At 37.8% G+C, this 132927-nt stretch overlaps 3 protein-coding genes and 3 long non-coding RNA genes across 8 annotated transcripts; 2 read left to right on the forward strand and 4 right to left on the reverse strand.

Moving 5' to 3' along the window:
- The first annotated feature begins 223 nt into the window (after positions 1–223).
- Positions 224–68286, forward strand: LOC124643304 (dymeclin). The gene is made up of 17 exons (XM_047182236.1): positions 224–364; positions 3280–3425; positions 4692–4838; positions 52696–52864; positions 53922–54073; positions 54585–54704; positions 58563–58705; positions 59931–60143; positions 60716–60792; positions 61578–61700; positions 63243–63368; positions 64228–64390; positions 65177–65275; positions 65714–65772; positions 66204–66374; positions 67416–67541; positions 68018–68286. The coding sequence occupies exons 2-17, from the start codon at positions 3286–3288 to the stop codon at positions 68168–68170; spliced, it is 2181 nt and encodes a 726-aa protein (XP_047038192.1). The 5' UTR covers positions 224–364; positions 3280–3285; the 3' UTR covers positions 68171–68286.
- LOC124643305 (MAGE-like protein 2) lies at positions 6663–14138 on the reverse strand. 2 transcript variants are annotated; one of them, XM_047182237.1, is made up of 8 exons: positions 13857–14138; positions 13444–13515; positions 12895–12954; positions 9627–9686; positions 9171–9233; positions 8210–8263; positions 7651–7710; positions 6663–6730 (listed from the first exon to the last, which is right to left on the reverse strand). In XM_047182237.1, exons 1-8 carry the CDS (start codon positions 13918–13920, stop codon positions 6663–6665), a joined length of 501 nt encoding a protein of 166 aa, XP_047038193.1. In that variant the 5' UTR covers positions 13921–14138. The 2 variants fall into 2 exon arrangements, 1 of the variants encoding a protein (XP_047038193.1); XR_006985905.1 differs by lacking the exons at positions 6663–6730; positions 7651–7710; positions 8210–8263; positions 12895–12954; positions 13857–14138 and having other exon boundaries at positions 9188–9233; positions 13444–13709.
- LOC124643306 lies at positions 16152–18161 on the reverse strand. The gene is made up of 3 exons (XR_006985906.1): positions 17967–18161; positions 16877–17004; positions 16152–16388 (listed from the first exon to the last, which is right to left on the reverse strand). It is a non-coding gene; the product is annotated as an uncharacterized LOC124643306 (long non-coding RNA).
- LOC124643308 lies at positions 43716–44833 on the reverse strand. Its single transcript, XR_006985908.1, has 2 exons — positions 44541–44833; positions 43716–43943 (listed from the first exon to the last, which is right to left on the reverse strand). It is a non-coding gene; the product is annotated as an uncharacterized LOC124643308 (long non-coding RNA).
- LOC124643307 lies at positions 46397–48039 on the reverse strand. The gene is made up of 2 exons (XR_006985907.1): positions 47811–48039; positions 46397–46645 (listed from the first exon to the last, which is right to left on the reverse strand). It is a non-coding gene; the product is annotated as an uncharacterized LOC124643307 (long non-coding RNA).
- A 10575-nt stretch (positions 68287–78861) lies between the features above and the next one.
- LOC124643291 lies at positions 78862–131944 on the forward strand. Of its 2 annotated transcripts, none has more exons than XM_047182211.1 (9): positions 78862–79021; positions 90406–90614; positions 113542–114926; positions 119844–121318; positions 123535–123631; positions 124205–124362; positions 126548–126696; positions 128223–128316; positions 129208–131944. In XM_047182211.1, the coding sequence occupies exons 2-9, from the start codon at positions 90550–90552 to the stop codon at positions 129313–129315; spliced, it is 3531 nt and encodes a 1176-aa protein (XP_047038167.1). In that variant the 5' UTR covers positions 78862–79021; positions 90406–90549; the 3' UTR covers positions 129316–131944. The 2 variants fall into 2 exon arrangements, with proteins under 2 accessions (XP_047038167.1, XP_047038168.1); XM_047182212.1 differs by lacking the exon at positions 78862–79021 and adding an exon at positions 85649–85720.
- The last annotated feature ends 983 nt before the right edge of the window (positions 131945–132927 follow it).

Here is a 132927-nt window from a genome sequence, read left to right on the forward strand (position 1 = left end):
TGTAGAAATCAGCCAGTAATATTTTATGTATGGATAACTGCTACTCCTGCGTAGAAAAATATCCTTAATAATATCCTTAAATTCTTAGGTAAGCCTGTGGTCAAACAATGGTTGATGAGGATTATTTTTTGTCCAATTCATTGAACTCAAAAGACTTGTATCTTAAAAAATAAGTAACTTATCAATGAACGCGTTCAATGGTTCAATGCTCTTTCGTTTTCAAAATGTCATCGTCGTACTTACAAATGTCAAATATTTGACAAATCGGCAATGATTTCGTGGCTGAAAACAAATCGCGGCCTAAAATATTAATTAAATTGCTGTATTAATGTTAAATTTAGACTAGAATCTGCGAATATAACAGGTAAGAATTATCATAGTATAAAGCATAGCGGCTTGAAAGTTTTAATTGTAGATAAAACGAAGAAAGATTGCGTGTATACCATAGTCATTGAAAGACTTCAAAAATAATTGGTGGTATCTCTGTTTATTATGATGTTTGTTAGTTTAATTGTTTATATGACAAAAATATCGGAAACTAAAAATTCAATTTATATCATTGGGCACACGTTTATATTGTCGAATGCGTGTTAAAGTCCTATTGGGAGTTCTTTCTGTGAGATCAATTTGTTACTTCGTTGGTGGCTGTGTTACAATGAAATAGATTGACTAATTTGTTGTGAAACCCTTAAATTTGGTCCGACTGCGCCACGCAAGTAAGAAAGTTTACCTTAACAGGTCAATATGACTGCTCAATTGGTAACTTTTACGTTTTCAAGTTAAAAATACAAAGAACACTATATAATATGGGTCTATTTAAAAATATGTTGGGGTCAGCTTCCAGTCTCACTGGAAGAAGCGGTGTACCAGTGTTCTACAAGGACCGACTGCTATTTGACCTCCTCAATCTAGTTACCCGGGCAACCAGGCTTGGTTAAGACTAGCCAGACTTACTGTTATCTACTATTGTATGTATATCTATCTTAGCAATGAACACATTTATCAGGCACCTACTTTAATACTCAATTGCTACAATTTGACACTATGTTTCAAGTAGGTGTTATATACATAAAAACTACTGATAGTATTGATTATTTCAAACAAAGTAGGTCTAATTAAATTTTCTAGATTTATTCAATTGTTTATGGTCAAGTACAATGTTGTGGCTTAGTGGGTAAAGCACCAACCTCTTAGTATGAGTGTGTGGGTTTGGTTCCAAGTCAGGGAAGTACCAATGCAAGTTTTCGAAGTTTGTATGTACTTTCTAGGTATATCTTAGACACCAATGGCTTTTTAAAGAGAACATCAGCAATCAGTGAACCGTGTTAAGCAAGTGTGGTGATTAACCATCTATCCTTCTCTGTAACCAGCATTGAGCAAGCGTGGTGATTAATGCTCAATCCTTCTCTGTGTGAGAGGAGGCCGCAGCCCAGCAGTGGGACGATAAAAAGGCTGTAACATACCTTCTCTGTGTGAGAGACATGTGCCCAGCAACGGGACGAGAAAAAGGCTGATGATGGATATAATGTATAACAATGAAATTTTAAAAACTTTTAATTAAATCTAGAACTCAACTAGCAGGATTGAGTTTTGTGTTAGTGGTGGACTTGTCAAATCCAAGTGATCAGAGTTTCATTTGATTTGTATAAAGAACTAGCTCTTCAGCTAAATCTATTCAGCCGTTCTTGAGTTTTAAATACTGTTAGACTTTCTCAAATAAAAACATACAGGTCTGCATTCAAAAATAATCTTAAGTTCCGTTAACATAATGTATCATACAACAATAGTTTTTATTACTTTATAATGTTGGGACATCTTTTTACACACGGTTGGTTAGCCCCATACTAAGTTATTAATTGACTTGTGTTATATATTGTAACACCCAGACCACGGCCAACAAGCATGCTCATCACACAAATGTCGACCGAATCGTTAATCGAACCCGGGACCTCAAGTTCGGCAGTCCGGCGTGGTGACCATTGCGCCATCGAGGTTGTCAAACTATTAATAATGGCGTCCACGGCCGATTTCGGCCACGGCGACTGTTCTCATTTAAGGAGATCAGCCAGCTGCGCAGGACATATTATAGTGCACGAGCATTTGCGCAGACACAGGTACACTCCATATTCCTTCACTCTCATAACCCGATGGGACGGCAATCCGAAACGACCGTCGACCGGAAAGAGATCAGGCGCAGGATCGACATTAACGTGCTCTCCGATGTCATCACCAACTTCCAGACTACGGACTGCTTGTGTGTGCATTTGTGTGTGTTTGTCAAACTATTATATATATATTATATTGTATGTCTCTATCAGACCTCGGGACTATAGAGTCCCGGATTTTTGGGAGGCGAACGTGGGGCCGAAGCCAACACGCTGAAGCCCTTTTGAGACAACTTTAATGAAATGGTGACACAAAACCGACGATTATCCCTGTATACACTATAGAAATGTACCCAAGGACAATCCCCGGTTCTGTGCTAAACTATTGCTAACTATGGATGAAAACTACTTGGGCTATTGTGATGGGATGCTAGTGGACTAGGAATGGGGAAACTACGGGAACTATGGCACCTGCCGATAACAATGTAATAAATACACGTAAAAATGGCAGGTGGAGACTCGCCAACTCACTTACTGGGCCCCCGGGAATCAGTCGCTAAATCGCAACAAGGGGGCAACAGGTACATGAGCGGCTGAAGGGTGAGGATACCTCGGCGGACTTTAAACGCAGATCACGCGCTCCCTGTGGGTCCAGCATCACCGGCCCACTCGCCACTTACCACGAGGCACCTACCCTCCGAGTGGGCTGTTAACCCTGCTCTAGCGACTCCACTCTGACCGGCCGATGAAGGCAAGCCAAGAGGCGGGAGACCTATCCCCCGTCATGCTTCACTCCGGCAGGCCGGAGATGGGGGACAGTATACTCTCCCTGGAGCACTCGGATATATAGCCCCGCGGGGTCGCTACTCCCCGTCATCCGCCTCAGATGCCCTGCGGGGCTATATATATTATTACTATTATAGTTCGGCCATTCAGAGAATGCGTTCCTGACACGTCGCGATTGAACTGACGACGTAATAACATTCATTGATTATTGATATAATAATGTTGTTTTAATGCTCCTCAATTGTTAAAACGGTAAACAACCAGCAAAAATATTTTTATCGTAACTGCAACGCCATTGCAAAGTTACGTCGTCAGTTCAATCGCGACGTGTCAGGAACGCATTCTCTGAATGGCCGAACTATAAAGCTTTATATATGGAACTTTTCAGATAAAGATGGGTGTAGCAATAAGCAGATATTCGGAGCTGTCTTCCAATGAGCTTCTGACGAGGTTCTGTTCGTCTGAGGTCATCTGCCCGAATGATCCGTTCTGGAACCAGTTGCTCGCCTTCAATATCAATCCACCGAGTAGTGCGTGAGTATTATGCAGTTTTTTTTATTATGTTAAATCTATGTAAAACCAGCTGTTTACTTAGAATAGTAGGAAGTAAAATGGGTAACAATACAATACTATGTGCTGATGATAAAACAAGGAAAACATTCATTTGCGAACCAAACCAATATATGTGAAATAAATAACTACCATTAACTAAATCTTATCAGATTTCACATCAATCATTAGAACAACGAAAAAAATTAAAATTTAACTGCAATCACTAAATGATAAGAATCAGTAACATTGTTTTATTTAAGTGCTGTTAAAAAATAACTGTTGATATAGAACTTCAAAAATAATCGTCAAACTGTTATGGGTTTCCAAATTACCTACATTTTAAACCAACTTCCCAAAAAGGGGGTACTCAGTTCATGTATTTTTTTAACACTAGGTATCTTTCTCTAAAAGTCTGATGTTTTCATTTATTTCACTATGTATACTGTTACACCCTTTTTTTTATCGTCCCACTGCTGGGATTGAGCATTAATCACCACGCTTGCTCAATGCGGGTTGGTGATTTCAGACTTTATAGTCCAGGTTTCCTCGAGATGTTTTCCTTCACTTTTTGATCAGCCATTGGTGTCTAGGATATCCTTAGAAAGTGCATACAAACTTAGAAAAGTTGCATTGGTGCTTGCCTGACCTGGAATCGAACCCGCACCCTCATACTTGAGAGGTTGGTTCTTTGACCACTAGGCCACCACGACAGACGAAAAAACGGTCGGTTATATTCCTTATTAATTATGACGCTTAACTATATTAGCTTCACTTATAACTATGTATGTAAGTAAGAAAATCTTGGAATCTTAATTTGACCCACTTCCTGGTCTTCGATTAGGATGAAATTTTACATGAGTTCTGATGTCAATTTATGACTAGCTAAGATATGATTTTTAGTGCGTGCCAAAAGCGTGTTTTTTTTATTCTTGTCTATTAAATAAAGTCGTGGTGTCCTAGTGGGTAAAGAACCAGCCTCGCGAGTATGAGGGTTTGGGTTCGATTTCAGGCCGGGCAAGTACTAGCATCTAGTATAGTATCTTGGACACCAATGTTGTTGAATAAAAAGGTGAAGGAAAACATCTTGAGGAAACCTGGACTATATAGTGTGAAATCGCCAACCCGCATTGAGCAAGCGTGGTGATTAATGCTTAATCCTTCTCCATGTGAGAGGAGGCCTGTGCCCAGCAGTGGGACGTTAAAAAGGCTGTAACAGTATTAAATAAAACCTTTTTTCCTCCATTCCAGTGATGAACAGCTTATGTTCGATGGCAGCACGGAGGCTTTACTTCAGAAGTTCCTGCAGAATAACCCTCAGACTGGCAACCTTGGATCCCTGGTGCAGGTGTTCATCACCAGGGCTACGGAACTGCTGGCAGCTCCCAATAGTGACAAGTAAGTGGATATTAATATAATAGGCGTGATGACAATGCAAAAAATAGTGATTCTAATTAGTCCGCATTTTAGACTAGCCAAAAATATAAGACACGCATTTTTTTTTATTTTAGGAAATCATTAAATATTTGTTAAGATATAACGCAAGAAGGAATGAGAGTGGGGGTCATGACGTCACCTCTGTGTCAAATTTGTACTCAGACGTGATGTAACACAATTTTTTTTTGTGTTATAATGTCGTTGTTTTTTGTTTGTGAGAGAAAATAAAAAATACGTGTTCATTATTTTAAGGTTATCTAAAAGACGGACTAATTACTTTTTTTCAGCCATCGTGCCTATTAAAGAAAGGACTATTTTTAACCAACTTCAAAAGAAAGAAGTTCTCAGTTTGATCTGTATGTTGTATGTATGTTCATAAGCAATTATCACAGCGTTTGGATGAACCGATTTTGATGCGGTTTCCAATACATATAGTTGTCAGACTTGGAGAAGGTTTTAGGTCGACATTTATAAATTATTGAAGTCGGTCTTATTTCATTTGTAAAATGTTTTTTTTTTATCATGTTCGCTCTTGTACGAGACATCTTATTTAAATTCCTTTCTTTAATGCGCTGGTATATAATAAGAAGTTATATAATAATATTTTCTACGTAAATGTACACTTATTAACTTAAACCCATTTTATTTTCAAATTCAAATTCAAAATCTTTTTTCATGGGAAATCATGTAAAGACCCCTCCCGCTGTGGGTTCAGCGTGAGAGAGTATCAGACTTACTGACCAAACCCCGCAATGTTCCTTCAAAACTCAAAACTTATTTATTTTTGCGAATATGGGTACATGTGGATCATAGGGCGCTTTCAATTTAGACGATTGGTGCCGGACTGCTGCAGTCCGGGTATCGCGCACGGGCGGTTGTCTCGACACAAAGTCGTGCGACAGCAGTGCGGCGCACGTCCGTTGGCGGAACGGCAACAACCTGTCTCAGTCGTTGATCGCTAGTGCTGTGAACGCATCGTGTTTCTTAGACGTTTTCGTGCATACCTACCTAATTATGGGTGATTTAAATACAGAAGGTTTTATAAATGAAATAGGGTTGCAGCAAAGTTATGAATTTAGTTTCTTGACGTTGAGTTCAATTTTTAACAAAGTGATATAATTCATAGAAACATTCTCTAGACATTCTAAAATAGTTCAAAAAATCAGCTGAGCTTACTTTTATATATAGTGTATAAAAATCACATTTAAAGAAAACATTGGCGACGCCCTAGTACGGCGTCGTTTATGTTTCTGCCGAAGCAAGAGAACTAACAATAAAATACGCTTCCTCGTCAGAGTCCATGGCACCGACTAAAGTTGGGTTTCGATGGAAATCACTTAAATTCGATCGGACTGCAGCCGCGTATCTCTTCAAATAAGACAATTTACGTCGTAAGGCTCGTGGTCGTAACAACCGTGCGGCAGCAGTCCGGCACCAACCGTCTAAATTGAAAGCGCCCTTATATTATTTAACAAGAGGAGCATTCATCATATCCTATCATAAGGTTTGCAAAATTAAACTATTAAATGTAAAAAGTAGATTTATAAATATACAAAGCAATTTTGTTAAAATTACTGTATGCTATTATAACTCAAATTCACGCGTTTTCTGAGCATTAAATACACTACAAATTATAGTCCGTACTAGTGACTACCATTTGCCAAAAAAAGTTTTTTAAAACTAATAATGCAGATATATTCTGTTACTGATTCTGAACTACTCATTTTTTTGTGCACTGCTTAAAAAACTATACTGTTAGTATCAGACATTAGAACTTCTAACCAGTCAACCATTTTTATTAAAAATATCTTGGAACTTCGAAAAGGGCAAAATGGCTGAGGCAGCTGCTGCACCTGAAAACATATTACAGAACTATACTCTATGCTCCTACATAGGCTTCCCGTCCACGTCCGATAATCGGTGACCGATTTTTTGTAGGAGAAAAATAGAACACAAAAAGTCCTAGTAAGTACAAAAGGTCGGTCAGAATGTCCTACAAAAAAAGTGTGTGCTAAGTATGAATGTAGATGGATGGAGAGGAAGAGGAAGACCTAAGAAAAGATGGATGGATTGCCTGAAAGATGACATGAATAGGAAGGGAGTGAGTGTCAGTATGAAGAGTGACAGGGGAAAATGGAAGAGAATGACATATTGCGCCGACCTCAAATAGAATTGGGAACAGGGCAGGAGAAAGAAGAATGTCCTACAAAATATCGGTCCGATTATCTGTCCTACAAGATATCTGACGTGAACACGAAGCCGGTACGGGCAGTACCCACGGGACACGGGTGAAATCGCGGGAAGTCGGCTAGTGGTTAACAAATGTGAAAATATTGTAGAGGTACATGCTTATGGGATGTGTTTCGAATGGCTCGTTAAACTGTAGATCCCGGCTGTCATTGAACATCCTTGACAGTCGTTACGGGTAGTCAGAAGCCAGTAAGTCTGACACCAGTCTAACCAAGGGGTATCAGGTCGCCCGGGAAATTAGGTTGAGGAGGTCAGATAAGCAGTCGCTTCTTGTAAAGCACTGGTACTCAGCTGAATCCGGTTAGACTCGAAGCAGACCCCAACATAGTTAGGAAAAGGCTCGGGTGGTGATACATCTTATGGGATGATGATCAATCAAGGAGCATTGCAATATTTCTGTAAATCAAATAATTTTTAAACTGATCTCATTACAAATACCAATAGACTTTACGTTCTACCAAAAACATTTTCTTTAAAATATTATTCTATACTCTCACAAAAGTATATAAAACGTGAGTCTTACCAACATTAATTGGTTCTTGGTGTCTATTCGGAATAGTGTCATTCTGCTGCGTCAGATATCCTGAAAAGTGAAATAATCATCATCATTTATTTATTTAATAGGATAAAATTGGGATTGCCAACAGGAGTCACATAATTACATAAGTTATGCCATTTTATATACATATGTAGGTCAAGTTTGCTCTCCCAATTACAGGCGTCCATTTAGGAAGTACTAAACGAAAAAAACATTTGTTCAAGTTAGATGCCAAACGACGGAGTTATGCGCGAACAAATATATATTTTTTTAAATATCCCAATTGAGTGCCTCCCCCTTTTTTGGGAAGTCAGTAATAAAGTTCCTAATTTTTTATGCCTGTAACCACTTAATTTAAAATATAACATCAATTCTTACAACACAGAAGGAAAACATCTTGAGGAAACCTGGACTATCAAGTCTGAAATCACCAACCCGCATTGAGCAAGCGTGGTGATTAATGCTCAATCCTTCTCTGTGTGAGAGGAGGCCGCAGCCCAGCAGTGGGACGATAAAAAGGCTGTAACAAAACATCAATTCTTACCATAGATTATTGGCTCTCTATCCGGAATACTGTCATTCATCTGCACAGGGATACCTGAAAGCAAATCCAATCTTGGTTAGGCCGATTTTATATTAAATTTAAAAGTTAAGCTCATGAAAGTACGTACGTAACGTAACGTAATTTAACATACGATAAAAGAGAATTCCCAAAAGCCTACCTATGTTTCACGCTGCAGAAAAGAATATATAAATTATTTTACATATGTTATTTTACATATATTATATTTTTTATATTACAAATACGAAAAACAGGACCCTATTGTCTTCGCTCCTATGTCCGTCCGTCCGTCTGTCACCAGGCTGTATCTCATGAACCGTGATATTTAGAGAGTTGAAATTTTCACAGATAATGTATTTCTGTTGCCTCTATAACAACGCTGAATACTAGAATAAAATAAATATTTTGGGGGGCTACCATACAGCAAACGTGATTGTTTTGCTAAATTTTAGATAACAGCAACAGGTAGATGCTTGAAACATTCAAAGAATATAAAACATAGTATGATTATGGAACGTTTTATAAATAATAGTACGGAACCCTTCATGCGCGATTCTGACTCGCACTTGGCTGGTTTTTTACAAGCTTTTCACTTCAGGAAACTTGTTTTCGTAACCGAAATATCTTTATCAACAAACGTGTACTTACATTTCCTAATCCGATTATGAAAATGTATAGTATATAGACTATATCAGAGTAAGTCGCCTAAAATATTTTTTTTTAGAACTTACAACTGCGTCTTACTTGCGTAACTGAGTTGAGGAGGTCAGATAGGGCAGTCGCTCCTTGTAAAGCACTGGTACTCCGCTGCATCCGCTTAGACTGGAAGCCGACCCCAACGTAGTTGGGAAAAAGGCTCCGAGGATGATGATTTGATTTTGACTTTGAAAAGGCAGATGAGATGATGATGATGATGATCATAAAGAATGAATTCCTGTCTTACCATAGTTTTGTGGTATCCATGTTTCAGGTGGTGGTGGAGTAGCATTCAATTGTGTAGGCATTTCTGAAAGAAAAACAAATTATGTTTAGGAAAAGCTTACATATTATTATTATGAAACAACTATAATCCATTGGAATATAATAGGTAAACGGTTTATGTGATGCATTAATGAATCATATTGTCTGCAAATTATTGCAATATGATTGCAGAGCAAACTACCGTATAGACCAATCGCAAACCAATCGAATGTCATTGGAATACGATTGCTCTTTTATTAGTAGCAGAATGCCGTCTAAGGTTAAAACTGCTATTGCGATTCAATTTCTATTCAATTTTGATATTATTAACTTAGCAGAATCGGGCTCCTAATCAGTAGTTCCAGCTCGCAAGCCAAACAGACAGGTATTATGAAATATATGAATTTGGGTAACTAAATAGATACTACGTAAGTCTTACCATAGTTTTGTGGTGTCGTCTCTTCTTGTGGTGTAGTAGCATTCAATTGTGTAGGGATTTCTGAAAGAAAAACCAATCATAGTTAGGAAAAGGTTACGTATATATGTTACAGCCATAGTGATTCATTAAATATTATACATAATCACTGGTCATTATGTATAACACCCAAATTGACTTGACAATGTGATAAATTAATTACTTTATCTGGATATTATTCATAATAGCTGGCCAAAGTTAGCCAAAGTAATAAATATGGTATGGTGAAACAACGCGCGCTGCCGAGACGGGCTCGTGTCTTCTAAGAGACGGAAGGACGATGAGCCACCCGAATGTCGCCACCCACAGACCCACGCCTACGATGGCCGGGAGACGTCACTCGACACCCGGCGCCCGTGGTGTCTTCCACATCCATGGCAGCAGCTGGGATGAGAGGTGTGAACTTCTCTAGCGTCGACGACGGCATCCCATTACCTCTCAACTCACGAACCATGGCTTGAACCAGGGCCGGGCACGAGAGGTTGCCGCTGCCTATTGCCTCGACGAGGACACGGCGGTGCCCTGCCCAGGCAAGGCACACCTAGGCTGTGAGGTTCATCGTGTCCTCCGGGCCGTCCGTAGAGTGGCCCGAGCCACACCTCAAAGACGGGAACTTTTCTCTACTATTATGGCGTGACCTGCACTGGGCTAACTAGCCTTTTTCGAATATTAAGGTCAGCTACCAGACACTTTAGTTAGTTAGGTAACATGAAATAATAATCTTTACCTACTTGTTTTATTACATTATCCAAGTCTATGGAGATATTATATAAAATTGCAAGTTAATGTGATTAATTCTGTGACAATTATCACTTTATCCAAATTGAGTAGATATTATAAATAATATCTAGATAATATATATAATATGCAGACTTATTACTTTGGCTGTAACATATACAAGCTGTTGATTTGCATCCGTGCCATAGTCAAGGAGGTTAAAATTAAATACGTAAATAATCGATTTGAATTACGGTAGGTGGGAAAAAGCTAATATGCGCTGCTTTTTTTGATGTTGTAATTTCATGGTATTTCAGAATTTAGCCCACGGTTAAACACAAATCATAACAGAATTGCCCCGCGGCCACAGTGTGTGCGTGATGGCAGCTATGTGTGCGTAGACAGAGAAAACTAATGTCTACGTGTGTGCGTGAGTGTCGATGTGTGAGTGTCTTATCTACGACATGACAGCGCGAGCGCGCGAGCGAGCGAGACCGAGTGATACGCGATAGCAATCATTTTACCTAAAGTTTCGAAAATCACCTTCATTATTGTCATTAACTTCGTTTTACTTTACTTACTAATTTTTGAGCATTTTAACACAGATATCTTATTAACTACAGTAATAAGCAATACTAGTGCGCGAAAGAAAGTTCACTAACATGTTAACAGCTGATTGATAAAATGTTCGTTTTGCTTTATCTTTCAGCATAAAGTTTTCGCAGTGATTTAGTTTTTATTTTTGAATTAAATTGGTTAATAATTAGAAATTTTGCTTCCTTCTTAACGGTCTTAGGACCTTGGAACACGGAAATCTTATTAATGACGTAATACTAGTGCGCTAAAGGAAAGTTCACTGACCTGTTAACAGCTGATTGATAACATTTTCGGTTTGCTTTAACATTCAGCGTAAAGATTTCGTAGTAATTTTGTTTTTACTTTTCGATTAAATTGGTGAAAGATGTGTTAGTTAAGTGTAGGCACGAGGTGATTCTTTCGGCTCGTAGGTATTATTGGCGTGGTTAAGAAATCAACTTATTTACACTAATAAAATTGATTAAGCTGACTACGTATTTACAAAATGTACAAATAAATAAATTACCTAGTTTAGTTACCCGGAGGTACTGTTCAAAGCTGTCACCTTCACACTCTTGGCACAATCGAGCACGACGAAGTAGCTGGTTGTCCTTCAGCTAACATAACACTATCACATTCGTTTTTAATGTGTCGAAAGCACTAAGTTAACGGTCCTAGCACATAAGTCTGTCACATGACCAGCATGACCCTCCGTGATGAGGGTTCCCGGTCGGTAAACATTTCCCGGAACATAGGTAGGTATGTACGGCTGTCATTGCACATCCTTGGCAGTCGTAACGGGTAGTCAGAAGCCAGTAAGTCTGACACCAGTCTAACCAAGGGGTATCGGGTTGCCCGGGTAACTGGGTTGAGGAGGTCAGATAGGCAGTCGCTTCTTGTAAAGCACTGGTACTCAGCTGAATCCGGTTAGACTGGAAGCCGACCCCAACATGATTGGGAAAAGGCTCGGAGGATGGATGGCTGTTAGTACACTGTTGTCACTGATCGCATACAGGCGGACCATCGCCACCAACTCGTGTTCGTGTAGTTTTCCGTCATCTCGCACTTTGTACCTACACGTCGCGGAATTCAAAGCGCACGTACGCAGCAGCGGCGGCGACATCAAACACACTGCTTGCCGTCGGCGCTTGTTTGTTCCGGCTTCAAGGGCACGCGGGGAGCGGCGAGGCGAGTGTGTGGGAGTACTCGCACTGTGATTGGGTGAATTTGGGTAGGCTGGATGATCTACGATTTTTATTGAACGATCGTTGCGTATGCTTTGTGCATGTATCGTTTGCGTTTGTGTGAGTGCGCAGCGCGGTAGTAAGGCTAGTAACACACGCGCCGAATTAAAGTACGGCTGGGTTACACTGACGGATATACGTAAATAAGAAAAAAACATGAAAAAATTACCTACCCATTTTTTCGTTGATTTGGGTCGAGAATCATTAGCATATTTACGTCCTTGACTATGGCACGGATGCAAATCAACAGCTTGTATATAGCAATATTATGTTACATATTTTAGCCAGATAAACGACTTATGTGGTAGTATTGTTTCCTGCTTCGGTAAAACATACGCCTATGTCCATTTCAGGCTCTTAACTATCCCTGTACCATATATTGAAATCTGGTCAGTACCCATTTTGATGATGAAAACATATAGACCGATAGATAGGGATTATAAAATAAATGAATATGAATATAACTAAATAGTTAGTACCTAACACTAAATAGTTGATACTAAATACTACTAAATAGTAACTAAATAGTTAAGGGTATTGGGTTGCCCGGGTAACTGGGTTGAGGGGGTCAGATAGGGCAGTCGCTCCTTGTAAAGCCCCAGCCGGTACTCAGCTACATCCGGTTAGACTGGAAGCCGACCCTAACATAGTTGGGCAAAAAGGCTCGGTGGATACAGTAACTACGTAAGTCTTACCATAGTTCTGTGGTGTCGTCTTTTCTTGTGGTATAGTAACATTCAATTGTGTTAGAATTTCTGAAAGAAAAACCAATTATGGTTACGAAAAATCCCTACTAATATTATAAATGCAAAACTCTGCCTGTCTGTCTGTCTTTTACGCTTACACGTCTAAACCACTGAACTGGTTTTAATAGAGAAAGAGTTTTCCTTGAAGAACATAGGATAGCTTTTATCCCAGACTTTTAAAGAGTTCTCTTGGAAATGCGATACAACCGAACTCGACTAGGGCGAAGCCGTGGGCGGAAGCTAGTATTATATACAATTGCTAGTTGATGTGAATAATTCTGTGTCAATTTTCATAATGAGAAGACATTATAAATAATGGCTAGAGAATATACATAATATCTTGATTTATTACTTTGGCTGTAACAAATACATGTAGGTAACTAAGTATAATCGCTGAATCCGGTTAGACTGGAAGCCGACCCCAACATAGTTGGGAAAAGCCTGTGGAGATCATGATATAGATTATACGTAACTAAATAATCACTACGTAAGTCTTACCATAGATTTTTGGTACAGTTTCTTCAAGTGGTGTCTCTTGTGGTATTGTTGCATTCAATTGTGTAGGGATTTCTGAAAGCAACAACCAATTATAGTTAGAAAGTGGGCTCATAATTGTGTCTTAATTAAATTACTAGGACTCTGTTACTGTAATTAACATTAGAGAAGATGAAGAGTCGTGGTGGCCTAGTGGGCAAAGAACCAACCTCTCAAGTATGATCGCGCGGGTTCGATTCCAGGTCAGGCAAGAACCAATGCAACTGTATTGGGTTGCCCGGGTAACTGGGCAGAGGAGGTCAGATAGGGCAGTCACTCCTTGTAAAGCACTGGTACTCAGCTACATTCGGTTAGGTTGGAAGCCGACCCCAACATAGTTGGGGAAAGGCTCGGGAGATAATGATAATTACACTTACCATTTATCCTAGTATCAGCAGTCACTAATATAAAACACCAAAATAATATGAAGAAATGCTTCATTTTTACCCGACTTTACCAAAGGAGAGTTATGTTTTATTACTTTTATTTAAGTACTTACGTAGATATTCCAAGAAATTCAACAACGTTGTGAGCTAAGGTCCAGCCAGAGCAAGTATTTAATACCTACTGTAATGGTTGGGGTCTAAAAATATATGAAACGGGAATACGAGTTCTATTTGATACAGGTTTAACGAGATGCCCTTGGTATAACGGAGTTAATTTGTTCTTCCAGAAGCACACTGTGCGAAGGGTCGCGTCCTTTTTTTAATTTTTTAACCGACTTCCCAAATAGAAAGTTCTCATATCGGATGTTTGTATGATTTGATGATTTTTCGCGCTGATCTTCTTTGTTATTTACCTAAATAGGACTAGGAGTGTTTGAGATAATTTTTAAAATCTGTCTAGTATAGGTATATAGACTAGCTGGTACATGCCCCTAGCAACCCTGACAGTAGTAGTAGAGGAAGTAGATAAATAAGCTTATGAATAATTATTACTGTACAGTTTGAACTATCTCTAAATAAACTAAATCCGCTCAGTAGTTTTTGCTTCTTTGTGTATGTGACCAACTATCGCATAATGTAGGTACTCTTTTATATTTATTGCAGAGGTTCAACTTAATTCTAACCTTCCTACACTTACACGCGTACCTGGGCCTTTTACAATACGATATCGCTCGGTCCGCTAAAACCCGTCAAAATGTGCAAGAATCTTTATAAAACATATCCCATTTTCTATGTTTTTTAACTAGCTAATATTCTGAGCAGGATAAACCAGTTTTGTCCATTCTTTGTCTCCTTGCTTATTCAATATATTTAGTCATAATAGGCCTTGTAATAGATACTAGGTGTGGTTTTGTTCGTGAGGAAATGTCTAATTAAACAAACACGAGTTAAAATACATTTTGTTTTCAGATGGCTAGTTGACTAGAACTTGACGGACTGAATAATATTTTAAATTATAGTATATTATGATATAAGTCGTGGTGGCCTAGTGGGTAAAGAACCAACCTCGTTAGAGTATGAGGGCGTGTGTTCGATTCCAGTTCAGGCAAGTACCAATGCAACTTTTCGAAGTTTGTATGTACTTTCTTAGTGTACCTTGGACACCAATGGCTGATAAAAAGTGAAGGAAAACATCTTGAGGAAACCTGGACTATATGTATAGTCTGAAATCACCAATCAAGAGCAAGCGTGGTGATTAATGCTCAATCCTTCTCCATGTGAGAGGAGGCCTGTGCCCAGCAGTGGGACGATAAAAAAGGCTGTAACAGTAAGGCGATTATCACACTGCCCCGCATGATGCAGCGTAGTGCGTGGATGCGTTTTTTTTCCGTTGCTTGTAAATATCTCTGTTTGTATGGAAAACACGCATAGTCCAACACACTGAAAATGCATCCACGCGCGTTCATGCGGATCACGCACATACATGCGGAGAAACACGCACCCCCGCGCGTAGGTGCGGGGCGAGACGCAAGGTATGGCACACTGAATCCCGCATTGCCGCGCGTGATTTTGAATGGGCGTGACGTGTATATTTGAAAATGGAAGCCGCCGTGCGTGAATCTACTAAACGCACCTACGCGCGTGAGTGCGCGAAAAACCCGCACGATGATGCAGATCTGCACTCCCGCAGGAACGCGCGTAGGTGCGTCGACACGCAAGATGCAGCGTGATGCGGGGCAGTGTGAAGATCACCTTACAGTAATTTCTTATGATATAACATTTGGTAAGGCATATTCAAATAATGTCACTTTCATTTACTGTTTTGGGATAAGGACATGAGGATGATTTCATTTATTGTTTCTATGGGAAAAAAGCTCTTAAAGCAAAATAAATACACATCAAGCTTGAAGTGACAAATGTGACGTCACAGTTTATATTTCACACAAATTGCATAAAAAAAAAATTTTTTTGTTAATACAATAAATGTATTGAATTTGACCAGTCGTCAACTGATGTTTCGTCAATTACATATTATCAACATTGCAGTTCTCAAATCTCCAATTAGTCCTAGTTTCGCCATTTTGATATCCGAACCGTTTTCAGTTGTCAAATCGCTGATGTGAGCAATGGGCGGCAAGTATACGACTGGTTATGGTTTGGTTATCGTTATAGTTAAATGGTGCAACTAACTATAGTTATCGGCACGGATAATGAGCTCTCGGCGGAAGAGTGGGGATCGCTTTGCGCACCGTACACTTATGGCAATAAACCAATAAATCAATTCTGCGCAGGTGAAGGTCAGGGCTCAATATCCTTGCCGATGATAATATATGCTGTAAAAAATCATTTTTACTCGTTTTTCTTCTTTCCCTTTTTCTTTTAAACCTGCTTTCGTTATTAATTCTGTTCGTAAACTGATTGATCAAGGTGTGAGTTTTCCACTGGCTTGTTCTTAAAGATGTTCCAGTTGATTCCGCGGCAGAGTATTTGTGTGAACTATGAAAAGTGGCGCTTTATTTGTACCTGAAATTACAAAATCAATTAGCAATATCTAGACATCCCTACTAATATTAAAAATGCGAAAGTGCAGGACCTCATGAGTGCATCCGGCCGTACTCTCGCTGTGGGCATATTAGGCTGACAAAGTGTAGTCTCAATATAAGACATGTCATCGACACGAAAGAAGAAGAAGAATGCGAAAGTAACTCTGTATGTCTGTCTGTCTGTTACGCTTTCCGATTAATAATTCCGATAAACCACTGAACCGATTTTAATAAAATTTTGTACAGAGATAGAGTTGACCTTGAGAAAGAACATAGGATAGTTTTTATCCCTTACTTTTGAAGAGTTCTCTTGGAAACGCGATATAACCGAACTCCACGCGGGTGAAGTCGCGGGCGGAAGCTAGTTTATATACAAACAAATGTAGTGCGAGTCCTTACGCAAAACGATTTTTACAGGCAGGATATCTATTTTTTTGCTGTTGTGAAGAAGAAAGAAAAAATTTTTACTGTTATTATTTTTCTTCTTAAACTGATTAATCAAGGTTTTGATTTTCCACTGGCTTGTTCGTAAATATGTTCCAATTGCCTCGGCGGTAGAATATTGTTGTGAACTATGAAAGGCGGCCTTTTTGTACCTGAAATTATAAAAGGTTACTGAAATCTATTGGAAAGAATATTATTTTTCTGAACTAGCTCCCGCCCGCGGCTTCGCCCGCGTGGTGTGTTGATGAAAATGTGTATCTACAGACCAAATTTCAACCAAATCGGTCCATCCGTTTTTGCGTGGAAGAATAACAAACATATGTACATCCATACATTCTCACAAACTTTCACATGTATAATATTAGTAGGATGTTTTCAGGTGCAAAAAATACTGCTTTATTTATTGACTAGCCGTTTTCCCGCTGTTTCCCTCGCGTCCCGTGGGAGCTACTGCCCGCACCGGGATAAAATATAGCCTATGTTACTCGCAGATAATATAGCTTTCTAATGGTGAAAGAATATTTAAAATCGGTCCAGTTGTTTTTGAGTTTATCCATTGCAACCAAACATACAAACAAAGTTTTCCTCTTTATAATATTGAACATTGACAAGATAGTGAACTATCCACGAAGCAACCGCACGGAATGTTGCTTGACCTTGTGATAGGTTGGATCATCAAAATAATTACTTATGTAACTTATGGACACTCTCAGAGACTTTTAATGGTTACTTAAGCCGTTCCTTAGTGCAGAATTTATATGAGAATCCGTCACTAAGGAGTGACTTATGTACCCCTTGGTAAGACTGGTGTCAGACTTACTGGCTTCTGACTACCCGTGACGACTGCCAAGGATGTTCAATGACAGCCGGGAACTACAGTTTAACGTGCCATCCGAAACACAGTTATTGGTGTCTAAGATATCCTTAGAAAGTACATACAAACTTAGAAAAGGGCTAGAATTAAGGTAAGAATCTAAAATTAAAATTAAAGAATCTTGGACATCAATAACTAGTTTGTGAAGAAAAATGTATTTTTATGAAACTTAGAATAATGTGTCTCAAAAATATATCCCAAAGTTTTATCCACTACATAATTAAAGAAATATTCACTAACCTTTGTTCTTGTTATCAGCAACAACCAGTAGAAAACACAAGAACAATATATATAAAAGCTTCATTTTTACTAAAGAAGTTAATATTGTATGGAGTGCAACAACGTTGTGGCTAAAGAGGCAGTCAGAACAAGCATTTAATACTGAGTACACCTAATGTTATGCACTCAATAAAGTAGAAAACAGAAGTACAACTTATACAGGAATGAATTTTATTCAGTGCGCAAACTTTGTCAACTTATAGTTAAATAAGTTTTATAGATACTGAAAGCGAAAAATGTTTATTTTGTAACCAATTGTACGGTCACAGTCGTCATGGTAGGCACGGCGGCAACGCGAAACCGGTTTACTGAATTACTTACTAATAAAATCCATAAATAGTCCTATGAAAGATGTTTTCATAACAGCGCCTGAACAATTTTTAAAGCATTTCTTTCGTATGAAGGTGTAAAAAGAAATTAGAGAGTATGCCATATTTTTTTAAACATTTTTATCTTTTTTTTGAGATACGTCACATTGTTATAGGACGTGGGGCAATTTTGATCCATCTTCTTTGTATAGATTATTATTAGTTAAACTCAAGAACGACTAAACTGAACTGGGTGAAAACTGGCCATTCTCAGAACCAGGAACCTAAAGTAGTTCCCATCTGATTTTTTCAAAATTGGACTAGTACTTCCTGAGATTTCATCCATAGTGAAACCTAAGTTTTTCTCAAGCTATTTATCCTCAATACATACTCGCCTTGAATGACAATCATATAAAATACGCAGCATAACTTCTGATATCTTCCTGTTTTATATACTATGGATAATTCCTATAATTTTTCCTTAATACGGGATTACTCATTACTCATTCAAAAGGGGCACGAGCCAATTCAACTGTTTAGTCCTTTGTTTGAAAAGAATTGGTCTCATCGCGAGCATAATACTTTTGATTCAGATACGCGGTGGAAAAAGTCCCTTTTTAACCGACAATTACGATTACAAAACCGACACAATTTTATTTGGGGGCGGCGCAGCATGTTTTCTCCTTCCATACTCTTCTGTCTGCCGTTATCTCACAAGTAACATTCTTTCTTACCATATCTACTTTCACACAATCCATCCTTCGTTTCTTTGGTCTTCCTCTTCCACTATATCCGTCCACATTCATACTCATCGTCTTCCTCACAACATGATTCTCATTCCTCCGCATCACATGCCCATACCATGACAGCCGGTTTCCACGCAGTTTTTCTGATACCGGCGCTACTTGCAAACTTCCTCTTATATACTCATTCCTGACTCTATCCATTCGCGTAACGCCACACATACCTCTTAACATTCCAGGATGGGTTAAGTTTTTGGGGTGTGTATTGTGTATGTATTTCTGCTGACATCATCAGGCCCGCCGTAAGCGGGCGTGCAAGGCGTGCACCGCACGCGGGCGGCACGTCCTAGGGGGCGGCAAATCGAGTGACTTATCACGTAATATTAAAAAAATACAATATCTTTTTACCAATTATTTGATTTCAATATTTCCGAACACAGCAATAGCCGCCCTCGCTTTGGTCGTCCCCTATCAATTTTGACGGGTTCACCCTTTGCATCCCCAAAAAAATTCGCGCTCGCTGCGCTCGCGCCTCCATGTCAGATATCGCAGTTAGTAGCGGTAGGGCGCGGTTGGGCGACGGCCCAGGGCGCCGGATATAAGGGGCACCGCAGGCGCCCCCACCAATCCTTGATCAGAATGTTACTCCTATTTTTGTTTTAAATTTCATCAAAGATTGCAACTTACAAGAACTGTATCCAAATGAATGGATAGCATCAGGGCCATCTTAACTTATGGTGCAGCGTATGCGAATAACCCGGGCGCCGCGGGCTCAGGGGCGCCGAAGCGAATTTGTGTTTAATTCCGCGTTAAATTTGAGAAATTCTCGAACAAACACTACTTTTATGTCCCAAAACTCAAAAATTTTCGCGCTCGCTCCGCTCGCGGTTTCCTTACTTTACGCTTCAATTTTTTATCACATATAGCTACTTTTAATGTCCCAATACTCAAAAAAAATCACGCTCCCTTCGCTCGCGGCTTCTTCACTTCACAGTCGTTTTTTATTATATATGTTTAGGACTTTTAGTGATCCAAAACTCAAAAATTTTCGGGCTTGCTTCACTTTACAGTTGTTTTATTTTTCAACAATATTTTAGTCTACCCTAGCAAAAAGGTAGCGTCGTTTTTGAGTTCTTTTATTAATAAGAAAGTAACTTCTAGTTTCCATATGAACTTTCTTATTTACGGTACTACTTTAAGTCCCAAAAATATAATACATAGGCGCCAACACCAACAAAGAGTTATGTACGTTTGGGCAAAATTTTAAGTAATTTTTGTTTTGAGTTCTAAAATATAACAAAAAAATTCGCGCTCGCTTCGCTCGCGCAATCATAAGACATGTTCCGGTGTTTTTGCATTCACCAACCAGCAATAACTTATGTACGATTGGGCTACATTTTACGTAATTTTTGCTTCGACTTGTTAACTATAAAAAAAAATATTCGCGCTCGCTTCGCTCGCGCAATCGGTAACTACACACACCTCTGTTTTTCGTATGGGTTTGAATTGCAGTTGAAGGGCGCCGTAGAAATCTCGCCCAGGGCGCTGGTAGAGTTAAAACCGGCACTGATCGCAATTTATCTTTGTTTAATTGTTGAGGCATTCTATTCCGAAAAATCATTTTTCGCGCACGTCCGTTATAGCTTTTTGTTCACTTTGGCTTTTTATGATATGTTTACTTCATGAAAACTCTAAGGAAAAAATCGCGCTCGCTTCGCTCGCGGCTTCATGTACATTAGCACTTCATTTCTGTGCATATCTTACTTTTTGACTTTGCTTTGTTAATTTACAGTGGTTTTTATTTGTTTTGTGTCCTTAGACTAAAAAAATTTCGCGCTCGCTTCGCTCGCGCTTCCTTACATATGAAATGTGTCTCATGCGTCGACTTTTTCAACGGGAAACCCACCAAAAACCATTAATAACATATTTTACTGAAATTATACATTGCTAAGGTAAACGCGGGTGAAGTCGTCATGCCCCAATAGTCGTCAATTAATCTAAAAACTTTTATTTATTTTTTCTATTGAACTTAAAATGGGCCGGTTTATATGTCAACATATTGTTGATAACATATTGCACAATTGAAATGACAATATGGGGTTTTAACAGTCATGGTATCGGAGATATGTTAGTCGAAACGTGTGTACCCTAACAAAATCGTTTTTTCGTGAAGTTCAGCTGTCAAAAGTGAAGCTCAGCACGTGGTTTTGTGTTTTGATTTACATGACTCCAGTGGTGTCTGTGGTATGTTTCTTTGTTTAATTGGATTGTTAAGTTTATTTGCTAACGATGTAATATGCAATTTGGAATACTTTTAACATAGAAGATATATTTTTTTAATGTGACATCTATTGGTACTTTAAAACTCCCATTTGACCCAAAACTCGTCAATTTTAGAATTATTATGACGACTACTGGGACATGCTCAATAGTTGCACCTAAACTCGTCATAATGAGGATATTTTGTGTTTTACAGTACAAAATGCGAATAAATAGCTAATATCGGGACTTTTTCAACATTGTTAACTCTCTAGGACAAACATATTTAAGGTTTAGACTACAATTGTTGATAATACTGTGTTTGACTTGACTGTTCTTACACTATGCTTTTTGTTCGAAATAACTGCATGTCGTCACGCGTATTGTACCGCGTCTCCCTAACGTGTCTTCGCCTGTATAAAAATTATGTCATTCAACTAGCTAACTGTTTTGATGCAAAAAATATTAAAATCAGTTTTAAAACTAAGATGACATAGCTTCCAGCGCTGTCACTTCTTTGCTTGTCGTATTCGATATTGATGGGTAAAGAGTTATCTTAAGTGAGATTTTTTTAATTTAAAATTGTATGTACCTGGTGATTGCATCATCGTCATTTTAATAGCAGATCATGACTGTAAGAAACTACAAGCAAGAGGGCCTTTTAAAAGTCATAGAAGCTGTTTAGAATAGAATAATGAAATTCTAAACCGCCGTGGAACGCCGGCTTAGAATTGCGTTCCCCCAAATCACCCCGTGGGTGTCGTAAGAGGCGACTTAGGGACAAACCGGAGGTCGGACAGCAGCGCCCTCCGTGTACCGCACACCCTCACTGCGATCGCCAACCCGCCTGCCAAGCGTGGCGATTAACGGCAAATTATGATTATGATAGGCACAGAAACTAGGCCCCTAGTCCTCGGCAGCTCCGCTATCCCTGGCGCGAGTAGCGGTCAAGGTAACGGCGGAGCAGGGGGCGCTAAGAATCCCCGGAAGAGATCCGGCTACCCACCCCCACGACGACTGGCCCTGGTAACACACAACATACGCACATTGAGGACTGATTAAAGGATCTGCGAGCTGGGAAAGGACTTGAGCAAGTTACATTGGGACATTATAGGGTTATGCGAAGTCCGTAGAGAGGGAGAGGACACCGTAACCCTGAAGTCTGGTAACTTGCTCTACTACCGGGAGGGCGACCTATAGTCCCAAGGTGGTGTCTGGTTTCTCGTTCACAAGTCCCTCGTGAGCAACATAACAACCATCGACAGTGTGTCGAACAGGGTGGTATACCTAATACTCAGAATATCCGAAAGATATTCGCTGAAGGTCATTCAGGTGTACGCACCGACCTCGTCACACTCCGATGATGAGATGTGTGATGTGGAGACTATGTATGAGGACGTAAGTAGAGCCATACATAGTTCCAAAACCCATTTGACTTAAACTTTAATGCTAAGTTGGGAAAGAAAAGCGGTGATGAGTTGAGAGAGGGGCAATTTGGGTATGGGCAACGGAACCCTAGGGGACAGAGGCTGGCTGACTTTCTGGAGAAAAAGGGACTCTTCATGATGAACTCTTTCTTCTAGAAGCCGCCTCACAGGAAATGGACCTGGCTAAGTCCCGATGGTTTCACGAGAAACGAGATAGACTTCTTCATTACCGACAAGAAACGGGTATTCAGCGACGTCTCTGTGATCAATAGGGTAACAACCGGTAGCGATCACCGATTCGTAAGAGCCTCGCTGAATATTAATGTTAAACTTGAAAGGTCCAGTCTGATGAAGTCTAAGCTCCGACCTACTCGGTCCCATATTCAAAACCCAGAAAGCTTTCAACTCGAGCTCTCTAATCGCTTGGCTTGCCTTGAGAACCTAGCGTCAGTGGACGAGATCAACGACGGGCTAGTGGAAACTGTCCGCACGGTAGGGTCTAAGTTTTTTAGACCCTGCCGTAAAGATAGACCTCAAAAACTGACCAACCAAACCTTAAACCTCATGACTGAACGACGCTTGCTACAGTTGCAGTCTTCCAGCGACGCGAAGTCATATAGGCAGCTCAATAGACGAATATCTAAGTCCTTGCGACACGATCTGCGTCTCTTTAATACAAATCGTGTTAAAGAGACCATACAGCGAAACCAAGGCTCGACGCCTTCAAGCTCCTGGAATGGGATGGACTTGGCATCAACATCAACGGCGAATACATCACTCACCTTCGGTTTGCCGATGACATTGTAGTCATGGCAAAGTCGATGGAGGAACTCAGTATGATGCTCGATGGCCTCGACCGAGTTTCATAACAGGTGGGCCTGAAAATGAACATGGACAAGACGAAAATTATGTCAAATGTCCATGTTGAGCCCACCCCAGTCTCTGTTGAAAGCTCGGTACTCGAAGTTGTTGACTCATATATCTACCTAGGACAAGTAGTCCAATTAGGTAGGTCCAACTTCGAGAAAGAGGTCAATCGCCGAATCCAACTCGGCTGGGCAGCGTTCGGGAAACTACGTAATATCTTTGCGTCCGACATACCTCACTGCCTCAAGACGAAAGTCTTCAATCAATGTGTGTTACCAGTGCTGACTTACGGCACCGAACCGTGGTCTCTCACTATAGGCCTCATCTCAAAGCTCAAAGTCGCTCAAAGAGCTATGGAGAGGGCTATGCTCGGGGTTTCTCTACGTGATCGAATCCGAAATGAGGCGATCCGTAGACGAACTAAAGTCACCGATATAGCCCACCGGATTAGCAAGTTGAAGTGGGCAGGCCATATTTCTCGCAGAGCAGATGGCCGATGGGGTCGAAAAGTGCGTGGTGACCACGGACTAGTAAGCGCACGCAGTGTCCACCAACAAGGTGGACAGACGACCTTATAAAGGTCGTCGGAAGACGCTGGATGCAGGTCGCCTCCAACAGGTATCTGTGGAGATCCAAGGGGGAGGCCTATGTTCAGCAGTGGACGTCCTATGGCTGATATGATGATTAATGATTGTGGCGTTTATTTTTTGAAAACTGATTATTTTATTTTACAATTTAAATATTTTAATAGTAATAATTTTACTCGTGCCACATAGGCACATGACTGCACGGTTATTACGATTAAGAAATATAACATATAGGTACATATTTTATAGACTGATTTTGTGATTCCAAGCGTTTGATAGTTAGGAATATAAATTACAATGCAATTATGTATCTGTTTTTAGATTATGACTCTAAATAGATTCTAAATAGAGATTTGATTTTCTATATATCTACCTAATGTTTCTAAGGCGCAAGTATGCTTAACAAATTCAACCACAAAAAAATGTACTTAACTTGAACTTTATGTTCAAGAGCAGAGAGTTTACATTAGCATTAAAAGTTGACGAGTATTGGGAATATTTGACGAGTATCCGTACAAATCAGACGACTATTGGTACAAATCGCCCTTTTTTTACTTTTGCCTTAATAAGTATATAAACCCATCAAAATGATTAAAAAAACATTAGTTACTTAGAATAACGAATAAATACTCTATGACGTCATGCAAAAATTTTCATTTTCTATTGAATATTTAACACACAGTAGCGCTTCAAAGTCAGTGATTTCCGAAATCCGACGACTATTGGTACGTTTACCTTATAGATATTTAATTTCGTTAGTTTAAGTTACCCATAATCTGTTCTAAGCACTTTGATATACATTATGTTGGTACCTACCCATTAATCACAATCTTTCAATACATAGGGGCCACTTGGGTAATGATTGCACTGTATTGATGCCCTAAGCAATTGCTTAGTCTGCTTATGGGCTAACCCAGGACTTCTTAGGTTACTCTAAGACTTAGAGCATTTCAAGTAAATAAAAAGTTATGTGTAATATGTTATGTACTTATTGCAATATTTATGTATCCAAAAGGAAGTGCGTTTTCTGCAATCAGAGCGGTGCATGTACATATTTTTTTCTGTTGGACAAGTAAAATGGATATGAATGGGCGGGGGGGTCCGGTCCCCCTGGACCCCACCCCTTATATATTTTTTGACAAAACCCAGTATAATATGTAGTCGTAGGGCGGCATAATCGGTTTTGCACGCGGGCGAACAAACAGCTAGCGGCGGGCCTGGACATCATATAGAGATTTTAAGGACATGTATAAAAACAAGGGGTAGGATTGCCCGCCAAATTCCCTGGCTGGAGGCATTAAATTCTTGGCATCCACAGAGAAAAGTCCGGTTAAGCAGTACACGGCCTCCTAGGCTGAACTGCGAGATGCAATACAAAAAAAATACCCGCCAAATATCTTGGTTAAGGAGGTCCGATAGGCAGTCGCTCTATGTATGTGGCGATCTGTTATTCAGATACCTTCGGTCTGGGCTAGACAAATGATGTATCATTTGATTTTTAGAGTGACTCTTGATTTGATTGTGAGAGTGATACTGGATACCTTTCCCCAACTGTGTTGAGGTCGGCTTCCAGTCTAACAGGATGCAGCAGAGTACCAGAGCGACTGCCCACCTGGCCTTCTCAACCCAGTTACTCTAATAGTGTTAGTTTGAACAAAGGATATATTCAAACCCACAATAGTTATATTTTTTTCAAAAAGTCTCGCAACATGGCACGCACACTTTAATTATTTTCGTAGAATATTTGCAAGGGTCAATGACTTTCAGGTATACTCCCTTTTCCCTGTACTTTGCTCTGCTGTTTACAAATTCAGTTCTAGCGCGGTTCCGTTGAACAATTGGATCACAATCCATACAAAATTGCCCCTCGTCCTTTAACAAATTGACATATCTAAAAAAATGTTTAAAAAAATAATGGCATACTCTCTAATTAATTTTTTTTACACCATCATACGAAAAAAATGCTTTAAAAATCGTTCAGGCGCGCGCCTCGTTGTCACTATCCGCCTTAATGGAAAGTTCTCATCAATACGAATAATATAAGACCAAATACGAGGTAGTTTACATATCGTCGCCCAGCAGTGAAAACTTCGGATGTCTCATTTCCTCGAAAAAAATATATATTTGTTTTTTGTATTGATAAACTCGGTAAGCAGAGATTACTCTTGCAAGTTTTCAAATCAGCTACTCCTAGCGCTATTTATGTCGTTCTATGAGAAATAGTGCTGTTTCAAAATAGGATCCACCATTTTCGTCTGAATAACTGCCAGTGCGGTTGATAATAGCGTTCTTCCGGATTAATAAATAATTATTTTATTTCATTGAAAATCTATAAAAGCCAAAGGTCTTCCTCCTGTAACTATTGTTATAAACACTTGCGTGGTTTTCACTGCTGAGCGACGATATTCAGTTGTGGAGTTCTCTCGACCTTCTTTAATCTATAAAATTATAAGTCCTTGTAATAGATAGTAGTTTTGTTTGTGAGGAAATCCTCGAATTAAACAAACACGAATTAAAATACAATTCGTTTTCAGCTGGGTAGTTGACTAGGACTTGACGGACTGAATAATAATATAATTTCTCATGATATAACATTTGGTAAGGCATATTAAAATAATGTCCCTTTCATGCGTATCTTGGGATAAGGGCAGGAGGATGAAATAAATAAAATATACATTAGGCTTGAAGTGACAAATGTGACGTCACAATTTATATTTCACACAAATTGCAGTTCAATAAATGTATTGAATTTGACCAGTCGTCAACTGCTGTTTTGTAATTACATATTATTAACATTGCGGTTCTAAAATCTCCAATTAGTCCTAGTTTCGCCATTTTGATAACCGAGCCGTTTTCAGTTGTCAAATCGTTGATGTGACCATTGAGCGGCAAGTATACGGTTGGTTATGGTTTGGTTATCGTTATAGTTAAATGGTGCAACTAACTTATCTAACTCGAGCAGGTCAAGTATATAAGGTATAGTTGTAATGGGCTCTCGGCGGACGAGTGGGGATCGCTTTGCGCACCGTACACTTGTGGCAATAGGTAAACCAATAAATCACTTCTGCGCAGGTGAAGGTCAGGGCTCAATAGCCTTGCCGATGATAATATATGCTGTAAAAAATCATTTTTACTCGTTTTTCTTCTTTCCTTTTTTCTTATAAATCTGCTTTCGTTATTAATTCTGTTCGTAAACTGTTTGATCAAGGTTTGAGTGTTCCACTGGCTTGTACGTAAAGATGGTGACTTTGTGGCAGAATATTTGTGGGAACTATGAAAGGTGGCGCGTTATTTGTACCTGAAATTACATAACTTATTAGCAATATCTATCGATTGTTGACTACGGCAACTGTTCTCATCTAAAGAGAACAGCCAACTGTGCAGGACATATTATAGTGCACAAGGAATTGCGCAGAGACTGGTGCACTCGCTATTCCTTCACTCTCATAGCCCAACGGGAAGGCAATCCGACACGACCGGCTGTCATTGAACATCCTTGGCAGTCGTTACGGGTAGTCAGAAGCCAGTAAGTCTGAAACCAGTCTAGCCAAGGGGTATTGGGTTGCCCGGGAAACTGGGTTGAGGAGGTCAGATGGGCAGTCGCTCCTTGTAAACCACTGGTACTCAGCTGAATCCGGTTAGACTGGAAGCCGACCCCAACATAGGGAAAAAGGCTCGGAGGATGATGAAATGTAGTGCGAGTCCTTAAGGGCCGGCGCCCACTGACGGCGTGGCACGGCATGGCACGGCAGGTCGTGCAGTGGCATTCCGCGGCATGCCGTGGCATCCAGCTGAAAGCCCAGCCACTCTGGCATTCATGACCACCGAAATGCTGTACAAGTTTCAACCTTATTTCAGCTAGCTAGCAATCATAATTCCTCGACCCCTGAGTGTCCCATACGTCTCGTGGAATGAATAAGCAAGACACGTCATGCCGTGGCATCCTGCGGCACGTCGCGGCATCTTGGATACAAATAAAATATCTCAAGCTGGGTACTCAATTAGCAGTGTAGCACGTAACGTATCAGATACGGTATCAACCTGCAAGTGGGGACGGCTCGTCCACGGTCCTCACGAGCACACTGCGAGCCGCCTTTGCGAGCTTACAGCGCTCCACGCGCGAGCGGCTCGCAGCGGGCTCGTGCCTACGTACTCACTTGATACCGTATCTGATACGTTACGTGCTACACTGCTAAGTGAGTACCCAGCTATAGATTCTAAACTCATTGAAATAAGATTCAAAATAACTTAGTTAGCATTAAAAACCTTTGCCGTGCCAAGACGCAAAATGATTTTTACAGGCAGGTTATCTTTTTTTGCTGTTGTAAAGAAAAAAGAAAAAAAATACTGTTATTACTTTTCTTCTTAAACCCATTAATCAAGGCTGTATTGGCTGTGTTGTCCCTTTTTTGTTATCTTTGTAAATCTTTATCATTTTACTCGCCGGTAGAACTCTATCGAGAATCATGAAAGGCGGCTGTTCCGTTCCTGAAATTATAAAGGGCTCCTGTAATCTATTGGAGAAAATTGCCGGCTTTTCACTATGGGATATTGTATATATTACTTCCTAAGATATAATGTTTTATCGCTCATCAATCAAATGTTACGTAGTGATAATCTTATGTTACGTATGGACACAAGATGGTCACCCATCCACGGACCGACCGCACGGAATGTTGCCCCAAAATGATTACTTATGTAAGTCATGGACACACTCAGTGACATTTAATGGTTACTTAAGCCGTTCCTTAGTGCAGACTTTCTATGAGAATCTGTCACTAAGGAGTGACTTATGTAATCATTAAATGTCTCTGAGTGCGGGGGTTAAGAATCTAAAATTAAAATTAAAGAAACCAATAATCTTGGACATCAATAACTTATTTGTGAAGGTAAATATAATTTGATAGAAACTCAGAATCATATGTCTCAAAAAAGAATATCTCAAAGTTATTAGCCACGCAATTATATTAAAAAAATATTCACTTACCATCATTCTCCTTATCAGCGGCAATGCCGACAATCAGTAGAAAACACAAAAACAATAAATATAAGAGCTTCATTTTTAAGTAAGCTATTGACTATTGTATGAAGTTCAAAAGCGATTTGGTTAAAACGCAGTCGCAGCAAGCATTTTATTTACTTACTACTTCTATTGTCACGCGCTTAAGAAAGTAGAAAACAGAAGTTCAACTTTTTTTATGCGATGATTCCCCGCGCATCTGTACATAATGAAGATGACACATTATTATCCTAACCTGGGTAATTGGGTGGATTGGTGGGCGCCTGATCTCTTTCCGGTCGTGTCGGATTGCCGTCCCATCGGGCTATGAGAGTGAAGGAATAGGGAGTGCACCTGTGTCTGTGCAAATGCTCGTGCACTATAATATGTCCTGCCCAGCTGGCTGATCTTCCTAAATGAGAACAGCCGCCGTGGCCGAAATCGGCCGTGGACTCCATTAATTGGGTGGCGGAAGTTATATGGGGCAGTCGCTCCTTGGAAAACACTGGTACTCTGCTGCATCCGAGTGCTGCATAGTTGGGAAAAGGCTCGGAAGATGATGATGATTCTTATTCTTTTGTATATTAACCTAAAGGCTTCACTGTTGGGAAGACACACTTTTCCTGAGTATCCAGGTACGGGAAGATGTGCCCAGGAACGCGGGTGTAACCGTGAACAGCTAATCTATTTTAATATTATTAAGCTGACAATTTTGGTTGTTTGCTAGAACGCGTTAATCTTAGGAAATAATAAATTAACCAATGTGAAAAAATATTTTGGTGTTAGGTAAGCTATTTATTGAGAAAGCAGGCTACTTTTTATCCGGATGCGTAAAGTAATCTTAACTGGACATTACTGAAACCGATGGTGAAAACTACCTCTAGTAATTCCTATAATATTCCTCCATTGAACAGGTTATTCGGAAGCTCTGTTATCTGTTCTGGGACCTTTTAATTTGTTCTCAAGCAAAACAAAGCTATTTGTCCTCATTCCATACCTGGCTTGAGTAACAATCACATAAACTATGTACTCACATCACATCCCACTGCTGGGCTGCGGCCTCCTCTCACACAGAGAAGGATTGAGCGTTAATCACCACGCTTGCTCAATGCGGGTTGGTGATTTCAGACTATATAGTCCAGGTTTCCTCAAGACGTACGACGACGTACAAACTTTGAAAAGTTGCATTTTTACTTGCCTGACCTGATATCGAACCCACACCTTTAAAACTGGTTTATTGCAATTTCAACTTTATCTTCAAAGTATAAAGTTCAATGTTGAAAACTTGAAACGCAAATAAAGAATTGAGTATTGAGCATTTAAAAAATTCTAGGCGACTTGACTTCTGATATTGTTCTGTTTTATACACTATGGATAATTTCTATATTTTTTCCTAAATAGCGATTAATAGGAGTTCGCATCCGTCATTTAAAATGAGCAGGAGCCAATTAAACTGTTTAATCATTTGTCATATAACATTTGTTTCAAATAGGCGGTGGAAAAAGTCCCTTTTTAACCGACTGCGTTAGGGTGGGGGGTTATGTTTTTTATTTATATTTATAAGACTTTATGCACATTTTGCACAATGGCGGACTTAACGCCTTAGGCGTTTTCTCCCAGTCTACCTTTGGGTGGTGGAGAAATAGCAGTGGTATGTGCAGTTTTTGATATTACTTACAAAGAAAAAAAAATAGAGTATATGGATAGTAATACATAAACATAATATACATACATAGTACATTTGCCATGAGAGACAAAGAAATAAAAAACCGGCCAAGTGCGAGTCGGACTCGCGCGCGAAAGGATCCGAACCATTATTTATAAAACCGCATATACCTGCTGCAGTTATCGGTATCGAGCAAAAATTAGCAAAAATCACTTTTTGTGCGGGAGCCCCCCAAAAATATTTATTTTATTCTAGTTTTTAGTGTTTGTTGTTATAGCGGCAACAGAAATACATCATCTGTGAAAATTTCAACTCCTAACTGTCACGGTGTATGAGATACAGCCTGGTGTTAGACGGACGGACGGACGGACAGAGGAGCGAAAACAATAGGGTCCCGTTTTACTCTTTGGGTACGGAACCCTAACAAAAACGGTAGCCCCAATTAAATCACAAATTAATGTCATGGTTTTCATACAGAACGTGTCGTACCTAATCACATTAAATTAAATACGCTAATATACTGGTTAATATATGTTGATTAGCATGAAGAAAAAAATAAAATACTTACGTAAAAATAAAAAAATGAATTTTTCAAACAAAGTAATAAATAGAATAAAAATGTGCGTTAGAACACCATATAAGAGTCAAAACATTCTATACTCCTAACTTTATCTCTGCTACACATGATGTTGTAAATTATGAAAACGAAAAATGACTCCTGTGTCTAAACCACTGAATGGATTAGGTTATTTTTTTACAATTCGCCATAGAATATCATAAAGTATATTGTGATAGGATTTAATGTGATTAGGTACGACACACCCGATATATATTTAGTACTAGCTTCTGCCAGCGGCTTCGCCCGCGTGGTGTGTTGATAAAAAGTAGCCTATGTGTTAATCCAGGGTATCACCTATTTACATACCAAATTTGAATCAAATCAGTCCAGCCGTTTTTGCGTGATTGAATAACAAACATACATCCATACATTCTCACAAACTTTCACATTTATAATATAAGTAGGATATAAGTAGGACTAGCCGGTATCCCGCGATTTCACCCGCTTCCCGTGGGAACCACTGCCCGTACCGGGATAAAATATAGCTTACGCTATCTTACCCGGGAAAAGTAACCCCCCAACTTTTGGGCCTTTAGTAGGTAAAAAATAAATTGTTCTACTGTCTATTTATAGATCAGGAAAAGCTCCAAATGAGCCAGAGACCGGTTTTTACTGCTTTATAGGATAATACAGTATAAAGTTACGTTATTGACTTAAACTTAATTTCCTTATTGATATCTATAGTGATATGATTAAGAGGATATATATGTATATATCGATCTCAGTGGCGTGCACTTGGAGAGGCCTATGTCCAGCAGTGGACTGCGATAGGCCGATGATGATGATAATATTTTTTAGGTTGTTTGTGCAATAATCATCATCCTCCGAGCCTTTTTCCCAACTATGTTGGGGTCGGCTTCCAGTCCAACCGGATGTAGCTAGTACCAGTGCTTTACAAGGAGCGACTGCCTTATCTGACCCAGTTAACCCAGTTACTCGGGCAACCCAATACCCCTTGGTTAGACTGGTGTCAGGCTTACTGGCTTCTGACTACCCGTAACGACTGCCAAGGATTTTCAATGATTTGTGATTTGAACCGATTTCTGATATTCTTTCACTGTTGCAAAGCTACATTATTCCTGAATACCGTAGTTTCGAAGCCTCGAGGGTTCGAACGAACAAAAATGTCCTGTTTATTATGTTAATAAACAATTTGCTTATTTTGGGAATTTCACTTTTAGGTATAAAGATCAAGTTTCCGTCGTAAATAAAGTTTATTTGATTTTGCTCTTTAAATAAAACAGCTATATTTTTTTTAAAGTATTTTAATGTTGTTCATTTTATTTGTGTATTTTCTGATGTTTTGATCAAAACTTGTCTGAATTAAGATTCTCAGATGTTCACTTTTTAAGCGTTTTTCTTCCCTTCAGTTGTTGCTTTATTCATGTCATATTGGTTTTGTATTTGAGTGTAACTCGCTAAATATGGAGCGAGTACTTGCTTGCCTGAAAATAAATAGATTATATAAATATACAAGATTATAGATGATTGACTCAAAATCCATTTCCAGCACTTTTTGAACTTCAAAATTTACTAAAGACAGCATTCAAAACGCCCACCCTTCACCACTTCCTATGTGATTTTGCTGGGAAGAAGAAGTAGCGCAACAAACTTCCCAGCAACACCATGTCTGTCTGTTAGGTTATAAGAAACTTTCAATATACATATATGTGTATAGATATTTGGCTTACCTGGTAAATCGGCATTCGGCTTCTCATTGATCTTGTTTATAATATATTCAACAGGAATTATTGGGCTGCGTGGCACAGCAGCAGCTGAAAAAACAAAGAATATTATGCCTTTACTCACCAAAAAGTTTACATACAGTGTATTATTCAAAACTAGCTGTTTCACCCATGTTTCACCCGAGGGTCATATTCTCTGAGCTCGGTATCTCGTACTCATATTGTAGAGCTTGCCTCCGATTGTGCGATTATTCCGGAGTTCCGATTAAAAAAAATCAAAGATGGCTATTTTAGGCTAGGTACCTAATATCCGGTTGTGTAGAAGGTTGTACGCCCAAATCTAAGGACCTACTGGTCCGATTTCGAAAAATTCTTGCAGTGCATAAAATTTCCCATTTTTTGCGGAGAAGTTTTTTTATTATTAACCTATGCTGGGCAAAGGCCTCCCACTTAGCCTTCCATTTTTCTCTGTCCATCGATGTTTGTGGCCAGTCCGAGAGGAAGCTGTCCAAGACTTCTCTCCAGCGTTTCCTTGGTCTCCCTCTCGGTCGCCTTCCATCCTCATCCACTTTGTGGTGATGTTGGCCCATTTCGAAGTTTAATATAATATAAAAAAAAAACTTACTTCCATAGGCAATATCTTGCCCATAAGTGCAGCCGAACACAAAGAAAATCAACAAGATATATAAAAACTTCATCTTGAAGACGACTATATGTGAAGACTACTTGTTCAGGTGTGGCTAAAAATATATTAATGCTAGGAATAAATATGGATGCGAGTAGCCTTTCTTGCCCTTTAAGAACTTGCGCATGAGTTAAGATTGGGATACACCGTGCACGAGCGCAGTTTGTATGAACTCCCACAGCCCTTTGTATAGACATACAGACAGAATTGTGTTACTGGGGAGTTTGTTCCGCCACTTCTTCTTCCCAGCAAAAGCACATAGGAAGTGGTGAAGGACGGGCGTTTTCGGGGCTGTCTTTTGTTTTAACCTTCAAAATGTGCTGATTTTCAGCCTACTTTGAATAAATGACATTTTATCTATATCCTTGCAATTCTTGAAAATTCACATTATTAACCTTTTTACCGTCCCACTGCTGGGCTCAGACCTCCTCAGAGAAGGATTGAGTGTTAATCACCACGTTTGCTCAATGCGAGTTGGTTAACGCTCAATCCTTCTCTGTGTGAGAGGAGGCCGCAGCCCAGCAGTGGGACGATAAAAAGGCTGATGGTGATACCGATAATATAGTAAAATAGCTCGGAATATTATTTAAGTTCATTATTTATAAATTGCAAGGACCTTGTGTCTTTCTACCTTTATACAATTTTGTCTGAGAACCGGTAACTACAGCTATATTAAGAAAAAAAAAATGCCTAGGGCTCTTTTTTCTTTACCTATATTTATATCTTCGTTCGTCATTGAAATATTAAGTACTAGTTTATTTACGATTAGCCGTTTTTTCGCGGTTTCATCCGTGTCCCAGGAATTTCTGCCCGCACGCGGAAAAACTATTGCTCACATTACTCGGAAAGAGAGTAGCTTTCCAACAGTGAAAGAATTGCTGAATCGGATCAGTAGTTCCGGAGCCTTAGGCGTCGTCCTAATTGGCAGCGATCGCGCGATGGCGCGATGCGTTTTTCATCTAAGACGCCGTCCTAATTGACAGCGATTGTACGATGACATGATGCGTTTTCGTCGTTCGATGAGTTCAAACATACAGATTTCATCAGAGTGTCCTATTTGAACCTCGCAAGTGAGATAGTGAGATCGTGAGATGAAAAACGCATCGCGCCATCGTGCGATCGCTGCCAATTAGGACGACGCTTTAAGAGAACAAACATAAAATGTTTCCTTTTCTTTTTTATATTAGTATAGATTGACATTCTGAAAGCCAATCTGGCGCATTAACCAGCGTTCCTATATTAAAGAAATGTCAATTCATATATACTTTCTGTAAATGCGTCATCATCATCTCCCGAGCCTTTTTCCCAACTATGTTGGGGTCGGCTTCCAGTCTAACCAGGTGGACCTGAGTACCAGTGCTTTAAAAGGAGCGAGTGCCCTTTCTGACCTCCTCAAGCCAGTTACCCGGGCAACCCAATACCCCTTGGTTAGGCTGATGTCTGACCTACTGGCTTTTGACTACCAGTAACGACTTCCTGGAAATGCACTTCACTGTAAAATTACAAAGGGCAAAGTTTGTGTTTACGTTGTCACTTCTTCACGCGATAACGGCTGAAATATTTGAGTTCCCGGGTATCTCGGGACCCGGGAGACGTCGCGGGCGGAAGTTAAGGATAATAAACAAAAAATGGTTGCTTTACATTTAATCTTAAATTAGTATTTTATAGTCTTAGGTAAATAATCCGTATTTCCAACTCTTGTCTGGTTTTTGATGGCATTACAACGCTTATGGAGGTATTCCGCTGGTCCTGATACAATTTCATGTAACCCCTGTCGTTTACCTGAAAATTAAAATAAAAACCTGTCATTTTTTTTGTTTTTTTTTTTTTTAATTTTGCGTATTTTATATTTTTCTTTGTGCTCATTATCTTCCGAGCCTTTTCCCAACTATGTTGGGGTCGGCTTCCAGTCTAACCGCATGTAGCTGTACTCAGCTTTACAAGAAGCGACTGCCCTATTTGACCTTATTTTTTTCTTTGTGCTAATCGACATATAAGTATAATCAGTATATTAACGTGTTTGATTTAATGTGATTAGGTAGGGTGACTAGTAATTAGTAACCGATACTTGAACACGTGATTATACTCATTATTACAAACTACTTTAGTAGGTACTACTTTTTTACGGGTAAAATCATAATAATCAGTAGCAATTAGGTTTCTGAAACTGAAATAATCGCTTTCTCTCGATGAAGCGTTAAGGTATTGTGATTAAACATTTTATTCATTTTAGGCAATCCATCCAAATCATTATATCGACTACATAAAGGGCAATTACAATGATTTTCGCCTCTTTTATATGTAGTGCCTACACATGGTTCAGACGACCACCAGTCTAACCAAGGGGTATTAGGTTGCCCGGGTAACTGGGTTGAGGAGGTCAGGCAGAGCAGTCGCTCCTTGTAAAGCACTGGTACTCAGCTGCATCCGGTTAGACTGGAAGCCGACCCCAACTTAGGTGGGGAAAAGGCTCGGACGATGATGATGACATGGTTCAGATGTCATGGTATGGGCATAGTGGGCATGTGATGCGGAGGAATGAGAGTCATGTTGTGAGGAAGGTGATGAGTATGAAAGTGGACGGGTGTAGGGGATATAAGAAACGAGGGATGGACTGTGTGAAAGTGGATATGATTGGAAAGAATGTTACTCGGGAGTAGTCGGGAGATTACGGCAGATAGAAAAGTATGGAAGGGGAAAACATGCTGCGCCCAAATAAAATTGGGCTAAGGGCAGGAGGAAGGGGCTGCGAGTTGTTCAAAAGAGTTACCGCGGCCCTGGTACATAAAAGGCCTACGACGGAACACGACGGTTTTTAGTCAGTAAGAGTCTGACACTCCCTCACCGCTGCTAACCCACAGCGGGAGGGGTCATTTGATTATTTTGATTATGATGACATAGTTCAGACGACTTTTCTTTGGATACTGTCCCATTATAATTTAGTCACTTAATTTTCAAAAAGGTTGTATTCTGGTCGATTAATAGATACATACCTACACCGCTGTGTTGATGATGTCTCAACAGTTTATCCTTCTTACCAAAATTGACGACAATCATAACGAAAAATAACAAAATATAAATATGTAAACACGACTATCGCTCACAGAATATATTTAGTTTATGCCTCGAATTTACACGTTTATATTATACCTACATATACAAAATAAAACTTAACTTCTGCTATTGAGAACAAAATTACAAAATAAATGCAATTCGGAGTAACAAAACAAGTTAACACTACCGTGTAAATAGTACAAAAACACGGTCAAGATAATAAAAGTAAATAAGACCCCAGACAAATTAGCCCAGGGAGAACAAAATGACTAGCGGAGATGTCATAACGCAAAATCTACTAAGAAAGTAGCGCGACAAAATGCGGGTGTTTGGGGGACGAGGAACGTTCCTTGCTCCCTTCACGCCTTCTATGGAACCGGCACATTATTTTCAAAATACCACCAATCAATGAAAACCAATCTTTTACATATTGGTTTTGATTTGATTCAATCATGCTTGCCGTGCGTTACCGTGACCTATAAAGCTGGGTACTCACTTAGAAGTGTAGCACGTAACGTATCAGATACGGTATCAACCTGCAAGTGGGTACGGCTCGTCCACAGTCCTCACGAGCACACTGCGAGCCGCCTTTGTGTTCGCAGCGAAACCGCCACTTGGCGGGTCACTGCGAGCTTACAGCGCTCCACGCGCGAGCGGCTGGCAGCGGGCTCGTGCCTACGTACTCACTTGATACCGTATCTGATACGTTACGTGCTACACTGCTAAGTGAGTACCCAGCTTAAGAAAGAGCCTGACCTACCTTCTTTATGGCATCTCCGCTATCTTTCCTTCCTCCGTGGTATTTATACTTCCATGCTATACAGGAATGAATTTAAGCAGTGCGCAAAAAAAAACTGGTGGTCCAGAATCGTTAACAGAACATATCTGTATCATCAGTAAAAATTTTTTTTTCATTCTTTTGTCCGCCCTAAAATCAGCAAAATATGGATACCAACTATTCTTACGCGCGCCGAGCGAAGCTCCGTCAATAAACCGGTTTCGCGTTGCCGCCGTGCATACTATGACGACTGTGACCGTACTATCGGTTACAAAATAAACATCTTTCGATATCAATAACTTTTCTTTTTTGTACTAAAACACTACAAAATAAAAATATACGTATCTATAAAACTTATTTAACTATAAGTTGACAAAGTTTGCGCACTGGATAAAATTCATTCCTGTATAAGTATCTATACTTCATTGAAATATATTCTAAGTATAGAAAAGAACATTTGTACCAAGTATTAGTCCCAATACGCTATCTGTATTTTGACAAGATGTCATCCTCTTATATTTAAATCGTACAATTGACATAGGTAAATGTTCTAGTTAGATAAATGATCCAATCTATTTATTTTTCGCACCGATCACGGTGTTATTTCCTACTTTGATATACTTTGAAAATAACGACGGAGCTATAAATAAAAATAAGAAGAATACATAATTTTATGGCTCGTAATTTACCTGAATAACAAAAAAATATTACATTACTAGCTTTTTTCCCTGCGGTTTCACTCGCATCCGTGAAGAATTTATGTATGCCTTTCTTTATTACCAGGGTAAAATATAGCCTATGTTACTCGGGAATAGTGTAGTTTTCCAATAGTGAAAGAATTTTTCAATCAGTTCAATAGTAACAAATGAAAAAACGAAGGGCATGATACAATTAAGGAAATAAAAAATAAGTATGTATACATTTATTTACGAGAACATAACACATAGGTACGAAATGCTATACCTACTTACAGACATTACAAAACAACTAAGACTCTAGTTTACCGACCGATTCATAGAAAGCAGTTGATTTGTCAAAACAACTGCTTTCTATGATTTTTTTTTTTTTTTTTTTTTATACTTTTTGCACACATTTTTTAACGCCTTAGGCGTTCTCTACCAGTCAACCTTTAGGTGGAGGAGAAATTTTTTATTTTGTATTATATAATTATTTTGAATTTTCAAAAAAGTTGTTTAAGATAAACAGACGCTTAACTAGCTTAAATTACGGTGAAGAGTATTGTAATAGGGTTCACAGAGAGAGGGAAATACATACATATTTGTCCCACACACGTAAAATGGACCGTTAACAATATTTTTGCTGTCGCTGTTTAACCATTCGTATGATTTTTGTTACGATTGTAATAGTAAAGAAGTCTGGAAGCCGGGACGTTAGTACCGATTTGGGCTATCAGTGGAAGGCGTGATCCTGTAACCAATGAATAAACAAATGAACAAAAAGTATTTGGAAAATAATTAAAAAAAAGAGAACAAAAATAGTTTTTTCAAAGTAGGCTGAAACACAGCCTTTTCGAACGTCAGGATTACATGAGACAGCCCCAAAAACATCCTTCACCACTTCCTATATGTTATTACTGGGAAGAAGTGGCGCAACGAACTCCCCACCAACACATGTCTATAAATCTTTCTTATATAAAAAAAATCTTAATTATTACAATTTCAATACAAAATTATGTCATTTGTCATATACATAAAAATATGTCATCTTCTTAAGATTTCCCGTACGTGACTACAATTAGTCTGACTCTTGGCAAAATTCATGTCAGAATCGAATCCACAAAGCAGTCGTTGTTACAATTCCACGTCAGAGGCCGTCGGGCGGATTTGAGAACATACTGACACTAGGGCTTGTTAGGTGATTAAACCTGCAGCTCACTCGATAAGAAGGCTGACTAAAACCTCCGTATAACTTCTGGAACACTGTTAATGGCTTGTCTTTAACTAAACAAAATATGTAGTACACACCTTTTCTATCGGCAGCTGCTTGCGCCATCATAGTGAAAATGCAAAAATTAAACTCAAAACTAATAAAATCTTCATAGTTTTTGTATGCGTGTATTTCCCAAAGAATTTTCCTTAAGTCTGTCTTGAGACATTGTCCTACGGTTACATTTATATTATTTGCCATATGCAAAGTACTGCGTCTTTATTATAATTTTTCCTCCTTTTACATATATTTTTTATATAGCTTCCACCAGCGGTTTCACCCGCGTCTCAAGGGAAGGTACTCCGCATTCCCTATATATACTTTTTTATGGGAAAGCAAATGAAGGGGCATAAAAAAAGGTTACCGCTGTGGGTGCAGCATGAGGAAGGGTCAGACTCTTACTCATTAAAACCCACCATGTTCCTTCTTAAGCCCTTTATGTACCCGGGGCTGCGGGATTGTTCGAAAGAGCTACCGCGTCCCTGGTACATAAAATACCTAAGAAGGAACACGATGGAGTTTTAGTCAGTAAAAGTCTGACTCCCTCACCGCTGCTAACCCACAGCGGGAGGGGTCATTTGAAGATTATTGCAAGCGCGAACAATCCCGCAGCCCAATTATGACTAGCCCACAGTTAAGCCTGGAGGAAGCTTATGCGTAGTAAAAAGATGTTTATTATTATTTTTGTTATGTAACACATTTTACTACGTTGTTGGTTTATTAATAAGATTAATTAAGTCCAGTAACGTTAAGTATGGGTTTGTACTACAGATTTTCCTATTAGTAATACCATAAATATGCAGATTTCTATGAGGAAGATACAGTTACCTACCCAGTACCTAGTACTGTTTTTTAGAGCTACGGTGTAATGTTTTAAGGCCGGCAAAACACGGACCGCTTCAAGCAGTCGACTGCATAGTGAACTTCAGAGTTCTATGGACGCACATACACGAACCGCTCGAGCAGGTCCTAATGATTCGGACAGTCGACAGCTTCAAGCTGTCGGCCCTGACTGCTTTAATTTTCGTGTATTGCCGGCCTAAGAAAAACTGACATTTATGTTGTCAGTGAACTAGGGTCTGACTGGATACAGACGGGATTTTATAATACCGAAATTCTATTTGTTTCTTTAGAAACATCTTCGCCTCGATCCGCTTTGGATTAGTCTGGGTTTAAGTCAATGGCGTCTAAAAATACTAGCGATATGTGGCGCCTTGGTAGGAAACATACAATAAAAACGATTGTAACGCTTATTAAATAATTTATTATAAGTTATAAATATTCTTAAAGACTAGTAATAGAGAGCTTTGGGCCCAACGAAACAACAGTTTACTTAAAAAATTGAACATGAAATGTAATACAAAGTAAACAGCTGACGTAAGAAAACGGACGTTTATAGTGTCGATGAAAATGGGCCTTAAAGATGTGACAATTACATAGTTTATGCAATGAATAGGTTATATAAGAAATAACTATGTATTATACAATGTTGGTGGTGAATAAATAATACTGTTAGGTTTTTGGTCACTCTCGAATCTGTCATCTTGCGACCTTACGAGAATCTGTGGAGAAAAGAAAATATAATTATTACTAGTAGTTACTAGTAGTTACATCGCTCTAGAAATAATGTTACTTGTGAAATGACGACAGACTTAGGATTTGGGTGACCTGGTTCCGGCAAAAAAATATATTTTAATAATTTTAACAGTTTTCCTAAATTAACTGTGTTCTATCAATATTCACATACAATTTTCAGGTACCATTATTTATAAAATGAGCCATTATTTTATGAATGATGAGAAAAATCACGTTTGTTGTATGGCAGCTCCCCAAAATATTTATTTTATTCCAGTTTTCAGTATTTGTTGTTATAGCGGCAACAGAAATACATCATCTGTGAAAATTTCAACTCTCTATCACGGTTCATGACATACAGCTTGGTGACAAACGGACGCACGGACAGAGGGGCGAAAACAATAGGGTCCCGTTTTACCCTTTGGGTACGGAACCCTAAAAACGGACGTTTATGTGGTCTGTGAAAATTGGCTTTCAATTGAAAACTTACTTTGTTAGTTTTAATTTTCTATCAGTTATCATGACGAGTCGGGCTTTTTCTCATCTTTCGAAGTTTCGTCATCGGCAGGCGTAGGTGATGTGGGCGGAGGCGAGTCACATTTCGTTATAGCACAATACTTTTCTATCATTGTTGTCGCCGGTTGTAAAGCATGTTTCTGTATGCCTTTGCCTTGTACTGGAATAAAGTATAAATATATAACTAACTTTATATCGTTATCGTTCGGTTGTATCGTGTTTCCAAGAGAATTCTTCAAAACTCCGGGATAAAAACTATCCTATGTTCTTTGTCAAGGTCAACTCTATCTGTGTACCAAATTTTATTAAAATCAGTTGTCAGTGGTTTAGACGTGAAAGCGTAACAGACAGACAGACAGAGTTACTTTCGCATTTATACTATTATAGTTCGGCCATTCAGAGAATGCGTTCCTGACACGTCGCGATTGAACTGACGACGTAACTTTGCAATGGCGTTGCAGTTACGATAAAAATATTTTTGCTGGTTGTTTACCGTTTTAACAATTGAGGAGCATTAAAACAACATTATTATATCAATAATCAATGAATGTAGTTACGTCGTCAGTTCAATCGCGACGTGTCAGGAACGCATTCTCTGAATGGCCGAACTATAGTATGGTTTCGGGACACCTTTTCACACACGGTCGGTTAGAACCATGTTAAATTCTTAATTAACTTGTGTTATGGGTGCTAACACGACTGATAAACTACATATAGCTACACATATACATATTGTAAAACTGAAATGTTATCTTGTTAGTGAAAAAATAAAAATACCACCCAATCGACAACCGTTTTTGGGATATCGATTTAAAAAAAATCCGCAAATTAAAATAAGAAAAGACTTACCACCATCAACTTGATCCATATTGGAAGCTTTTTTATTTAAATTTAACACTACACAAAACACACGTCTTCACTCGTAAGTATCGGGTAGAATATTCACACATTTCTGTAGCATAACTCACTTTATATACTTAACTCATTAGGAATGTCAACCGTTCATTATTTTTTACTTTTTGTCCTGGGTATTTTATTGTTTACTATTTTTTACAGTAAATAAGGATGGTTTATTACATAGAGTTATCCTTGTATGCTTGACATTGACGTAATATGCATTAACTATGTACGTAAGCAATTAGGTAGGGGCTTTTCAGAACTTGAAATATTGTATGTAAAAACAAAACATCCTTAACTATTGTGAAGAAGGTGGATGGGTGCTGGCTGCCCAAGACTGGGATGGTTGGCGTTTGGGGAGGCCTATGTTCAGCAGTGGGCGGCAATTGGCTGGTGTGATGATGATGATGATAAGGCCGAAATAAGTTGAACAATCACAGTTGGAGGACCTCCTTACTAGATTAGCAGTTGTTCCATTGAAGACTTCCTTAATTACTTCATCTATACTAGGTAATAGGCTAATGTTTGCTTGAACGCGCTCATCTCAGCATGATTTACAAAAAAATTGGGTTCGATAGCAAATTTTTCGGGGACGGTTATATGCTACTTTAAACCGAGTACGCGGAGTAGTTTCGAGTGGAAGTGTATATCAATCTGTAGTATCTAAGCCATATTACTGCCAAGCAAACAAACATAGTTACAGCCACCTTCCGCATTTATAATATTAGAAGAGTCGTGTATATGTGGATATTTTTCTATACATATTTATGCGGGATTTATGCAATATAGTTTATAACAACTTAAGGGGGTATTCCACTTATTCATCAATATTTTTAGCACCAATTATTACGTCACCATCACTGACCAAGATGCTATGGCCAATGATGGGTTTCCCAATGCCTGGTTAACTGGGTTGATTAGGTTAGATACTACAGTTAGGTACTGTTTTCGCAAATAATCACAATAAATAATATTGTAATTCTATCGATATTCAGAGTATTACCATTTAAAGGAAGGAGAGAGGGGAAGGGGTCGTGAGAGGTTCAAAAAATTTTATTGAAGTGTTTTTCTATGATATTAATAAATAATAGAAATCAGTTATTATAGGCATTTATTTATTTTACATGTTATTTATTGACTTTAGCAATTGCAATACAATACCTCCTCCTTTGATATCCTCCTTTTTAGGAAGTACCATAGTTAAAAAATACATTTTACAACAAATAAAAACAGTATTGTGATTTTAACCCTTTTTTGGTTTATTTCTGCTATACAGCTGCATCATACGCGAACTTGTGAGTACTGCATTTTTGAGCCCCGAAAGAACTGAAAAAAATAAAGTAATAATTAACAATTATTTTTTTCATAGTTTAACAAAGTTCCATCCTAATATGATCAGATGTTTTTGAGATAATTACGTGCCGTGTTTCTTACATTCGAAAACACACCGTTTATAATATAATACATACTTAAACACTAACAGCCTTACTTATAAACGTGAATTAAATATAAGTAATACTTAAGGGCTGTTTAAGAAAATTCTTACTTATAAACGTTGCTTAAGCATGTCTTAACTAACATTTAATCACTACTTAAGACATTAAGTAGTGATTAGTTAAAATATTGCTTAGAAGGTGATTAGAGATTTTATAAGTAAGGGGGTAAATGTGTTAGTGAACATCCTTGGCAGTCAGGCATCTTGGCAGAAGCCAGAAAGTCTGACAACCAGTCTTACTCAAGGGAATTCGGTTGGCCGGGTAACTGGTTTGAGAAAGTCAGATAGACAGTCGCTTTTTATAAAACACTGGTACTTAGCTTTAACTGGAAGCCGACCCCAACAGAGTTGGAAAAATGCTACTTAGGTTAGCAAATATGTTCGAGATCTACATAGAAACGGATATTTTGGAAAATTTTCAAACTTACCATTACGATTGAGTTTCGGGCGGGCTGTTACTAGCGTCATCGCAAGCAACAGAAACGTTATTATAAACCACAACTTCATATTAATGTAGATATTAATTACTAGTTTACTTCAATAAACACAAACTCTATAAAGGGCTTTAAGACACGACCTCCAAGGATGCCGATTGAAATATGAATGATCAATATAGCTATTAATAATTATAAAATAATGATGGTTGTCTCATCAACACATAGGGCTTAAGGCTGCGTACACAGTAGGCATAATGTTAGCAGTCGAATGAGTTAGCAGCGTATTGGTTTAGTATCATAATTGATGAGTAAGTATCATTCCCTTATCACAGTAATACCCGATCTTGATGTGTTCCACGATAAGTTGCGTATATTCAAAAACAAAATTAAAAACGCACCCTAATTCTAATCGTTATTCATTTGTTGTTTTATACTGACTTGATTTTACTTATATTTCTTAATTTTTTTACATGACATTTATTGGACATTTATGTTAATATTTAAACAATTATACTGTATTATTTGTTAAATTTCAATTCCAAAGTATGTATTCATTAGATATTCTCAATTTTATTTTTATGATTTATTATTGTATTACATCTTCGAGCCGATGAATTGCGAATGTTATGTACGCCATTATTGTCACATGCATCAGACCATAAACTAAAAAAGTATATTAAGTTATCGAATGTTAAATGTTTGTGATGTGGCAGTACTTTTTTTTAAATAAATAAATAAATAAGTACGCCCTTTTTTTTAACGACGTCAAAAATCATCAAATGACCCCTTCCCGCTGTGGGCTAGCAGCGGTGAGGAAGTGTCAGACTCTTACTGCCTAAAAACCGTCGCGTTCCGTCGTAGGCCTTTTATGTATCAGGGCCGCGGTAACTCTTTCGAACAATCCCGCAGCGTTTAGTACGCCCTTCCGTATATCATTTGAAATTAGCTGAAATTTCTGCCCGCGGTTTCACCCGCGTCCCGGATGGTGACAAAAACTCTACTTCTCCCGGAACTAAGCTACCTCCTCTCTAATTTTCAGTTTAAACGTTTCAGCCATTCTTGAGTTATAAAATGTGTTACTAACACGACTATCTTTTATATAAATGAGTATAGTATTATAGATAGAGTGTCGAAAGTTTGCCAGTTTGGACCCACTTTGCACAATTTTTACTGTTACGTGCTCCGACTGTCTCGTTTAGTGGTTTAGTAACTCCTTATTTATTTATTTATTTATTTGACCATTTATGTACACAGTAAATACATGAAAGAGGTAGAGGTAACATAAAATGGTACAATGGTACTGCTTATTTCTAAAGAAATCTCTTCCAGCAGACCCGTAGTAGGAGAGTTAGAATATAGAGATGTAGACAGACTGTGTAAAAGGAGTACAAATGACATAGTTTTTCTGTTATTTTAACGTATAACGACTGCCAAGGATGTTCAATGACTGGGACCTGCAGTTTAACGTGCCATCCGAAACAGTCATTGGTGTCCGTATTTAGAAAGTACATATAAACTTAGAAAAGTTGCATTGGTACTTGCCTGGAATTGAGCTCACACACTCATTCTTGAGAGGTTGGTTCTATACCTATTAGCACCACGACATTCTCTGTCACTCACAACTGTCTTTCAAGTTTTATGGTAATGGCGTCCACGGCCGATTTCGGCCACGGCGGTTGTTCTCATACAAGGAGATCAGCCAGCTGCGCAGGACATATTATAGTGCACGAGCATTTGCACAGACACAGATGCACTCCCTATTCATTCACTCTCATAACCCGATGGGACGGCAATCCGACACGATCGGAAAGAGATCAGGCGATTATGGTATTAATAATACAAATCAGTAATACATAGAAGGCATTTATTTATTTGTCATTACATAGACTACAGGTATAACATCAAAATACAACAATCTATTGTTTACCTCCTCCTTTTCCGGCAATAAGTTCAAAAATAGGTACCTATTTTTATTTTAATCTTTTTTTTTCAGTACATAAACCTCCTTCCCTTCGGTCTAGGTCTAGGCTTATTTACGTTGTATATCGAAATCATGTGATATCCTGGTAGCACTGCGTTCCCGAAACCAGTTATACCTGAAAAATCAAAATAATTGATAAGTTTCATCCTAATGCGATCAGATGTTTCAAAAAAACCGGCCAAGTGCATGTCTGACTCGCGCACAAAGGGTTCCGTACCATTATTTATAAAACGGATAAAAAAATCATTTTTGTTGTATGGGAGCCTCCCAGTTTTCAGTATTTGTTGTTATAACGGCAAGAATAATACATCATCTGTGAAAATTTCAGCTCTAACTATCACGGTTCATGAGATACAGCCTGGTGATAGACGGACGGACGGACGGACGAACAAAGGAGCGAAAACAATAGGGTCCCGTTTTACCCTTTTGATACGGCATCCTAAAAATTACGTGTTAACAGTACCTACAATCGAATACAAAGCAGTTATTATCTATACTAATATAGTAAAGACAAAATATTATTTGTTTGCTTGTATACTGAAGCCGGCTTTTCACTATGTGATATAATATACATATATTACATCCCAAACTATAAATATTTTTAAAGTATATATGGGGGTTATCTCGTGCAATTATTATAATTAAAAAAAAAACATTAACCGTGGTACCACAAAAACTTTTAAACGTCTGTTGAACACTGGTCTAAAAACATGTCAAATTATGTTGAAATAAGGTCGCTTCAAACAGAAGATAGAAGCCTTAAAGATGATCCCCCTTACTTATAAAATCTCTAATCACCTTGTAAGCAACATTTTAACTAATCACTACTTAAAGTCTTAAGTAGTGATTAAATGTTAGTTAAGACACGCTTAAGCAAGGTTTATAAGTAAGAATTTTCTTAAACAGCCCTTAAGTATTACTTATATTTAATTCACGTTTATAAGTAAGGGGGGATATGAATAGGAAGGGAGTGAGTGTCAGTATGACGAGTGACAGGGGAAAATGGAAGAAAATGACATATTGCGCCGACCCCAAGTAAAATTTGGAAACAGGGCAGGAGAAAGAAGAAGAAGGTCGCTTCAAACAGGTATCTGTGGAAATCAAAGGGGGAGGCATATGTTCAGCAGTGGACGTCCTATGGCTGGGATGATGATGATGATGATGAAGGACCGTTTTTTAGACAAGTGTTCAACAGCTGTTTAAGTTTGTGTAGTAAGGCCATAAATGTTTTCGAGATCTTCATAGACGTTTTTTTTTTAATTTTGAAGTTACAAACTTACCATTTCTAGGATAGTATTGCCTCCGGGCTGGGACAAGCGTCAGCGCGAGCAAGAAAAACGTTATTATAAACAATAGCTTCATGTTAATATAGATATATTAATTAATAGTTTATTTACTAAGACACGACCTCTAAGGACGCCGATTGAAATATAAGTGAACAATATCATATATATACCTAACTATTAATAATTATTAAATAATTAAAGTTGTTTAATAGTGTAAATAACTCAAGTTGTCAACAACATACGGGGCTTAGGCTGCGTTCAAACCAAACTGACTGTCAGCCGCTGAATGTCAGCATCTATGCGGCGTTCACGGCCGATTTCGGCCACGGCGTCTGTTCTCATATAAGGAGATCAGCCAGCTGCGCAGTACATATTATAGTGCACGAGCATTTGCGCAGACACAGGTGCACTCACTATTCCTTCACTCTCATAGCCCGACGGGACGGCAATCCGACACGACCGGAGAGAGATCAGGCGCAGGATCAACATTTACGTGCTCTCCATGCACGGGTGAATCAATCACCAAGACTTCCAGACTACGGGCTGCTTTGTGAAAGTTTTAGAAAACCCACAAAGCGGTGGGACTTTGTGGGTTTTCTATCGAACCCTAAACTGCGTGACGTTTTCTCACATTCGGTGCCTGACAGTCAGTTTGGTTTGGACTCAGCCAGACAGACTTGTCTGTTGTTGATGGAGTGTCGACAGTTTGCTAGTTTAGGCTCACTTTGCACAATTTACGAGTGCCGACCGACTCACAGCAAAAATAACCAAAATGAACAAGAAAATTGATTCGAGTTTGCAGCTGACTTAAATTTGGATAATAATAATGGTTCCGAAAAACAAATTAATCTCCAGCGATATGTGGCCGACTATTATTCTAATTAACCAGCGTTATAATGAATTACCGACAAAATATCGAAAACATAAACGACAAAAAATATCAATTTTAACTACAAATATGAGCAGGTACAAATAAATAACTTTTTCTCCTAAAGAAAATTCGATCATCGAGTAATAAAACTAAAGTTCCGACTAAAATACTGAACTTCCGACAAAATTACTAAGTTACCGACAACAGAGGTTTTGACAAAATAATCATATTTTTACAACTTGCATGAACTGTTATAATTTCTATTGTTGGTTATTAAATTTATTTTTTAACTCTCAATAATAATGAAAATACGCCCCGCAGGGCATCTGAGGCGGATGACGGGGAGTAGCGACCCCGCGGGGCTATATATCCGAGTGCTCCAGGCAGAGTATACTGTCCCCCATCTCCGGCCTGCCGGAGTGAAGCATGACGGGGGATAGGTCTCCCGCCTCTTGGCTTGCCTTCATCGGCCGGTCAGAGTGGAGTCGCTAGAGCAGGGTTAACAGCCCACTCGGAGGGTAGGTGCCTCGTGGTAAGTGGCGAGTGGGCCGGTGATGCTGGACCCACAGGGAGCGCGTGATCTGCGTTTAAAGTCCGCCGAGGTATCCTCACCCTTCAGCCGCTCATGTACCTGTTGCCCTCTTGTTGCGATTTAGCGACTGATTCCCGGGGGCCCAGTAAGTGAGTTGGCGAGTCTCCACCTGCCATTTTTACGTGTATTTATTACATTGTTATCGGCAGGTGCCATAGTTCCCGTAGTTTCCCCATTCCTAGTCCACTAGCATTCCATCACAATAGCCCAAGTAGTTTTCATCCATAGTTAGCAATAGTTTAGCACAGAACCGGGGATTGTCCTTGGGTACATTTCTATAGTGTATACAGGGATAATCGTCGGTTTTGTGTCACCATTTCATTAAAGTTGTCTCAAAAGGGCTTCAGCGTGTTGGCTTCGGCCCCACGTTCGCCTCCCAAAAATCCGGGACTCTATAGTCCCGAGGTCTGGTAGAGACATACAAAATAATGAAAATACCTCAACAGTTTGGCACACGCGATCGGGTTCGGGTCGCATTCAACTGTTTTCGTGTGCAAGTTCGAAAGATCCGAGCGCAGTGCGTTTGCAACGACCGACGCTTGCATGTAACGTCTGTTTATGTTAAGAAAATAAATAGTTTTTTGTTGCTTTTGCTTTCGTATTTTCACTAATATAACTATTAAGTGTACTAAGGAAACTACTAACTTACTATCTATTAAGGAAACTTAGTATTGTTACGAAATATGGATGAGGTACCCGTGTACCGTTCTGGATTGGAGGAAGAGGAGGGAGCTGGTTCATCAATACCGGTGTAGAAGAATCGTCGAAACAAAAGTTGGGTGTTGATTAAATGCCTACGACATTCGCAGGTTGCCCTTGATTTCTCAGGGTTTCCATCATCAGATTCTGACCTGATGACTATGGGACCAACTGGCAGCTATTCCACGTCGAACAAAAAAAGAATCACGTAAATCGGTTTATAAACCTCGGCGTAATCGATGTACACACATAGAAAAAAATACATTCCGGCCGAATTGAGAACTTCCTCCTTTTTGGGAAGTCGGTTAAAAAAACATACCGGCCGAATTGAGATTCTCCTCCTTTTTGGGAAATCGATTAACAATATTCTAGGAAACCAAAATCTACTTGGTTTTAGATTAAAGCATAAATACTACTTTAATTCTAACTTTTCCTGAACCTGAAATAAGTACCGATATCGAAGCATACCCATCATCCTCCGAGCCTTTTCCCAATCATGTTGGGGTCGGCTTCCAGTCTAACCGGATTCAGCTGAGTACCAGTGCTTTACAAGAAGCGACTGCCTATCTGACCTCCTCAACCCAGTAACCCGGGCAACCCGATACCCCTTGGTTAGACTGGTGTCAGACTTACTGGTTTCTGACTACCCGTAACGACTGCCAAGGATGTTCAATGACAGCCGGGACCTACAGTTTAACGTGCCATCCGAAACACAGCCAATGGTGTCTAAGATATACTTAGAAAGTACATACAAACTTAGAAAAGTTGCATTGGTACTTGCCTGACCTGGAATCGAACCCGCGCCCTCGTACTTGAGGTTGGTCCTTTACCCACTAGGCAAGCATACCCATGGTAAATAAAATTCATGATAAATGAAGCAAGTATAAGTTATTATTACAAGTACATTTTTATATTTTTTAAAAGTATTGTTTAACCACTGAGAATAATATTTTCAGTATAATGTTATAGTTAAAATGGCACCAAGTCTATGAAATATGAAAGGTAATTTATGAATTAATAGTAGGCAAGTAAAGATTAAAAAATACAAAGCATAGTTTTCAGTAGAACGTAATTTATACTGGTAGAAAAGTATTATAGCAACAAACAGTGATGTTTATTTTTCGAAGACTTTAGTATCTCATTCGGTCGTTTCGTAATTTTTATTCGGAGAAAAGTAGTCGGAAAGTCAGTATTTTAGTCAGTAGCTTTAGTATTTTGAGTAAGGGCAATTCTTATTTTTTTGTCGGAGCTTTTATTACTAGCCCTTAAATTTTAGTCTGCCACAAAATGTTCAGTCGCTAGTCGGCTACTAACAGTTGACCTACGGTGAACACAGCCTAATTGGTAAAGGACTGTAGAAACCCCAGAAAAGTGAATCATGTTATTATTATAGGCAGTTTCCTAATGTTTGTTTTCCTCTTTCACGCAAAACTTCTGAATAGAATTTTGATGAAACTTGGCAGTAATATAGGCCATACATCTGTAAATATATAGGCTATTTTTTTCGGGTTCCGTACCCAAAGGGTAAAACGGGACCCTATTGTCTTCGCTCCTCCGTCCGTCCGTCCGTCTGTCACCAGGTTGTATCTCATGAACCGTGATAGTTAGAGAGCTGAAATTTTCACAGATGATGTATTTCTGTTGCCGCTATAACAACAACTACAGAAAACTAGAATTAAATAAATATTTTGGGGGGCTCCCATACAACAAACGTGATTTTTTTGTCCGTTTTATTAATAATATAATGGTACGGAACCTTTCGTGCGCGAGTCCGACTCGCACTTGGCCGGTTCATTATCTGTATGTGGGTTGTAGTTCCATCATGAAATGGTTGAAAGGAACCACTTGAGGAAGCTAATTCATTTAGATCTTCATATGAGCGCTGGGATTTTACTTTGATGCAGGAAAATAGTAGAGTTATTTTGTTATTGGCAATAAAGTAAATCAATTTAGCTATTATTGCATACCTACCTTATCTTGTCATAACGAGTTCCTCTTTGAGAGGCACGTTAAATGGGTGGATCCCGGTTGTCATTTGAACATCTTTGGCAATAGTTACGAGTGTTCAGAAGCCAGAAAATTGGACAACCTCTTCTACCAAGGGGAAATATGTTGCCCAGGCAAATGAGTCGAGGAAGTCAGATAAGCAGTCGCTGTATATGGCACACTGGTACTTCGCTACACCCGGTTAGACAGAAAGCCGACCCAAGTAAATGGCGAGAAAAAGCTTTACTCCATTGGAATTGGCACACAAACATATATTAAACTAGCTTCCGCCAACGGCTTCGTCCACGTATAGTTCGGTTATATCGCATTTCCAAGAGAATTCTTCAAAAGTCCGGGATAAAAACTATCCTATGTTCTTTCTCAAGGTCAACTCTATCTGTGTACCAAATTTTATTAGTTCAGTGATTTAGACGTAAAAGCGTAACAGACAGACAGACAGACAGTTACTTTCGCATTTATAATATTAGTAGGGATTAGTAGGGATAAATAAACTTCTGCATAAAATAATGATTCAATTGATTTGGTTACTATTATTATTTTACATATTTACATTGACTTTAGATGAGTTTTAAATAAAAAGTCAAGACTCAAATAGAGTACGAACTGATCGTTACGGCAAACCTCAAATTTATTTTTTTATTTGGAAGACTTAAAGCTAAAATAACTTAAAAGTTAAATAAAACTTAATCACGAATTTCTTTTGTTCACAGTGTGATGCTAGCATGGCAGACCTTCAACGCCCTCTTCGTGATTCGAGCAGTCAGCAAGTATCTGGTTGAAATGGTGCCTGAGTATGAACTCTGCCGGCATTTGGACGTTCAAGCTGAGAGGAGGGTCGGCAATGGACCCGTTGAAAGTAGAGAAGGAAATGATACCACGGTAAGAGTCCCTTGCTTTAAGCTACTTCACCCGTTAATAAGAATGGCGTTGTTCATACTGATTTCTGACACTTACGCGAATATTAGACATTGAAATAAAACTACTTTTACGGACACTTATTACGATAAAATCCGTAAAAGTCGTTTTATTTCAATGGCGGTGTTCAGAGAAGGATTAGCTGTTAGAATGCATGGCTTTATCCCGTTAACGTCACATACAAAAATCTGTTACGTTTTAAAGGGCAACACGGTAACATTTGGTGGAAGAACTTGGTAACAAAGTTTGCCCTGAAATTATTATAAAATTATGACAAAACAGTTATTTTTTTTACTCTTGACTTTTTTCTCCTATCCAGTAGTACTTATTGACTTAAAAACTTTTTATTATATTTTGTCAAACTACACAGCTGGCTCAGTGGCTACACCAGTAAATCTTAAGAAATATTAGTTAGTAACTTTCCCTAAAATTAGTTTCATCCAAAGCAGTTCAGCTTTGCTCGTGGCAAAATAACAAGGATGACACATAGTCACAAACTTCCTCCTTTACAAATTAATTACTAGAACTAAATAAATAATTATTATTATTTTAGCATGAGGCTCTCGTTAGGCGGCTGGATCAAGGGACTGATTCAGAAGGCAGTACTCCTTGATACGGCGCGTATTGTGAGGAGGTTTATGTCTCCGGGACCCTAACCACCTTGGACCCTGTGCCCGATACCGGTGGCAACCTATTTTTCATATTTTTAAATGTTTTTTATTTAATATTTAAAACTCCGCCGGTAAAAAGCCGGTAAGTCAGAAGCCAGTAAGTCTGACACCAGTCTAACCAAGGGGTATTGGGTTGCCCGGGTAACTGGGTTGAGGAGTTCAGATAGGCAGTCGCTTCTTGTAAAGCACTGGTATTCAGCTGAATTTGGTTAGACTGGAAGCCGACCCCAACATAGTTGGGAAAAGGCTCGGAGGATGAGGATGATGATTTAATATTTAAAAATGTAATTTATATGTTTAACAATAAATAAATGAGAATATTATTATATAATACTATTGTTATTCCACAGCCATCACAAGAAACATCCCCATCACCTCTGGCGACCCCCACAAGTCCTGAAGCCCCGGAGCCGCCCACATCCCCCAAATTAACCGGCTCTGAGAGCCGGGTGGAAATGCTCATTGACGCACTCATTGGGCTTATCATTGATGTTCCTGTCACGTGAGTATTTATTTAATTATACAAGGGTACTTTGTACTTTAAGGTTATTTTAATTATATCAAAATATTTATTGGTAACCAAGTCGGTATAAAAGGATTTTATGCAGAAAAGGAAGGGTAAATAATATGAAGAAAAAAATTTACAGATATAATTCTTTCTTAAGTATCGAATACATCAAATCTAGATTAGAAATAGATATATTTGAAATGAATATTTTTGTTAATAAATTCTTCTGCAAAAAAAAAATGTTTAAAAAACTTTTTAACTATGTATAATATAACTTACCAGTTATTAGTTTTCCCGCGGTTTCACCCGTGTCCGATGGGAACTACTGCCTGTGCCTGGATAAAATTTAGTGTAAGTCAACCCGGGGATAGTGTAATTTCCCAACAGTGAAATATTTTTTCCAATTGGTTCAGTAGTTTGGGAGCCTGAAAAAAACAAACAACAAAAGTCTCATGTATCAGGGTCTCATGTATTAATTCATATAAATATTGGTTTATTTACACAGTGACAACACATACTATCTACACTTGGAATGCATCAACACAATGCTAGTTCTGATGTCGGTGTATATGTTCGCTGGAGTCCACGGACAAACGCGTCTTGTGGACACCTCGCTGATATACAGGTGAGTTCTCATTTATTTCACTGTAGGTCCGGCTGTCATTGAACATCCTTGGCAGTCGTTACGGGTAGTCAGAAGCCAGTAAGTCTGACACGAGTCTAACCAAGGTTACCAAACTACCAACCAAAACCAAGGAGGTCAGATAGGGCGGTCGGTCTTTGTAAAGCACTGGTACTCAGCTGCATCCCGTTAGATTGGTAGCCGACCCCAACATAGTTGGGAAAAGGCTCGGGAGATGATGATAACACATACTACCTTCACTTGGAATGTATCAACACAATGCTAGTTCTGATGTCGGTGTATATGTTCGCTGGAGTTCACGGTCAGACGCGCCTTGTGGACACCTCACTCATATACAGGTGAGTTTATTTTGAGAGATTTAGAAAAAACTTCCAATAGCGAGCGGGCAGAAAAAACGAATGGTTCGGTAGCATTTTCTGTAAAACGGCCAAAAATCGTGTATGTAAAAGATTTTACAGTTCAAATCTTTCTCTAAAATGTTTTGGATGCAAATATTAATACATAGTTTAAATACAATTATAGAAGAAAGTTTTGAATTGTAAGAACTTTTGGAGCTTAGCAAAGCTTTATTACATTGAGGTGTATTATTATAAGTGATCTTATAATTCGCGGTGCGGTTATAATGATGTGTTTGTGATGTGACTCAACGAAAACTAGCCTACGCCACTGTTTTGCTCGGGTCCCGTGCTACCTCGATTTACTTAATTAACCCTGAATGCATTTTTCAAATTCAAATCGGACCAGTAATTCCTAAGATTAGTGCGTTTCAAACAAGGAAACAAACTCTTCAGTACATATCAGTGGCGAGGCGTCCTTATAAGCCGATTCCCATCGGCTTCCCTTTCGAATTTCAAGAAAGAAGCATAGGTATAAGTTATAATATAGGTATAGGTATAGTTACTATAATCATTTAAACCACACAATTTAAATATGTAGGTATAACAAAACGCCTACCACCGTAAAAAAAATTGTCTATAAATTACTTGAAACATTTTGCTCCTACTAAACAAGCCGCGGCTTCCTCCTCCATACAAAACTACGCTTGCGTGACGTCATCCACGCCGCGCCGAGCGATGTTCGCGGCATATGGGCGAGCGGTAAGCCGGCTCACGGAGCGGCTTCCAGCCAATCAAAACTCGCAAGTGAACGAGAAAGAACGCGTCAAGAGTAGAGTAGCTATATCTGTCTACGAGCGAGTGACAGCGCTTAGAGCTCTCAAATATGTAAACAAACAAATCAGACAAATTCACTCTCATTGTTCTTATTTTGTTTTAGATAATACCATTAACAATTTGTTCTTTGTATTACTAGTGTGTGTATCATTTGGAAATAACATAGTTCGTGTGTGTACAATATTTTATGTTAGTTTAAGTGTTTTAGTTACATTATGTCAACATAGATGGCGTTGTGCATTTTTATGCAAATCCTGAATCGCGGTGTTAAGATTCTCCGCGATTTAATGACCGTAGTTGGGATTTTTTTTTTTAATTCACCAAGTATATAATTTTGTTTAAGTAGTTGGCTGTATCATTACTCCCTACTAATCCCCGCGATCGCACCGTGTTGTGACCGACCTGGTACTCAGTACAAGAAGTACAGTACTACAGTGTGTGTACTTAGTGAAAATAGAGAGACCTACGTTGAATTGAGTTATTTTGATACGTAGACAGTTGGCATCAGGTATAGTGTACCTACTTTTAAAACTTAACTAGGATAGCATTTATCGCATTAGACTGTTTTCCGACAGATTATTTACTTTAGGTAGGAACTTATTTTTCAAGGTTAAGTTTTGAGAATAAAAACGTGTTATAAAACTCGGGCACGCCGCACGGGTGAATTACCGACCAATATTACGTCTATATTAAAATTACTAACGTCCTGACGGATAAATACCTACGATAAATATCAATGGCTAACAGGCCGTTGTAAATTAAATACTTAAAATGTATTGTTTCTAGTGCCAAGTTTTCTCAGATTCTAGTAGTTAATATACCTAACTAAAGATAATAAAGTTTTATAGATATTAATAATCTGCCGAATTCCTCGAGAAAACGTGTTCAAACTATTAGTCTCTCTCCCCCCCCCCCCATCCCTGAGTACTCCCCCCCCAGTTTTTTTTTTTGCTGCGGCTTCCCTATTTCATTAAACCCCCCTTCGCCACTGGTACTTATTATTATAGATATTATAAATAAATAATGTCGGGACACTAAATAAACAAATAATAATGTCGGGACACTTTCACACACGGTCGGTTAGCCCCATGGTAAGTTATTAATTAACTAGTGTTATGGGTGCTAACACAACTGATAAACTACATGTAGCTACATATATACATATTTATAAATACATATAACACCCAGACCACAGCCAACAAGCATGCTCATCACACAAATGTCGACCGAACCGGGAATCGAACCCGGGACCTTTTTTTTTTTCCGACGTCAAAAATCATCAAATGACCCCTCCCGCTGTGGGTTAGCAGCGGTGAGGGAGTGTCAGACTCTTACTGACTAAAAACCGTCGTGTTCCGTCATAGGCCTTTTATGTACCAGGGCCGCGGTATCTCTTTCGAACAACCCGCAGCCCCGGCAGGCCTTGGCCCTGCTGGGCCCCGCTGGGGTTGCTGACATCTCTTTGAGGAGCGCGTGGAACAACGCGCGCCGTCGACACGGGTCTGTCGTCTAAGCAGACAGAGGGACGATGAGCCACCCAAACTCACCGCCCACAGACCCACGCCTACGGTGGCCGGGAGTCATCATGCGACACCCGGCGCCCATGGTGTCTACCTGGTCCTGCGCGGCGACCGGGATGAGAGGTGCGTACTCTCTGGCGTTCCGCTTCCTCCTTCTCGAGCATGACCGCCTCGCAGAAGGAGGCGACGGCATCCCATTCCCTCTCGCCCCGGACCATGGCCTGAACCAGGGCCGGACGCGAGAGGTCGCCGCCGCCCAAAGCCTCGACGAGGACCCGGTATTGCCCCCTCCCATGCGGGGCACACCAGGACTGTGTGGTCCACCGTGTCCTCGGGGCTGTCCGCACAATGGTGACACCCGGGCGCCTCCTCACGACCGATTCGGTGCAGGTACCTCCCGAAACAACCGTGTCCGGTGAGGACCTGCGTCATGCGGTACGTGAGGGCGCCATGACTCCTCCCGAGCCACTCCTCAAAGAGGGGACTTACCGCCACGATGGTGGCGTGCCCTGCACTGGGTTGCGACAGTCGCTCCCTCCAGGCCACCATGAGATCGCGCCGGAGCTCTGCCCGCTGCGCGACAACTTGCCGCGGCAACGGGGTTTCCCCCCGCTGAGCCTCCTCGCGCCAGTCGTACAGGCGCAAGAAGACTCTCGCCTCCAGATCCCACGGTGGCAGTCCGGCTAGTAGGCCAGCTGCTTCGCGGGAGATCGTGCGGTACCCCCGGATTAGCCTGATGGCTATCACCCTTTGGGGCACGTTCAGGTAGTGTACGGCCCGCTTCCGTACCGAACGTGCCCATACCGGGCCCCGTAAAGGGCCATGGACCGCAAGACTCCCGCGTAGAGTTTACGGCAGGGGGCGTTTGGGCCTCCCAGGTTGGGCAGGAGCCGCCTGAATGCAGCACCTGCCTTCTCCAGTTTGGGGCCCAAACGTCGGAAATGCTCGACGAAGTTCCACCGGCTGTCGAGGACGAGTCCCAGGTATTTCATCGCCCTCTCGACGCCGATGGGAACCCCCCCCACCGTGATCGAACCCGGGACCTCAGGTTCGGCAGTCCGGCATGGTGACCATTGCGCCATCGAGGTCGTCGAAATATTCTGCCCCAGTGGGAGCTTCAAACTTAATATATTTTCTATACATTTCAGGACGTTATTCCAAGGTCGTTACGGGATGCACGCCCCGCTACTAGTGAAGACTTTACTGAATAATCTATCAAGCATGTTACCTGCTCCTCCGAGTATGTTCGGAGCTCACGCTGCTGGGGGCAGTCTGCTTATTAACTTGGCTTGTAAGTTTATTTACCTGTACTTATTTTCTTCCCGCGTCTGGGTAAAAATGTAGCCTGTATGTTGTTCTTATGTGTAAACTAGGTTTTATTTTAAACAGTTCAAGTTTTTTAACTGTCATGGAATCTTTTGTTGTATGGGAGCCCCTTAAAAGATTTATTTTGTTCTAGTTGTCCCTATTTGTTGCTACATATTTATAACAGGTCTGCATCATCTGCAAAAATTTGAATTATCTAATTTTTCACGTTTATGAGATACAGCCTGGTGATGGACAGATAGCGTTCGTCTTTTTCCTTTGGGCATGGAACCCTAAAAAAGCATTTTGTGTTGAATAAACATTTAATCTATCTTTAACACTGGTTGCTTTCCCACTGTTTCACCCGTATCCTGTGGGAACTCCTGCTTATACCGGGATTAAGTATAAACTATGTTACTTGAGAAAGTACAGCTTGCCAATATTGATAGAATTATTCATATCTGTTCAGTTTCTTTCGGGACCTTAAAACTAAACATACAAAACAATGTTTACTCTTTATTAACTAACTACATATGTAAGAAAATCTTTTTTTTTTTTTTATTCTTTAAAAATTTAGGGACTTTTATAACGCACAGCGTATGTCAGTCCCATCGTACCCTAAAACAAGTTACAACAATAACATTTGAGATCAATGGATCAAGGTCATAAAGTCGAACAACATTCTCGCATCTTCGGAAGTTGGCTTACTTAATATATGGTGGAATGTACCGATATTGTTCTTATTCAACCTTAACGCCCTGAACAATTTAAGAAAATCTTGTAATCTTAATTTGACCCTGAATCTTCGATGAGGATGAAATTTTGCACACGCTCTGAGTTCTGATGACAATACATGACTAGCGTGTTTTTTAGTTTTCAAAACTATGTTTTTATTTTTGCATCGTTATTATAGACTAGCTTTTGCCCGCGACTTCGTTCGCGTGGAATAGTGACTTTCGGCAGATTTTTGGTTTGACCAATAGATGGCGAATAAATTTTATTTTTGTATTTTTTTGTAATAAAAACTATCCTACGTTCTTTCTCAAGTTCCAAACTATGTCTGTACCAAATTTCACACAAATCGGTTCAGTAGTTTAGGCGTGAAGAAAAGACAGACAGACAGACAGAAAGACAGACAGACAGACAGAAAGACAGACAGAGTTACTTTCACATTTATAATATTAGTTAGGATTTACTTATTTCATTTTCAGCCGGCCTATGGAACATGATAACTTTCAACACAGCATCCCGACAAACAATCTACACACATCCCCCTCTAGACAGACAGGAGTTACAAGAGCGAGTCAAAAAGGAGCACCCTGTAGCTAACCAGTCGTGCCTCCTTCTGTTGACGTTGGCTAACCATTGTATGAACGATGATAACTTGTATAGAAATGCTCTGCTGTGCTGTGAGGATACTGCAGGTAGGTTCTATTCCTGGTAAAAGCAATTTTTAGAATATCAGAATTCATCCCCCTCTAGACAGACAGGAGTTACAAGAGCGAGTCAAAAAGGAGCACCCTTTAGCTAACCAGTCGTGTCTCCTTCTGTTGACGTTGGCTAACCATTGTATGAACGATGATAACTTGTATAGAAATGCGTTGCTGTGCTGTGAGGATACTGCAGGTGGGTTTGATTCCCGGTTAAAGCAATTTTTTACAATACCAGCGGCTGCAACCACTTTTTGAGGGAATTGGTTCTTGCATTCGGATAAAATGTAGTCTATGTACTCTCTCATGCCCTAGATAAACTGTGTACCAAGATTCATTAAAATCAGTTCCGTAGTTTTGAAAGAAAGCTGGGAAGAGCGAAAGAGTTATTTTTGCTTTTATAATACGATTTAGCGAGAGGATATGGCGACTTTTCTAAGTCAGAAATATTGCAAAAAATTTAGAGTAAAACAAAACACGCCTGAGTCTGACATAAATAATATAATTTAAATGGTAAGTTTCTTATAAATATATTATACATTCACGATTACGTTAACTATTTTCAGAAACTTCAGCCCCGACGCCGCAGCGGGAATCAAATGGTGGACCACAGCTAACTCCTCCTAGAATCGACATGGCTGCCGTGAGTATATCAGGTCTTTCTTATCTAGTAATTTATACCTACGTATATGTATATTACCTTTTTTTAACGACGTCATAAATCATCAAATGACCCCTCCCGCTGTGGGTTAGCAGCGGTGAGGGAGTGACAGACTCTTACTGACTAAAAACCGTCGTGTTCCGTCATAGGCCGCGTATGTACCAGGGCCATGGTAACTCGCGCGAACAATCCCGTAGTATATGACATAACAAACTCTCTTCATCATCAGCCATTTTATTATACCACTGCAGTGCAAAACAACTTTTCTGAGTTTGTATGTACTTTATAAGTAGGTATATCTTGGACACCAATGACTGTGTTTCAGAGCACGTTAAACTGTAGGTTTCGGCTGCCATTGAACATCTTTGGCAGTCTCTACGTCTAATCAGAAGCAAGAAACTCTAACTTAACAATGGTTATAAGGTTTTTCGGTTAACTGGATTGAGGAGGTCAAATAGGGAGAGCAAGGCCTAATTATAATAATTAATGTATGTCTAAGAAAATAAAATATATTGATTGTCTGAGAGATAACATGAATGACAAGGGTTTCGGGGATGTTAGTACATATAACATCTGACAGAGAGAAATAAAAGCAAAATACATATTGTGTCGCCCACAAATAAAATTGGGAATAGGACAGGAAAAATATAGTAATTTTATGTATGTAAAAGTAATAGTAATAATTTATTTGTATTTTATTTTTATGTTTAATATTTTAAAATGTAAATAATATGTTTTGAAATTCATAAATAATGATATCGTTACAGCTACACAAAGCTCTATGCGCGACAGCGGGCTGCGAGCACTCCACACTACTCCTATATCTAATGCTACACTCGTGCAACACGTACAAACGACATATAAGCAATGTGGCGCAGATTGATCAGTTGGTAAGTATACTTTATTTAGTTCATTATTACTGGATTTCTTTATATGTATTTGCATATGAAATTGTATATTAACCATATTGACAACAAAAATAATAACTTTAAGTACTTAACCATTCTAACGCCTTGTGGGAACTTCTTCCCGAACCCGGATAAAATATATCCTGTGTTACTCGGGGATCCAACAGTGAAAGAATTTGAAAACTTCACTTTCACTGTTGGATCGCTACAATATATAATTTGTGAGTACCCTACACAAAAAAAAAAACAAATTGCAAGATATTTCTCGCGGTTTCACCCACGTCCCGAAAGAACTTCCAGAAACCGGATTATTAGATACGATTACCTGACTAGATTAAACCATTTAAACCATTTATTTAGCCACACATACAGTCATTGAAAAATAACACAAGGTATACAAGAAAAAAAAAAAGAACCAGTGTGGCAAGGGGTATATCTCAGTATATGCTGTGCTGGGCACAGCCCTGATTTTCAGATATCCCCTCATCATTGAAATTAAAACGGTACATTTTACACGCACACGAAATTATATAACAATAAAAAAAAAATTAAACTTAAAAAAAAAACAGTTTGTAAGAGAGCTTAGGTAGGTAAGGAGATAGGTAGAAAAAAGTTAACACATCCAAACCAAGTTGCACTACACAAATAACAAATAACACTACACACACATCAAGAACAATGAACGCTGTAAGAGGTAGGTAGTATGACTGACATTACATTAGGTGGTTGCTACTCTAACTTTTGTTTATTGAGAAATAATATTGTCAGATGTTTTTTTAATGTTACCTGGGACATGCTACTACGTAAAGGAGGGGGTAGGTCGTTCCATATTTTCGTAGCAGAGTATTTAAACCCCCCCTTATACTGAGCCGTTCTGTGAACAGGTATCACTAGCTTATTTGCCTCTCTTCTACGTGTATATCTCTGCTGCACGTCTCTAACCCAGTCCAGCTTGTCGTACAAGTATGTTGGCTTCTTTTTAAAGATTACTTTGTGTACCAGACACGATTATATGCATTCGCATATGTAATAGCATAATTACCCCATACGCAGCGGAAATTGCATATTATATTAAAATCTCCAAATTTCATCGTCCAATTCATCGGTGATTCTTCCAGATTCAGGCGATTCGACAATACAACTTGCAAGTATGCGAGGTTTCATGCGATTAAATGTAAAATAATCTAAAATCCAAACTAATATTATAAATGCGAAAGTAACTCTGTCTGTCTGTCTGTCTGCCTTTCTGTCTGTCTGTCTGTCTTTTCTTCACGCCTAAAGTACTGAACCGATTTGGATGAAATTTGGTACAGACTTAGTTTGGAACTCGAGAAAGGACATAGGATAGTTTTTATCCCAAAAATCCTGCGGGAACGGGAACTTCTCAAAAATCCCGCGAGATCGGGAACTATGTGGGTAAAACCAAAAATCTGCCGGAAGTCACTATTCCACGCGAACGAAGTCGCGGGCAAAAGCTAGTTAGTTTATAAATATAATAAATAATACTTTTTTTTTTAATTACAGATAGTGCCGATCCTACAAGTGCTATATAACGCGCCGGACAACAACGCACATCACATATACATGTCGCTAATAGTTCTGCTTATATTGACAGAAGACGATGCACTTATCAAAAATGTTCATACTATTGTAAGTAGAAGTTTATTATAAATTATATTATGGCAAGTATATCTTAGACACCAATGACTGTGTTTCGGATGGCACGTTAAACTGTAGGTCCCGGCTGTCATTGAACATCCTTGGCAGTCGTTACGGGAAGTCAAAAGCCAGTAAGTCTGACACCAGTCTAACCAAGGGGTATCGGGTTGCCCGGGTAACTGGGTTGAGGAGGTCAGATAGGCAGTCGCTTCTTGTAAAGCACTGGTACTCAGCTGAATCCGGTTAGACTGGAAGCCGACCCCAACATAGTTTGGGAAAAGGCTCGGAGGATGATATTATGGCAAGTAAGTTGAAAAGAATACTTTTTCGCATTAAATTATTTTTAAAAGCTAGATAAAGTCGGTATTTCCTATCTGACTACATACACATGACACAATAACAAGAAACACCGAAATAAACACATGTAATAATATAATAATCTGCGTAGCCTTTTCACAACTGTGTTGGGATCGGCTTCCAGTCTAACCGGATTCAGCTGAGTACCAGTGTGCCACAAGGAGCGACTGCCTATCTGATGTCATCAACACAGTCACTGGGACATACTCTGTTGTTGTCTATCCCTACTATTACTATTTCAATTCACATATTTTCATTTTATGTCTATCAACAATTGGCAATACTATACAAGGAGTAAAAAACATATCAAAAATTAGCTGGAATATCTAGCTATCAGTTATCTTAAAATGGATTAAACATACAGAATATTTTATTGAGCAAGTACGGCGACTAACGCTCAATCCTTCTCCGTGTGAGAGGAGGCCGCAGCCCAGCAGTGGGACTATAAAAAGGCTAACGATGATGATACTAATTACTCAATTTTTGTCCACAGATGTTAAAAAACCTAACCTGGTACACAGAGAGAGCTATTTCAGAGATATCTCTAGGCGGTCTGATGGTGCTAGTAATATTGCGAGCGTTACAATACAACATGGTGCGAGTCAGAGACAAATATCTGCACACCAACTGCCTAGCCGCCATCGCTAACATGAGCTGTGAGTTGTGTATACTGCATCTTTAACTGTTCAGCCATTCAACCTTGAAAAAATCATAGAAAGTCACTAGTAGTCTAGAGAGTAATTTTATTCTCACGCTTTTAAGAGAAACGGCTGGACCGAATTCGGTAAAATTTGGTAAGGATATAGCTAGAACCTCGGGCAAGATTTTAGGATACTTTTATCCGGGTGCGCAGAATAGTTTAGTTACATTTTCTCAATATCTCTCGGCCGGTAAGAGCTAGAGATATCTCTAGGCGGTCTGATGGTGGTTACAATACAACATGGTGCGAGTAAGAGACAAATATCTGCACCCCAACTGCCTAGCCGCCATCACTAACATGAGCTGTGAGTTGTGTATACTGCATCTTTAACGGTTCAGCCATTTTAGAGTGCACATGACATAGAGAGACTCTTGATAGTAATTTTATTAATGTGTTTGAATTTGACGCTTTTAAAGTGAAACGGCTGGATCAATTTCAGTAAAATTTGGCATTGATATAGCAAGAACCCTAGTCAAAATCTTAAGATACTTTTACCCGGGTGCACGAAGTTGTTTCTTAATTTTTCTCGGTCAGTAAGAGCTAGAGATATAGTTTATACTTTGACCCTTTTAAAATAGAAACGGCTTGACCAATGTCGATAAAATTTGGTAAAGATATAACTAGAACACCGGGCCTCGATTTTAAGATATTTTAAGCAGAGTACGAGAAGTAATTCCCCGGAACGCGGGTCAAACCGCGGAGATCAAGCTAGTAAATTATATTATGATTATTATTTTTTCAGGTGAATTCAGGAATCTTCACCCGTACGTGGCCCAAAGGTTAATATCGCTGTTTGAAACTTTAACTAAAAGAAGAGCAAGGCTTTGGAACGAGGTTGAAGGTAAATCATTATTATTATTATACCGACGCAGACGACTAAAGAAACGAAGGATGCATTGTGTGAAAGTCGACATGGCTTGAAATAATGTTTCTTGTGAGATGACGGCAGATAGAAGAGTATGGAAGAAGAAAACATGCTGCGCCGAACACAAATAGGGGGGGTGTTATAATATAAGTTTGACTGCTATGTATGTCTGTCTATGGCACATTAATGGCGTCCACGGCCGATTTCGGCCACGGCGGCTGTTCTTATTTAAGGAGATCAGCCAGCTGCGCAGGACATATTATAGTGCACGAGCATTTGCACAGACACAGGTGCACTCACTATTCCTTCACTCTCATAGCCCGATGGTCATCATCAGCTCATAAAAAATGTCATCGTGTCATCAAAAACTATAACAGCTAGTAGATCATTAAATATGTGTTGTTTATTTTTCAGGTGGCGATTTAAATAACGTGGACTTACCACATCACACAGAAGAGAAGACAGAGGAAATGGTAAGTTTGTATAATGTAATCCTAACATTTTGGCAATCACACAGCTAGAGTCCCCATCTTCGGTTTAGTCTTATCCGTCGACCTCCAATGTGCCTATCTGACCCCCTCAACAATGTTATCTTTGCAACCAGATACCCCTTGACAGTATTGCTAGTCAGTCTTTCTGACTTCTGACTTCCTGTAACGACTGCCAAGAACACCTATCCAAGCTACTATTACTACCAGTAAAGTAAGCCACCCGTAATGACAGCCGAAACCCAATAATTTAACATGCCTAGTTGGTCACCTTATTATCAATCAACCTGGCTGTTAGTTAGCTACGAGCTCTTTTTTCTTTCGCCTTATTGATAAATAACCATAGAGTGAAACTTATGAAAATGATTTTTTTTATTCCTGGTGTACTGGTGTATCTGGGTTTTTATTTTTCACAGATGGACCACATATCAGTACTCGACGAAGTCCTAAGGATGCTACTAGAGATAATAAACTCTTGCGTCGCTCACCAGTTGACGAATAACTGCAATGTAGTGTACGCGTTGTTGCACAAGCGACATCTATTCACTCAGCATACGCATCATCCAGTTGCGCAGAATATTGATATGGTAAAACATTTTTATATGACTAAAAAACTGTTATGTTACTTGCGCCACTATGTTGTTACTTTCAGCACTATCAATGTTATGTTACTGGCAACACTATATAATGTTACTGGCAGCACTGTGATAACACAAAATTAAATTACTGGCAACATTGTGTCGTTTTCGGTAACATTATGTTATGATACTGATAGCACTGTGTTTTGTTATGGAAAACTACGTTAATTTACGACAATGATGCGATGCTACTAGAGATAATAAACTCTTGCGTCGCTCACCAGTTGACAAATAACTGCAATGAAGTCTACGCTTTGCTACACAAGCGACATCTGTTCACACAGCATACGCATCATCCAGTTGCGCAGAATATTGATATGGTAACACTTTTTTTTTGTTACTAAAAACACTGTTATGTTACCTGCACCACTATGTGATATTAGAAGAAGAAAGAACGAAAAACCATTTATTAACGCAAACGACGCAAAAGCAACAAAACAATTAAAACTAACGACAATACAAACAGATAAACATTTAAATAAGCTGCATTTGCGTCACCTTGCGAAAAAGGGACAGCGCTCAGCATAAATGCTGTGCCTCGCGCACGCAGGCACGATACGACAGCGCTGCCACATTATATATGCAGACTATTAGGGCAATATTATATTGTTTCTGGCAACACATTGTTATGTTACCAAAAACACTTTGTTATGGAAAAATGTACTGGCAACATTGTTTTATAGAAACAGTAATAAAATTACCATCAAAACTGTTACATTACGGCAATTACTTTAAAGTTGTTATAACGCAAGAGAAATCTGTTTACACGCATTATCCACTTATGTAACTAACTACATAATTATTTAATGTTACAAGGCTACATTATGAAATGTTACTAGCTACACTGATATATTACCAGCAAGTAACGTGTTACCAAAAACACTATGTTATATGGCAATAATTGCAACGTACACTAACGCGCTGTTGCATATAATCTCTGATTATTATTTATAACGAGACTAAAACAAAATTATCTATTCTTGTTTTCAGGTAATAGGTTATTTCTCAACGCGTTTGCAACGCGTTCAGGAAGGTGCAGGCGGTGACTTGGGCGTAACCGAAGTATTGCAGTGCATTAAGAAAGGAGCTGAGCAATGGTCTAGCGATAGACTAAAGGTATGTGATGTTTTATAATTGTGAAATTATCTTATTATCTTACTGATAATCACCAATTTTTAATCAATTGTTCAAGAACTAACAGTTTGCCTATCTACCACATTGTGATCTTAGTAATTTCTTCCGTATTTCGAAACGCACGTTATTGGTGGGCACCGGCTGTCATTTGAACAACTTGGGCAGTAGTTCCGGGTAGTCAGAAGCCAGAAAGTTTGACAACTAGCCTCAACAAGGGGTTTTGGGTTTCCCAGGTAACTGGGCTGAGGAGGTCAGATAGGCAGCTCCTTGTAAAACACTGGTACTGGAAAAGGCTAGGCAGATAATCCTGATACAGTCACTAAATATTGATTAAACTACAAAATAAGTTTAACAAAACTTAGCTTTTATAAGATCTCGATACTGTTTAAAATGTAAAGTTCGCTTTTTTTATATGAATGTTTTTGGTAGAATACTAATTTCTCCCACTTACCTTCCAGAAATTCCCCGACCTAAAATTCCGTTACGTCGAAGAGGAGAGACCAGAAGAATTCTTCACTCCCTACGTGTGGAGCCTGGTGAGCTCCTGTGGCGGAGTGTACTGGGCCAGTGAGGGGGGGGCGAGGGCTTTGGGAGACCTCCTCGCTTGCTGATCGACGAACTGTGTAATATATGATGTCGTGGTCAAGACGCTTATGTGCCGATGGGGTTAAACGATAAAATATATGTATTGTATTGTAAAATGGCTAATAAATTGTTACTGTAATGATTTCTTGAGTAACATTTTCTTGGTTAGTTGAGTAACTTATCAACTAAACGCAAAAAGTAAATTAATGCAAAATAAATTTATAGTCACAACAAATGTTTTGTTCTATGTTTTTGTTTATGGCAAACGATGTCGACAATACAAGTCAAATGTTATTTTAACGCCCGCTTTTTGGTGCATGGCAACACCAAATCAAAAATATCCGCGCTGTCATTAATATCTAATTCTGTACTTCCTTTCCACTGTAGTTATATTTATTCCAAGATTTTATTTTATTTTCTTATATGTAATAGTAAAATTATTATATAGAATTTTCTGAACTTGTAATGTGACAATATGCTAACTGCTATATTTTGAAACGTTTTAGAACTCTATAGAAATTAATTATTGCTTTGTAATCGACTTGTGTAATTAGTTAATTAATTATATTAAATATGTATCTAATTAAACTAAAACGATGAGGTAGTATAATAGTAAATTTCTACATTGTGAATTACTATTAGAGTGACTATAATTTATTTTATAAACAAGAACCCAGAATTTTTTTTTAACAAAAAGTAAAATACATTTTGATAACTCATTGACTTGCTTTCTGGCAGTAAACCTTTATTAAAGTATTTAATATAAAGCTATCCGAGAATATAATTCACTTTTGAAGATACTGCAAAATATTGCATTCCTTGGTACATGACAAAACTTGGAAAAAGAATTTTAATATATTAATTGATCTCTCTCCGGTGGTGTCGGATTGCCGTCCCATCGCGCTATGAGAGTGAAAGAATGATGATGATGTTCTCCTAGCCGATTGTCGGCTACGGCGGCTGTTCTCATGTAAGGAGATTGACCAACTACGCAGGACATATTATAGTGCACGAGCATTTGCACAGACACAAGTGCACTCCCTATTCCTTCACTCTCATAACCCGATGGGACGGTAATCCGACACGACCGGAGAGAGATCAGGCGCAGGACCGACATTTACGTGCTCTCCGATGCACGGGTGTATCAATCACCAGCTTCCAGGCTCCGGGCTGCTTTGTGAAAGTCTTCTAAAACCCACAAAGCGATTTCGGCCCGACTCGGGAATCGAACCCGAGACCTCGTGCTCAGCAGCCGCACTTACGACAGCTAGACCAACGAGGCAGTTAAAATAGGAATTTGAAGGAATAGTGAGTGCACCTGTGTCTGCGCAAATGCTTGTGCACTATAATATGTCCTGCGCAGCTGGCTGATCTCTTTCTAGAACAGCCGCCTTGGCCGATAATCGGTCGGAACGACATTATTGATGATTTCAAAATCAATTTAATTTTAGTTAGTTTTGTAATTACGTGTCTGAATTCCAATGTAAAGCGTAGTATTTATCAAATCATAGCATTTGTGTTGTTTTAATCATCTTCATATTGTGTACAAATCTTTGTCATTTACATTGTATTTTTAAAAAATGTAATGTATAGTTACCGGCACGGATATTGAGCTCGCGGCGAAAGAGTGGGGATCGCTTTGCGCACTGTACACTTAGGCAATAAACCAATAAATTGCTTCTGCGCAGATGAAGGTCAGGGTTCAATATCCGTGCCGATAACTATACCTAAAATTTTTCTTTTGTTTTTTTTTATGCTACTGCTCCACCTGCGTCTTAACGCGTTAAATTTTGGCATTACGCAGATGTGGCCAACGTTTTAATGTCAATTTATACTAATGGCAATATTAATAGCATTAAACGTTAAGCGATAACTCGGGTGTCGGTTTTTTGGACACATCAAAGGGTTTTAGTGCGTAGCTTAGAGCGCTAAGTGATGTTGGCTACATTAATGCCATCTCATTGCACGCATGCAAGGACGAGTGTAGATACTTTGTTTAAGCGGTAACTGCATTTTACGAGCACGATAATGGAATGGTCAAATGAGAAAGCTTTAGTTTTTAGAATTATTTTGTGTGCCTAAGTTTAACCTCTTTAATGTGTGTTAACGCGTTACTTCATGAGGGATTAACTCTTGCGGCATTGTAACCTAAGTGTAGCCAACACGCATTTTTAATGCAATAAGTAACGTGTAGTTGGCCATTGACATTAACGTTAACGCTAACGCAGGTGGAGCAGGAGCATTAGAGTAAAACTCTCAATAATTTGAAATAACCTGTCTTCCTTAATACAAGATTGTGAAAATTCAAACGAATGTATTTGTATGTAATCCTTTGTAACCAATTTAAGTTTGTATTCCACACACAGTTAGTAAACTCCGAAATTTTACACCGCCATATGGCATTCTAAATATATATTTTTTTTAACTATTTAACTTATTAACTACTTATCACAAACTTCATTTATTTTAAGTACATTCTCATCAATATAGTGCCTTTAAAGAAGGAACGATTTTACGCTATCGAAAGTAATTCTTCCAATTAAAATTTTACTATTCATTCCAAGCTCACAAAATTTTGAAAAGCTGGAATTCGTAAAATAAACTTGAAAGCTCAGCTATTTGAATTAAATAATAAACTGTAAATTAGAATAACTGATCTTTTTTTAACGATGTCAAAAATCATCAAATGACCCCTCTCCCGCTGTGGATTAGCAGCGGTGAGGGAGTGTCAGACTCTTAGGCCGCGTTTCCATTGACGCGGAGCTGGGCGGAGAGGGGCGGAGAACAGCGGTGAAAAGTGGTCAGTGTTTCCACTGAAGCGGAGCTGGGCGGAGAGGGGCGGAGAGGAGCGCAGCTGGGCGGAGAAGAGCGATGAAGATTTTGAATGCACCTAGTGACGTAACGAAGACAACTGACACACTACACGCGAGTCACGCACCGCCCCGCTCCGCACCGCTCCGTGCCGCCCCGCTGTCCTCCGCTCTGCACCCCAATGCTCGCTGTCCTTCGCACTGCACCGCCTCGATGTATGAATATTCGCTCAGCTCTGCTCCACCCCGCTCGTACTGTTTCCATTGAAGCGGAGCGGAGATTTCAAGCATAGTCATTGGACAATTGCCCGCGGAGCGGGGCGGAGAGGAGCTGAGCGGTGCACGCTCAGCTCCTCTCCGCCCCGCTCCGCGTCAATGGAAACGCGGCCTTACTTACTAAAAACCGTCGTGTTCCGTCGTAGGCCTATTATGTACCAGGACCGCGGTAACTCTTTCGAACAATCCCGCAGCCCACAATAACTGGTCTGATCCGTTGTTTGTCGATTACAGATTGAATTTAGAGATCGGTTATTGAAATCAGCAGTAAATTGGAGACATTCTTTTGTGGATATTTATTTTCATTATAATAATTTGTCTTTTTAGATTTGTACATAAACGATACTGTTATAAATGAAGCAAGTACTGCTCTCGTCAAATTACTTTGCCGCTCTGAAGTCAGCCATTTTACCCACGCATGTAAATTTTGACGTTTCGTAGTGTCTTGTAACCGCAGAGGAAGATGGAGATGCCATAAGAAAGGTATGTCAAGCCTTCTTGTAGGTCAAGCAACGTACGGTATGCGTGATCAGTTACTAGAATTAACGAGACGTTCGGGTTCCTTGTCAAATCAAAACCAATTTGTCACAGACTGGTCTTCTTTTGAAAATAATAGGCGGGTTCCAAAAAAGCGTGCAAGGGTGGAGCTAGTAACGTTTCTCATCCGCCAAACACCCGCTTTTTGGGGCAATACTTTCTGGGAGATTTGACGTTATGACATCCCTGCTAGTCATTTTGTTCTCCATGTTTTTGTTCATACATTTTGACGTATCGTAGCCTACTTCAGGACGGCAAACTCATATGACAAGAGCAGTGATCTTTACGGTACAATCCGTTAAATATGTTATACCGTAGATTGTATAAACGCAATATAGGTTAAAGAATAATCAATAAATAAATGATATTTAATTATTACAGTGTTTTATTTAATAGATAGACCTATACATACATATATACTGGGGTATAGTTCCCACCAAACTTTTTGTCGTATGGTTGGAAACCAATTTTAAAGAGAAAGAGTATTACTACTTGGATATAGATAAAAGCCAAGAGTTCCTTTCTGGATACATAAGCTGTCTAGCACTGAAATATTTTTTTAAATCGGACTAGTAGTTACTAAGAACTGTCGTGGTGGCCTAGTGGGCAAAGAACCAATCTCTCAAGTATGAGGGCGCGGGTTCAATTCCAGATCAGGCAAGTACCAATGCAACCTTTCTAAGTTTGTATGTACTTTCTAAGTATATCTTAGACACCAATGACTGTGTTTCGGATGGCACGTTAAACTGTAGGTTCCGGCTGTCATTGAACATCCTTGGCAGTAGTTACGGGTAGTCAGAAGCCAGTAAGTCTGACACCAGTCTAACCAAGGGGTATCGGGTTGCCCGGGTAACTGGGTTGAGGAGGTCAGACAGGCAGTCGCTTCTTGTAAAGCGCTGGTACTCAGCTGCATCCGGTTAGACTGGAAGCCGAACCCAACATAGTTGGGAAAAAGGCTCGGAGGATGATAGTAGTTATTAAGATGTGCGTCAAAACAAATATAACTTTTCAGCCTTAAAATATTTGTAAACACAAAAAATAATTTTATTACTCATTAAAATCTTTTGCCTTCTCCACCGTATACCTATTTTAACAATAATCGTGAATCTGTCTGATGTGATGAAAAAAATATAATTTATATCAACTTACCTACTACCTACTGCATGAAAATTTTTCGCTTGGCAGTTACTGTCCCACATATTATTGTTAGTAGACTCTCACATTTTGTTTTCTTTTTCAAAAACCTAAAAGTACACGCTTTGTACAACAATTATATCAACAAATTAACTTCACATTGAATTGAAATAAATAATAATTAATTCCAATGTTGAAGATTCTAAAACTAAGTATTTAAATTTTGCCGCCATGTATCCCAACGACATAGACAATACCACTTGCTAACTACGCATGCGAAATAATTTTTCAATAATACTTTCCTTGTATTGTCCTTCAGATGACAAACCTTGAATATTTTACAGTGCCGAGATATTTTCCTAACAATTATTATTTATACGTGAAATATGAAAACAAAAACATAAAATAAAAGTTGGTATAGACAAATCTTTACTTCCTTCCGATTTGAAATCAAATCAATCGACAAGAATGTGGTGTTGTGAATGTGATAGAAGTGCGTAAACAATGCATTTTGTCCAATAAATAAACATTTATTCGTGAAGGTTTTATTTTGTACAGTCTATAAAACTCTGTGAAACAATCTAGTGGTTTGTGTAGTATTACTGCGTGCCTAAAATTTAAATTAGTGCAAAAATTCGTCTAATTCAGGTAAGTGCAATGATTTCGATGTTTTTAGTTTTTTTTCCGTATTTTATACAAATATGTAATATTCATTTTATTTTCTTTATTTCGTCTCTATATTAATTTAAGTCGCGTTAGATCCGATATTTAATGAAATTATTCTAATTAACTGCGTCGCGTCAATTGTTTTTATTTATATTTTGAATTGTTCAGCATTTACCTGCTATTATTATTTTTAATTTTTATGTAGTTCAATTTGGTAGATATCGCGTAGTTCTTGGGTACAATATATTTATGGCGTTAAAAAAGTCTTGAATTGAGTACGTAGAACCTTATTTATATGAAATTGGTTTATATTTTTTATTTAAAAATATTCTAAAATATATCTAAGTATATTTTCCTACGTTATCCTAGCAGACAGGTATATTAAAAATAAAACAAAAGCACACAGGTACCTAATATAGATTTTATTTTTACAGAAACTGTAATTTATTTTGAATGTGGAAGTTATGAAGTAGAAAAAATTAAAGAAAAATATCCTATGGTTGGCAAAGAAGAACAAAATTCATGGAATATTCTATTTCACCTACAATGTTTTTGAACGGGTAGTTTTTATGTGTCCAGGAAATTTTTAACTGGATAGGAAAACTGTATTCGGATATATCTTAATTTTCTTTTTTATTTCTATTAATAGTTAGTACCTAAAATAATCAAATTCTACACAACTTCAACTTATACAAAATTCATTGAAGATGGTTTAAAATAAAATAAAACTTATTTGCGTATTTGTTTGTATGTATATTATTAACAGTACCTACATATAAAATGTGTTGTTATCATTTACTTAACAATTAAATATTGTAAATAGATTATGTTTATTTTCCTTCATTTTGATTTCATAATTTTACACAACTACACAGGCTTATTCAGTTAGCTATTATGACATAAATGCAATTTTTTTACATATTTCTGTGCTTATGCCAAAGTTGCTGGGTGATGCAGAAAATATGAAAATTTTTGGCAGTTGTTACGGGTAGTCAGAAGCCAGTAAGTTACCCGGGTGACTGGGTTGAGGAGGTCAGATAAGGCAGTCGCTCCTTGTTAAACACTGGTACTCAGCTGCATCCGGTTAGACTGGAAGCCGACCCCAAAATAGTTGGGCAAAGGGTTGGTAGCTGATTATAAAGTACAGTCATACATAACATAGCTTGAATTATGTTATAATCATTGGCGGTTCCATACACTGCACTCAGTGCAATCAATAGGAATGTGACCCAAATACTTGACAATTAAGTTAATTAATAATTGCATGACCACGTAATTAAACAATGGGTAAAAAGCTAAGTCCCAAAGGTGTGGAGTTGTGGGAATTGAATAAATAATCAATTAGATTGTAATAGAACTGCGCGTTCAATAGAAATTAGTTTGTACCCTTAATGGTACAACTCGCTTTACCAACATGGTTATTCTGGTCTGCCCCGGGTTATTTCCTAGATAAATATTTCATAACATATTGAGACTCTATAGTCTATCTTTTGAGTTGGTATGTACTTTCTAAGTATATCTTAGACACCAATGACTGTGTTTCGGATGGCACTTTAAACTGTAAATCCCGGCTACCATTGAACATCTTTGGCAGTCATTACGGGTAGTCAGAAGCCAGTAAGTCTGACACCAGTCTAACCAAGAGGTATTGGGTTGAGGGGTTCAGATAGGGCAGTCGCTCCTTGTTAAGCTCTAGTACTCAGCTGCATCCGGTTAGACTGGAAGCCGACTCCAACATAGTTGGAAAAAAGGCTCGGTGGATGATTGAGACTCTATATGCTTCAGTTCTTGAAGTCTATCAGATTTTTAATTGACTGTCTGCATTCGAGATTTATTTTAATTTGTTCAGAGAAGCAATGTGTGAATCTGCTACGATTTTTTTATTTCAAATTCCGAAATATTTTAATTTACTCAGTCGTTGGTTTACAAGATATAATTACTTATGAAGTACTTATTTAACTTCAAAAGCTTACCTACTGACAAGTAACAATTTGCCGGAATCGAACATTTACTCAAGAGACAGGTGCTTTAACTACTGGGCTACAACAACTTTTTCAAGTTCAAAAAATGCCTTTACTAAAGATGTGTTAGATTGTACCTGTATGCTTAAGGCAATTTTGAACTTGAACCTATTTATTTATAGACTTCTGAATTAATTAATCACAGAGTCAGTCATCAAAATTCTGGCATCCTTGCTTCAATTTTTTTTGCTTACAATATTTATACCGAAAAGAAAGTTCTTATTCGAAAAACATCTGTCAACTTGTAATTCCGGGATCAGAGACAAGCCACTTCGGAATATCGTTTGGATCATCGAAGTAGGTCAAAAGCTAACTAATCTATCAACGATAATGCAAGAATGCAATTATATCTTCGCATTCCGCTATATCTGTTTACTTACTGACTCAATTAACGAACGTAAGGCGGGGTTTACAACAACTTAGACTAATATTTCGTAGGTAAGCTAGAAAAGTCCCTTTACATCATGAAATTACAAGGAAGCTACCTCAACACTGAGAATTAAAAAAGTCCCTGAACACTATTTCAGGATTTTCTGCTGTCTGTACTTTTTGTACACAGAAAATCCTCGCATCGCGAAAAAAATTCTTATCCTGTCAAAACAAATTTCCTACTTTATAGAAAAATCCTGACGAGGTAAAAAGGGGCAAAGGGGCACGCTGGATCATAATATTATGATCCAGCGTGTCCCTTTGCTGTTAGTCAGCGACGCCCTAAGCCGAGACTCGTACCCCACAGGGGGTACTCTTAGCGCAATCGCTTACTTTGTAAGCTTTTTTGCCCCTGGCTGGAGGCCTTAAATTCTAGGCATCCACAGGGATTTGTCTGGTTGAGCAGTCAACAGCCTCCTAGGCTGAAGTGCGATGCTATTCACAAAAAAAACGAGGTAAATAAGACGTTAGGTAAATAAATATAAGGTCCAATATCCATTTGCTTATGAAGCCCTGATGCGAGTGACATTACCGGCTACGACTGAGTTCTATCTGCCATTCATATAAATGTGCCTTTATTGATTGATGATACAATATAGTATTCATTACTCATTGTCGGTTAAGCGCCACACGACAAAGGTGAGTGCATATTGGTATCTTGTATATTAAATGCAAATAAACTTTTAAATACCCGGGTAACGGGTTTGAGGAGGTCAGATAGGCAATTGCTCCTTTTGAAACACTGGTACTCAGCAGACTGGAAGCCGACTCCAACACAGTTGGGTAAAGGCTAGGCACATGAGTCTTTGAAATTCACCTGATAGGGATCTTTCTTACAGCGAAATATTATCATTAAAGAGGGGTGTGTGTGGTTGTAAAATCTGTAAAATTGCCTGCTTGCTGGTGGCTGGGACATCAAAAAGTGTCAAAGTAAGTAAGCCAAAAATCTAATCCAGAAAAACAAGCAATTTCATTACTTCAAAATATAGTGTGTTTGAAAGTTAAAAATGCGGAATGTGAAGCCAGCTATCAACGGATGAACCTTTTGTAGTACAAAGAGTATTGTTTCGCGTCATGCGTACAGCCTTGAATGTGCCCTGATGGCTGTCAGTAGGAGTCATGGAGAACAAACTGACTAGCGGAGGTGCCATAACGGAAAATACGCCTAAGAAAGTAGCGCGACAAAATGCAGGTGAGCGGGGGACCAGGAACGTTACTGTGTTCGCCCTTGTACGCTCTGCCAGACTATTTTTTTGATTGGCAAAAATCGTTGACAAATATCTTAAAGAACCCAAACGCCTGGTTAGTTCACTCTTTTTAGTCAAGCCCACTATACGAATTTGACCTAGAAGAAGACGCCTAACCTACCTGCATTATGACAACTCCGGTCATCTTTCCTTATTCCGTGGCAGGAGTTAACGAAGGGAAGTCGATAATAATCAGGGGAAGGGAATGAATGACGCCGTAGGTAATGTGTAAATACATGAACACCTATCTATGTAGGTAATTTCTGCTCACGGTTTTCGCTATGTTTTAAACTTATTTATGAATCAGGTGTCCTTTTTAACCGACTCTAAAAAACGGTTTAAGTTTTTTAGTTTTATTGATTTTAGAAATAGTTCTACAGAGACTATAGACTCGAGACTATAGAGTCCGCTTATGTCGTGTAAAGGAATTGGGTGTAGGTATCTATGTATTTCTATGATTAGCAGGTATGCAGGTATGTCTACACCCACGTATTGTATCATTTGCGTGTAATCGTCCGAGCTTGGATAGGTAAATTAGACTAGCTGGACTCTTTCTTCCTGAGTTTTGATTTTGAAAGTTCTCACTTTGGCATTTTGAATATTAGTCAGGTATATTTAAGCACCTATTTACCAAATAAAAATTTTCCGCAGTTTCGAAAACAAATACGATTCTTGGTAAATCTCATTACCTACCTATATTTAGATGAAATATTTAACATTCCGACACGAGGACATTTCAAAAATCAATTAATCTTAGACATTGATGTATGAACTGCTGTGCTGTTTATTTACGACGCAGAGCCGACAACTAAATTGACAACATTATTAGTGCAGAGACTGAATGAATAATTTCCTGAGACAAATGTTCTGTTGAGACAAGATTTTTTTTCTTTGCACTGGGTTGTTAAATTGTGGATTTAGTGAAATGACTGGGCCAGAAAATAACTATTTTTGATATTAAACAGAGAACCAGTACCTTCTTAATTATTTATTTCTCTTAAGGCCGAGGATTCAATCATCAGTTAACACAAATCTGAGGAATAAATACGGGGGTTTGACATGTTTGACCTGGCGATTGAAAACTCGGTCCTTGTTCTCCATTTGCATTCAGTTATTAATTTAGCAAAATCGAATTAGCTTTTCATTCAGTCTTAGAAAAATGTTACATTTAAGCGGTATACTGATACCTACTTAAATTAGATTAAGAATTCGTGTTTAACCTACTATTAACACAGAGTGGATGATATCCATGAAAGATTTGGTGAAAAATGACTAAGTAGTTACTAAGCACGGTTTGGTACTAAAGAAAGCACCGTCCGCCAGTGAACTGTAGGTGCCATAATCGACAATTCAATTATTTATCCATTGACCCGTTTCCGACGGCGCTTCATAAATTCTTCCGACGTCCAACCTCTTATTTGGACGAGAACACAACGTGAATCCTAATTGAAGCCATTTATCACATTACCATTTAAGTTTGTCATCGTTTCCCGCCATATTTTCGTGCAGTGAGTGGCGCGAAATGGAACACGCGAACCGTGCGTTCGAATTTTAAAAATATCGGTTTTTAATTTTTGGACCAAAGAGTTTTGTTAATGAAGGTTTTATGTTTGTGAAAGTTTATCGTACTTTTGAACTAGTTTTTGGGTAAAATGTTGTGTTATTAACTTGTTGCTATTTTGGACCGTGACAATTGATTTTGTATGAGATTGTTGTATTTTAATTCGTTTGGTGTGAGACGTGACGTTTAATGTAGTGTAAGCATGTGATAGTGTTATGTTTCTGACCGATATTGAACTTAATGTTATGTTTTCTCTTACGATCGGAGCTTATTTACAACCAAAGCGAATGTATAGATTTATGAAAAAATCAAAAAACATTGACCAATCAGTGCAAAAAACTGCATTTAATTTATCAATACAACAAAAAACAATCTGTAGAACCTTTACCTACTACCTAAAGAAGTACTTTATACTTTAAGCCAGGAATCCAACAGTTGAATTATCCATTACAATCATCATTCTTCTCCTTGCTTACTTGCATTGATTAATTATTCGCACTTACACTTTCCCAAAACAAGTACATGCTTAGTGATGTCCCTTACAAATCAATCACAACCTACGATACAAAAACCGTAAAACCGTAAACATAGAGCACACCACTAATTACATACATATTCAGGTACTATGTTTGTTACCATTATTTTCCGTCCATTCAATCAGCTGATAGTCTGATACGTTTGTCTGTATCCTCGCTTAGGTACAAACCTCCCGACCGTGGCTTCCTGGCATTGTGGTCGCGACAAAATTATATGTTTTATTTTTTTTTTACGGAAACTCGCAAAACATAAGCTAAGGCATTGACATGTTTGCATTTTATAGTTTCCTAGGTACAGATTTGTAAGAGACTCGTGCGTTCAGTACATAATAATATGTAGATCCCACAAGATTAGCTCAAAAATCATCATAAACATGTTAGCCAATTGCCGTCCACTGCTGAACGCAGGCCTGCCCCAAAAAAACTAGGGCTTGTCCCCTGAATTTACTTGTCGGATCCTCATACTATCTCTGTATTGAGAGTATTCTAAAAACTTTTGACATATGAAAAATGTTATTCTGATTCCTTGGAAACTTTGCCAGCTTGAGTAACAAATAATAAAACTTCAAAATATTTAAATATGCTTGCACGAATGAATAGGCAGGCTATTCGTATCATAAAATCACCTAAAAAAGGCTATAAAAGACGGAGAAATTAACTAGATCTTGGCTCTCGTATGTAGGCTATAGAATAATCAGTTACTGTGCCAATAGACTGCCGGGATGGTTGCCAGAAGCCTCTGAAACAGGCTTTCATTACGTAGTTTAAGCTATCAATGTAGAAATGGGAACTCTTGGAAACATACGACCCACATACGACGTCTTTAAAATATGAAGTGGAACTTCATGGTGGAACATCTTCATCATAGCTGTGTCTGGACTTGCTAGAAAGGTCATGCAATGAACTTTGACTACGATTAGCGTTCAACCCAATACTCATTAGACTGGTTGTCACACTTTTTTAAGTAAGTTACAGCCTTTTTATCGTCCCACTGCTGGGCACAGGCCTCCTCTCACATGGAGAAGGATTGAGCGTTAATCAGACTTACTTAGGTTTTAATTAAACACATTAAAATAATTACGCACAAATCAGACTCAATTCACCGACGCACGGAAAGAATACATTATTTTCGATTCCATTTCCCATATCGCCTTAATCTGATTTCTAATTTCATTCCAAAAATAACAAAAACTTCCTGTAAACAGAAAACTGCAATCATCATACATCAAGACAGATTTAAATCTAAACATTTACCCACCTATTACATGTCTATCTGAAATTCTCAGACATGAAAAAAGAAATAAGAAATACACGAAGGGGGGTCGTCGCACCCGTTTTGGCGGACAGCCAGCGATGCACTGCAAACGCGAATCAACCTGCATGGTGCAAGTCTAGCCGTAGACAATAAACATCGGACGTTACTCGACGTTAGGAGCTGCTGATTCTAATTTTGAATTTCAAATTCCAGTCTTTCATTCTTCTTCAAGTTTTACAAGTTTATATTTTGTTCTAATATCAAATGGGAAACGTGCGTTGTTTGTATTTATCGAATGTTCCTTATTTAGTTAAGATGAGTTTCGCCAAATAATATTTTGATAGCTCAATAAAATGACTATTTGTTCCACATAAACTCACATTATATATCTTAACAAGATCTGACCTGTATAATTTTATTTTAATTTATGTTACCTAATCAAGAAATAAATTCAAATCCTTAATAAATTCAAATATTAGTAATTTAAGTCATCAAATGTTAATAATCGTTTCGAATTTAACGCTTGTTTTGTCATCAGTACGAGTACATAGTAGAAAATAGCGCCCAAGCAGAGACGAGAAACATTTGGCCAAGTGTAAGTGTAACGTGATATCTATGTTGTTTATGGAGACATTGAACTTCTGTGTGTTTCTTTGAAGAAAGAAAGTAACTATTTCACTGTTTATAAGCAGTACTATAACTACCGGGATGCCATCAAAGAATATAATAACATTCAGCCACAATTATTAGGTATAAAAATATATATATTTTTGTTTCATTATTTTCAGTACGGTTCCTCCTGTGAAATATTTTATATACCTACTCCCCGAATGTCATAAAATACTAATATAATAACCGTATTTTATTTTGAAACATTTATGTGTAAAGTGGATAGATAGATCGATGAGTAAAGCTTTGGTTTCCTAGGAAAGCGGTGCCGTCATATAGCGGCCGTCATATTATGGGCGCAAATAGACGGTCGTCTTTACGGTGATGACATGTGGAAAGTTCCACGGCCGTTTTAACACACCGTCACATCATTAGGCTGTTCTTAAATAAGATAAATGTAGCTAATTAAGTACTGTAATGTAAAATGAAAATTAAATTATTATAAACATTTAATATTTGTCCAATTTCACGCCACCAATTCTGTTTTAGTTGACTTTTTCTATAATCTTTACTTTTTATATTATATATTTCTTCGTGGTTGTCATTGAACATCCTTGGCAGTCGTTACGGGTAGTCAGAAGCCAGTAAGTCTGACACCAGTCTAACCAAGGGGTATCAGGTTGCCCGGGTAACTGGGTTGAGGAGGTCAGATAGGCAGTCGCTTCTTGTAAAGCACTGGTACTCAGCTGAATCCGGTTAGACTGGAAGCCGACCCCAACATAGTTTGGGAAAAAGGCTCGGAGGATAATGATATTTCTTCGTGGTAACGAACGAAATCTATTAAAATTTCGTCGTCCTTGCTGCTCCAAGAGTTGGAACTAATTTTTGACGTTGTTCCGAAAAAAAAACAGATACGTATTAAAAAATCTTCACCGCTTTCAATAAAACGTTCACCAAACTATCTGACACCGTCAAGACGGCCGTCATGCAAATGGCGGCACCGCTTTTTGAAGTTACGGTGTCAGTTACCGCTCTCCAGGAAACCGCCCCATTTTGTTTACATAGACAACGTTCTAGTGACGTCATTCACCGCTTTATTACGGCCGCTATATGACGGCACCGCTTTCCTAGGAAACCCAAGCTTTAGGAACCATTATTTCGGTAAACACCGGTTTTTTCGTTCTTAAGCATTTTGAGGTGTGCTGTGGTGGCATTTTATGAATTATGTTGATTTATTTTTTGCTGGTTTTACTAAAAAATGTTATAAAGCAAAGTCTAGGCAACACTCATCCGTATCAAAAAAAAGCTTCAATCCACACGAAAGATATCTAAATAAACAACAGCGTCTAACTTCAAAAGTTTCTAACAATTTCAACTAATAATATTGTTGTATGACGTCAAAAGGTGCGGATTACTCATTAGTTTCGTTTTCAAGCTTAAATATAATTCTTATATGTACACCTGACCTTGGACCAATTTCAACTGTATACTGTATACATATAAAAGTACGTAGGTATAGTGAAACAGTGCTCTTGGCAGTCGTTGTCATTTAGACTATACGATTTGTCGCTGGCTCGTCGTCACGATTTTACGTGCTTTCTTATTACGTCAACTTAATCCAGATTATTAAGAACCAAAACGCACTATTTGTGAGAATGAATAGTAATATATAGTCTCTCCCTCGTTACTGTCGATACTCTCTCGTTCGGAGCTTTTAGTAATTTTGAACATGAACACAAAAACCTTTATAGCCAAAGGCATAATGCCTAATGTTCAGTGACTAAGCAAAATTAGTAATTATATGAAAAAAAACTGCTAATAACTATGTCTAGAACTAGAATAACAATAAGGCCGCTGCCTCGAATTTTGCGGGCAGCGGGGCGGCAGCGGCGGCGGCGCGTTCGGTCACCGTTTTGAATGGAGCTCACCGCTCGTTGCCCGCTCCCGCGCCGCTGTATTCGAGGGCCGGTCCATTTGATTATACGCGTAAGATCCTGCCGCTCCCGCGCCGCCGCCGCTGCCGCCCCGCTGCCCGCAAAATTCGAGGCAGCGGCCTAACTAAATGGTCAAAAACAGAGTATCTGTTTATTTACTATACTTTAAAACTGAAGAATCGCACCGTTCGCGAAACGCAGTTCAACAGTTCGTTATTTACCAAAAAATACGTGTTAAAAATCTATATTCGTCTTCTCTTTTCTAAAATCTGCGTATTGTAAGTTAGCTTTTCGTCTAAACAAATACAAGAAAGTCTGGCACACTAAAACGGACTGTGTACGTTTATTTAGCAGCCATTGCCAAAATCTGCGGAAAGTGGCGACGACACATTGAATTGATGCAGTATATTTAAAAATCACGAACATTATTACTGTTAAGACTTTTTCTTTCCTAGGGTACTGGGTTGCCCGGGTACCTAACTGGGTTGAGGAGGTCAGATAGGCAGTCGCTCCTTGTTGCATTCCGTAAGACTGAAAGCCGACCCCAACATAATTGAAGAAAGGCTAGAAAGATGAGAGTGGTTTAGAACGGAGAACTCATATTATGGTGTAGGTAATCTTCTTTCTTTAACCCTTAAGCAGTGATTCATTTTACAAGTAACATTTAAGAGACTTCTCAACAAATATCTGCCTCGTATCCACAACATGTTTTTGTGCTGCCCAGCAATTATTCAATCTTGAGATGCGTTGGCCTTCAACACGAAATTCACTTACCAAGCAAGGTTCCTTGAAAAACAATTGAACATTAGTCACTGCCAGTCAGAAGCCATGAATCGGAAGTCAAAACTCTTGACGGTTGAATTTTAAATGACTGTCGAATGTTGCAGATTTTAAGGTTATTTTGTGCTATTGTTTTTATAGTGTTATGGTGCATTCAGGAAATATGGTACAGATTTTGGTGGAAATGACTCTTGAAGTTCTCGAAAAACTATTTAATAATTTAAACGTCGACTAGCTTTTTCCAACATTTGAAATCCGAACATTGATCTTAGACCGACAATTCGCACGCTTAATCATATACTGACATAACTAAAAAAAGATGTTTTTCAAGAAATCGCTAAAAACGATTTAGCAAACCTGACTTACCTTACAGAATGGCTTATTACTCAAAGAAAATAACTTTATATAATGAAATAATGTATTGTAGGGATAGTTGATAAAGTGAGTTATTGTATTTGAATATAATTTTAAAGAAATATAGATTTTTTTACTATAAATTAATCGGTTAAAAAAATTGTTCCTCAAGATGCGTCAGTTTAATATAAAATATATAGTTACATTGATTTAATACTGGTGACACATTTTGAAATGAGTCCGTGTTTTATTTAATACATAACTAAAGAATATTCATTATTAAGGTATGGGTCCTTATACTATGAAGTATGATTTTGATACTGGTGACATATTTTAAAATGAGTCTGTGTTTTGTTCAATGTATGTTCTTATTATTATGATAATGAGTCATAAACTGATATCTGTCTCTGTCTCGTAAAAAAGTTTGCCGAAACGATTGAGTGTGAAAGGGACAGATATGGGTTTAACTCCGCCTAGAAAAAAGATATCGAAAAAATTCCGAGATCGGCCGAAAGAAGGCGTTAAAATAAACTTCTTGGTACACTTATTTAAACTTTGACCGAAACACTAATCGATCAGTATATGATTAAGCGTGCGAATTTCTCAACTCTGAATTGTTAAAATCTTACCCAACATAATGATTATCCTACTCCTCTCAAAGATTTCTGTATAAAAATAACTTAAATTATATATAGAGCAGGCCGGGCCATGCAGTTTCCCAAGAAAGCGACCAAAACTGCAAGATATCACGCCGTGCTCCTATTCACAGATCATTCCGAACATTTCTCTTTGACAAAACAAAGAAAAAAAAACTTAAAATTAACTGGCCAAACATTTTCTTCGTTATATTTGGAACTGCATCCATAAATCAGGGGCCCGATTCTCCTAAGTTAATAATGTCAAAATCGAATAGAAAACGAATCGCAATAGCAGTTTTAACCATATCGGGCATTCTCCTACTAATAAAAGACCAATCGTACATATCGAATAATCGACATTTGATTGGTGTGCGATTGGTCTGCTATTTTGGTGATTTTGGTATATACGGTAGTTTGCTCTACAATCATATTGCAATCGTAAATCATTTGCAGACAGAATGATTCATTATGAATGACAGAAAAGGATAAAAACGTTTATTTCAAAGAAAAAATAGCGGAATGCCACATACGCTTCAATCGTAATCGAGTCGGGATTGGATAGCAGTCGAATGTGAATCGTATGTTGCTTAAGTAAAATTAGGAGAATCGGCCCCCTGTTTTATCCCCGAACCGCGCGCATACTGTATCAAACATTCATAGCGTACTATAATTAAACATATGACTTCCCCGAAAAGCATGTATTTTCTAACATCCCACAGGTCAGTTGCCGCCGACTTGTTGTGATCGACTGACGTTGCAGGACTCTTGCAAGTGCTCGACTAAATTACGGTTATCTTGATTCTTAATTCAAAATTTTTACGCCGCCATATTTATAGTGCGGTGCGAGTGCTATTTTTGGCGCAGTTTACGGTTTTTTTTGTAGTCTATGGTTTGTGAAAGAAGTAGTGTTTCGCAGTGTTTTGTTTATGTTGTGATTTTGGCAATGTTTATTTAGGTATCTAGTGAAATGAGCACATATGTGAGGTAAACCAAAATGTGCTCATTGTTAAAACTTTAGTTAAACTTTAGTTAAAACTATAAGTAGGTGTTTATTCTTAGATGTGTACAGAGATCTGTAAATAAATTCCCGCATTAAACGATAAATTAACCACAAAAAAAAATACGTAGATTTTCCAAAGCGTGTATTTTACAATATGTGATAGTTGTCCTTGTAGTTGCAATTAATTTATATTTAGATTCCACAAAGTTTTCTCATACAATAAGACTTGTAGTAGACATATTGGGCCTTACTACAAAAACTTTAAACCCTGTTTTACACTTGTCTAATAAAATTTTGGCTGCAAAATGAACCATATGTCAACGTCATAATTTGACATTTTTTTAGACAAGGCATAAACTGACGTTTAAAAGTTTTTGTGGTAAGACGGATTTTGTTTGTAAACAATGAAAAACCTGCAATTTTGCGCGAAACCTATTATATTTATCAAAATAACGTCACCTTTTCAAGCTTAAAAGATCATGTAACCTTTAAATAATGCAGCTTGAAAAACCGAAAAAAGTTAAAGCTACTAAAAGCGTTTGAAAAAAGAACGCATGTCATGTCTGCGCGCGAAATTGTGACCACTGACTATTATACCATGACATCTAAACTGTTTAAAGTTACTTGCAATGAAGGGTCTCTTTAAATTGGTCATGTATTTCTTTGACATTTACTCGGAATGGCTCCTTTCTATTTATTTAGAAGAGTACTCTCATACTGCAGACAAAAAGTCGGCCGACAGTTGACACGATGGTGGTATTTTTTTTTAAGAAAATGTGTATTCAATCTTGGTATGTACCTATGTTTTTAGTCGGTCTGATGCCGGCTTCATAGCATACCCTGATTGTGTAATGTGCGTTGCGTACTACCACAGATTACTAAATAGTTACTACGTATAGTTACCGGCACGGATATTGAGCTCTCGGCGGAAGAGTGGGGATCGCTTTGCGCACTGTACACATAAGGCAATAAACCAATAAATCACTTCTGCGCAGGTGAAGGTCATGGCTCAATATCCGTGCCGATAACTATAATAGTTACTAAATAGTTAGTAAGTACTATCATTCATCTATTTACTAATTTATGAGCCTGAACTATCGGCCAACTAAAAGTCTGCAGTGTGGTACTCTTGAACTTATTTTAAAACAACAGTTGTTGCATGACTAAAGAAGTTAGCAACGGCCATGCATAGCTGTGACATTAAGTTAAGTTCTGTTAAGATCAAAGGACCTATTGGTACCTATTCTCGAAATAAATAAATAAACTTAAAGGTGTTCTAGCTAGATAGTTACCTACCTAATAAGACATATTAAATGTTATTCTACACATCTTCTACAGTATTTTTTTTATTGTATTGGGTCGGGTTCCAGTCTAACCGGATGTAGCTGAGTACCTACCAGTGCTTTACAAGGAGCAATTACCCTATCTGACCCCCTCAACCCAGTTACCCGGGCAACTCAATACTCCAAACTATAACCGGTCAAAATTCACCAGTGAATAGAATACCCTAAAATCGTGTCAAATTAATCTATAGTTTCTTGACCCTTTCTGGTAATTAGCGACGCCATTAAGAAGCCACCAATTCCTATAAGCTTATTCCCGAGTTAGTTTATCGGGAATCCATTAAGTTGATTGGTCAAGGCGGGTACCTTATCTTTACGGAATCCTCTATGGGTTATCGAAACTTCAGCCTTCATACTTAAGTGTTCTATCTAAATTGCTTTCTCATACGTAGCTATAGACACGAAAAAATAGGTGCTTACCAAGAATCTTATAGCATGAATGGAGGACCAACCTCAAAATATTTAACTAATTGCTTACTTCAGACCCGATTCGAAAAGCGCATAAAATCTATAAAGTTAAAACTAAGTAGCTTTCTGTTAGGTACTACAAGTAAGTAGTGATCTTTGTCAAAAGTTATATTCACTTTAAAAAGCACACGCTCCGAGTTTAAAATCCAGCGAGGCATCTTCGCCGTTCTGCCGGTCGTGTCCCCGATGCCCTCTTGTTGCAATTTTAGTGACTAGTTCTCTGAGACCAGAGCGTGGAAGGTTGAGCGTTTGCAAATTATTATTTTCTATCTTTATTGTGTTAGAAGAATAGGATAGTTTAAGTGTAGTTAGTATAGGGCCGAAACCTACGTCCGCCTTCCAAAAATCCGGGACTCTACAAGAATCGAAGCATAACTTCCAAACGGACCTTTCAGTAATAGGTATTCACAACTTCTTAAAACGTGTTTAACGATCAAATTATAGGCAGGATAGCTGCCTTAAGAAATAACCAAAAAACTACACATATTTCGCAACACATCTGTCAAATCTTTGACACATTATGACACGTCCACAAGTCATGTTAGTATTTACAAATAGAAGAGTCTTTGGTATAATCCGTAGCCACCGATGACGCTATTTCAGTCGTTTCCTCATTCTTATCTAAGAGTTGGACGGGGCCCAAGCTTCGTTGCATCATAGCGACGTAACTGTGACATTATTTTGTGTTTAAAACTGCAAATATGGTGCTTTTGACGTTTATGTTAGGCGAAAATGGAGGGCATGCTTAAAAGAATTTAAAAAAAGGGATTTGTTTTTGGGGATGTTAATTACCAGACTTATCTCAAAAGTTCGTACCTAATTTCGGTGCTTTTAAGTCTGTAACTGAATTGCCACAAATAAAAATAGAATAAAATTGTTTAATAATTGCAAACATTTTGTAACTATTACCTACAGTTCCTATCATGGAACATGGAACAGGAAATAAAGATTCCTAATCATGCTCATACACCTATTTGCAATAGTCTTTTGATGCCCTTACGATGTTATACAGCACTAGCAACACGTGCTTTAACTTAAGAAATTATATGTTATTAATTTTCAAACTAAATATAGGTAATTAGAAAACTCATGCAAAATTCGTCACATTTTCAGAGCATTTCTAGTGAAAATATACTCGTATGACCTAAAATTGTCATCTCAACTACCCAATTAACTTCTAAATTTTGGCGCCAACCTTTGATGTTTTCACTAACTATATATTGGCAAGGGGTATCCTTATTCAGCCAACGATGGCTGTGACACCAATGTCTGTTTTTCGTTAGTTCCTTACTGCATCAGTGCAAACCGACAGTTGGAAGCATCCCAAAACATTTCTACAGGGATGCAATCTTTTTTTCTTTTATTTTTTCGTAAAATTCGTGCTTCGCAATTCGTTGACGGAATTTTTATATTATTGCTAAATGGAAGCTTAATGTTGTCATCAGTATAAAAACAATAGAATTCTACCTACTGTTAAATTTACGAAGCACGACATACTCTCAATTAAATATAAATAAATAGGTATATAAAATAAAGTGGCATATGTCACGGTTGTTGTTAGTCTTTAAATAATATACTACTGAAAATATTATGTTACTTTAATTTTCACAAACATCAAATAAAATAAACATCAGTTTCTGCAAATATCCCATTATTAAATCAAATCTATTTCAAATCTTCTATGATTCATATACTTTTTTACTAGTCCTTTGATTCATAGACAAAACACGTCTTATAAAAAACTTTGCTATGTGAATTCAACTCACTTTGCATTAGAACTATCATCAGTTCTCGACATCAAATGTTGACTCTTCCACTTATAGATTCTGTGACTCAGTGCTCGCTTGCAATCCAAATATAATAATATTTCAGTCGGTTTTTATTTTTTGGAGATTATTCTATAAGAAAGGGATGAAGATAATATCAAAAATCTAGAAGTACTACCTTAGTTGATAGTCGTATTATAATCGCGATCGTTTTATATCGACGATATGATACTGTGTAAAAAAACTGAAACTCTGTTGTTGTTTGTAGAATATTCGTTCTAGTTTTCGTTTTCAATAAGAATTAGCACCCCATTGATAGTTTAAAAAAAATCGTATCCCGTTTCAGCAACCAAGCTTAAAACAACACACTGACAAATTAGGAAAAACTTTTCAGACTACTTTCAAATTACGTAGGTACAGTCTTTTCTCCTCCGTGGTAGGTACTACATATTTCCCACATTATAATGAAATACGTAAACAGAACATACCCAAATACTTAGTAATTATCAAAACATCTTAACTTGATTGAAATGTACGAGTATATCAATATCAACTGTGGTCTCTTCGTTAGTCACCGAAAGGGCAACTGTCTACAGGAATCGTAATAATCTCTCCTTAAGACATGCATGTACCAAAATAAAATCAACGCTGCATTTCTCGAGATGTGCATCTATAGTTTTTTTACGTCTAATTTCGTCCACGGCACGAGCCAGTATGCGCTCAGTCGGGCCAACGCGCACTTCTAAACTTTCAATTTAATTCATAGAATCACGTCCGCCATATTGGTAAATATGTTTGAATAACCGACCTTTTTTGTAAATAAACGCTTATGTTATTAACTGTTTTTGGTATTAAAGTACTAATTTTAGTGGATAATCTTGTATTTTTGATTTTAAGAGCCTATTAGAGTCCTGTATCGGTCAGAAACGGTCGTCGCGATAAGTGAGACTGGTGGTCTATGCTCAGAACTTTGAGTAATATACTCTTTTGTAAAAGACAGTGCATAAAAGTGTTTGTGACGTATGAGAATTTTAGGGGAAAATGGGGAAGAAGAAGAAGAATAGTGGAAAGAAAGGGGGGAATCGCTTCTTCAGGTGGATAAGAAGGTACTTTATTTATCATTGACAAAAGATCCTGTGTGTCAACCTCTTTCACCCTTTCTCGATATTACAAACTGATAATACAAACACAAATGTTAATGATAATAAGTTTAACTATAACTTATCCGGAAGCGGTGAATCAGGTCAAAAACACTAATATAACATAATATAAATAAAGATTAAAATGATCTGTGTGTGTTTTCTTTTTAACCTCTGTGGCATCCATGTTGGCTAATTTTGGCGGTATTTTGTCGTCCATTTTGAAACTTTGACATTTACTGAAATAATATTTTCACGAGTGTTTTTTAACTAACTATTGTATATTTGGAGGAATAAATATTAAAAGCATGTTGCATGTCTTCTTACGAAACTCTCGAGTCTATTTAAATACGATATATTTTGATGAATAGTGTTTGATGAGTTAATATATCGTTAGTAAAATATATCGTTATTATACTCTCTCAGATTAAGCATTTTTATATTTATTGTAGTAATCGGCACGGATAATGAGCTCTCGGCGGAAGAGTGGGGATCGCTTTGCGCACTGTACACTTAAGGCAAAAAACCAATAAATCAATGCTGCGCAGGTGAAGGTCAGGGCTCAATATCCGTGCCGATGATTATACCTAAGTAGGATTAAGATAGAGTCTGACTGTAGATCGACGGTCTAGCAATTAAAAACAACTGCGAATGAATCTATATACCTACTTTTCACGGAAAAACCCTAAAGTTCAAGTTTCTATGAACTACGATATTTCTAAGAAAGCCGTTTTCGATATTGTTTGTAAGTATTAGTAATATTTACTATTGCAACACACAGGAAAAGACGTAGCCTTATCAGTAAACTGTCTGATAACAAATACAACAAACCATTGAACTTTTAAGTGATTATTGAGATAATAGAATATCGATCTATAACTATTATTTACTTACGTAGCTGAAGAGTTTGCTTAGACGCGATAATCTCAAGAAAAATCTATTATATAGGTGTGGAAAGCTGTAGGTATAGGCTATTTTCCAGGTACCTACGTGAAGTTGCCACGTGAGCAGAATCGCAGGAAATGATCTGCCCAGCCTTTTCCCAAACTATGTTGGGGTTGGTTTTCAGTCTAACCGGATGAAGCTGTGTACCAGTGTGCCACATAGAGCGACTGCCTATCTGACGTGGTCAACGCTACAACAGGATAATCTGATACACTCGTTACATGGTACTGCGAGTACGATAGTTACGTTAGATTCTTTTCTACATTATGTAGTTACAGATAGGTTGACTTAATAAAAGTGAGTTAAACAGTACGACTCCGTCCATTGCTGAACAAAGGCCTCTCCAAGTGAGCGCCAACCATTCTGTTCTTGGGCAGCTCGTTTTAATCCACGACTTAATCAACGATTAGCAGATAAGATAAACTTTGTGCGCTAATCGATAATGCTTTTCATGAAAGTTCTATGTTACAAAATATTACAGGGGATATAATGACTTTACGTCATATTAACCCACATCCTGCTTCTGAAAGCTAGCTCAATTATAAATGAAGAAATTTGTAGGTATCAATAGATGGATCTATGTATGCATGTTTGTTCCTCTTTTACGCAAAAACTACCGAATGGAGTTTGATGACACTTGGCTATTATATAGCTTATTATCAAAACAATATATGGGCTACTTTTGAAGCGGGTACGAGATACAGTTTCCACGGTTCGCAGGTGAAACTACCAACAGAAGCTAGTTTTAAAATAATTCAGTACAATAACAACAAAACGAACGCATCGCAACAAATAACGAACTAAGTTCTGAACAACAAGCTGCGCTCATAAAACAGTTTTTAAACTTTAAATTAGGTCAGACTGTCAGAAATATGGCTGCAACTAGGAAATGTTGCCATAAATTCAACCTGAACTGATTCCTCGTTGGAAGTTAGCCACGAAAAGAGCAGTTAAATGCAGCTAATGCAGTGGAAGTGACTGAAAGTATGTTATTTGCAGTAGATTTTAGGTTATGTCAAATTTTTATGGCAGTATTTTGACTTTTATGTGGACGATATTTTGTTGATGTAAATGCTTATGTCATTGATGTAATTAATACCTGAAAGGCGCTTTGGGGGTGCTGTCCTATTGTGTTTGGGACGACGTGAAAAAGTGCTAAAAACTAGCCCAGTGTCAATAAACTTTTATATAAAGTCGTGGTGGCATAATACCTAAGTAAAGAACCAACCTCTCAAGTATGTGTGTTTCAAGCGGGTACTGATGCCATTTTACTTAGTATATGTTGGACACCAATGGCCCAATGGCCTTTCCCAACTATGTTGGGGTCCAGTGTTAACCGAATGCAGCTGAGAACCAGTGTTTTACATGGAGCAACTGGTTGTTAGACTTTCTAGCTTCTGGACATCCGTAACGACTACGAAACAATTTAACGTGCTTTCCTAAACACAGAAGAACTCGTTATGGCAAGATGGTCACTGATCCACAGACAGACTGCGTCAAGCTGACTTAGCCACGAACTAATTACATTAATAAAACACAATTACTTAACTGTACATGGCAGGAATCCGCTTATGGATTTTTAAATCGCTTCCCAACAATTATGTCTGATATCTCGTCCACGTGGGCGACTGGGTTGCTTAACCAACAGATTACAACTACCTACACGAATTAGACGCCATGTTTTGGACTTTTAAGGACATTGTACTATTGTTATAGTTTAAGACAACCGCAGATTAACTGTTGTCTGCAATTTTATCCGCGTCTCGTGGGGACTTCTTCCTGTACTAGGTAAAAAGAAGCTTAACATCTATCGGAATGGAACGAAACGATTCTTAAATCTTATAAAACCCTGCACATTTTTGCGCGTATTGATACCAAAGAAAAGGTCAACTCTTGTACACTTGTGCCCTGATAGTTAAGTATTTCAATGAATTTTCCTACAAACACTATGCTAAATAATATATTTAAGTATGATTTTTACCTATAAAAACTTTCCTTGAAATTCGAAGATCATGCTAAGAGATGGCCCTGTCTATACTCCAATTATATTTGATAAATACTCCACGGGTCACTGCAGGTACATAGGTTCTAGTACTAGAACTATAAAGGTAGTTTTACCGGGAAAATCCAAAATTATTCCGCCTAACTCTAGATTATGTTACATATCATTTGACACTATGGTCAGACTCTAAAATTAAGATTTAACAACAGACACGAAATAGTTATGTCATATGTCAATCAAAATTCCGCCATTTTGCCATCACAATGTGTTAGTTAATCTGTGGTCTGAGTGCCAATTAATTTATAGTGCATATCTGACGAGTTAAATGTCACATAGCTTTGTAGACTTTAGCAATATTTCTATTAACGCGAAACTGAGATGATTGCTTTCATTAAGACTTGAATACTTGAATGAAACCGTTTAAACGTATGCATGAATTGAGGAGTATTAGTTGCTAGACGTTTTACCGCAGTTTCACCCGCGTCTCGTGAGAACTACTGCCCGTACCGGGATAAAATATAGCCTATGGTACTCGGGAAGAGTGTAGCTTTTCAACAGTGAAAGAATTTCTCAAATCGGGTCAGTAGTTTCGGAGCTTTTAGAGTACAAACAAACGATCCCAGATGTAGGATAGTATATGAGGATTTTCCCCCTGACAAAAAATATAGAGGTTCTTGGGTCTGTGTGGTTATAAGTAAAATACTAAAGTTCGTAATAAATATGTTAACAAGACTTACCTATGTAATATATTTTTTTGATTATTGTAATGATTGATGCATTTATAACTAGGGTTACCAGATGAAAAAATCAAAAGTCCGGAGAAAAGGCCTGATTTCCATGGAAAAGTCCTGAGATTTTCTACAGATGAGAATTTTCTCTCAAAAACGTATTATTATCGTTGTATACACTGCGGATCTTGCGCACGCGTTTTACGCGCTGCAAGCTGCAAACTGCAATTTTTACCAAAAGAAGATTATTTTAAATTTGTTTTAAATTAATAAATAAGTATTGATTTTAACTACAATTGTTACCGAAAGAAATTATTTTGAGTAGTTTAATAAGAGAGGTCTTTAAAATGTAACCTGTTTTTTATTCAAAATCCTGAGCTATCACTAGATTTGCTAAATCCGGCCGGAATCCTGAGAAGAGTCGAAAAATCCTGAAATCTCAGGACAAATCCTGAGATATGGTAACCCTATTTATAACGCTCTATTTCGACCACGCAAACCAAGTTTTTCTTTAACAAACTTATCAACGATTCACAAACGCGAACAGCGCATTAATCAAATGCAATTTTCCGACCGCTTAGTTCCGTTTAGTCGACCGTTACATTTCTAAGTTTTTAACCTAGGAAGCGAAAATAATAATATATGATCTAGCTAGTACTTTGTACGTTAAGGTCTAAATAGTCTGGAAATTGTAGGTCGTGATGGTTATGGGTTGATAACCTAAGCCTAGCCGTGCCGGTGTGACGATTTTCTGATTGGCAACTGTTATTTTGAATTGAACTGTCACTTTGCAGTCAAATGTGCCTGGAAGAAATTAAAAAGAAGTTATTGTAAATTATTAAACCTGTGTGGTATCTCAGCCTTATACATTTTATTGAAATCGGGTTGGCACATCAATATTTATAAATATTATTTTCCTATCTATTTCGTTAGACAGTTAAAAAACTGCTGTTAGAGATTCTAATGATGATGAGATGTTAAGTAACAACTAACAGACTAACAGAGACAAGTAACAACTTAAAACTATAGCTACTTTCAAATATATTTTTCGACGTTCCAGTTATGTACCTATAAGATGAAAATTGATAAGTAATAACTCAAACCTGAATTCTGGCGTTTTAACACAATTTTTAATGACTCCTCGAACATTTTTACGTTACATACGTCAATTTCTGCGACAGAAATACATCTAACTACAATCTACTTAGTTAGTCTTCTAAATACCTACAAATAATCATAAACAATATAATTATAGCGAACAAGCCTACAGTCTGGCATTACGCAGACAATATTCAAATCAATGGATTGTGTCCGCGCCGGCTCTGAGACAATAGTATGACATAAGGCAAATAATCGACTATTGTCATCAATGCAGTTTTGTTATTTCGTTATTAGGGCTGGCAATATGTTATTCGAAAGAGGTATCACTGCCCTGGTACATAAAGGACTTAAGAAGGAACATGGTGGGTTTAGTCAGTAAGAGTCTGACACCAGTCTAACCAAGGGGTATCGTGTTGCCCGGGTAACTGGGTTGAGGAGGTCAGATAGGCAGTCGCTTCTTGTAAAGCACTGGTACTCAGCTGAATCCGGTTAGACTGGAAGCCGACCTCAACATGGTTCGGAAAAGGCTAGGAGGTTGATGATGAGTCTGATACTCCTTCACGCTGCACTATTTGATGATTTCCCACCTGAAAAAGGGTATTTGAGTAAAAAAAAGAGATGTTTTCTACTAAATTATAACCGCGATGGTATTGTACGTAGGATGAATGGTTGTTCCTCTTTAACGTACAAACCGGCGAGATGGGATTTGATGATACTTTGATATGGTATAGCTGATATATCGGAGTAACATAGGCTAGAAGTTCCCATGATACTGCGAGAGTAAGAATAGTTCGAGTAACATAGGCTAGAAGTTCCCATGATACTGCGAGAGTAAGAATAGTTCGAGTAACATAGGCTAGAAGTTCCCATGATACTGCGAGAGTAAGAATAGTTCGAGTAACATAGGCTAGAAGTTCCCATGATACTGCGAGAGTAAGAATAGTTCGAGTAACATAGGCTAGAAGTTCCCATGATACTGCGAGAGTAAGAATAGTTCGAGATTGAAAATTCTGAAATGTGACAGCGGTGAGGACCAATTTTTGATGCGCTTTTGTAGTTTCAAACTGTATTAAATAAATAGATTTTGTACAACCCTATTTCATCATTGTTAATTAGAAGGATCGATCTGATATCGATACGCAGCATTAGATCATGAAGAATAATAACAATTCAAATAGTTATTATTCACAATAACCTTCATGTTAAATATTTCCTCCTTTTGTACATATATACCGAAGCTTTATTTCGGAAAATTGATACTTTCCGTCCTTGTAAAAAAAGGTAAATAAATGTGACTTCGGATATCTTGAACCCAATTTGAAAATTTTTCAACACAACAAGGCCACAGACTTTGTGATCCGAATACAGGTGCGGGTGAAACCGTGTGAAACAGCTAGCTACAGCGACAATCCGCTATAAGCGATTTTGAAAATATTTTTAGCAATAGAAAACCAACTGCAGAAAACAAATTATGCGAAACAAACTTATTGATAATTGAAGTAGCAGTTACGCTATGAACCATGCTGACCTATAAAAGTAATTGGCCCTTTTTAAGCAGGATATGACGCATTCCTTAACAGTAGTTTTTTCTTCCGCAATAAGCTATAATAGCCAGTGTTTCATGATGATAGCATCTTCGTGTTTCGGAAGGCACACTAATTTGGTGTGTCCCGGTTGTCATTTGAACATCTTTGGCAGTCGTTACGGGTAGTCAGAAGCCAGAAAGTTCAGTCTTATATAGAGGTATGAAGTTGTTCGGTTGACTGTGTTGTGAAGGTCAGACGGGATAGTCGCTCCATGTGGCACTCTGGTTCTCGGAGGTCCAATTAGACTGGAAGCCGATCCCAACATAGCTGGAATAAGGCTAGGCAGATGAAAAGATAACAAAAATAAAGGTCTTGTGATTGAGGAATCATTGAATAGAAGAAGCAGTCGACCAAATAAAAGATGGATGGATTGTGCAAAAGACGATTCGATTGGAAATAATGGTACTTGTGAGATGGTGTAAAGGAGTATACTCCTTTTTTTTTCTTCTATAGAAGAAGATATGGTCTGCTGATCCCTATACATATAAGTTGAATGGGTATAAATGGTGATGATAACATAAATAAAGCTACAAAACCAATTGCACTAACTCCATTCATTAATATCAAATTATCAAGTAAACTAACGGTTTCCTGTACTAATGATAGTTTTATTAAATCCAATGCTTACAAGTCATTGTTGCATTACGATCTCGTATTATTTATAAATGCGTAGTAGTTCTTATACTCATATTATGTCTGAGACCATTATATAGGCTGATTCTCATGGTTTCACTCGCATCTTGTGGGAACCTGTGCCTATAATCCAACTCACAGACTATCTTCTTCATATGTACTCATATCCTACTTATACCTCTACTTATATTGTAAAGCTGATTAAGCTGAATAGTTTATTTGTGTTTGACCGACTTCCCAAAAAGGAGGAGGTCCGCAATTCAGGTTTCCCGATAAAAAAAAAAAAAACGTGAGTGAAATCTTTCGTAGAAGCTAACTTACAAGATTTGCATGGAAATCAGTTTCTTAAAATTTCACTGTTAAGTTGTTGAAAAGTTGACAGCGTTTAAAGAGTTTAATAAAAATACATCAAAATCAAGGAAAAGAGGTGTATGTATTAATTAAGAACTCCAAACTTGAATAAAACTGTGAGAAACAGTTAACATCGCAGACTAGATTGTAAATATGTATTAGTTTGCTTAGATTTACTTAATGAATATACTTACTATGTAAATACGTTGATAAATATGCTGCATATGTCTGATCTAGATTCCGTAGTGGCTGTAATTGATATTGTACCTACTAGGTATAATAGCCACAGAATTTATTGTAAAGGTTTGTTTATATAAATAGATAAGAAAATTTGCTGCAACTGATTTCAAGTGCCTAGTAAGTTTCCTATAGTTCGGCCATTCAGAGAATGCGTTCCTGACACGTCGCGATTGAACTGACGACGTAATAACATTCATTGATTATTGATATAATAATGTTGTTTTAATGCTCCTCAATTGTTAAAACGGTAAACAACCAGCAAAAATATTTTTATCGTAACTGCAAAACCATTGCAAAGTTACGTCGTCAGTTCAATCGCGACGTGTCAGGAACGCATTCTCTGAATGGCCGAACTATAATAAGTGTTTTTCTCAAATTTTGAAATACTGATCGGTGTTATAAGTATCAATCTGGAGCTTTAATATCGTAAACAAAAGAGTAAATAATACTTCCAAAATATTTGACATTTAAAAAGTAAAAAAAATAGCTCCCAACTACTCGTCGTCCAAACAAAGAAACGATCCAAAACAAAACTGAACAAGTACTAAAATTAACACTTTAAAAACAAGTCCAGAATTCCCATACTAAAGTAGGGAGACCGTAACATCTGCTTCGAGACATATACGAGGGCACGTGCCATACGGCCGATCAAACATAAACATAATACCGTTCTACAATCCCCCTCTTCCATCATCTACTACTTAACACCTAATTGTAACATCACACGACCACTTTCAATTCCAAAGCAACCATCTCTGCTTCACTTTGTAAGAAAAATTGACTCTCGATTCAAAGCAAGCGTTGGATACGCTACACCACGTTGTTACCGCCTTGCTTAACAGGTCGACCGTGCCTTGATACATCAATTTCGAATAAGCGTCATACGGTCGTACCGCCCACGGCAAACGGACGCTGCGCAAACGCAAAGAACTTGTAAATTCGAAGAGAAATTGTTGAGACTTCCCCAAGGACTTAAACTAGGACCTATGTTAGAGTTTTTTGAGTACAAGTGCGAGTGTTTTGTTTTTGTAAACTTTGCGTGTGAAATAATATCTCTTTGATAAACTTTCTTAAGTGAAATTAGATTCCCACGGGTCTTAAGTGTAGTTTCGAGTGGGAACCGAGTGTAAGAAATGATTTGATAGTCACACAAAATGAATGAAATGTGTAAGTACTAGATTATGTTTGGAGTTTTTTGTGATCCCGTCTGTAAGTCAAAAAACTTTGTGATTGTTGTTACAAAGTGGATTGATCTCTGTTTTCTGGTCATTAAGGTTGCAATTAGCGTGTTTATGGTACTGATGATTCATTGGCTTCGGTCGACTTAGTGAAATTTCTTACATTTATACCGTTCAAGGTTGTAAAGATTTATTTTTAAGGTCAAGAATGTTATTTTAATTGTTTCCATAATCTTTTTTTGTAAATCTTGAAAGTAAATATTTTTACGCTAAAATGTTTTATATTCGTAAATGTACGATTGATAGTACTGTAGTACAAAAGGTGTTAAGTTATTACCCATTTCAAATTACCATATCATCATCGAAGTTTTATAAGTCTACTACAATATAGCTCAACAGTAACTTTAAAATTGCTCCCATTTTTTAAATGAATTTCTAGTGTATGTTATTAGGATAATGATTTTTTAAACAGAGGGCGTTTTCGGGGGGCAATTTAAAAGACTTCATTTTTTAGTAATGCCTACTTGATGATTTTTACCCATGCATATCAGAAGGTGTAAATTTGACTACTTAAGTTTCAAAAGGTGGCAATAACGTAAAAGAAACTTACTTCCTACCTTGATTTTAGCTGATTTATTTACTATTTTAAGTAATTTTAAAAGGACTGAAACCTTACTTGAAACGAAGTGACGAAATTAATTGATTGATTGATCGTATTTTGTTTTAATAACATCTGTATGAAAGGTTCTCAAATAAAATTCAACAAACTATGTTTTGACTTTGTCTAAGATCGATTTTGTTCTGTTTATAAGGACAAAATCTAAATAAATGACATAAGTATATGTCATAGTCAAGACTTTATACCCAGACAATTGTCTAAGACTAAAATTAGTAATATTTGCAAAAAAGAGTAGATATCGTTCATCTTACTACAAAAAATAAAGACACTAAGATTTATATTTATTTTATATTAGATAAAGAATAAGATTTATGAAACCATTTTTTCTCAATAAAATAACAATAATGGATGACGTCTTAGCTGATTGACGGCCACGCGGCTGTTCTCATTCTCAAGAGATCAGCCAGCTGCGCAGGCCATATTATAGTGCACAAGCATTTGCCCAGGCACAGGTGCACTCACTATTCCTTCACTCTCATAGCGCGATGGGACGGCAATCCGACACCACCGGAGAGAGATCAGGCGCAGGACCGACATTAACGTGCTCTCCGATGCACGGGTGTATCAATCACCAAGCAAACTCCAGGCTTCTTGTCTTTATAATATAATCTCCTTTGTGTGTTCTATTGTAGATAAGCCTTTATTTATTGTATCGACGAGATAACTATAGATGAAACTAACCTAGATCTATTTATGTCTTATCAAGTGAGCTGCAAGTTTTTTCAATCACCTAATAAGCCCTGTAGTAGCTGAGTTTTCTGGCATCCTTGGCGGTCGTTATGGGTAGTCAGAAGCCAGTAAGTCTGACGCCAGTCTAACCAAGGGTTATTGGGTTGCCCGGGTAACTGGGTTGAGGAGGTCAGATAGGCAATCACTCCTTGTAAAGCGCTGGTACTCAGCTGAATCCGGTTAGACTAGTAGCCGACCCCAACATAGTTGGGAAAAGGCTCGGGGAGTGGCTAAGTTTTCTGAAATCTCTAAAACTTTTGATTAATATGTTACAGGATTTTGCACCTGTTTAAAAAAGCAAGTAATTAAACAATGAAACTTTTGAGTTCAGACATGTGCCGGTAAATCCAGTTTTTTAAATAATAAAGAACTTGTTTTTTTTTTATTATTTATTATACGGTCAGTCCTAATTCGTTCAATGCGGCTTGATATCAATCTTTTGACTGATTCGAGTTGCCTTTTTTGTCAATTTAAATTGCCTGGATTGTGGTTCTCAGGTTATTATTTATTATTTGTAAAAAGATCTTGCATTTGCCTACTCTTTTGTTGTTTTTAATTCACAATGTTGGTTAAGTAAATGGAAGAGAGTTAATCTTATCATCTATCTAGTCATGTCATAATTATTTTCGGCTTAGGTACTTAACTCCACACATATAGTCTACTAGATAGCCTGAGAAAAGGTATATTCAATTTTTTTCCGGGTGTCAATGTAGCTGGATACAGTCAATGTTTAATATTTTTTCGATCCTCAAATCGTTTTGGGGGTCTTAAGAAACTTTCACAAAGTAGCCCGAACTCTGGAACTTAGTGATTGATACACCCGTGCATGGGAGAGCACGTCAATGTCGGTCCTGCGCCTGATCTCTCTCCGGAGGTTTCGGATTGCCGTCCCATCGGGTTATGAGAGTGAAGGAATAGAGAGTGCGTGTCAAATGCTTGTGCACTAGCCTTCGCTGACTAATCTCCTTTGACAGAACAACTGTCATGGCCGACAATCATTTTGAACGCCATTATTGTTATTTATCCTCAATATTCCTCGTCATCAGCTTATCCAATAGCGGTCATTGTTTCATTCATTTACTCAACAGAACTGTCGTAATTTTCGTAACTCGATACAATGGAACTTACATCATAACCTGTTAGAAATACTCTTTCTAAATATTCAGGTAACATCTTAGACAGGTTTTTTAAAAACAAATGAATTTAGCTCTTATTATTAGAACGTTAGAGTCTAAAATTGGTTTGAGTGTTAGTGGTTAGTATTTGCAAAAGCAATTAGGTTGCCTAGAATTGAGCAAAATATGTTACGTTCTCATATTTGTTTAATTTTTCTTTGAAATTAGCTGTGTTTGTTTTGTAATTATTATTACAAAGAACACGTTTTTTTTTCACTGCAAGACTGAGTACTGAGTAGGTGCCTGTGTCTAATTCACAAATGAATTTACTTGTTATACCTAAGCTGTTTTCACGCGGTGTCGTCACCCGCTTCCTGTAGCAACTACAGCACATACCCGGGATAAAGAAGAGCCTATGTTACTCAGGAAAAATGTAGCTTCCCAACAATGAAAGAATCTTTTAAATAGGATCAGTAGATTCGAGAGATTTAGAGCCTTTGGGATACAAAACAAAAAAATATTCCTCTAACTGAGTAGGTACAGTAACTCAGTAGGTAAGAGTGACACCCCTTCACGCTGCACCCTCAGCGAGAATGGTCATTTGATGATGTCACATAAAAAGGTATATACTTATTTTGTCGTACTTGTGTAACTTTAAATGTGAAAATACTTTAAGGTTTCGAAACTATACTAAGAACAGTTGTAAACTAAGCTGACAAGACCCGCACCTTTAGGAAAAGCGAATGAAAGTAGAAAGCAACATTATACGTTACTTATGACGTTTATTTCTCGTTTTATGTCACTGACTTGTCATGCTAGTATTTCCTTAACTTTTCGTTTTAATTTCTGTTAAAACCTCGGTTCAGCGTAAAAAAATCTTCTGTACACTCATATTGAGGAGCTTACATTTTTTTTATTTGTTTGTACCCTAAAAGCAGAGAAACTACTGAAACGATTTGAAAAAAAATCTTTCACTCTTGTATAGTTATCGGCACGAATCTTGAGCTCTGACCTTCACCTGCGCAGAAGTAATTTATTGGGTCCCTTTTGTGGTATGAAGTGAGGCGCGGAGGCGGGCTAAAGCGGTGATTGGCCCGCAGTGCATCGCGTCATAGCCGTCACTCGGGATTGGTTCTTTGCTAATAAATCACTTCTGCGCAGATGTAGGTCAGAGCTCAAGATTCGTGCCGATAACTATAAAGCTACACTATTCTCAAGTAACCTGTGCTATATGTGTAAATGAGACAGCGTGAAAATATTTAGCTAGAATGGAATAGCTAGAACATTTTGTACAGAAAACCTATCTTTAGCTTATCTACAATTTGAATTCCTTTTACACTTTCCGGGACATTAATTCCAGTACTTGACCGCCATCTCAGTCAGTCTATAAAAATAACTGTAACTGTTATAAAATCTGTAATTCAGTATACATTCAATGTCTGACTCTGATAACTGTGTTTTATATGGAATTATGTACTTTTTACGATAGAAATTAATAGCAAGTGCGCTGCCACTTTTCCTACTTACTGTAATCTATTATAACAAAAGGAAATATGAGTTTGTTTGTACCCTGGAGGCTCCGAAACCAAAAAACCGATTTGAAAAATTCTTTCACTGTTGGAAAGCCACACTCTTCCTGCGCATGCAGGCTATATTTTATCCCGGAACGTGCAGAAGCTATAACGGGATTCGGGTGAAACCGCGGTAAAACTGCTAGTACTAAATACTAAAGTAAAATTCAACCTCTCAAGTATGAGTGTTCTGTTACAGTTCCAGGTCAGTCAAAACCAGTATAAATGTTTTTCAACTTCTTAAGTATGTACATCTTGGACATAAAAAGTTCCGGTTCATATCTTCCTGCTCCATCATTAGATCAGTTCGACGGTACCATATTATCATATTGTCATCATAACTACATACACCTGCCAAATTTCAGAAGATAGTTATATTAGTTACCTTAGATTCCATTACATACTTTCTTATACAAGTCGACCTAACAAAAGCGTGTTAAAAAGATACTGACCAATATTCTAATCAAAAGAAACCTTACAAAGCAAGACCATTAATTCCTTTATCTATTCCATTTACGGAAACCCATAACAGCAGGCTAGTCATTCCGAAGATTATCGCACACACACACACATACACAAATATGTCCGCGTTGACCTACAATTCGGTACTTTCGATGTGAATGGTGTTAATTTAATAAAGAGCCAATTGTGAAACGATTAGGCCAATTGACTTCGCATTAGGCGTTTTTAAAAATAAAAAAGGGTACCTACTGTTATTAAGTGGCTGTCTTATGGCCGTTACCTATATGCTGTCTATCTATGGATTTCCTATCTAGAGATAGAGTTTTGCCATAGGGTTATCAAATTCCCATCTCCGGTGAGCAAAATATGATGTCCTCCAAGCCGATTATCGGCTACGGCGGCTGTTCTCATGTAAGGAGATTAGCCAACTGCGCAGGACATTATAGTGCACAAGCATTTGCGCAGACACAGGTGCACTCACTATACCTTCACTCTCATAGCGCGATTGGACGACAATCCGACACCACCGGAGAGAGATCAGGCGCAGGACCGACATTTGACATTTATGTGCTCTCCGATGCACGGGATCACCAACTTCCAAGTTCCGGGCTGCTTTGTGAAAGTCTTCTAATACGATTTGAACAATTATTTCAGTGTTAGATAGTTAGTCCATTGGCTACTTTGTATCCGGATGCGCGGATTAGTTCTCAGCAAACCCGGTTGAAACCAAAAAAGGAAGCTAGTTCCTTCATATATTGTCACCATTTGACCAAACAAAAAATCCGCTCCTGTCAAAATCATATCTTGGATCTAGGATTTTCCCATCTGAAATCTTGTTCCATTCGTAAAATTAAATGTTCGTGTACCGTTTCATAATTTGAGACGGCAAAAAAGACATAACAACTATTATTTTGAAGTCATTCACCTTTCGGAAGTTGAGTAAATAATGTACAGAGATATCATTTGCAAACAATACTTGTTTACCTACTTTAAAAAGGAGGTTTAGTGAGTTTATGTATGTTTATTCAGAATTATCTCACGTTTGTCTTGAACCGATTTTGATACGGTTTTGAGCATAGTATTTGTCAGAATTAGGAGAAGGTTTTAGGGATATTGTCGAAGTAGGTTATATATTTTTGTAATAAAGCTATGTTTTTTCAATGATTTTTGGTGGATTTGATATCAGGTCAGGCAAGCACATAAATATTACCAACTAGCCGTTCCCCGCGGTATTACTCGCGCCCGGTGTATTTTTTGCCGCTCTGGTACATGGTGAGCAGTAGCGTCTACCTACACTTGGTATTGGTATATTCTGGTATACTCATATAAGTTATGCTACCCTGGTACATGGTGAGCAGTTGCATCGAAATTTCGTTATTGGTATACTTTACTAAGGTGAATTATGCTGTCCTAGTACTTTACTTTTGTGGTTCTGCGGCATTCCGTAAGTTGGTTTTTGTCTAATCACTCCCGAATCTTACTCGCAATTTTTTTTTCCTTATTTGCTCACCGTTTAGACCTACCCTGGACTACGACAAACATTTTAAAACTAGCTAACTAATCAGCTCAATCGGCCCAGCCGTTCTCGAGTTTTAGCGAGACTAACGAACAGCAATTCATTTTTATATATTACCAATGTAACATCTAAGATACATGTACTTTCAGTTAGAGGCAAAATGGGGAGGCCTTTGCCCAGCTGTGCGACAAACAATACAAAAAAAAAATATTTTTTTCTTAACCTTTCTAAGTGTATTTTGAACACCAACGACTTGAGCAAAGTGAAAGAAAACGTCTTGAGATTGAATCATTATTTGAAGTAGTAGGTACCTAGATTATTTATTTATTAGGTATTATGTAAAAATCCTTACAATTTACCTTTATTTAAGTTCGTAAACAAATGGAGTTTTCTATTCTCAGTCTACTCATAAACTTGTTATATCTGTTTCTACGTGTGTAATCACGAATTAACTTAACAATGGGGCTATTGACCTTAAGTCGTAAAACTTACATTGTTTTACGGGAACTTTAAGACGGGTTTTAAATTAGGGGAAAAGATTTAATGGGAGTCTGTGATCAGAGACGTTGTATGTAATTGTTTTTTCTCTTACGTTGAAATAGGTAGTCTTAATCTACGTAATATGTCTTCATCCGTCTATGCTACAGAATCTTAGTAGGTATGTAAATATAAACACGAATGTAATAAGGACGTTTGTTTTGCAAAACATTGAACTTTGATGAATATTGGCAGCCATAGCTTTTAGGTGGTATCAGAATAACAAACAGGCTGCCTTTTATCCATGTGCGGAATGTTGTCCGTTTGGGATGCACGATCTACCTATTTATTGTTCTAATAATCTTTTTGCAACTACATAATAATAAATAGCTAAGTAATACGTAGGTAAATAGATGACGCAAGAACAATACGAAATGGTGTGTACTAAAACGATTTTTACGTTTAAAGAAAAACTACACGGCTGCTAAATTATGTTCTTGGACGTAGGTACATTAATAAGTACATGCCCATAAACACAATTAATTCCATGTTTGAATAACGTGAACAAGAAAAGACAGGTACAATGGGAACAAATTAAAACAATAAGCTTAAATAATTGCTTAAACTCGCTTTCACAGATTGAAGAACGAGATAATATGGCTTCGTAATTATCGGTATTAATCAAATTATTTATTAAAAGTCCCACGCTCGGAGAAAGACAAAAATGGTTGATGTAAAATTATTTGTGTGAAATTGATTGACGTTCTCTCTCATAGACTATAGCTTTAACGAACTGTCAAACTTTAGTGTGAGAATTTACCATAGATGTAGAAAATGGATAGAGTGTGTCAATAATCCTGTATTATTATAGAGCTTCTGAGGAAGTTGATTCACAATTTATTATAAAAATTAGATTACAAACTGCCCATTTTTCTGACCACTGTCAAGTTAGGTTGTTTTTCGATACGTTTGCTAAGAGTGTCACAAAATTGCATGCAGTGCCTCGTAGCCTTCTATTTTCTTTCTTCACACTTACAAAAAGGGGTATGGCCACGCTACGCCACAGACTTCAACATATATCAATGCCTCTGAATTTCAACGTAACTTGAGACTTTACCTAACATGTACAGGCATATACAAACTTAGATTTCTTTTTAAAACAAAATCGTGTTAAACTTTCATTAAAGAACTAGAAAGTATGCAATAAAGTCTCAAATGTAACGGTCAATTGTTCTAATCGATCTATGATCGTATGCAATAAGGAATCGATAGATATCGGTCGATTGCATAACCGTTTTGTTTTAATCACTTCCTGTTGCGCGAGCGGTGAATTTGAAATTATGTGGTTTTCGGATTTTTCTTCACTGCATAACGTCTACTAAATATGAATAAAATATTTTTTTAAAGTCACATAAAATGGGACATATTTCGCTATTTGAAGTTTCACTTATTAATTAATCATTAATACATCATATTATCTTCACTTGCATTGTATAACTTTCTCAACGATAACTTGCGCTGTAACAAAAGTATTGTGAGCATTTCTATAAAGAGTGTCTATGGAGTTTCTTGCCGGTTCTTCTCCATGAGACCCACCTCTTGGAACCGTGCAACTAGCTTGACGTTTCGAAAGAGCTTTTATATAGGCCTACTTATTTGAAATATTAAAAAATGTTTGAGTTAGCCTTAATTGTTTAGCTATTGTTATGAAATGGAGCTTTCAATTTTTGAAGTTTATTTGTAGGTACCAGAAAATAGGTCTCCCCAAAACTGGGTTGTGGAGGATATACATATAATTAGGTAATTGTACCCATAGGTATCAAATACACAGTTAATGAGTAGCTTATGTAAAATACTGGAATTCAGACTCTCCTTAGTAGACTGAAAGCGAGCCTAACATTAAAACTTTGTAGAAAGTCAGAGTATAATTAAATTATAGTTTTTTTGTCGCCGCTTATTATAGTGAAAGTGATGTGACATTTTTTATCGACACTCGATAATTAGATTCGTAATTAATGATCCTTATCGTCGTTAATTATAATTTCAAATGATTTAATATTCTAAGTTTTGTAATTAGATTGTGGCTTGTAAGTGTATTTTAGATCTCGCATAGCAATCATGCAACCAGCAAACAAAAATGGCGGGTTTTGGGCTTTTATGTTTTTTTTTTGCCAATAATTGCGAAATATAATTCATATTTAGTACCGTAAATATACCTGCCATTAATTATTTTTCTTGGATAAATAAAAGAGTGAAACTTTTCACCCTCGAGTTTTGTATTTTAACCGCAACTGGACCCAATTCTTACCTTTACTAAACTAAGTAGACCCTAGTGAATTCCTATAAGTTAACAGTAAACTAGCTATACCATAAACAATACAAATATAATATCGATCCTCTTTAGTCCGCTGCATATTATCACGCACAGTTCCAAATGCGTATGGAATAGTTAAGTCAATGTACCGGATGAAATTGACAGTCGGTTTATATTAGATTATATTATACAGCAATTAATTACATAATATAAAGCTTCTTTCTCTACAAATATGATAATCTTTTAGATATCTTCTAATAACTACGCAGCCTTTTCCCCATTATGTTGGGATCGAATTCGAGTCTAACAGGATGCAGCTAAGTCGCTCCATATAGAACAATGCTAGTTCTACATGGAGCGACTGCCTATCTGACTTCCTCAACCCATTTACCCGGGCAACCCTCTTGATAATACTGGTCGTCTTACTTTCTAGCTTGCACCCATAACGACCGTCTGAGATGTTCAAATAACAACCGGGACCCACCAGTTTGTTGTGTGTTTTAAACACGGAAGGTGGTCCCTTCTACATACCGACCGCGCCAAGAATACCACATAGGCTTTTTATCCGGATACGGGAAGTGGTTTCCTCAGGTAATGGGTGAAACCGCTGGCGAAAGCAAAACTATGCGATTCCCTAATCCATTTTGACGTATATCAAATTACATTCTGTCATCAGTTTCTTTGTACCACAGAAACCTAATACTTTATTTGACAATAGTTGATTCCTGCGGTTGCACTCGCGTCCCGTGGGAACATCTTCCCGTATCCGGACAAAATATAGTTTATGTTACTTGAGGATAGTGTAGCTCTGTAATCAAACAAAAATAAAAGTTCAGTAATATATCTAAAACCTTCTCCTACGTCTGATAAATGCGGGTTTGTTCGAAAGAGTTACCGCGGCCCTGGTACATAAAGGGCTTCAGGAGGAACATGGTGGGTTTTAGTCAGTAAGTGTCTGACACTCCCTCACGCTGCACCCACAGCCGCAGGGGTCATTTGATGATTTCAATTTTGATTCATCATCATGAAAAAAAGACTGTTTAAAAATAATGTGCTGAAAACGTGTGTGTGTTCAGATATGCACAAACAAACATACACACACAGGTCAAACTGAGAACCTCAAGAAGACGGTAGTTTCCTCTTAATTACATTACTTAGTACACACCAATAGACAAGATAGTCTAACAGTGATGTTATAATATTCCTCCCATGTCGGTGGTCAGCCAGCAGACAATATGGCACGGTACTAATGCGTTGGAACAAGTAACAGTAACGCCGATGAAGCGTGCTAAACGCGATCACTCGATGTGCTAGTGATGAGACGTGTAATGGAATGTATCGATAAATAGAAAAATTACGATTAGACTTTTGTTATAGATTGACAGTAACAGTCTTCTATTCTATTTTTCTTTATGACAAATTGTCGACGATTCTGCCACTGACGAGTGAAGCAACAGTCTTACTTAGGGATATCGATTGCCCGGGTAACTGGGTTGAGGAGGTCAGATAGATAGGCGGTCGCTCCTTGTAAAACACTGGTACTCAGCTGCATCTGGTGAGACTGGAAGCCGACCCCAACATAGTTGGGAAAAGGCTAGACATATGATGATATTTTCTACCGTTTGTTTCGTAGTTTTACCCATGCTCTATACCAGTGGTTCTTAACCGGTGGTCCGCGGACCACTGGTGGTCCCTGGAGGCATTCCAAGTGGTCCGCGAAGCTTTGCTTCGCGACGTTGCTATCCATCTTCCTTGTCCAACAGAAAAAAATTAAGGTTTGAAATGTAGCCCTTTTACGTAATTTTGGTTCTGAGTCTTAAAAAATAATTAAAATTTCCCGCTCGCTTCCATGTGACCACGTTTTTGCATTTGTCAACAAACAAAAAGTTAAGTACGTTTGGGATACATTTTACGTCCGTACGAGTCCGAAAAAAATTTCGCGCTCGCTGCGCTCGCGCATTTGTAACTACGTAGGCATGTGTATGTCTGCATGCATGTTGTATTCTTTATCAAAGAACCCTCAATTTAGGCAAACCAATGGGGTGGTCTCCGGCAAGACAAACTTTTGGTAAAGTGTTCCCTCATGATAAAAAGGTTAAGAACCACTGCTCTATACACTGAAAGAAGTGACTGTACAGCCTGTAGTTGTACCAATCTCGATTTATGAAAAGCCTCGTCACCTTATCATACAGCTTTAATTACATATTTGTGTAACTATGTGTAATAAAATTTATTTATATTGTATATTTACGTCCATTGAAAACTTACAGCCATAACTTAATAGTAACCCAGTAATAATATTTTTATCGATATTACTATTACTACACGAAAGTTTCACAACACTAAACATCCCGTTGGTCCGTCAGACCACAAATTGCTTTATTGCACGCAAAAGGTGATTACAGACTATCAAACGGATTGACTTATTCTCATAAGTACTTGCAGCAAATGTGCTAACTGTAACAAAAGAGTATTAACAGTTACAATATAATTACCACATAGAGCATTAACAAAATGAAGTGCACCATTCGCTCGCAAACGCAACTCTTAAGAATAGGGTTTCGATAATCATTTATTTTTAATGCCAATAATATTACATCGTCTTTAAAAAAAGCGAAAAGATATTCAAACCTAGCGGTTTCACCCCTGTCCCATGGGCACTACGTCAAACACCTGGATAGAAAATAGCATATAACCTTCTGCAATAAATAGGCTGTCTAACACTTCAATATTTTTTCAAATGAGACTGTACTTGAGATTAGTGCATTCAAGAAACCAAACAAACAAATAACTCTTCATCTTAGCAGATAGCAGTTCCATATGAGACATCTTAAAGTGGATTTAAAGATCTTTAAAAAATAGCAGAGCATGATCAATGTCAAGAAGTCACGGTCATATGGTACTATGATGCTAATATCATTTTAATTGCCTAAGTCTGTCATCACATGTCAAGTGATATAGGCAGGTGCCTATGATGATTTTGACTAACTGCGTGGTTTTAAAATGTTTATTCTATGAGGCTTATGTCAAAAAGTATGCTGAAAGAATCGTTTTATCGAAAGAAATATAACTGTGGACCCTGGATAACTTTGGCTTAAATATTTTACTTGTCCTGGTTGGTCATAAGCAGTACGTTATTAGATGTAGGTAAACGAAGTACCTATACAAGCTGTTGATTTGCATCCGTGCCATATTCAAGGAGGTAATTATGCTAATGATTCTCGACCCAAATCAATAAAAAAATTGGTACGTAATTTTTTTTCTTTATTTTTTTTTTCGGAATTCCGTAAATGTCATCTAGCCTTATTTAAACTTGGCGCGTGTGTTAATGGCCTTAAAACCGTGCTGCGCCCTCACACAAACGCAAACACAAAGCATACGCAACGATCACTCATAAATTTCATTCATAAAATTGGATTACTTCTGAAATACCACGACATTACACAAAAACGCAGTAGACAAAAAAGCAGTACATATTAGTTATTTCCCATCTACTGTAATTCCAATCGATTATATACGTATTGTATGTCCTCCTCCTGAACTATGGCACAAATACAAATCAACAGCTTGTATAATTTCTTTATAACCTAACCTACTTGAATGTAAACTAGAAAAACTTAACATAGTCATTATAATAATGTATGTCAAGCTAAACAACATATCGCCTCTAATAGGGACAATGATTATCTTGTTAAACTCCATATTTGATCTGAAATAATGGACGGAAATAAGTAAATCATTATTCTCTGATACTTAAAACGTCATTTGTAACATATAAAGGTAGAGGAAAACACCATACGAAGACTACATAGCTTCCTCTCCTTCTAGAAAGCTTTAAGAGATGGTCTATTTTGTTTAGAGATCTATGATTTTGACGGAACCATTTTTGACAGTTCATTTTGGCGCCAATTTCTTTGTGCGAATCTATGATCTGACGGCCATTTCCAATATTATATCTATCTATCTATAGTTTTTCTTTCTAGAAATAGAATTTTGACGCAGCCCAACACGAATAATGCTAACTTCCTATCTTCGGTAAGAAAAAAACGGTAAAAATATTGAGAACGGCCTTAAGCTAACTCCACTATAAATAGCTGAGATCTAAGCATGTAGGAATGGAAAATTCGTTTTAGCTTACTATTTTCCAAGAAAGCTTAGTTCCCTTTCATTTCGTGCTTTGATTGCGAAAGAATTCTAAAAAAAAAAGTTGCGTGTTAAGACCAATAAAGGGAGTCGTAACAGGGAGTGCCAGTCCGTGCCTTATACTGGTACCACTGGTAAAAATATATAATTGACATTTAAACAAAATGGTGACTTGCGATTAGAGTTCCGAAAATATGTACTTTTGCATATAATTTATTTATTTACTTGCTATCCTTACGGGATATACCCAATGCAATAGCTGTAACTTAACAATAACTTAAGAAGTAATTCAACATAAGTTATAAAATTCCCCAGATTGCATGAAAATATGTTACGTTTGTAACTAGTACTTTTTAATATTTAATGAAAAACCTTTTATGACTTAAAAGTACCCTTTTTAACATTATCCATTTTTTTATCTACTTATGTACTATGAATTCTTGCTTTAAAAATTGACAGTAGGTACCACTTTATTATTTTCTCCAAGATACAATTATTTTTATATTATTATTTTTTTAAACACGTGAGTAAAAGTTTTTGGTTTTCGATTTTTTGCGCCTTAATGAAGGTTGAGTTTTATTTTTAACTAACCAAAATACTAACATATTTTGTAATTTTTCACTGCCTAACAGCACGGATAACTATCATTGGCTGATCAAAATTCAATTGCTTATACAGAATGCCCAGTATACTTTTGACATAATGACGTATAACAGTGCAAACTATTTTAAAATTCATTAATATTCAAGTTTGTTCATATTTCACTATAAACTGAAGTAAACTGGGCACTCTGTATGCTTGCAAAAACTAACAAATTGGCCTTCGCGACAAAACCATTTTTCTTATATTATTTTTTCAACTACAAACCATTTTACCACTCAGGTACATGCTTTTCATGACAAAAGTTCCAAAAGTTTTGATCCCGTATGTTTTCCATGTCCCATTATGGTTTTGTAATACCATTCCATACCATTCGCCTTACTTAGTTTGACCGTCTTAATCGGCAAGTTAAAAATACCTACGATAATATTTATAAATTAAACAGAAAAACAAAATTTTTGGAACATTTGTCTCCTCAAGCTATAGTTAAAGAACACAATATGACCCGCACTCTCTCTTTCCAGCGATCTACCGGACGAGGAAGACAAGAAATCACCAGTCCTTCTCCTAGGAGTCAACAAGATCTCTGACTCCCCATCCTTCGTAAGAAGACGGTCCGTAGAGCCCCACACTTCAGGATCCATAAGGTTCTTTAGACCCCTGAAGTCTAAGTACACAAGGGGTCTCCATGGAGACGAACGGTTGGAGAAAATCAGGCAGGATCTCCTAGTCCACAAAAGCAAGCCTGATACTTACATTCCTAATGATCACGAGGTTTCCTTGGAACCAGAAGAAAGATGCATGAGATTGAGCTGTGTAGGTAGCTGTATTTGTGACAGGAAGAAAAGCTCTACTAGAGGCTCGTTTTCTTTCCAAAGACCAGAGCCTGGTACGCAAAATTACGAGGAACCCAAAGACTTTTCTGAAAACGATATCGAGTTTAAGTATACAGAACATATACCTCATTGTCAGCCGTCTAGTAGCAAGCAAAGCTACAATGTCACGCCAAAATCGACGGAACGAAGGCATTTTCTTCTAGCCAACCTCAATGAGAGATTCCGTAAGACTCTAAGCTTAGACTCAAGAAAGGTTGAAACTAACCGCGTGGCTGTGAATCTGGCTAAAGAAACAAGACCGAAATCTTTAGTTAATACGAGTAACATTTGCGTGCAATCGTACAAAGCAAATGAACCTTTTGTAGCACCAAATTTTAGCAAAGCCTCCCAACCAAAGAAGAAACGCAAATCGTTCTTTTCACTCGATACGTTCTTTGATTCAAAAAAGTCTGACACATCATCTATCGACGACTACTGTTCGTCAAAATATAAACGTTTTGAACTCGAAAGCGATGACTCACCTCTTTTTAAAAGAGATAACGGAGAAAAAACTCCAGATTTACTCAATTTGCCTGTTATAATAGATTCAGTAAGAAAAAAGCAATCAGACACGAGAAGGCAGCTAGAAAAGTTAGAAAACCATTACTATAAGAATATTCATAAGACACAGACAGTCATTGACGCGGTCCCTAAAGACGCTACTAACATTCAAGGTCCAAGTGGGCATACAAATCATTTGTACTTCGATGAAGACGTGGAATATATTGAGCCAGTTCAGAGCACTTTTACAAGTCAAAGCACACTTATTTTAGACAAAAACGGAGTTGAGGAACTAAAACCTGACTCCATATTGACTATTAATACTGATGAAACGGACATACGGTTGCCAAGTTCGACTGTGTCTCCTAAATCGAATGTAGAAGACTTTGATAGTATAGGACCTTACGAAATTGAAGTTAAAGAGTCTGATTTAGTTAAAGTAGCGAAGGATTTGACAGTCAAAGTAATGGATAAGTCCGTGGATTCTATAGGTAGCTGTTCCCTGGATGTCGACGCTAGTACAGATTTCTCAGGTAATTCTAATGCTGGCAAGTTTTTGGCTTTTTCAGTCGTTCGTAAATGTATTTGATTCGTACTTTTTTTTTTGTTTAAGCATGAGTGATTGTGATTATTTTTCAGTTCATTATCATCGTAATATAATGTTTTTTTCTAATGGATTTTATTTTTAAAGTAGAATGCGAAATCTTTCAACTTTCAAATGAACACGCATTTTACTTTTAAAAATAAAACTCATCAAGCTTCTTTCATAATTATTATTTTCATATTAATAAATGTCTTTACTATCATATTTAATCTGTGTTTTCTTTTTTCCTATTCTGTAGTATTTGTACTGTAGTTTAATTTCTATCTCATTCGTATTCATATTGTTATGGCATGTTTATTTATTAAAAGGTAAGTAAATTGAATTAATTTAAAACAGCACATCTCTTGCTATTTAAAAGCGTCTATTTTCGCTCCTCGACGACATATCTTAATTGCTTTCTCCAAGTTTATACGGAATATATTCTCTTAAATCTTCATGAAACTATTTATATCTAAAGAATCAAAAGTGTTCAATTTGTTAAAGAAAGTTATTTTGTGTGAAACGAAATGCACATCAAATGGAATGAGCGCGAATATGTGTACATTCAAAACTGGAAATGTCTTTTTCGCTTAGGTATCTTTAATTTGGTAAAGATCGATAAAAATCTGTGAAATTGCAGTAAAGAAATGAAAATATTTATTATAAAATAAAATACCATAGTTATTATGTTACGTTATACATATGTTATATACATATGTTCTCATGCTCATTCATAACGGAAGTCGTAAATATTTAATTCATCCTCAGACCGATTGCGATCGATTAAAACATAAACATGACTTAAACACCATAGCTGATGTTTATAAAACTCCATAATAAATCTAGGTCATGCATAGAAATCGCAAACAATGCTGATTGCAAAATGCACTCACAAACAAAAAGACAATCGGATACGTACACATGTGGATAATCTATGTATCGACCTCGTTTCTACCCACGCACGGCTCCAGCTCGGTCATTGCCGTCATATTGCTTACGAATACGCACCTAAACACACCTGAGATAAATATGTATTTCGCAAAAATCTGACAACGCTATCTATAAACTTTCTGTGAATCAACGAAACCAAAACTTGACGACCGTGAAACGGAACGGTGCGGACTGGCCGCAAACGGGTGTGCGTCGTCGACTCGAGTAAAAAAAAATAAAACGTTGACATTTCTTTGTGAACTGATGTCATAAAATAGTTTAGCGAGTGAAAAATTATATGATGTGTTCAAAATATATTTACTGTAAATTGGTTTCTATAACATTCTAAATATTGTGTGATTCAGTTAATGTGTGTTGAAAGCGATCGGTAAGTTTTGGAGCCGGTTTTCAATGTCAAAAAGGATTTAAAAATAATTACTTTTACCGTACTTTGTAACATTTTTATTTTATGGAAAATGCTTTTTGATTATAAAACTGTGTTAGATTTGTTGGACCCTGCATGACGTAGTATCTTTTTACAAGCGGCCTAAGGTAGATGACTAATAAGATTATTAATAACAGTTCAGAGAAACACGATTCATCTTTCTAATTATTTTCTGGCTTAAAATCTGATAGTCATTTTACAATACGTCGCGTATAATGTTGTTAAAGAAAAATTACATAATATATATCATATAAGGACGAACTTAAAGTTAAATATGTATATTTAATCTGTTCAAAAACACCACAACTTGTTTTTCAAATATTATTTGACCTTTTACCTCTATAACCTAATTTTATTATTTATTTATACATGACAAGTATGTATTTGGCTTAATAAGTTGGAAACTTCATAGATTTTTATCTTATTCTAGTATTTTAACCTAAAAAGATTGAAATCTGTGTGTGGAAGTATGACTTTTGACCTCTTTGCTGCATCATTGCTTAAGATATATAATAGCGTTTATGTAGCTAGCTTCTTAAATGCAATAGTATTCCAAATACTGGTTTCTGTAAAAAATCGTAATATGAAACAAAACTACATCATCTCCCGAGCCTTTTCCTAACTATGTTGGGGTCAGCTTCCAATCTATCCAGATGAAGCTGAGTACCAGTGTTTTACAAGGCGAGACTACCTATCTGACCTCCTCGACCCAGTTACCCCGGCATGTAGGGTGAAAACCCTATCTATATTGATATTATTAAGCTGAATAATTTGTTTCCTAAAATGGATTGAATCTCTCGAAACACTTTCAGCATTAGGTAATACATTTATCAAAGGTTACAGGCAGGTTTTATTTGGGTGGGCAGTGTTTCACGGGACACTGGTGAAACCGCTGGTAAATGCTAGTTAGAATATATGTATAGCTATTAGGGCTGCCATCCGTCCGGGTTTCCCCGGATTTGTCTTCGTTTGGAGGCCGTCCGTGGGCCGTCCGGGCGGGGTTTCAAGAAGTGTCTTGAACGAACGAAAACCCGGACAGTTTTCATGTAAGGAAGCACCTCATTGAATTAAAAAAATCGTACTTATTTGGAGAAAAAATGCGATTTACGCCAAATGTCCTGGTTTTTTAAATATTTGTCCGGGTTTGGCGAAATTCGAGATGGCAGCCTTAATAGCTATGAATCACTTAATAATTAATTTTAATATTTGCAATAAATAAATAAATTAAACAGCTATAACTATCTTGATTTCACTTTGGCATTCTCTTTCCAAAGTCAAAGTTATTAATACTTTTTATTACTTTGACATTATTTTATATCAAGGTTTTTCACAGTACTTAATTATAGGTAGGTTATTCAAATAAAAAAACAACAAAATCTGTCCAGCCTTTGCCCAACTCTGCTTCCAGTCTAACCGGATGCAACTGGGTACCAGTGTTTTACATGATTCCGATTCCAGGGTTCCGTACCCAAAGGGTAAAACGAGACCCTATTGTTTTCGCTCCTCTGTCCGTCCGTTCGTCTGTCACCAGGCTGTATCTCATGAACCGTGATAGTTAGAGAGCTGAAATTCGCACAGATGATGTATTTTTGTTGCCACTATAACAGCAAATACTGAAAACTAGAATTAAATTAATATTTTGGGGGGCTCCCATACGACGAACGTGATTTTCTTGTCCGTTTTATAAATAATGGTATGGAACCATTTGTGCGCGAGGCCGAGTCGCACTTGGCAGGTTGTTTTGAAGTTGGTTAGAAAATATTTTATTCAAAGAACAATTTCTCAAACTCAATGCAAGAGGAGCCACCTTACACAATAAGGTGTGACTTGCAAATGTTATTGCATAGCCTTAAGAAATAAACAAACACAAAGAAATACATGAGTGTAGGCGTTCTGAACTGGTCAGTTTTCTTATTTAGTTTGTATGTGTTTTGAAATCGAGAATTTCTGTGGTGCTGTGGTTTTCTTGTGTTTTTGAATAGTACCTAGTTATTTATTATTATATGTTATTTATAAATAAGGGTTTATGTTTGAAATGTATGGTGTGAGGAATTTCTTAAACAACAAAAAATAAAAAGGTTATATATCTCTTCAGTAGCTACAATGCCTCAGGCAGATATACAAGTAAGGCATCAATCTTATTAACTATCGTTAAAATGTAACCTGTATTGGGATTAACGGTATTATCTACCTCCATACAAAATTTTACTTTAAATGACCCGAGCCTTATGTTATGAAGTTGCTTGTTTTTTATTATATTTTATATTTTCAAAGGAAAATGTTTATTATAATATTCTCAAATAATACTCACATAAAAATTGGTATCCTGCATTTAAAAATTTAAATGCAGGATATCTCCTCTTCTCTTTTTAGGAAGCCCTTTAACATTTTATTTTGTTAATGCTAATGTTAATAGAATTATCAAAAACGCGGGAAACTCAAGAAAAGCCAGTCAACCCAAATATGTAGTTCAATGACAACATACGCACACATGCACACATTTTATCTCACTTACATCACACATTACATGCTCATGGACATACGATCTTGTATCACATTGATAAGATAGCCAGCCATGCTGTGTGGTAATTATTTTTTTTAATATTAGAACTTTTTTCTTCATCTCAATGATTCTACATACAAAATGTGTGATTATTACCTCGTTTTTCATGCCTGTGAGTGTTTGCAAAAGTTTGTGTGGTAGTTTCAAACCTTTTTGGTGATTTTTGCTTGTTATAATCTGTGGATTATCTGTGTGGCAGTGGTTTTGGCTTTATTATTGTTGTTTGTGTGTCAGTGTTATATGTTATGTTATTTTCTACAATTTTAAAATGTTCTGATATTATGATATGGTATGTTTTTGTAGTTTCATTCAGGAAAATGTAGCTTTGGGCGGCCTACTCTCTTACATTAATGAAAAGCATTAAGACATGATATGAAAGTGATGATTATTTTTTTTTATGATTGGTTGAACCTAATATGTAAAATTAAGGTCATGCATGTTTTGAAATCGGCCCTTTTTAAAAATGGGAATTCATCAGATTACCGCTATTTACGGACTATAACCACATTTTTCCCTTCTTGGGCCGTTTGTGCGCCAGGGCTGCGGTAATTCTTTCTATATAACAATCCCGCAGCCCCGGCAGGGTTTCTGGCCCCAGGAATCACAGAGTACTTATTAAACAACTAAATATAAAATCGCCAGCTAAGATAGAAAGAATCAAAGGTATAAAACGATTAGTAAATTAATCATGAATATATAATTTATGTTTACCTACATTAAAAGTTATCAATTGATTATTTGTATTTCCCAGAAATATTACGAAATTGTTTTAAACTGCAAGGTCATGTTGACGTACTTTAGTCACGTTGTTTTAATGTTTTAAGTGTATTGAAGGCAATGATTTTTCAACGACTCAGCATCATCCATGAAACAAAAAACCTTGTATATACCAAATGATCACATAATAACGAAAGTTCTTCTCATTCCAGATACCACATCAGGAAGTCTGAACCTTCTGACACCCTCTTCGACAACCAGTCGGATCCGAGACTTCACATCCCGTCTACAGGAACGGGCAGGGTCCAACCTTCAGCCTAACTACCTGGCCAGCCCCACGCCCGTCGCTACCCCCGTCCGAACCCCAGAAGACACCACACCGACCCCCAGGAAGTCGGAAAATCTCCTCAAACCACCCCCCAAGGTCTATGTCGACACCTCCAGCCACAGATCTAGAGGACACCATAAAAAACGGGACGAGTTACCCCATAAAAAGCCCAGCTATCTAAACCTAGCCTGCTCTGTCAACGGATACACGAATCTTACTACATATGATTCGAAATTAAGGCAGGATATAAACAAAAGTCGAGAGGCTTCCCCAATAAGGCCTATTACACACACTTATCAGTATAGAAGTGAAAATAACTCGCTACTTGTCCCAGTTCCGGTCAGTGCAAATAAACTGCTGGTGCCAACATTCGGGCCCCATGATACGCGCGCTGATTTGACACAAAAAGCGCCTACTAAGGCGCACACAGACCCTTACTTAGCCACGTCACCTTTTAATGTCTACATGGCGGCCGAAAATAAGCAGTTAAAGAACGACTTTTTAGGCAATATGACGACTAGCAGCCGTCCTTACATATCGAGCGAAAGTAAGAATTTCGCCACATCAATGCTTCATAAAACTGATGAAGTGGATAATTCTAAGGAGATCACCTTCAAATCCAGTTATTCGGAGACGAATTTTAGGAAGACTGTCACTTCTAACGGCAAAGAGACCAGATTCAGCTCTGAGTCTTACACCATTTCTTCTAATGGGGTCTCGAAGAGAGTAGAAATCACGAAGGAGAATGGGGAACAGTTAACAAGTCCTATGAAGAGTTTTATTCAGCAACGGGTTGAGAGGCTTTACGGGCCTGGCGCTTTAGCTCAAGGGTTCTTCAACCAGAAGCGCCATAAACTCAAAAGCACCAGCGAGGATGACGACCCTAAGGTTTTGACGGAAAAGTCTTTAAACACACCTGAAAGGGTCCCCAGAAAGCTTGAGAAGAGTCCTGAGGAGATTGAAAAGGATCTGTGCACCAGTCCTAATGGGGAGATGGATTCCAGCGTTTCCCTACCAGTTCTAAGGCATCTAAGGCCTGAATTCCGCGCTCAACTGCCAATAATTTCGCCAAAGAAGTGTGTGAAAAGTGATCTATCTCCGCAGAAGATTGAAGACATTCCTAAGTTGGAAAAGACTGAGAAAGAACAGGATAAAAGTGCAGTGTCGGTTACAAATGGTATTTCTGTGATAAAACTCGATAGTGATGTCGGTGATGAATCGGTGATTAGTGTTAATGGTGATACGAATGGTGTGGAAGTGGTGAAGGATGCTCATTACTTCTTGAGCTTGGAGAAGAAGGAGACAGAGAGGCTGCTGGCTCTCGCTGCTACTGCTGAGAAGGAGTTGGAAGATTTACAGGTGAGAAAAAAAATACAATTCTATTTAAGAGGTTTTAGGCTGCCTGGTTGGTTAATAATGTCCTGTGCAAAAAGGGGGGTTACAAGTTTCACTACTATGTATGTCTGTGTTACCATAGTATAGGGTTTTTTTGTTAGTAGCTTTTCTAACAGTGATTCTTAGACACGTTCATCAAAATCGACTTAGCCATTTTAAAGTTATTAGCTGTTTTGTCAACAGCAACAGGGATCTCGTAATACAAAACATTAGATATGTCGTGTTTGAATTCATTCTAATGCGGAGGATTCGTCCAAGAGTATTAAAATATAAATAAAATTACTATACTTTTTAAAACCCCTTAACTGCCTATGTCCATATCGGCAACATTGGCCGTCAGTCACCAAATTAATTGTCCAGCCTCTTACATAAAGCCTATGCTATATTTTAAAAAGGAAATGTCAATTCCTAATATTTTCAAAACCAAATAAAATATCATATAAAAAGAAATAACGTCATTGAGATTTGAAAACACATTAACCAAAAAGAACCAAATATCTATGTCTAGAAGGAGCTCTTCTATAACAATTATAATTATTATATAGTTTCAAAATAAAATATCCTTAAAAGGAAATTATATCATTGAGTTCTGACCAAAATATCTATGTCTAGCTTGGAGCTCTTCTATAATTATAGCTAAGACCTTGTCTGGTTAAGGCGTATCTAATTGTTATAGTTTTGTTGCCACAATTAAATTTGGTCTGCCGAACTGGTTTGCGGTTTGACAGGGTTGTCTAATATTCACAAATAATATTTTCATTTTTTTTTTAAATTAATATTACAAATGCGAAAGTCTATCTGTCTTTCTGATTTCGCGTCAAAACTACTGATCGGATTTAAAAATTGGTACACAGGTAGACTTACCTTTAGGGAGGCCAATGAGCCCATTTATCGAGGAAGACTATAGGCTACTGTTTGCCCGGGTGCGCGGAGTAGTTCCTGTGGGTAGATAATTGAAGCAAATATTTAATAGAAACAAGCTATGGTTTGCGTTTCTGCCTTCATTCTAAGTTATAAATGCTTCACATGGTTGAAATTTTAATCCTATTTTAATAGTGCCCGCACGGATAGCAAAATTTTTATGTGTAAGCGCCAGCCCTAACATGCAATTTTGAATATACCCATACAATAAAAGAGTTTGCAAAGGAACCTGGTCATTATATCATTTTTTATGACCCATGTCTGAGCTTTTTTAAATACAAGCTTATTCCTACATGTGATTTTGCATACGGATTTTGTACTAGGTTCTGCCATTGATTTCACCCATTGAAACTACTTCGCGCGACTGGATAAAAGGTAGCCTGTACCTCTCGATAAAATGGGCTAACACTAAAATATTTTTTCAAATTGGTCTTGAAGGTCCTCAGATTAGGGCGTTCAAAAAAAAAATAATTCAGGTTTATAATATTAGTATAGATTTCTAACTTGACATTGATCTCAAAAACTCAATGACATAATATTACGATATGGCCTTACACCAGAACAAATTAGTTAATACCTCATTTGAATGTTTAAAGATTTACCTATTCTGATTTATATATTGTTTACCTATTCTCAATGTTAAGTTTCCTCAATAATATTGATGCAGGTGGAACCACTTCATGGTCGTTTGAGCGGACTGAATTAAATATTTCATACTATATGAATTTAATTTTATTGTTGTTCCTTTTGATATAAATAATAAGACTTCTTATTTTATTTATTTTCTATGTATTCCATCCATGTAATTAATCCAGCACATAATTTGTTTTTCTAAAGTTTCAAATACAATACTGGTAAACAAGATTAAAAGAGTCCTAGGTCTCCAAGGAGATTATCTTCTGCACAGAACATGTTATGATGTTATAGTGCACAAACATTTGCGCAGACACAGGTGCACTCACTGTCCCTTCACTCTCATAGCCCGATTGGACGACGACCCGATGCCACCAGAGAGAGATTAGACACAGGACCGACATTTACGTGCTCTTCTCGCCAACCACTGGATTTTTTTAAAGTTTTTTAAAGCCCACAAAAACGATTTACACCCGATCCGGGAGTTGAATCCGAGACCCCGTGCACATCAGTCGCGCTATGCGAATACTGGACCAACTAAAGACCAGAGGCCGGTGTCATGTGTGTGTCATTGGACTCTGGATACTACTACTATTGGACTGAACACATTTGTATAACATTTTCAGGATCGCGAGGATGTGAGCGAGGAAGTTCTGGGCTTCCTTCGCGCCGCGTCCGGCAAGGCGAGGCTTCTCGCTACACAGAAGATGCAGCAGTTTGAAGGTAAATATAATCGTTTTATCAACCGAAAGACCGTGAAGGTATTATTCTTATTCTTTGTCGTCACACTCTTGGCAGAGTGGTCGTGGTCGTCATATCAGGGGTGGTAGCAAGCTTCACAATCCGCCGCCACTCAAGCTCTTCACTCACTCACTCTTCCCGCACTGAAGCTCTCCTTGCGCATTCGTGAAGTGGACCATTGATTGCCGTCTTTATTTGGTCGGTCAATAATTACTGCATAAAAGTAAAAAAAAACATAGCCTCAAAAACTTAAATATACTTGTCTATAATATAAGCTACGTTTGTTTATTTGAATGCGCTTATTTCAGTTACAATTACCACTGGACCAGTTTAAAAAAATCTATCAGTGCTAGATAGCCCATTTATCAAGGAAGGCTACTATTTGGGGTGCCCTTACAATTCTACCACGCCTCTTCAACACCTACTCTAACATTATGGAATGCAAATTATAAATGAAACTAAATATTTATCCATGTCAAATAGTTCCCATGGGACGTAGCTGAAACAGATACTAATCTAAGCTCAAAACTAACATATTTCCTTCTAAATTTCCAGGCCTCTGCTACAACAATATAAACGAGCGACAAGATGAGCCGTTCCCCACTACAGTTGAAGACTTACAAGGGTTCTGGGACATGGTGTGTCTGCAGGTGGCTAATGTCGACGCTATATACCAGCATATAGCTGAACTCAAAGCTAATAATTGGCAGGAGGTGAGGAAATAAATGTTTTTAGACGTTTTAGAAACTTTTCTAGATCATCATCATCTCCCAGGCCTTTTCCCAACTACTCCAAACGCAAATAATACAGCTTTTCTAAGTATATCTTAGACACCAATGACCCAATGAGCTTCTTTCTCAACTATGTTGGGGTCGGCTTCCAGTCTAACCAGATGCGGCTGAGTACCAGTGTTTGACATAAAGCGCCTGCCTATCTGACCTACTCAACCCTGTAACTCGGGCAACCCCCCCTTGGTTAGACTGGTGTCAGACTTACTGGCTTCTGACTACCCGTAATGACTGCCAAGGATGTTCAAATGACAGTGGAAGACTTATTACAAGGGTTTTGGGACATGGTGTGTCTGCAGGTGGCTAATGTCGACGCTATATACCAGCATATAGCTGAACTCAAAGCTAATAATTGGCAGGAGGTGAGGAAATACATGGTTTTAGACGTTTTAGAAACTTCTAGATCATCATCATCATCTCCTGAGCCTTTTCTCAACTATGCTGGGGTTGGCATCCAGTCTAACTGGATGCTGCTGAGTACCAGTGCTTTACATAAACCGGCTGCCTACTTGAACATCTTTGGCAGTCGTTACGGGTAGTCAGAAGCCAGAATGTCTGACAACCAGTCTTACCAAGGGGTATTGAGTTGCCCGGAAGCTGGGTTAAGGACGTCAGAAGTTGTTGTTATACTAGCTGCAAAATAAAAACCATCATCTGTGATGTTTGTGAAATATCATGACTTCATGAGATACAGACGCCTGTTTATTTATTTATTTTATTTTACAAGCGAAACATAGCGGTTTTTTATTATGTATTCCATCCATCCATCACAGCCCCTAGGTTGTCCGTCTTCGGACGTAGGCCTCCTCCAAATCTTTCCATTTCTGCCTACTTCTTGCCACTTTCATCCAATTTGGTCCGGCTATTTTGGATATGTCATCGACCCATCTCATAGGGGGACGTCCTCTGCCGCGACGATTCTCCCACGGTCGCCATTCCATTAGCCTCCTGGTCCACTTGAACTGCTCCATTCTGGCAATGTGTCCTGCCCATCTCCACTTCTGTTGCTCTATTGCCACAACAACGTCTCTAACACGGGTCTTTTCTCGGATCCATTCGTTCCTCTTCTGATCCCTCAACGATATGCCGAGCATTGCACGCTCCATCGCTCTTTGGGCTACACGCAGCTTTTCGGCCGATTTCTGTGTTAAAGTCGCTGTCTCCATCCCGTAGGTAAATACTGGCAGGACACATTGATCAAAGACTCTAGTCTTAAGGTGTTGCGGAATTTTCTTTGAGCGGAGTATTGCTTTGTTCGCACCGAAGGCAGACCATGCTTGTGCAATTCTTCTGTCGATCTCTGCTGTTTGGTTCTTATAGCTAAGAGATATTTTATGGCCCAAGTACACATAATCATCAACAACCTCCACAGGCATGTCACATCTACGAGAGTCAGGTATGTTCGTCATGATCTTCGTCTTTCCGACATTCATTTTCAATCCTATGCGTGATGATTCTTTACGCAGATCTTCCAACATTTTAAGCATATCATCAACGCTGTCGGATATCAGGACTATGTCATCAGCGAACCTTAAGTTACTCAACCTTTCTCCGTCTATGTTGATACCTTTATCACTCCAGTCTAGTTCCTTAAAAACATTTTCTAGTGCAGCGGTAAATAATTTCGGAGATAAAGTATCGCCCTGCCGTACGCCACGTCCTAATGGAAATGTTTTCGTTAACTTGTGGAGCCTGATACAGGATGTGCCATGAGTCTGCATATATTTGATTACGCGTATATATCTCTCATCAATTCTGCAGTCAGCAAGAGCCTTTTCCACCGCCCAAAATTCCACAGAGTCAAACGCCTTCTCGTAGTCTACGAAAGTTAAAATTACTTTTTTCTGATACTCGTGACATTTTTCGAGGAGCGTTTTCAGCGTTTGCAAATGGTCATTTGTCCCGTATCCCGTACGAAACCCAGCTTGTTCTCGTGGTTGATAGTTATTATGTATTATGTAAATTTTTATCATGTCTTATGTAGATATTACCTATGTTTCATCAATCAGTTTGAGTTTTACAGACAGACCTTTTGGTAACGGAACTAAAATTAACCCTATTCTCACTTAACAAAATATTATTTTAACAACCATTTTTCTCAATATTCCAGATAGCAATAACAGTAAAGCCCCAGCCGTCTACTCCAGTAACGTCTCCCCCGCGCCGCGCCCGCGCCGCGCCCGTCGTCAAGAACGAGAAGGCACGACTAGCGGCTGAGAAACGAGAAGCAGATAGAAAAGCTATGTTGGAGCATAGGAGGTAAACTTTAGCTTATATTGTTTTGTCCTATTGATGGGGAAAGACCTCTACTGGTCTTTAATCTTTGATTGACTTCCCAAAAAAGAGGTTGTCAATTCAAATGTATATTGTCCATAGATGTAATATAATAAACAAGATTGCGCACGCTCGAAATATATATTTACGAAATTGAACTCTATTCCAACGCAATAAGGTACTAAATTTGTTGCATAATACACAGAGGCAAATCCGAGCCGAGAGGGATAGTTAGAACGGAGGCTGTTTGTCTCTTTCTAACACCTTGCCAGCATAAAAAAATATTGTGATCAACAGTTTTGTCTTCCCAAAAAAACAATTGAATCACATATATTTTTATCTTACTTTAACAATTGTAAGTCAACAAATTAATAAAAATGGCATTAATTTATTATACGAATAAATTATTTATATAAATTATTATTCTTAAAACATAAACAACATAATTTTTTTTTTTTTTTCTAGCGGTAACCCTGAACATTCTTGGCGCGTAATCAGCATTTAAATTTTTGTTTATATTTTTTGTATTAAATCAATTTAAACTATTTAAATGGTGAAAAAGTGTTGCGTTTATACTTGTAAAAGTGAATCCTATGGTGGTTGCAATATATCGTTCCACAGGTTAGCTAATAATAACATTTTCGTAAACCAAACAACTAGGGTGCCCATGAATTCTTGTAATGAGTGAAAATATGGGTGATGGATTTTAAAACTGTTGTACTATTGTTATAGCTTCCCAAAAAATGAAGAAAGGCGAAATAAATGGCTCAGCAGTCTATATATGAAGTAGAAATACAAAAAAACAGTCTTCACTTCGAATCTTCCTGCTTTTATACTGCTAACTCCCGCTAATTATTAAAAGCCTTTATAAGTATCTTAAGGTCACAAACTGCGTAAGTTAAAACTTCAATACCAATCTGCGTTTAATAATCTTAGCAAATTCGGATTTGTCTCACATAGCTTAATCTCATAGTTACCCTATTACAAAGGGACAGACAGCCTCCGTACTGACTGTTTCACTCGGCTCGTTTTTTGGGTTTATATGCGCAGTCCTGTTTACTAATATTATGTCTATGATATTGTCCCATTGTTAGGTATAGAGTGACTACTGTCTGTCATTTTTAACTGACTTACCAAAAAAGAGGTTCTGAACTCGTCATTGTACTGCTGTTGAGCATAGAGTTACTACAGACTGACATTTTTAAACGACTTACCAAAAGGAAAAGGTTTGTTTGTATTATTTTTTTCTCAATTATATCTGCAATTAGCCCATTTTATAAAGAAAGCTATAGGCAAATTTTTACCCGTTTAAGTGGTTCTCCAGGGATGTAGTGAAATCGTGAGAAGCCAATGAGAAAATCGTGAGACTCGAAAGTTTTTATTTTAAAGTAAAAATCAAATAAAAAACATATATATAAATGCTTTCCTTTTCATCAAATTATAAGTGCTTTTTTATTGTTACAAAATGTGTACTCAACAGTAAAATTAACCCAATAATATTGTTTCCTCAGACGCGTGGCCCGCGAGCGTCAGCTGGCGGCGCGGGCGGCGGCGCCGGGCACCAGCCACGACCTGCACAAGGACATGGGCATCGAGGGCAGCCAGGTACAATTCTCCCCAAAACTTTATGGCGTCACGGAATATTACACGACTAAGTCGTGGTGGCCTAGTGGGTAAAAGACCAACCTCTCAAGTATGAGGGCGCGGGTTCGATCCCAGGCAAGTACCAATGCAACTTTTCTAAGTTTGTATGTACTTTCTAAGTATATCTTAGACACCATTGACTGTGTTTCGGATGGCACGTTAAACTTTAGGTCCCGGCTGTCATTGAACATCCTTGGCAGTCGTTACGGGTAGTCAGAAGCCAGTAAGTCTGACACCAGTCTAACCAAGGTATCGGGTATCGGGTTGCCCGGGTAACTGGGTTGAGGAGGTCAGATAGGCAGTCGCTTCTTGTAAAGCACTGGTACTCAGCTGAATCCGGTTAGACTGGAAGCCGACCCCAACATGATTGGGAAAAAGGCTCGGAGGATGGAATATTACACGACTCTAATTAAAAAAAAAACGAATTCCAAGTATCAGCGGGTGTGTGAGGAATTTAGCTTCGAAAGGACATCGATTTTTACATTACTTTTCATCACCTTGGGTAGGGGAGGCTGTTTCCAAGTTATTTTGGAGTCGACATCCTGTCTTACTGGCCTCGGTCTACTAACAAGTTCCTGTAGCACATAATTTCCATCCACGGACCAACCGCACCAAGAGTTCCTAAACCTTATACCGACCCGTGCGGCTTCGACTTAGCCACACTTTCATATTAAAAATATACTCAGATTAGAAACGCGACGAATAAAATCGTTTGAACGCTCAAATATCAGGAAATCAAAATTAAAAAATAAAACTTCTTTCAATATCGGTTAGCCCATTTATGTATATAACACATTTTTTATCCAAATGGGTAGACTTGGCTAGTAATAATTATATTTTTTCTATTTACAGGAGGTAGAAATCTTCGTAGGCAAGACAGCGAAACCATCGAAAGTGGCTCCCAAAGGCGACTGCATCAGTTCCGAGCGGTCCGAGGACTCTATGGTCGAAGAGAGCTGATCACATCACCCTTAGATACATACGCACACTGCAAACTTTTAGTCGCCCCATAGTGAGTTCATTATCACATCTCCCGAGCTTTCCAACTAAGTTGGGGTCAGCTTCCAGTCTAACCGGATGCAGCTGACCTCCTCGACCCAGTTACCCAGGCAACCCATTGATAAGACTGGTTGTCAGACTTACTGGCTTCTGACTACCCGTAACAAATCTCAATAAGTTTGATGATTACGTTTGCTCGAGTTGGTAGTTTTAGACTTTATAGTCCAGGTTTCCTCAAGATTCAATTAATCAGTCATTGGTGTCCAAAATATAGTTAGAAAGTACATAGAAAAGTTGCATTGGTACTTGCCTGACCTGGAATCGAACCCACACTCATACTTGAGAGGTTGGTTCTTTACCCACTAGGCCACCACGACTTGATAGTTTGTTCGGGCTCATTAAATCAGTATGAAGATGAATGAATGAAGGTAGTACGCACATTACAAAGATCAGGTATTTAGACCGACTGAAAATTTTATTGGATTCACGCTTTTCTTAAAAAAAAATCATTGACCAAGTATCGGCCGACTGTTTAGTTTGCAGTGTGCGAAAACGCTTAGATTTACTATAAACACTGATAAAAATTGTCTACTAAACTTTGTCAGTAATGGCCCAAGTTTATCGACAGCAAAAAAGTCTGTTGTTCTTAAAATTATTAACTTTGAACGTGAAAATTCATAATAAATAGTTGTTTTGAGAAAGTGACGAGCTTATGATGTCGGAGAATCTTAGGTCCTTGGGAAGATTGCACCATTTAACTATGACGATAACCAAACCATAACCAGCCGTATACTTGCCGCCCATTGGTCACATCGGCGATTTGACAACAGAAAATGGTTCGGTTATCGTTATAGTTAAATGGTGCAACTAACTCTTTTTGCAAAAAAAAGTTGAAAAATCGCAAAGTTTTTTATTAAAATGTGTTATATGTCTGTTTATTTTTTGTTGTCGTTGTAATAACATCGTTCTATGCTTTATCATTAGAGTTACCGTTGTTAAAACAACTTTGAAATTATATTTTTTGCGGTTCATTCGTTTAAAGATCTACGGTGCCACAGACATACAGAGCCTTTTTCCCAACTATGTTGGGGTCGGCTTGCAGTCGTCAGTAACCGGATGTAGCTGAGTACCAGTGCTTTACAAGGAGCGACTGCCCTATCTGATCCCCTCAACCCAGTTACCCGGGCAACCCGATACCCCTAGACTGGTGTCAGACAGACAGACACATGTCAATCAAGCTTATAACTTAAAATCGTACAGCCTTGCTTTTAAACGTGAATTAAATATAAGTAATACTTAAGGGCTGTTTAAGAAAATTCTTACTTATAAACGTTGCTTAAGCATGTCTTCACTAACATTTAATCACTACTTAAGACTTTAAGTAGTGATTAGTTAAAATGTTGCTTAGAAGGTGATTAGAGATTTTATAAGTAAGAGGGTACATGTTTAAAAACATAGTTTAGTAGACAATTTTTACAACAGAAAAAGTCCTATGAAAACATGAAGTTTTTTGTATGAAAATGTATGTAATTAAATAAAAAAAATATGAAATTATGATACTCAACTTTTGTAGGAATATGGAATCGTATTAACATTTTTTGTTTATTCACAGTAAATTATTGTTTTAATTCATTTTTTTTTTACATTCACATTTATATTTTGTAGTTTACAATTTTAATTGATTTTATTTGTTGCAACGATTATGGATTTTTTATACTTTAACTATGATTTTTTAGTTCTCATCGAAGATGTAGTAATGGTTGATTTTAATATATTTTGTAAACTTGACGGTTAAAATTGTAAATTATAAAATGAAATCATTAAAAAATATATATTCATTCATTACTAATGATTTTTGTTATGAGATCGATTAGCGCAGAAAAGCTAAAAAAATATCATTAGTTTTATTTTTTTCGTTAATTCGCCCTCATATTATTCCGACTTTACCCTTGTAAGTAGCTTCTGTAAAAATTACGTAAGTTTTAAGAATTTCGAAGAAATTAAGCAAGTGACTTAGAAAGGGATTTTACAATGTAAATTTATCGTAAGTTAATTACATAAGCTATTTACAAGTGTAAAGTCGGCATTATGAAACACAAAAAAAAAAATATAAAAATACGATTTTGCACATTCCTCTTAAAATTAATAATTATTTATTTTTAATCATGTTTGTACAACATATTTTCGCATTTTCGCTAATTATTGTAAATAATGTAAACGCCTAAAATTTTAATGTACTGTTGAACAGGTATTTATGCCTCTTTTGTGAAGGGAAAGTATCAAGATTTTATAGAAATATAAGTTAAAAATTACAATACAATTACAATAGATAATTATTTTTTTTTCTTTCTGAAGTATCTAGATTGATTTAGCCATTTTCCAGTGAATATTTCAATCAAATTCGCATTTATAAATAATATTAGTTAAAATATATTTCTTGAAAAAGCAACATATTTAGTTACCACTTTCAAAAAATATCCATATTATGAAATAGTTTTTTTTTTCTTCTATAAAACTTGATACTTTTCCCAATATAACAAAATATTTTACCGAATTATGAAAAGAATAATATAGAAACTTTACTAAGCTATTGGCAGTTTTCTTCATATTTTTTTAAAATAGTTATTTTATACTTCGGCCGTTCAGAGAATGCGTTCCTGACACCTATCAGTTAGTCACGACTAGTGATGGGCACAACATAACACTGAGTTCGTTACCGTTCCTTCAAAATGAACCGCCGCATTATTTTAAGATTATTTTCGTTTTAAATTGGCGGAATCATTTGTTTTATATTTTAGTTATTTAAGTGGAAACCAAAAAAAGGTAATATTCATATAATAAAATTGTTTTATTTATTCTTTGTTACAAGTACATTGAATTGAATGTGCGAACAGAATATTAATCAGACTCCGATTTGCTTGAGGAGGTGGTGTCTTCATCATCATCTTCGCCTACATGTATAATTATATTATTATCAATAACAGAATCAATCCTGATATCTCGGTCTAACAAAAGCCGGGTATTCAAATAAAAACAGATCGAAAACACTTGAAAAACGTGGTCTATGCGCACGAAACGACAACGGACGACTGTTTTAGCGTCACAAAATGGCGGCCCATAACGCCATTTGGGGTTACCATTTTTAATCTAAGTATAAAAATGCGGTTTGGTCATAGTTTTATTTTTATATTTCATAAACGTTATAATTAAGTCTTATAGTCCATTATTTTCCAATTCTTAAAAAGAAAATCAAAACGTATTATTTTATATTATAACTGTATAAGAACAGATTACGATACTTGCCTGTTATTTTTAGCACAGCACTACAAAATATAAACCGCTGACATAACCTTGTAATAGCGCAGTATAGATTTAGAAAAATATTGTTTACCAAGTTATTTGACACTCAGTTTGGCACAAAATTATAACATTCATTGATTATTGATATAATAATGTTGTTTTAATGCTCCTCAATTGTTAAAACGGTAAACAACCAGCAAAAATATTTTTATCGTAACTGCAACGCCATTGCAAAGTTACGTCGTCAGTTCAATCGCGACGTGTCAGGAACGC

Source organism: Helicoverpa zea, chromosome 27, assembly GCF_022581195.2.
Source record: "Helicoverpa zea isolate HzStark_Cry1AcR chromosome 27, ilHelZeax1.1, whole genome shotgun sequence".
NCBI classification, from domain to species: Eukaryota; Metazoa; Arthropoda; class Insecta; order Lepidoptera; family Noctuidae; genus Helicoverpa; species Helicoverpa zea.

Excerpts from the sequence above, each read along its gene's own strand:
- LOC124643304 (XM_047182236.1), top strand. The coding sequence starts at position 3,286 with ATGGGTGTAGCAATAAGCAGATATTCGGAGCTGTCTTCCAATGAGCTT. Across the intron at positions 3,426-4,691 it reads ATCAATCCACCGAGTAGTGC|TGATGAACAGCTTATGTTCG; the intron begins GTGAGTATTATG and ends CCTCCATTCCAG. Across the intron at positions 65,276-65,713 it reads GCTTTGGAACGAGGTTGAAG|GTGGCGATTTAAATAACGTG; the intron begins GTAAATCATTAT and ends TTTATTTTTCAG.
- LOC124643305 (XM_047182237.1), bottom strand. The coding sequence starts at position 13,920 with ATGAAGCATTTCTTCATATTATTTTGGTGTTTTATATTAGTGACTGCT. Across the intron at positions 13,516-13,856 it reads TGCTGATACTAGGATAAATG|AAATCCCTACACAATTGAAT; the intron begins GTAAGTGTAATT and ends TGTTGCTTTCAG. Across the intron at positions 8,264-9,170 it reads ATGGATACCACAAAACTATG|GTATCCCTGTGCAGATGAAT; the intron begins GTAAGACAGGAA and ends ATTTGCTTTCAG.
- LOC124643291 (XM_047182211.1), top strand. The coding sequence starts at position 90,550 with ATGGGGAAGAAGAAGAAGAATAGTGGAAAGAAAGGGGGGAATCGCTTC. Across the intron at positions 126,697-128,222 it reads GCTATGTTGGAGCATAGGAG|ACGCGTGGCCCGCGAGCGTC; the intron begins GTAAACTTTAGC and ends TTGTTTCCTCAG. Across the intron at positions 128,317-129,207 it reads TGGGCATCGAGGGCAGCCAG|GAGGTAGAAATCTTCGTAGG; the intron begins GTACAATTCTCC and ends TTCTATTTACAG.